Source organism: Poromitra crassiceps, assembly GCF_964638095.1.
Source record: "Poromitra crassiceps genome assembly, chromosome: 1".
Taxonomy (NCBI): domain Eukaryota; kingdom Metazoa; phylum Chordata; class Actinopteri; order Beryciformes; family Melamphaidae; genus Poromitra; species Poromitra crassiceps.
This window is the reverse complement of record NC_139623.1, coordinates 84,577,889-84,722,067: the sequence shown is the minus strand read 5'-3', so window position 1 is coordinate 84,722,067 and position 144,179 is coordinate 84,577,889. Positions and strand designations below refer to the sequence as shown.

General features: G+C 43.9%; 3 protein-coding genes across 3 annotated transcripts in view; 2 read left to right on the top strand and 1 right to left on the bottom strand.

The window, feature by feature from the left end:
* The first annotated feature begins 10,553 nt into the window (after window positions 1-10,553).
* On the top strand, window positions 10,554-36,758 carry tmem218 (transmembrane protein 218). Its single transcript, XM_083645678.1, has 3 exons — window positions 10,554-10,927; window positions 24,045-24,144; window positions 36,167-36,758. Exons 1-3 carry the CDS (start codon window positions 10,818-10,820, stop codon window positions 36,299-36,301), a joined length of 345 nt encoding a protein of 114 aa, XP_083501804.1. The 5' UTR covers window positions 10,554-10,817; the 3' UTR covers window positions 36,302-36,758.
* Window positions 36,759-42,394: 5,636 nt separating this feature from the next.
* robo4 (roundabout, axon guidance receptor, homolog 4) lies at window positions 42,395-107,822 on the top strand (the record flags this gene model as incomplete). Its single annotated transcript, XM_083659630.1, has 19 exons — window positions 42,395-42,596; window positions 54,659-54,976; window positions 72,807-72,964; window positions 73,194-73,314; window positions 76,092-76,230; window positions 77,147-77,274; window positions 81,689-81,804; window positions 82,319-82,550; window positions 82,783-82,904; window positions 84,009-84,180; window positions 85,470-85,667; window positions 85,807-85,849; window positions 86,562-86,677; window positions 88,590-88,904; window positions 89,347-89,451; window positions 95,191-95,338; window positions 100,477-100,713; window positions 104,136-104,476; window positions 106,610-107,822. 19 exons carry the CDS (start codon window positions 42,395-42,397, stop codon window positions 106,789-106,791), a joined length of 3,393 nt encoding a protein of 1,130 aa, XP_083515756.1. The 3' UTR covers window positions 106,792-107,822.
* Window positions 107,823-132,353: 24,531 nt separating this feature from the next.
* The window catches only part of robo3 (roundabout, axon guidance receptor, homolog 3), a gene marked incomplete at its 5' end in the record, with an annotated part of 291,513 nt that continues 279,687 nt past the window's right edge, over window positions 132,354-144,179 (bottom strand). Inside the window, 7 exons of the mRNA XM_083638663.1 lie at window positions 132,354-132,482; window positions 136,718-136,860; window positions 137,777-137,935; window positions 139,456-139,563; window positions 140,237-140,418; window positions 141,297-141,515; window positions 142,111-142,258. Of these exons, the coding sequence (XP_083494789.1) occupies window positions 132,471-132,482; window positions 136,718-136,860; window positions 137,777-137,935; window positions 139,456-139,563; window positions 140,237-140,418; window positions 141,297-141,515; window positions 142,111-142,258 (971 nt within the window). The 3' untranslated portion in view covers window positions 132,354-132,470. The remainder of the gene's footprint in view (window positions 132,483-136,717; window positions 136,861-137,776; window positions 137,936-139,455; window positions 139,564-140,236; window positions 140,419-141,296; window positions 141,516-142,110; window positions 142,259-144,179) is intronic.

Sequence of the window (144,179 nt, the reverse complement as noted above, 5' to 3'; positions counted from 1 at the left end):
CTCCAAGGACTATCGTTCTCTGGCTGCGGAGGCCGACAGGGTGTTCCTCGCTAACCGGCAGCAGTTTGTCCATGCGCTGCTGCCCCATCAGGGCGCCTCGACCCCACCCCCACCCCTGGAGGACTATACAGACACCGCGGCTGCGGTGACGGCCCGCCGCCAACCCGACGACGGGCTCTGTTACTACCATGCAAGGTTTGGGGCCAAGGCCAAGCAGTGTCGCAAGCCATGCAGTTTCAGAGTACAGGGAAACGCCAGGGCCGGCGCTCGTTAGCGGCTATGGGCGCCGGCCGTGACTGCAAGCTGTTGTTCGTCACCGACTCCTTATCGGGCCGGAGGCTGCTGGTCGACTCGGGCGCTCAACGCAGCATCCTGCCAGCACAGGCCGTGGACACCATGGCCGGCGGACACGGCCCCCAGATGGACGCCGCTAACGGCACGCCTATACGGACATTCGGCATCAGGTATGTGGAGGTGCGTTTAGGCGGGCGGCGTTTCGGCTGGAACTTCGTCATGGCGGCGGTGTCCACGCCGCTCCTGGGCGCGGACTTCCTCTGTGCCTTCAGCCTGCTGGTTGACATTAAGAACTGTCGTCTGATCGATGCCCTCTCTTTCGCTTCGTACCCCTGTACGCTGGGGGGGGCTGGAGCACTCTGCCTGTCAAACACGCTTGCCACCGGGGATCCGTATGAACGCCTGCTCGCCGGGTTCCCTGACCTCACCACACCCACGTTCTCGGCTGCGGTGGCTAAGCACGGCGTGGAACACTATATTACCACCGCGGGCCCCCCAGTCTATGCCCGGGCCCGGCGCCTCGACTCGGCCAAACTTGCAATCGCCAGAGGGGAGTTTTCGACCATGGAGCGCCTCGGCATTGTGCGCCGCTCAAACAGCCCGTGGGCTTCCCCCCTACACATGGTCACTAAGGCCGACGGTGGTTGGCGCCCCTGTGGCGATTTCCGTCGCCTGAATAACGCCACAACCCCCGACCGGTACCCCGTCCCACACATACAGGATTTCTCTGCCCACCTGGCGGGGGCCGTCGTCTTTTCCAAGGTGGACCTGGTGCGCGGGTACCACCAGGTGCCGGTCCATCCACGGGATGTGCCCAAGACGGCTGTCATCACACCCTTTGGACTTTTCGAGTTCCTGAGAATGCCGTTTGGCCTCAAAGGGGCGGCGCAGACGTTTCAGCGCCTGATGGACTCTGTGCTCCGAGACATGCCGTTCTTGTTTGTCTACTTGGACGACATTCTCGTAGCCAGCGCGTCTGTAGAGGAGCACATGACACACCTCCGGCTGTTGTTTGAGCGACTCGGTGAACACGGCCTCATTGTCAACCCGGCCAAGTGCCAGTTCGGCCAGTCGTCCATCACCTTCCTCGGACACCATGTCGCTCCGCAGGGAGCCGTCCCCCTTCCCGCCAAGGTGGATGCCGTCACCAAGTTCTCTCGTCCCCGCACTGTACAGTCTCTACAGGAGTTCCTGGGCATGGTGAATTTCTACAACCGTTTTATTCCCCATGCCGCCCACCTCATGCGTTCCTTGTACGAGGCCCTGCGGGGCAAGGGGCCCAAGGACGTGTTGGACTGGTCCCCGGGGATGGACAAAGCCTTCGGTGCGGCTAAGACCGCGCTGGCCAACGCTGCTCTGCTAGCGCACCCGTCTCCCGCGGCCCCGGTCGCCCTCACAACAGACGCCTCCGACTATGCAGTGGGGGCGGTGTGTGAGCAGTGGGTGGGCGGGGCTTGGCAGCCGCTGGCCTTTTTCAGCAAACAGCTCCGCGACAACGAGCGCAAATACAGCACCTTTGACAGGGAACTGCTGGGTCTTTTCCTCGCCACCAGACACTTTAGATTCCAAGATAAGGAAATTTAGTATGTTTTACAAAAAACGATAAGGAAATTAGTATGTTTTACAAAAAACAAGTAAATGAAATCTCCTCATTCAATCCATTAGGAATGAGGGTGTGGAGGGAATGGATCCAATAAGTTTCTCTCTGAAGGAGGATTTTGTCTCTATTGCCCCCTCTCCGTGTAGTGGGGCTCAAAACAGCACCTATAGGTCGCTTCCGGAAAGAAGCGCCAAAATTGGCACAAATACTCCTTGTGGACTGTTATTTTGATAAAAGTAACTGGCCACGCAGACATTTTATTTTTTTCCAAGATGGCCGCCATTTCCAGCCTGAAAACACTATTTTGGGGGCAACTTTGGGTAGAATTTTCCAATATAAATGATCTTGTTATCAAACCATACATTTATGACCACAGAGAAGCCAGATTTATTCCATGAAAATTTCAAAATGGCTGCCATTTTAAAGATGGCTGCCATTTCAGCAATTTTTACCATAGGATTTCACTGTGCAGGGCGATTTTGATGATTCTGGTGTCAAATGACAAGTTTTTAACTATGAAAATTTAAAAATTATACATCAGAAATCATTTGTATATCTCCTTTTACCATTTACTCTGCATATCTTTTCAAAGTAATGTGAAAATATGCATAAACAACAGTATTTTAGCACAACTTTTATTAGAAATGTATAGGAAATTGACTTTTTTTTTTTCACAGGGAGCGATTATTTGGTTACAATTGAATATGTATAAGCTATAAATAAATAAATACATTAATCTATTAATTAATAAAGTACATTTGATCTAATAATTACCACTTTTATAAATGGACACCTTGCTGTAAAGTAATTACATACATTTTTGCTAAAACAATAAATAGCTTTGAAAGAATGAGAGTCAAGGTGGGGACAGGAAATCAATGAGGGGGTGGGGGTCATCTCCTGAGTGTCCTGCAGGTGGTGCAGGCTGGCGTTGGAGTAGTCCTTGACACTACAGCTGCTAGGCAGGCTGACCCCTGAGTTGCTCATGAGTCATGTTGCTGGTGCTAGGATGTTTACTGTTGAAAGCACTGTAAAACTGAAATACAAATAGCCTAAATAAATTACAACTTACAATGTGTCTCAATGTGTATAACTTCTTTGCATTTACATAGCCTATAATGAGGCAACAAGTAGGTTACAATACAGTATACTGTACACAACATAGTATATGGTTAGCTTGTGTAGCCTACTACCGTTATGCTAACTAGCTAGCGTTTTTACAGTCAAAGAAAAAAACTAGAAATATTTCAAGTTTTCAAGTATACAGTATCAAAGCTGAGAATCACATGACGGTAAATATCTAAAAATAAATGTAACTTATTACTTACAGACACAGAATGTAGGAATTTTCTTAGTAGATTAGACAGAAGTTGGCAAACCAAGCGCCCACCAAATGACAGCTGGCAGCGCAGTGACAGCCGATTTAAAGGGGCAGCACTTTTTTGTGTGTGGAGGGGGGTAATCTTGTAAACAAACCCCCCCCCCAAGCCTAGCAGTACACCAATAACAAAACTCTTTTGCTAAAGTTGTGCTAAAATACTGTTGTTTATGCATATTTTCACATTACTTTGAAAATATATGCAGAGTAAATGGCAAAAGGAGATATACAAATGATTTCTGATGTATAATTTTTAAATTTCCATAGTTAAAAACCTGTCATTTGACACCAGAATCATCAAAATCGCCCTGGACAGTGAAATCCTATGGTAAAAATAGCTGAAATGGCAGCCATCTTTGAAATGGCAGCCATTTTGAAATTTACATGGAACAAATCTGGCTTCTCTGTGGTCATAAATGTATGGTTTGATAACAAGATAATTCGTATTGGACAATTCTACCCAAAGTTGCCCCCAAAATAGTGTTTTTGGGGCGGGAAATGGCGGCCATCTTGGAAAGATCGAGATTTCTGCGTGGCCAGTTACTTTTATCAAAATAACAATCCACAAGGAGTATTTGTGCAAATTTTGGCGCTTCTTTCCGGAAGCGACCTATTTTACATTGAAAGTGCATTTTTTGAGCCCCACTAGTGGCATATTAACTGTTTCTATGCCCATGTAGTGCAAGTCGCTCAAACTGTGTTTTAAGCTGTTAAAATGTCTAGCAACTGATGACTTCTCATCATGGTTGCGTATAGAACATTTATGTTCACAGATTCTTGTTTTTAACTCACGTTTTGTTTTACCAACATAGTATAGATTACATGGACATTTTAGCAAATACACCACATATCTCGTGTTACATGTAATCCTGCCTCTCACCTTAATGTCAGCACCAGACTTAGGATGAGTGAAATGATTTCCCTTGAGCATGGCATAACAATGTACACAATTATGACAAGGAAAATTACCACTAGACAAGTTAGAAAGAGAAAGAAAATGACTTTTACTTTTTGGCAGATCTGACTTAACTAAAAAATCCCGTAAATTGGAAGACCTCTTATAGAAAAATCTAGGTGGAGTAATAATTATTCAAATATATTTTTTAATAGCGTTTTCAACGACAAAGCGGTTTCATTCGTAATTGGCACACAAGACACCACAGCTGCAACTGGTTGGCCTAATTAGTAGTGGCTTGCTGACAAAAGGCTCTTATCAACTGATTAATCCAGGTGTGGCAGAGCAGCGGTCGGTTGTCGAGAAATAATGACCGGTGAATATTGTTGATTGACCAATCAGAATCGAGTATTCAAGAGAGCCGTGTTCTAAATAACATTATAAAACGGCTCTCTCAAATCAAGCAATCTGATTGGTTCACAGCCATTGTATAATTCCAGTAACCGAGTTCAATAACCCATGGCCATGGGTTATTGGTTGCCATGGCAACTCTCTTAGTAAGAGAGTAATAATAAGGCTTACCTCAAATGACAACATAGAAAAAATAATGGCGGAGACAGCTGTCAGATCCTTGTGAATCGATCTTCGCTTATAACTTTACTAATACTTCGCAGAAAATGATGTTTTGTACAAGAATAGATGCGGGCTAATGTCTTCTTTGCAAAAGAAAGGCTGTTAACCCCGCATTTAACTCCGCATTTAACCCCGTAACGTTAGTTGGTGTCAGCTTTGCAGAGAGCATTCAGCTTCTCAACAAGGGCTGAGAATGCAGCGCTGCGGCTCGAGCTGCCTGTCGGGGTTTCCAGAAAAATCTCAGCTACTCAGCAAGCGCCAGGATTGGCCAATGTCAACTTCAGTCTCCAGAACGATCCAATCAAATCACCCGCATGTTCTTGCGGTCCCGCCTTACAGTAGTGTTTCAACTGACTCTATCAGAATGACATGCCAGTCGGAGTCGGACTTATAGTATTATTATTATTATTATATTATCATACTTGGAAACCGTTTCATAAAAGCAATATAGCACTCGAGCAGCGTGTGTTGTGGAATATATCCCGCTGATAAACTGTTATCCCACTCGGCCGATAACAGTTTATCAGCGGGATATATTCACCACAACACACTTGCTCTCGTGATATATTGCTTAAATAACCAATATACCAATATCATATGGTCAAGGAGACATTTTTACTCAAAAATAATGTTTGGAATGGATTCAGCACCCCTGAAAACCCCTAGTTAGACACCCCACAAGTTCATTTTAGACTTTTAATTTTTATCATATTTTTCACCCAAGCCCTCGGGGCACCTTAACTTTGATTGGCTCTCCAGGATTTTCCACGAGGATTTGGGTTTGCACTAATTGAGAGGTGATTCTAGACACCTATAAGAACACATTGGTGAAGAAAGCTATTGGTAGTCAATTTTTTCACAGATGGTCCAAGCATTTTGCTAAAATTCTCTAACTAATAGGCTTGGAGTTGTGAGGAGCCAGGAAAGGGTATAGGGGGAGTAGGGGAGTTACTATCTTGAAATCCCATAGTCTATGGGACTATAGGGTTGTACCCCTTTTTGAACAGTTTTGAGGGCAAAAAAAAGCAGGGTTGACCCCATAGAGGGCACTTATGCGGCTGAAAATGATACAAATGGTACAATGGTAACATTTTGGTCTCAAATGTGGAAATTCTGACCAGAATTCTTCACACACCACCCCCAAAGTCATATATATTGGTTAAAAGCTGAAAAAAAGTGTTTTGGGGGTAACTTACACTTTAAACACATGTTTTTACTTTAAACACATGTTTTTTTACTTGCTGCACATTTTCAGGAAGAAGCAGTGGCTGCGACCAATCAAATGAGTTCGGGGCGTGGTCATCCCGCATTTCACCTAGGAATAAAAAACTAGCTAACCGCGAAACCACAGGAGATATTTTGATCAAAATACGCTTCTTTTTCATCTGGATAGTGTCAATCAAAACATAGCCTGCTAAAATAGAATAGGATAGAATAGGTCAGCGGATTTTACACATGGCATATTTAACATAAATCTGTGTCATTCAGCAAAAAATTACCTGTTATTTATTTATCTGACCTAATCTGAGTTCTTGACTCAAAACAGCTTCTCTTAGCTTATTTTTAAAAGTGAACTTATTAGAGACCACAGTGAGATAAAGGGGAGACAATTCCAAAGTGCCACAGCTCTGTACATGACCGCTTTCCTAAGGGCATTGGTTCTAGGTAAAGGCAAGTGAAATGACTGCCCAAAGCTTGTCTGGTGCTATAGCCATGTCTATCGTGTGTAGGTAGAAGCTGTGAAAACAAAAAACCTGGTTTACGTGAAATGTGAATGTTCCTTCAAAACATAATAAGGCTGCATGCCAGTCTGTCATCCACCTCATCCATGACAGCCTGGCATGCAGTCCTTCAACACTGCTTCGAATTGAACAGCGGAGAGCAAGCCGTGCTGCTCTGTTCTGAGCCAGCTGTAATTGAACAAGTTCTTGTTTTGACGCACTGGACCAAACTGTTGCACACTAGTCAAGATGTGATAAGACTAGGGATTGAATTAATAATTTAACAGTATTCTCATTTAGCAGGCAAGTACTTATTCTAATGTTGGATATATTACCACTCATTTTAGATACTACATTATGAATGTGGGTGGACCAAGATTGTGTTTCATCCACAATCACACCCAACAGTTTTGCCTCCCTTACTTGTTCAGTGGTAGCACCATGCATAGAAAGACAAAGCTTAGGTTCGTGATTTGCAGCAGAGAGGTGATGCATGAGAGGAGGAATCATAGAAAATACAAAGCTTAAGCTACACAAAGCAACATCGACGGTCTAAAACAGGGGTGGGCAATTATTTTTCATCGGGGGCCACATGAGAAACCCAGATTGTTGCAGAGGGCCGAACAAATTTGTCATGCCATAACCCAGGGATGGGCAACTTTGATGATAGAGAGGGCCACAAAAAAAGTCCTTGCTACCAGAGGGCCAGATTTTGCTGGGGGCCGAACGGCGCCGGCACGAAAAATTTGGGGCATTTGAAGGCAGGTTTAGAGGAATAACTCATTTTAAATTAACAGTTGTGATGTCATTATTCAGTCTTAACCACCAATTTCCTCACCCCTGGACCTAATGGATTATTACAATACAAATCTGTCTTCTGCTCTCGACATCATTGCCCCCCTGAAAACTCTGACTGTTTAATTTACTCACACTGCTCCCTGGTATACACCTGAACTACCACAGCTCGAGGCACTATAGGTCGACGCCTGGAAAGGCTCTACAGAAAAACTAGACTCACTGTTCATAAACAAATGTACTTTGACCATGTACTCCACTACAAAAATGCACTCTCCACAGCAAAAACTTCACACTATGCAACCATCATCAGTACAGGTAAAGGAAACACTAGGACCCTCTTCTCCACAGTAAACCGGCTACTCAGACCTCCAGAAACCAGTATGGACAACAACCTCTCAAACGATCAATGCTCCACTTTTCTGACATTCTTCAACTCCAAAATCACTACAATCCACCAGCAGCTAGCCTCTGCTAACACCACACAGACTGCTTTATCACCTGGAATCACAATTAACATCCCCTCATCCACTGCCCTGTGCAACTTCAGTCTGCTAACAGAAAATCAAATCACAGAACTCATCACCAAGTCCAATAACACCACATGTCACCTGGATCCTATCCCTACCACACTACTGAAGTCATGCCTGCCCTCTATTATCTCCCTCATCACCTCCATCGTCAACTCCTCCCTCTCCACCGGTATAGTTCCCCCATCACTTAAGACTGCCATAATCAGACCAACCCTCAAAAAACCTGGTCTAGACCCATCCGATCACAATAACTACAGACCAATATCTAACTTACCTTTCATTTCCAAAATTCTTGAAAAAGCAGTCACATCCCAACTTCAGACCCACCTCCATAGCAATAAACTGTATGAGCAATTCCAATCTGGCTTCCGTCCCAATCACAGCACAGAAACAGCCCTGGTTAAAATCTCCCAACGACCTCCTCCGCGCAGCAGACTCCGGCCTACTCTCCATCCTCATTCTCTTGGACCTAACTGCAGCCTTTGATACAATTTCCCATCAACTACTCATGGACCGTCTCGCCAGCATTGGGGTTGGAGGCACTGCCTATAAATGGTTTGCCTCCTACCTCACAGACAGAACCCATTCAGTCCGTATCCACAACTTCCGGTCAGAATGCTCCACAGTCCACCACAGGGTTCCACAGAGTTCAGTAATGGGACCAATCCTCTTCATCACCTATCTCCTCCCCCTCGGCAATATCCTCAGACACCATGGCATCCATTCCCACTGCTACGCTGACGATACACAACTCTATATGTCCACCAAGCCCACTTCCACTCTTCCACCCACCACCCTCACTGCCTGCCTCCACGACTTACAGACCTGGATGACAAACAATTATTTAAAACTCAATAACAATAAAACTGAACTCAAAATCAACGCTCACCAAAACAAACACCTGTTCACTCCCCATCGCTGGAACCACCATTGCCGTCTCCCCACATGTTAAGAGCCTTGGAGTCACCCTGGACAGTATTCTTTCATTCTCCAAACACATAAACAATGTCTCCCGGTCCGCCTTCTTCCACCTACGCAATATCACCAGACTACGCCCGGCCCTAACAGAACAATCAACGCCCTGGTCACATCTCGCATCGACTACTGCAATTCCATCTTAACGGGCATCCCCAACAACCTCATCCACTGACTCCAACTCATCCAGAACTCTGCAGCACGGATCATCACTCGCACAAAATCCACTGACCACATAACACTTGTACTGATTCAACTGCACTGGCTCCCTATATCCCAACGAATCCATTTCAAAATCCTGTTATTAACATTTAAAGCCCTCCATAACTTATCCCCCACTTACCTCACAGACCTCCTTCAGACCTACACTCCCCCACGTTCACTCCGCTCATCATCAGCATCCTTACTGGAAATCCCCCCATCAATCTCACCACAATGGGTGCCAGGGCATTCTCCCATGCTGCACCCAAACTCTGGAACTCCCTCCCCCCCACATCCGTACACTGGACTCACTTACTGAATTCAAAACTGCAGTCAAAACCCATCTCTTTAAATCTGCCTATTCCCTGTAATTCCATAACCTGACATCTCCTGATTTATTGAATTCCTGCCATTTTGATCACCTGTGTGTGTGTGTGTGTGTGTGTGTGTGTGTGTGTGTGTGTGTGTGTGTGTGTGTGTGTGTGTGTGTGTGTGTGTGTGTGTGTGTGTGTGTGTGCTAACCCTTGCACTTTTAATTGTCACTTTACTAGTATTATTATTATTATTATTTGTCTTATTATTGCCTATTGCTACTTGTGAATTGCTGCATGTACTGTTTTGATCTTTTCATTGTATGTTTTTTTTTATTGTAAGGTGGGTGGCCTTGAGTGTCAAGAAAGGCGCCATCAAATACAATTTATTATTATTATTATTATTATTATTATTATTATTATTATTATTATTATTATTGTTATTATTATTGTTATTATTATTAATATTTGATCCTTTTTTATCCTTTTCTCACTCACTCCTATGTCACCACCTGCTCTCCCTGCAGGGCTTGAAATTAACTTTTTTTGACCACCTGCAGATATGGCTGCTAGATTTTAAAATTAGCAGCCAATTAGATTTTCCACTAGCCAAAATGTTTTTCTTGAAATAAACCAGAATATGAGTGGGTTAATTTAAGCATAAGTATCAGTAAGTGGCCCGGTATTCTCAAAGCCTGTGTTGAGGGTCACACGAACAAAAATGCACTCTTGAAGCTAAATAAATCCAAAGCCAATGAGTTAGCCTAATTATTTAATTTTTTACTTAAATGTAGAACAGTCATTTCTTACACATGATATTACTTTTAGCCTTTTAGCCATAAAGAGTATTGAAAGATATTCCATATTCCAGACTGAAATGTTATAACAGAAGTGGAGTATTGGCCAGAATGACATGAACATTTGGACACTTTCAGCGGGTATCTTGCGTGTTGCGTTCAAGTGCAATGTAAAAAGAAAAAAGAAAAAAATGCAATTCCAGCACGGGCCCCACAGGGGGCGCTCGCGGGCCGCATGCCCGCGAGCTAAAATGCTGTCAGTAACCTCGCGTCACCAGGCTCTTATGCTGTCAGTGTGCACCTTTAGTAAGGATCCGTCTCATTGGCTAACCTTGAGTTGATGTATCCAATTACATTGAAGATTGCTGTTGCCGAGCACCGGATCCTGTTATTAGGGAAGCAGTGAGACGAGACACACCATTGACTATTTTGATTTGAACCTTACAGTCATTGATTTGAACACGTCGGCAGATTTCGTTACTATAACGAGCAGAATTAGCTAAGCTTTTAATCGGAAAGGCATGTCGAACAAGTAAACTCATAAGAATGCAAGTGTCAGCATGCTAGGCTAGCACTCGCAGGGACAGCTAGCCTAGCGCTGGATAGCAACTAGTTTAGCTAACGCTATATCATATTTTAACTCATTGACAGATTCGTGCTATCTGTAGCGAACCTTTGCTAAGAATGGCCATCGGCGTGCTGGGCGTCGGAACAGGCGTTTTCCTCATTGCTCTCGTCTGGATTGTGGCTCTGGTGGTTGGGATGATGCTTTTGAGAGCATCTGGGCCAGCTAGGTGAGTGATAACAACAACCACACAGTAAAACGTCCCTTCAGAGACCGTCTATTCTCTCTTGTTTTGTTTGTTTGTTTTTAAATATTTTATTTCCAATTTTTCTGAACAATGCACAGACAAGACAAACGAACACGCTCAGACACAAGAAAAGAAAACATACATTATCGACATTCCATATTACATGATTACCAGCCGCATAAGGTGTTTATTCTCTCTTATCTAGATACTTTATGCCACTCCATTAAACCGCTGGCTGGCTTTATACGATGAAACTCTCACGCAACTTTGGTTGGTTGAAACTGAGGTGAAACTAAGTTGCAATTGATTATGGTCTAAGCCCTCTGCACTGCACACTTGCACTTGTCTGAACTCTGAACTCAGCTGCAACAGTTGCAAAACTCAACTTTGTGAAACTAGTTTCATGCAACAGCCAATCAAAACTGATAAGTAGGCTACTAATGCACTGATGGCTCTCTTCCTATTCTCCGGGACAGCCATAATGAAAGAAAGTAGCCAACCAGTGGCAGAAGAAAACCTGATACAACACGTCTAAATTGATACGTCCAGCTAGAAAACGATACAAAATAAGATACAAAGATGCAAGTTACAATGAATGAATGACACTCCCCACTTGATAAAGTCATCTAATGTAGCAAGATAGAAAAGGAAAAACAATGACAAAACATTACCAATCTAGCTAGCTTTTTAGTGAAACAAACTACTATGAGACTTGATTATTTTTTAATTGCTTTGTGTAAATGTCAAGTTGCATGAAGATTGTTTCATGCAACCTGCAACTAGTTGCATGAAAGTTTCATGTAAAGCCAGCCTAATTACACTTTGTTTTGTCTGCAAAAGCACACATATACACATGGCATGGCATGTTACAAGTAGCCTAAATATTCTTCTGGTAATTCGCATAGAGATGACTCACCAAGTAGCATGTCATTAGAATAAAATATACAATTTTAGATGGTTCACAGTGCCCGCTGCTGCCCAACGCGGTGTATAACGTTATTTTAATGGAGGAACCAAGCAATATTATACTGACATACTTGTGAATGGAGTTTGGCTTATCTCTTGGTCTCAATACAAAAAATAATATATATCGGGGCTAAATGAAGAATGGAAATATGTCAGACTTAATCCATTATTTTTCCCCTAAAGGTTTTGTGGAGCATGTTGTTTTCGCAGAAAAACAACAGCAGAAGTACTGCACTGTCCCAGTCACTTTAACACGTTCACTGCCAATGACGAGTTGACTCGTCAAAAAAAATCCAACGGTTGACTGCCAATGACGAGTTGACTCGTCAAAAAAAAAAAAAAAAAAATTTGACGGTGGGACGTGGATCAACGCCCCCCACGTCTCCTATAAAAATATTGGAGCCACCGAACGTGTACAACCCATTCCACCGACCCACTAAGTTGCGACAGTGCTCTCCAGACTAGAAAAAGCCGAGCCAAAACTGCAGGGGAACGCGCGAGGAAACCATTCTCATACTGTAAAATGGATTGGCGAAAACGCTTTCGCTTTCGCGCATTATCGCGCTGGGAGCTGGCGGTGGGGGATTGCAAATTTGCATAATAGATTATGCGTGCAACACACTTTGAAACACCCGCAGAAAGCCCACAATCGCACGCAGCTTCATTGCAGCTGAGCTCACAACCGAAACGACTCATGCAGACTCGCCCAAAGAGCAGCCGCCAGCAGCCAGGCAGCAGAGACAGGCAGAGCCTCGCTTGTGACAAACGCTGCAAAGCCACCAGAGACACACCCACGGAGGGAGGAGTTTGAAGGAGAGGGGGGTTTCCTGCTGCTATGGAGGAAATTACTGTTCAAAACTATTGTTTAGATGTCTGACGTCTTACGCCAAAAATAAATGGTTAAAGTGACTGTTCTATCGAATTTCACAAAAAGCCATTTATCTCAGAATAAATTTTCAGACGCTGAAACCATGCTGTATTCTACTGCTAATGCCTACATAACTACTAACTCTACAAACTAACTCTTTTAGACAGAGAAAGCACACATTCTATTAGTTCTTTTGAGATCATTTGTGTTCACAAAATCTTAGCAGAAAAGAATCCTCGGCTCTTGAAAGATGAGCCAGAATCCTCAAAAAAAAACCTTGGCAGAACCTACCTACAGTATTGAAAAAACGGCTGGCAGTGAATGTGTTAATAACTGCGACTCTGTCAAACGTTGCAATACTTGAACTCTATTGATAGTATTCTGTTACATCACCACACAGCCATCTTGGTAGGAAAATAACAGCTGATTGGAATCAATTAACAGGTTACAATCAAATGATGCCTGTGTAGCTACAGGCCTGTGTAGGTACAGGATCGACTCGCTCTACCGGATGTGCTCGGCTCGGGGTCGACAACTACAGATGAAGTTAAACTCTCACATTATTTATTTTCAAAAAGTAAGGCTCATGTTTATGAGAAATGGTCCTGTAACACTTGAATCCTGATCATTGAATGTTTGTATGATTCATATTTTTTATGTATATCATGTCTGATAACATCAGTAGCTTAGCTTGTTAGCTAATCTAAAGCTGTCAGCCATTTTGCCCACTTTAGTCCCACGTGCCCGAGGTACAGCCAATCACAATGCGTGCCCGAGCCGATCTGGTAGGCGAGCCCAAATTGCACCGACACCTGCAGGACTCTGGTAATCCTATACTTGAATGATGGGCACCAGACACATCCTGTACTCCCATGATGCACCGTGCCGTCTCTGTCTGCGGGTTAATACCCAAATACAGTGACCCTGTTATGCTGAAATACTTGAATTACTTGAATTAGTCAATCGTCTTATAGCAGGGGAGCTCAACCTTTTGTAATTCAAGGCCCACTCTTTAACAATTTAAAACATTTCCAAGGACCACCTTCCCAAATCAATTATATCCTATCTTGATGCGAGAAGTCCTCCGCGGCCCACTAAATGTCACTCTGAGGCCCACCAGTGGGCCGTGGCCCAGTGGTTGAGAAACACTGATTTATAGTCTCATCTTTATTGCTATGTCACTTTCTCTCTGACACCAATAGAGATTTTCCTTTGTTTCACTTAAGTGACAAGTTGGAATGAGTATAATGTGATGAAATTTAATTGACTGGGAATTTAACTCATTTAAAACAGGATAAAGAATATGGTTGATTCGACTGGGAGTAATGCTGCATTCCAGACAACTCAGACCTTGGGATTTTCTGACCGCCTACTCGAAAAAGTACACTGGAATGCTACTCAAAGTCGGAGTTCCCACTTGTAAACTTGGGGGTGGGGGGTTTGGGAGTGGGGGGAGGAGTCTACCCCAACTTCATGGAGAATCAGTTATCTGACTTCAGCCAACGCTAGGGCTGGCACGGATCAGAAAACCCACGGATCGGATCGCGTGACGGATTTTGAGCCACGGATCACGGATTTTTCGGATCAGCAAAAAAATATATAGATCAGATTTTTTCTCTCAAAATTAGATTTTCGATTAGATTTTTTTAATACTATTATAATTCTCTAACCATTTGTTGCCCTGCACAGCTCAAAAAATATTTTTTTCTCATAAGTGACACAATGTATGCTTTTACTCTGAAGGCAGGCAAAACTTCCTGTTTTAGGTGGCACTGCTATGCCTAACTTCGTGGCTGTTGCTTGCACCAGTCACATGACACGGGTACAGACCTACAGACCAGACCAGGTCAGTCTGGAAATATAACGTTGATGCTACGTTAAGCTACTCAGTGGCCCCACGTATTGTTTTGTTGTTATGTGTCCTAAGGCAACATTTCACCGTCCGGTGATAATGTGTTTGTGAAACGTGTGCGCGTGTGTGTGTTGTGGCTCTCGTTATATTGTGCAGCGCGCAACACGCTGATCGCATTCCTGTGCTTTTTCAGAGGTGTTGAAATAAGTTTGTTGTCACTCTGTCTTTAGGAGCCACTAGCCACAGCCTTCAGAGATACTTTACAGCGGCGACAAGGGTTGAGGAAGCTCACTTGTGCTTGCCATGATTATTCCTGTCTGTGTCTGGCTGCGCTGGGCGTTCTCATACACTAACGTTAAACGTTAAATGAAACGAAAGGGGAGGGGGGGGGGGGGGTCCGCGGACCACGACGTTCCGAACCGTGTGCCGAACCGTGGGGGCTGATCCGTACGGGTCACGGATTATCCGTGATCCGTGCCAGCCCTAGCCAACGCACAACAGTGTTGTGCAGCTGGAAGAATTTGAGGGTCAGAGTTGGTACTTTTCAACTAGCAAATTCTCACCTCTGAGTTGTCTGGAATGCAGCATTGATATGGGCCATTCCTTTTATATTGGGAACTAGGTATCGAATATCCCAGTTGAGTGACGTCACACTCAAGTTCTGTTCCATTTAAACAGTCGGGAAACCAGGCAGGGTTAGCTCTAGCCAGGCTAGCCATTGTTAGCAATAACAGTTGATAAACTATGCATTTTTGTGCTATTTTGCACATACAAACACTGTAGCAACATGTCCACAGATAGAAGCTAGACAGTACTGTGTGTTACTGATTTAATGAGACACAAATGAGACAGAAGTGCTAATAAACAGTATTTATTAGTACAACTTTAGCTACTGTTGAAGCGCGGACCTGCCATTAGGGATGGGCATTTTACGTAATTTAAATACTCGAGTACTCTCCTTCTATTATGAACGAGTAACCGGGTACTCGCGGATGGGGGGGGGGGGGATCTGTGTGATTACTATGGTAATGACGGAGCAGGGGTAATCTGTGTATGGGGCTGTTCACACATAACATTTGCATTTTTGCATGGAAAAAGCGTTACCTGGAGCATTTTTTGTATGCAGAGGGACTGACTGTGATATTAGATGAGGTGACACTAAGCTAATGTCTAAAGCCTACCTCAGACAGTATCTCCGATGGTTGGATGGATGGCATTAGCGCTTCGGAACAGACAATAGTGTTGTGAAACAAGCGAAGACTCATTTCCAATACATGTCCATTATCCAATGTCCAGTATCATCCATTTTACTTTAACGTCGGTGAAGGAAGGTGCCCACTTGAAAACCCCAATGACATGCTTCATACTGCTGTTGGCTAGGGTAGGTAACTGGTGATTTGTGTCTTGTTTATTAGTTTGTTAGCCTGTTAGCTTGTTTTATTCTGGATTGGGCTTCTAAATGTGTTTTTCCTCGGATTTTGGCACAAGGGATAGTAACATCTTGTCCTGTGTATTAATTAATACTAAAGCTAGCTTAGGCTAGTGACTGTTGTGAATAGTGCAGCTGACAACTAGGGAAAGACCTAGTGACAGCATGGAAAGACAGCTGACAGGAGGGATTAGACCCCATCGGGGCTGCAATGGGTTAGCTGCTCATTGTGGCAGTAGCCAAGGCCAATAGGCCATTGGTTACACCCAAACTTGCTACGAAACAGAATTATGAAAAAACACCCCTAGAGTCTGCGAGAGCGGGGGCGGAAGATGACTCACCTATGGTTGACACGGTTATTGACTCTGGAACGGACTTGACTATGAGTAGGGAAAACATGTTAGTGGAAGCCACTAGTTCAGATGTAGATGGAAAGAAGCGTCAGGTTTGCTTGTGTGGCTGGCAGAAGGTAACAACTTTGAGGGGCCTTAGAATCCATCAAGGCAGGAAGAGGTGCTTGGTAGAGGGAACACAGGGACCCCGCATTGATAATTATTTCTTAAGAAGTTTATCAAGTCAGTCGGGTGAAGTCCAGCGACAGGAAGTAACCCACAGCTCGCAGGACATCAGCACCCCTGATGTTGAGGCAGGTCCTAGCACCGAGGAAAGCAGAGAGGCCAGCCAGCCAAAAAGGGAGAAGATTAGCGGTCAGAAGCCTAGAGTTAAGTGGCCAGGTGCAGCGGAAAGTAGGAAGTGGGAAGATATCAATAGTGATTTGGTTAGGATGTTAGAGAAGCTTAAAGGAACTGCTGAGAGTAAGTTGGAGAAAATGGGAGATTGTATTTATGATTATGGTAAGGAAAGGTTTGGCGTCTTTGAGAAAAGGAAGAAACTAGAGGGTGAGGTAGTTAAATCTAGGCGCCAACAAGAGATAGATAGACTTATCCAGGAGAGAAGACAGCTTAAGAGGCAGTGGAGGAAAGCTACAGAGGTTGAGAAGGAAGGCATTGATTGCTTGCAGTCAGATGTGAGGGATCGCTTGGCAGTTTTAAGAAGAGCAGAGAGCATTAGGAAAAATAGGAAAAAGAAAGAGAGAGCTAGAATAGCATTCTATAAGGATCCATTTAGATTTGTGAAGTCATTGTTTAGTAAGGAAAAGAATGGTAGCCTTATGGTACCTAAGCAGAAGCTTGAGGAATATTTGGAGGAGGTTCACAAAGATAGGGAAAGGTTTAGAGAGATGACAGTCCCAGCTGATATTCCACCTATTGGTGAAATAGAGAGCCAGTGTGATGATAGCCCACCAAGGTGGAAAGAAGTTCAAGAAGTAGTGAGACGTGCAAGGGCCTCTTCAGCCCCGGGTCCTAATGGAGTCCCCTACCGGCTGTATAAGAGTGCTCCAGATGTGTTGCAGTTTCTATGGAAGCTGATGAAGGTAGTCCGGAAGAAGCAGGTTATTCCTAAGGCGTGGCGTAGAGCAGGGGGAATCTTCATTCCTAAAGAAAGGGACTCGTTAGAGATAAGTCAGTTTAGACCTATCAGGCTACTTAATGTTGAAGGGAAGGTTTTCTTTAGTGTTGTGGCACAGAGGCTGTCTAGTTATCTAGAAAAGAATAGGCTAATAGATACTTCGGTGCAAAAGGCTGGAATTCCCGGCTTCTCCGGGTGCTTAGAGCACACCAGCATGATCTGGCACCAAATCCAGTCAGCTAGGCGTGAGAAGAGAGACCTGCATGTAGTATTCTTGGACCTGGCTAATGCTTTCGGGTCAGTGCCGCATAGTCTGTTATGGGAGGCCTTTGATTTCTTTAGAGTGCCAGGGCAGGTAGTATAAAGAGCTTAGTTAAAGCCTACTTCTTAGATATTCAACTCTGCTTTACCACAGCAGAGTACTCTACAGCTTGGCAGCAGCTGGAGATAGGCATTTTGGCAGGGTGTACAATTTCCCCATTAGCTTTTACCATGGCAATGGAGATCATTATTAGGGCTTCAAAATGGGTAGTGGGTGGAGAAAGGCTGCAGGGAGGGCTGCGGCTCCCTCCAATTAGGGCATACATGGATGACATGACGACTATGACGTCAACCGCTCCATGTACTAGCAGATTGTTGGATAAGTTAAATAGTAATCTGCAGTGGGCTAGAATGAAAGTGAAGCCAAGTAAGTCCAGGAGTATTTCAATCATTAAAGGGAGGGTAGTAGGTAAGAAGTTTGTTATAAATGATGAGGTGGTGCCTACAGTGTTAGAGAAACCAGTCAAGAGTTTGGGAAGATGGTATGATGCAAGTCTCAGTGATAAGGGACAGTTTGAGGAGGTGAGGCAGGAAATGATTCAAGGTATTTCAAGTATAGACAAGTCAGGGCTCCGAGGAAAGTTTAAAGTTGTGGTGTTTGCAGTTTGGATTGTTGCCTCGGTTGATGTGGCCACTGACAGTGTATGAGGTTCCCCTTTTCAAAGGTAGAAAAGCTAGAAAGGATGATTAACTCATTCATTAGAAAATGGCTCGGAGTCACACGCTGCCTAAGCAGTGTAGCCTTATATGGGAAAGGCATATTGGAATTGCCATTATCTAGCCTGACAGAGGAGTTCAAGTGTGCTAAGGTTAGACTGGAAATGACTCTGACTCAGTCAAAGGATCCAGTGGTTAGGAGTGTAGCGCCCACAGTTAAAACAGGGAGGAAGTGGAACCCAAAGGAGGCAGTACAGCAAGCACAGTCAGCTCTTAGACACAGGGATATCATAGGTCAGGTGCAGCATGGGCGTGGAGGCTTAGGGTTGTGCATAGGGAAACCTGTGTGGAACAAGGCATCAGTAATAGAAAAGAGGAAGATGGTAGTTGAAGAAGTACATAGGCAAGAGGAGACAGTAAGATGTACTAAGGCAGTGTCGCAGGCAAAGCAAGGGCAGTGGGTGAACTGGGAGAGTGTAGAGAAGAGAAAGTTGAAGTGGAGAGAGTTGTGGAGCATGGAGGCCAGCAGAATTAGATTTATTCTAGGGGCTACTTATGATGTGCTGCCATCTCCCCAGAACTTAAATCAGTGGTTGGGCGAGGATGGTGCCTGCCCGTTGTGTTCTAGTGTATGTACATTGAGGCCTATACTGTCAGGGTGTAAGGTTAGTCTCTCCCAGGGGCGATACACCTGGCGTCACAACCAGGTGTTGAAATGTTTGGCAGCTGCAGTTGAGGAAAAGCGGCTAGAAGTAAATTCTCTAGTTGCTAGCAAAGAGACTAGACAGATCAAATTTGTACGTGAGGGAGAAAAGATTAGACCAATTAAGGTCAGGCACAAGTTAGGGCAGCTAAGTGTAGGTGGAGCCTGGGAAATGAGGGTTGACTTGAATGAACAGCTAGTCATCCCAGCATATATAGTTAGCACCCGGCTACGTCCGGACTTGTTACTGTGGTCTGAGGTAGAGAAGAGAGTTTATTTTATCGAACTCACAGTCCCGTGGGAAGATCGAGTTGAGGAGGCTTATGAGCGCAAGAAAGCTAGGTATGCTGAAATGGCAGCAGAGGCAGAGCAGCGAGGTTGGAGGGCTCGAGTGCGGCCTGTAGAGGTGGGCTGCCGTGGTTTTGTGGCAAAGTCCGTTATTGCCTTACTAACTGAGTTGGGCATTCGGGGACGGAGCCTGAAACTTGCGGTTAGCAACATGTCTCAGGCAGCAGAACGAGCAAGTGAATGGCTGTGGATAAGGAGGAAACATGCTAGCTGGGGAGCTCGCTAAGGTCAGATTGATTGTTTGTTGTTGGTCATGATTAACGGTCCGCATCAACAGGGCTGAATCATTGACGGTGGTGGTCTAGTTAGGGATTGTTTGTTGTTGGTCATGATTAACGGTCCGCATCAACAGGGCTGAATCATTGACAGTGGTGGTGTAGTTAGGGATTGTTTGTTGTTGGTCATGATTAACGGTCCGCATCAACAGGGCTGAATCATTGACAGTGGTGGTGTAGTCAGGAATGTCATACCGAACCGACCTGTATAGCTAGGCTTAGATAGTGAGGTAATATGCAGTTGTGCGGTGGTAGCATGGAGGGGGGTGTTTCCAGGACGCTGGATTACACCGTTAAGCCTTCTTGAGGTGTCGTGGGCCTAACTTAACGAAACGTCGGTGAAGGAAGGTGCCCACTTGAAAACCCCAATGACATGCTTCATACTGCTGTTGGCTAGGGTAGGTAACTGGTGATTTGTGTCTTGTTTATTAGTTTGTTAGCCTGTTAGCTTGTTTTATTCTGGATTGGGCTTCTAAATGTGTTTTTCCTCGGATTTTGACACAAGGGATAGTAACATCTTGTCCTGTGTATTAATTAAGAATATGATCACTGTTACACTAATGTAAATCCACGGATTACGAGGTCCGGTGTTCTGCCAAAAAGTGAAAACTGACCACAGACCAGTGTGATTAACATTACAGCTAAATAGTGATCACCATGAAGCGATTGTCTCCCAAAAAGTGATTCTTTCTCCACATTTCTTGTGACTAACGTTATGGGAAACGACAGTGTAGTCAGTAAACTAGTGCAAAGTTTTGAATGAGTTTTATTGGGCGTGTGCTAGGGCTGGGCGATTAATCGAATTTTAATCATGATTACGATTTGGGCTTTCCACGATTATGAAAACAAGATAATAGACATAAAACGATTTTGCGGCTCTTGTCACTCTTGTTCTGTCTTGTGTTGTAAATCAAGCGCACCCCTTCCTTTGCAGCGGTGTGCTCGGGCCCTCCCCCAAAGCCCAAAACACACACCGCTTCGTTTCAGCTTGAGTTGTGAATGACTGTCATGTGAACAGAGAGCCACGGCACGTTCCTCCTCCCTGCTTATTTCCTTAGTAGCACAAGAAGAAGATGACAGAAGTCACAGAGAGCCGCTGGTCGAGAAGAGAGGTAAAACGTCGTCTGTGGTGTAGAAACACTATGGTTTCGCCGAGTCAGACTTGGAACTTTCCGCGGTCGTGGCTGCACCAACACGACCTCTCTCCCTCTTTGTTTAATCACTTGAAATCCACTCACAAAGTGGTCTATGACCAAGCAACAAACGAACAAAAAGACAAAGCCCCGTAACTCCTGCCACCGCAACACAGTCATCGATTCAGGACACTCTTTACAATGCAACCGCATATTCAACAGCTAAGTTAGAACTTACATTTGACACCTATTTCTTACTAGGTGTAAAGTCCTCCGTAAAGTAGGTAGTTGGCACCATGGCGCAGCGTTGTTTTGAGTCGGTAAGATGTTCTCCGTGATAAATTACACCCTTTGATATTTATGACTCACGCTTTTGTTTTCCACATGCTGCGTCACTGCATACAAATTAATATAACAGCAACAACTTAGCGAGGCAGGATGGTCGTAATTTAGCCTACTGATGAAGAGCTCACAGATAAACATTCACAGTAGCCTATTATGAACCTAAACGTGTTATTGTAAGTCGCTTTGGATAAAAGCATCTGCCAAATGAGTAATAATGTAATGTAAACGAACGTTACTCAATAACATTCTCATTTGGTTAGTTTTGATGAAATATGAAAGCACTAATTTGCTGTTGGCAACATATGTCCCGACTGTTTTCATTCCACTTAATTAAACAACAGTAAATAAATAGCGTTTTCACTGATTGATCACAGGGGTACTGTCTGCAACACTATTTTGGCTGTGACGTTTAAGGACTACTAGTTGAGATGTTTACCAACATATTGAATGTAGATTAATAGTTGCAGTTGGTTGTGGCAGTTCATTGCAACATAGTAGGCCTACATATACTGTATATTTGTTTTTAAATCTTTGCACTTTTATTATTTATTTTCAATTATATCTCAAATCCAAAGACATCCAATGTTAAAAAGAAAAGCCAGTGTCAATGTTCAATAAATTCATGTTGTTCTCAATGTCAATGAGTAATCGTGTTAAATAATCGTGATCTCAATATCAATCAAAATAATCGTGATTATGGATTTTGCCATAATCGAGCAGCCCTAGCGTGCGCTATGAAGAAGCGTGCATCTGTCTCCTTCGGGAGCATATCTCCAACCACCATTTTCGGGATGAGCTGGAAAACTTCCGGTTAAAACTTTCAAAATAATGTTACTTAAAAAAAGTAAATAGCTTATTGATGCATGTTGGAAGAGAAAAAGGTATTTCAACGAACGAAGCAGCAAACCTTGTATCAAAATACTCGCTGTGATGTTATATGGCGTGAAACTGTGGCTGTAACGCATTACTCAAAATAAATAAGGTTACGTTACAATTAAGCAATATATCACGAGAGCAAGTGTGTTGTGGTGAATATATCCCGCTGATAAACTGTTATCCCACGAGGCCGCAGGCCGAGTGGGATAACAGTTTATCAGCGGGATATATTCCACAACACATGCTGCTCGAGTGCTATATTGCTTTTATAAAACGGTTTCCAAGTATGATAATATAATAATAATAATAATACTATAAGTCCGACTCCGACTGGCATGTCATTCTGATAGAGTCAGTTGAAACACTACTGTAAGGCGGGACCGCAAGAACATGCGGGTGATTTGATTGGATCGTTCTGGAGACTGAAGTTGACATTGGCCAATCCTGGCGCTTGCTGAGTAGCTGAGATTTTTCTGGAAACCCCGACAGGCAGCTCGAGCCGCAGCGCTGCATTCTCAGCGCTTGTTGAGAAGCTGAATGCTCTCTGCAAAGCTGACACCAACTAACGTTACGGGGTTAAATGCGGGGTTAACAGCCTTTCTTTTGCAAAGAAGACATTAGCCCGCATCTATTCTTGTACAAAACATCATTTTCTGCGAAGTATTAGTAAAGTTATAAGCGAAGATCGATTCACAAGGATCTGACAGCTGTCTCCGCCATTTTTTTTTCTACGTTGTCATTTGAGGTAAGCCTTATTATTACTCTCTTAGTAAGAGAGTTGCCATGGCAACCAATAACCCATGGCCATGGGTTATTGAACTCGGTTACTGGAATTATACAATGGCTGTGAACCAATCAGATTGCTTGATTTGAGAGAGCCGTTTTATAATAAGCGTTTTATTTTGAAAGCAACAAAGCGGATGACGTACTTGTACATTCTGGCTGACTTGACACCCGTGCAGTTCATGCAGATCCACATAACGATGCATGCGTAGATTTAGACCATTTTTAAAGGGGTGGGGAGTGGGGCGAGTACCCGAACAGCGGAAATGTTACTCGAGTACTGAAGTTATGAACGAGTACTCGGGGACCCCCGAGTACTCCCGCCCATCCCTACCTGCCATCTTGGATTTTGAGGTCGGGGCTGGTGAGGCTCCCCCGAGATCGGTGGAGCAAATCTGAGGGCAGGTGACATCACAGGGAGCGTTACTGAACTTTTAACTGTGAAATACCCAGTTCCCAGTACAAAAGGAATGCCCAACTTCTAACGTCAATGACCCAGATTGCCCTGCATACAGTAAGTGTTACCCTAGACCAGAGCCAGATTAACACCCCCAGGGGCCCCGGGGCACTGAAGCTCCCAGGGGCCCCCCTACCCATCGTCCGGATGTTTGGATGTTTTTTCGCCATATTTAGAGGAATATTTCATTTTAAATTAACATTAGTATTATACTGTTATGTTATTATTCTGTTTCTGAGATTCAGTTTCTCACTCACTCATAGGCAATTCTAGGCTTTGCAAAGAGGTAGCACCAGCAGGATAAAGATATTAGTCTGACTGGGGGGTTTGTAGGGGGGGCTGTGCCCCCCCTGGACAAAGAAATTTTGTACATTTTAAAGTAAAATGCATGAATCTGATGCACTCTGAGAGCAAAAGGGGCACCTGCCCCGGTTGCCCTATGGTTAATCCGGCCTTGCCCTAGACTAGAGGACATCAAATCAGCAGTGGAAAGCAAATAGTTGAGAGAGGCATGTTCTTATATCCTGTTAAGCTGGAAACATGCTACAACTACCATGCTACGTTGTAGCATGTTTTCCGCTTTAGTTTGAACTGTGTGTGTGTTGTGTCTCCCCAGGCTAGGCGTGGTCCCTGTATTCCTCCTGGCTCTCATCACTGTTGGGCTGGTGTTTTTCCCTCGCAGCTCAGAGACCCCCTCCCCTTTCAAAGAGAAGGAGGTGAGCTCTATACACTGATCGAAAACAGCCTTACACACACATACACACACACTGTACGTACGTACAAACTAGAGCTGGGCTCGGGCTGAATTTTCCTTACCGAACCCGACCGAGCCCGTCACATTATTAGCCGAGCCCGGCCCGGCCCGACAGGTGTCAATTGATAATCTGTCCGAGCCCGGCCCGAACCCCCTCCGTGATTTTTTTTTTCCCCTCGGAGCGCAGCGAGCGCATAATTCAATGAGTCTGTCCAGCCTATAAACAGCCCTATATAATCCCAAACCAAAATCAGTCCTCGTAATTCAAAGCAGTCAATGATTAATACATAATGTACAAAGCAAAGCACCAAACAGCCTAATTTGTGCGTGCCGTGCACTGCCCACACAGTCCCACATCGCTGAAAGAAGTACTGCACGGTGTCGGCGACACCAGCCTACATGCAGCTGACTCCGGGCAGAGCAGCAGAGTGCATGTCTGGGCGTGTTTCATTCGATGCCTTCAGGTGCTTTCATTAATGTAGTAAATTAGCTCAGGAGCTGATGATAGATATATTTGAAGGCAAAAACAAGTGACTGATTACGTGACCGAGCCCGGCCCGAGCCCGAACGCGACTTCAATGTTTCTGTCCGAAGTAGCCCCGGGTAGCCCTGCTCTAGTACAAACACACACACACACACACACACACACACACACACACACACACGATTGTATAAAATATGGACATCATGACGGCTCCTAGTGAAGCCAAAACATCTCGATTGCCCCCTTGTGACTGGTCCCACTAAAGTTCATAAGTCCCGCCCCCTCCATGTTAGTGTTTGAGACATGAGCCAAACAAAACAAAAATCAAATATTCGTCAAATATTTTTTTCTCCTAAAGATGGATCTGTCATTTTAGGTAGTTCTTATCATGCTGATGTACTGTATGTTCAAGTGCTAATTTTTCGGATAAGTTTGTTTTTAAGTTATTTGACAATATTAAAAGTTGTGATTGACAGCTGTGACAGCCACTCTCAAACCTCCCAGTATCCGGCATGTTTTTGGCTTCACTTTTGCATAGCGGTAGGAAGTGGAGTTGCGTCATCCGTATGATGTAGTCAATGGTCAGGACAGTATGCTGCTCAAATTGGTTGTCCTACCTAGCTGCATCCAGCAGGACAAGGGAAGAGATGTACTAGGGTTGTGCGATGTCAAACAAATAGCCATCGTGATGGTTCCACAGTGAAACATTGTGATGGACGATGGCATCGTCATTGATGGGGGGGGAGTTAATTCATGATTTATGAAGTCGCTGCGGTGCCTTAATATTTTAATACACAATGGTTTTAATGGACGCAGGCTAGCATTAGCTGCTTGTGTTAACCGGCTGTTTTGCATTATTTGTCGGCTTAATATTACTATAACCTAACAACCGATAACGATAGCTGGAATAACACAATAATAGAGACATATTTTCAGAACTTACCAGGTTTTCCAACTGCCTGCATATGCCAGGAAATGTGTTTCATAATGTTAACTCCCGGGTATAACATGGGGCCTACACAAGTGTACACAACCACCAGCCATTAGCTAATCGCTAACGGGTTAGCGTTAGCATATACAGACACTGGAGGTTTTATTTTTGGTAGTAAAGCAATGAATGTTTTTATATAGATACTGTATCTCAGGGAAGTGCTTTGACTGTGGGGATGTTCGTTCTTCACAAGCTCCTCTCTTAGCTGTTGTAAGGATATACAGAGAAGAGACCAGGCAGCCTGGCTAACGCACTGGGCTAACGTTACCACTGAGCTATATGAAAGGTCCCATTCCGTGCAAAAGCTGTTTTTACTTGTAAATGCATTAGGGGTGGGAGAAAAAATCGATTCACCTAAGTATCGCGATTTTTAATGTCACGATTTTTTGGATCGATCTTTTATTCCAGAATCGATAATCGCAAATTAAAAAAAAAAAAAAAAAAAAATTTTTTTTTTTTTTTTTTTTGGTGCTTGCAGTCAGGCCACTCACTGAACAGCAGGCTAGGCGCCGCCTACTGGTTTACTAGTGGTTTTATTACTTTATTAGTTAGTCTGAAGTAATAATTACACTTCAGGGTTAAAGTGGGTGCATCTCATTGTAAAATTGGACTTCAAACGGCCCAAATCTGGCTTCAAACGGCCCAAATTTCACGCGCGTTGGCCCATATCGGCCTGGCCTGCTTGGTATCTAATGCCCGGCCTGAATTATGATCCCAGTCCGCCCCTGTTTTTAACTATATCGCCCAGCCCTACTCATGATATATAATATACAGTCTCTAGTGTATGATTCAACTTTTCCCATGTTCTAATCTAGTGTAAAAAAGCAAACAAACTGAAAAAATAAAAGAAAAAAATAAACAAAAATCGCAATAAATCGTAATATCGAATCGCAATAATCGTAGAATCGCAATAATCGTGAATCGCAATATATATCGAATCGGCACCAAAGTATCGTGATAGTATCGAATCGGGAGATAAGTGAATCGGCACAGCCCTAAAATGCATATACTGTATACTGCTGTCAGCCCTCCCTGTAATGAGTGGTCACAAGCTCAGAACTGCCACAGTTGGATTTGTCCCTATCCAGCTTCCCCCTGCAGTCTCCTCCAAGCCACACCCCCAAACGCTTCGTTTGCCCAGAGGGGAATTGGGACGTCACGAGCTTCCTCACACATACTGCGCGGGTCTCTCTCACAAAAGCTACCTGCACCATTTTGTCTATAGCCACAAAATTAACACTTCTAGCTGGAGCGACGCCAACTGTACGTGATCCAGCAACTGCGGAGGTGCATTCGGTAAGTCTAGGCATTTTGAGATGTCCTCTTTAGCGTAGCAACGTTAAGTTAACGATAGCGTTAGTTGTAGACACAACCTAGCGTGCTGGTCCACAGACGCTAATCTGATTGGCCGCTGGGAGCCTGGGGCGGGCTCTCCCTCAGCGGCCAATGGGAACTGTTAGTTCTGAATATATTATAGAAACAGACCTTTCTTGGGACGAGGAAGGGACAACTCCCGTCACGACAAACGGGGTTGCTATATTTTCGACAAATTAATCCAGAATCATGTTTTATGGACCAGAGACACACATTTTTAAGAGGTTACAGCTGCACGAATTGGGACCTTTAAATAGAACGTTACTTGGTTGCCCTACTCGCACTATACCAGTAAACAACGTAGATGACCTGGAATTTTGTCATTTATGGTGTAAGGCCATTTGGGTTCCATTACCACCAAATGTTTAGGGCACAGAGAGCTCAGCAGACAGAGTGAAATGTTTAGGGCACAGAGAGCTCAGCAGACAGAGTGAAATGTTTAGGACACAGAGAGCTCAGCAGACAGAGTGAAGTGTTTAGGACACAGAGAGCTCAGCAGACAGAGTGAAATGTTTAGGGCACAGAGAGCTCAGCAGACAGAGTGAAATGTTTAGGACACAGAGAGCTCAGCAGACAGAGTGAAATGTTTAGGACACAGAGAGCTCAGCAGACAGAGTGAAATGTTTAGGGCACAGAGAGCTCAGCAGACAGAGTGAAGTGTTTAGGGCACAGAGAGCTCAGCAGACAGAGTGAAATGTTTAGGACACAGAGAGCTCAGCAGACAGAGTGAAATGTTTAGGACACAGAGAGCTCAGCAGACAGAGTGAAATGTTTAGGACACAGAGAGCTCAGCAGACAGAGTGAAATGTTTAGGGCACAGAGAGCTCAGCAGACAGAGTGAAGTGTTTAGGGCACAGAGAGCTCAGCAGACAGAGTGAAATGTTTAGGACACAGAGAGCTCAGCAGACAGAGTGAAATGTTTAGGGCACAGAGAGCTCAGCAGACAGAGTGAAGTGTTTAGGGCACAGAGAGCTCAGCAGACAGAGTGAAATGTTTAGGACACAGAGAGCTCAGCAGACAGAGTGAAATGTTTAGGGCACAGAGAGCTCAGCAGACAGAGTTAAGTGTTTAGGACACAGAGAGCTCAGCAGACAGAGTGAAATGTTTAGGACACAGAGAGCTCAGCAGACAGAGTGAAGTGTTTAGGACACAGAGAGCTCAGCAGACAGAGTGAAATGTTTAGGACACAGAGAGCTCAGCAGACAGAGTGAAATGTTTAGGACACAGAGAGCTCAGCAGACAGAGTGAAATGTTTAGGACACAGAGAGCTCAGCAGACAGAGTGAAATGTTTAGGACACAGAGAGCTCAGCAGACAGAGTGAAATGTTTAGGACACAGAGAGCTCAGCAGACAGAGTGAAATGTTTAGGACACAGAGAGCTCAGCAGACAGAGTGAAGTGTTTAGGACACAGAGAGCTCAGCAGACAGAGTGAAGTGTTTAGGACACAGAGAGCTCAGCAGACAGAGTGAAGTGTTTAGGGCACAGAGAGCTCAGCAGACAGAGTGAAGTGTTTAGGACACAGAGAGCTCAGCAGACAGAGTGAAGTGTTTAGGGCACAGAGAGCTCAGCAGACAGAGTTAAGTGTTTAGGCCACAGAGAGCTCAGCAGACAGAGTGAAGTGTTTAGGACACAGAGAGCTCAGCAGACAGAGTGAAGTGTTTAGGACACAGAGAGCTCAGCAGACAGAGTGAAATGTTTAGGACACAGAGAGCTCAGCAGACAGAGTGAAATGTTTAGGACACAGAGAGCTCAGCAGACAGAGTGAAATGTTTAGGACACAGAGAGCTCAGCAGACAGAGTGAAATGTTTAGGACACAGAGAGCTCAGCAGACAGAGTGAAGTGTTTAGGGCACAGAGAGCTCAGCAGACAGAGTGAAATGTTTAGGACACAGAGAGCTCAGCAGACAGAGTGAAGTGTTTAGGACACAGAGAGCTCAGCAGACAGAGTGAAATGTTTAGGACACAGAGAGCTCAGCAGACAGAGTGAAGTGTTTAGGGCACAGAGAGCTCAGCAGACAGAGTGAAATGTTTAGGACACAGAGAGCTCAGCAGACAGAGTGAAATGTTTAGGACACAGAGAGCTCAGCAGACAGAGTGAAGTGTTTAGGGCACAGAGAGCTCAGCAGACAGAGTGAAATGTTTAGGGCACAGAGAGCTCAGCAGACAGAGTGAAGTGTTTAGGGCACAGAGAGCTCAGCAGACAGAGTGAAGTGTTTAGGGCACAGAGAGCTCAGCAGACAGAGTGAAATGTTTAGGGCACAGAGAGCTCAGCAGACAGAGTGAAATGTTTAGGACACAGAGAGCTCAGCAGACAGAGTGAAATGTTTAGGACACAGAGAGCTCAGCAGACAGAGTGAAATGTTTAGGACACAGAGAGCTCAGCAGACAGAGTGAAATGTTTAGGACACAGAGAGCTCAGCAGACAGAGTGAAATGTTTAGGGCACAGAGAGCTCAGCAGACAGAGTGAAATGTTTAGGACACAGAGAGCTCAGCAGACAGAGTGAAGTGTTTAGGACACAGAGAGCTCAGCAGACAGAGTGAAATGTTTAGGACACAGAGAGCTCAGCAGACAGAGTGAAGTGTTTAGGGCACAGAGAGCTCAGCAGACAGAGAGAAATGTTTAGGGCACAGAGAGCTCAGCAGACAGAGTGAAATGTTTAGGGCACAGAGAGAGAGAGTCACATAGTACTATCAAATTTCTACCGCATTTCAACCAATCATATCATGACATGGCAGCTGTCAATCAAATCTTCATTTCAGGATCATTTTCTCTTCCAAATGAAGGAGAAAATGGTGCCTAGTGCCTGTAATCTGGCAGAATTTCTAGCCCATTAACTAACTACTAACTTGGCCAATTGTATGGAACATACAAAATAAAGCAAACTGTAATGTCTGAGAATGCAAAGAAATGTAACTGGCTCACTCGCATTCCAGGAATATTGTATTTACCGCAATAGCGTAACTGGCGCGCGCCTCAGAGAGCCTGCTTATCAGGGGTGTCACCCCTCAGAGATTCCAGGCCGACGGGCTGCACTCTCCGCCCCGCAACACAAAGGCAGCTGGCTGCCTGCGGCTCGCCGAGCTCCACTCAGCCACTAACCTCGCGTCACCAGGCTCTTCCCGAGGAGAGCGCCACAACACGCTGAATCCCACTAGATTTGGGGGCGGAACATGCCAGGATTGGCCAAAGCCCAATCCAGTCCCCAGAATTGTCAAATAAAATCATCGACATGCTACTATGACCCGCCTCTCAACCTGTCGTCTCAGACAAGTTATGTTTTCAGTCTAAAACGGACACCGACCCACATGCCACTTAGGCTCCGTTGGGTTCATTTCGACTTTAAGAATGCCATGAATCACAACTCTGATCAGCACACGCAACTAAGATGATGTATTTCCTTATATCTTTTTATTTCATTAACAGAGCATGTGAACCTGGGCATATGGCAAATTAGGAATCCATCCACTTACAACAAATTTCGGTAAAATACCCAAAAGCACATCTTTGTTTGCTATGCTATATATTGGCAGGAGAATTATAGGCAGAAATTGTGATTATTCATGGGCACAGGTTACCTTCAGGATAAGGGTATTACAGGTGCATAATCCCAAATAAAACCTAAAGAATCCAGAATACTGTGTGCATGTCAATTTAGCCATTGTGTGTGTGCGTACGTGAATACTGTGTGCATGTCAATTTAGCCCCTGTGTGTGCGTACGTGAATACTGTGTGCATGTCAATTTATCCCCTGTGTGTCTGCGTATGTGAATACTGTGTGCATGTCAATTTATCCCCTGTGTGTGTGCATACGTGAATACTGTGTACATGTCAACTTAGCCCCTGTGTGTGTGCGTACGTGAATACTGTGTGCATGTCATTTTAGCCCCTGTGTGTGTGCGTACGTGAATACTGGGCCCTATCGTTGCATCGGCGTAGAAACTGCGTTTATGGCCTGGCGCAGCCCAGATTAGTGGACGTGGACCAGCGCACTCGATATCTTGGTGCCGGCGCTACACGCGGCCTCAAGCATTATAACCACGCCTTTTAAGCGTAAAATTATGCACCATCTGCTCATTGGAGAAGTGCAATAAACGAATCACACGCTTGCCTTTTAAGCTCCAATTCCACGTAGTCCAGTAAAACCAGAAAAGCCAAGCGCTCTCCTCCCCCCCTCCCTTTCATCCCCGTCTATCTGTCTCCATATATAGGCTATTATTCCATATTATTATGCTTCTCAAACCAATAAACTGCAGTTTAAATACTGCAAGCATGTAAATACGCTACACTATAGCAAGATCAAAGTGAAAAGAATGTTCTAAACACATCAGCTAGAAAAATATAGCCTATCCCTATATGATGAGATTAATTAGATTGGTGAAAGTTTGTCCAGAAAGATATTGTTTTCTCTCCCCTGCTGCAGGTAGGATGATGCACATAAATATAGCCTACATTATGTAAAGTCATTGCAGAAATGTGTTTTTATTGTAAAGCTAAATGTGAAGTAGGGCCAAGTTATTGGAGCAGACATCACAGTATAGCACATGACAGTAGAAGCGCGTTACGCTGTCACTTATCTAAATCACGTTAAATCGACGAGGGATATATATAGGCCCAGGATGACATATGTTTCACATAGGGTGGTGTTTTCATTTCAATGTTTTATTTGGTCCAATATTGAAATGTTCTACAATTGCAGGTTGTGTTACCATTACACATTATTTAGATCTACCTTTATATCTATTTCGCCTCATTTGGTTGCTATTTAGTAGCGAAATGGAGCAGCCCAATGCATGCTGGGACATTTCACATGCCAGGCAGTGAACTTACAACTTCTTTTTCCTATGGGACGTGTGTTGTGTCTGTCTGAGCGAGGGAGTCAGAGAGAGAGAGTCGTATTGTGCCTGTCAGACTGAGGAGAGAGAGGGAGTGACACAGAGAAGGGTGACAGAGGAGAGGCAGAGGAGCGCTCCGCGCAACTGGCGCACTGAATAGGCCTGGTTTTCAAAAGCGCAAAGCGCTAAATTTACGCCAGATGGGAAGATATCATTAGACCGGTATTTAAGGCCGACACGCCCATTCAGGGAGTGCGCCACGCCCATTCCGCCTAAAGCGCATTTGGCAGCATAAAGCCATGTTGATATCTTCCCGAGGCAGGCGCAAGGCACGTTTTTTTGCGTTTAAGGCCCGTTTTAGCGCCGAAGGCCTGTGGGAGAATAGGGGCCACTGTGTACATGTTAGGGGTGGGAATCACCAGATGCCCACGATACGATACTAAAACGATACTTGAGTCACGATACGATAGTATTGCGATATCGCCGATATTGCGATATATTGAATATTGCGATATATTGAATATTGCGATATATTGAATGTTGCTATATTTCGATATATTGCGATTTCTTACTTTTTCAACTGCAAATGATGTCCCCAAAGGAAAACCTTGTCAACATAAGAACAATTTTCCAGTCTGTACATCTGACTTCAACCATTTTATTGCAGCAACATTGTCAAGTAGACAGACCAACAACTTTCATAAAGTCATGTCATAGTTGCATGCACCTGACAAACTGAACTGTTTGTTACAGTCTACTTACGGTCCACCTTAACTGGATGTGTGTGTGGACTACTGTACTTAGGTAGTTTTTGAACAATGCAACTTCACTTCACTTGCACAAAACATCTTGTGCAGCCCATTCAGTAACTGGGGAATTTGTAAATTACTGTTATGACAAAACTGTTACTGTTAAAACAAAATGAAAAGATGCTACCGTTTGTTTACTGCTGGCCTTGGAACTAAAGTTTATAGTAGCCCAGTGGCTTTGGCATCGATTGTATCGATTTTCCCCCCCACCCCTAGTACATGTCAACTTAGCCCCTGTGTGTGCGTACGTGAATACTGTGTACATGTCAACTTAGCACCTGTGTGCGTACGTGAATACTGTGTGCATGTCAACTTAGCACCTGTGTGTGTGCATATGTGAATACTGTGTACATGTCAACTTAGCCCCTGTGTGCGTACGTGAATACTGTGTACATGTCAACTTAGCACCTGTGTGCGTACGTGAATACTGTGTACATGTCAACTTAGCACCTGTGTGCGTACGTGAATACTGTGTGCATGTCAACTTAGCCCCTGTGTGTGTGCATATGTGAATACTGTGTACATGTCAACTTAGCCCCTGTGTGTGTGCGTACGTGAATACTATGTGCATGTCAACTTAGCCCCTGTGTGTGTGCGTACGTGAATACTGTGTGCATGTAAACCTAGCCCTTGTGTGTGTGTGTGTGTGTGTGTGTGTGTGCAACTGTGCATACATGTATGCGCCCACATGCGTGTGCCTGTCGTAAAGGCCTGTTCTGCTTTATCTTCGTCCAACAGCAACACAGAACAAACACTCCCCCATGTTGCCTCCTGGCTGTGCCAATAAGCCAGCCAGATCTGCCAAGCAAGCTGCCATCCCATAGAAATAGCAGAGCAGAGCCCCGTCCTGGCCAGCTCACATTTTATAGCCTTTGTGTAGCGGGAGAAACCAGACCTGCAACACAGGAAAATGTGACTTCCTGGGTTTCTGTGATTCCCCGTGTAAAAATCCCTTTAGTTATCTGTCTAAATGGCAAATGATAAAATATGTCAGTTGGAGAGCGGCTCACAGGGCTGTAAAATGTAGCAATTACTGTATGAGTCTTTTGACAATTGGGTATATTCAACCTAATCGTCATGATGCATTATCTTATGTAATGTATTTTTCACCCACCACCGCTGATTGATATTTACGCTGAAATCAATGTAAATAAAGAGGCCTATAGCCTCTGTGGTCACATATTTAAACAGGCAAACCTGAAGTACTGATTTATTTGGAATAGTCAAATGCATTTTCAGAGAAACTATTGGTGCAGTTTGAGTCTGAACTAGTCAGCAGAGGGATTGAGAGGAATATAAAGCTGGTGCATGAAGCCTCCAGATATTTAGCAGTGTATTAATAACAAGATAGGGATTCCTGATTAATAACTGTTTGGCATATGTGTGCATTATGTGTGTTTTGCCTATGCCAGTGCAAGTAACTTTCTGGAATGTCTAAGCTCTTGAGTAAAATATCATCGTGCCAATTAGGCCAGTCCCAGAGCGGGGGTGGGGTTGGGGGCTTTACACCAAGCACCACCCCCCCCCCCCACCCCCCCCCCCCCACCCACCTCCCCGCCTGCCTGCTCCCACGCTCCAGCTCAATGCTACATTAATAAAACATAGCCCCTGCATTGGCCTCCTGCTCACTGTCTAATCGCCAAATTAAAAAGTGAGATGTGTTAAATGCACCATCAGAGACAGCGTACAGTACAGGACCCCACCTCTCCTAGACGCCAGTGCATTCACACACACACACACACACACACATTCCATGATGGTCCCTGTGAAAGCTCTGTCGTTAGTCAGCACTGTTAAGGCTGCTGCTTTTCTGGTAATAGAGAACCGCAAGAATGAGTGGGAAGTAGCAAATCGCCGCCATGCTGGTTCGTAAGGGGAAAAGGCTGTGGGATTTTAGTATGGGGATTCCGGTTAAATGCATGAAATAAGGTCTATGGTTAACAAAAGTTTATGAGAGTGGACATTTGTGTTCACAAACGAGGACCACTTTCATGACGTTTGAAGCGTACATGCGTTGTTGTTTTTTTAACGCAATTTTCAGAAAACGCTTCACTGATTCACGCTGATTGGTGTGAACCACTGATTGGAGCGTGGCAAGGTGGATTTGCCGTGTGATCTCGCGTGAATCCAGCCGCCTCGCAAGGTTCGAGTTATGTAATCTCTGGAGACTTCTTTAAAGATGACTGTGGAAAAAGTATTTCTGCAGCCGTTTAGAACTCAAAATGTACAGGATATCTTTAAGGTGGCTTTGACTCCCTTGTCAGTTTCAGAATAGATGAAACAGTCAAAACAGTGGGCCTGCTGAATGCACCACAGACTGTCAATTTATCCTTCCAGTATTATCTCAAATTGAATCTAACTGAGCAGTTTTCTCTAAGCCCAGTGTTGACAGCAGTCACCAGTTTGTTGCAAGGAAAACTCTGGCTAAAACGTAACCATGGGCAATGTTGTCCTAGCTAATGTTGTCCATTAGTGGCCATATATGTCTCAACTGGTGATACACTGCTGGCTTAAATGGAGAGTGAAAGGGCTGTGTGACTGCTTGCTATGGGAAAGCATGCTAAGACATTGTATTCTAGTCAATGAGTGCTGCACTCTCATATCAATTCACCCTCATCATTTTTGGTCAACTTATTGGCATGCCACTTCATTAACTAGAGCAGTGGTTCCCAAACTTAGGGTCGCAACCCTAAGTGGGGTCGCCTGGAATTCAAATGGGGTCACCTGAATTTTTTTTTTTTTTTTTTTTTTACACCACACACAATTTAGAACTACCGAAGACGATTAGGGCCACATGTGAATGTATTTGAGTTCTGAGTTTAAGTCAGGATTCTGAGAATAAAGTCAGATCTGGAAAAATGTTAGAATTCTGAGTTTAAGAATGGTGGAGGGGGGGTCGAGTCAGATTTCTCAGTTTAATGTCAGCATTTTGAGGGGGGGGGGGGGTGGGGGATCAGTATTCTGATTTTAATGTTAGTTTAATGTTCAACATACGGTTGATGATGTCACTGATTTATACTGATGGATGTACCGGAATTTGAACATCTTTGGGTCCCTACATTTTTGGAATGTCAAAGTGGGATCACAAGCCAAAAAAGGTTGGGGAACCCCTGAACTAGAGTGTGCTCATCTGGTTAAGATAAAAAAATATATATGCATAGTCAAATGTTAGGAATGTAGATAATTTAAGTAATCTTAATATATGTTTGGAGTCAGTTTGACTTCAATTCTTAGGCAACAAGTGACTATAGATTGTCTTTCCAAGGCCTTACTGCACAGCACTCGGCCCCACTCCAGCCCAGTAAAGCCTCTTGTCAAAGCTCTCCCATGACATCTAGTGGCTGAAAGAGGAACTACTGAATTTATTAACAATCCACCATGCATGCTTTCCCCACTTTAAGCACAAACTGCTACTTACTCAGTACATACATACCGTATGCATTAAGGTGTAATCATTATTATTAATAGCGCTTCGCTGTTTTCCTCTACAGATAGTGGACAGATTCTTCATCGGCCGGTACGTGCTGCTGTCTTTGGCGAGTGCAGTCTTTCTGGTGGCGCTCTTCATGCTGCTCCCACAGCATTTCCTGGAGCCAGTCTATGCCAAGCCCTTAAGAACACACTAGAGCTGCCAGGGTCAAAGTTGGCACCGGGTTCGCATCGCGGATGTACACAACTTGAGACGAGCGGCAGGGCCAACAAGCGCCCTCCCGCCCCCCCTTCATCTGGAAGTGGACTGCAGAATGCATCCCAAACAAAAACAGAGGGAGCGCCAAGGTTTTCTCCACGGCCAACTGGTTGGTCGTCGTTGAGCGGGTTGTATACAGCCAACGGAAATGAAGCATCCATCCAACAGTGGCCAGTTTCTTTTAGCATTCACCAATACGAGTCGTGATTTAATGTTGCAATCAATCGTTTGTGTCATAATCAGAGGTAAACATTCACCTTGGATTATATGTTTACCTTTCGATTATAGGTCAATCATATGGGAATGGATATATTTCTGTGTTTTTCCCCCCAATGTACACACAAAACCTGAATAAACATTTGATATCTATCTTGAGAGTATTAGAGATATTTTAATTAATTCACACAAAATGACTAACTAAACTCTGCCACTCTTAAATATATATTTCCGTAAACTCCAGAAAGATACACCTTGTGTTGCTGTCCCTTTTGCAGCTGTTTGAAACAGTTAAATTGCACAATTTTGTGGCTCCTCCACAGTCTTTGAATAGCACAAGTATATGATAGTTCCTGTTTTTATGTCACTCATGATCAGATGGTTTGTAACCTGAGAGGTCTAAGAGAGCTTTGGTTGTCTGATAATTGACACACGAGCATGAGCAACATCAGTCAAAAGGGCCACAGTGGTATTCTAAGTTTTAATTTTATTTTGAAAAATATATCCATCTTGTTTAGCCTATAATGAAATATTGATGTTGATAGAAGTTAAGAGATGAAAGTATTGTGCAGCATGTTGTGAATGCCCTTATAACTTGTTTTGCAGAAAGAATAACTGTTTTCGCTAGTTTCTTTTCCGGCAGTTATCAGAGAACCAAACTGCGTGTTACTGGATCATACACTAATTCCAGGTCAGAAAATAATCTTAATTTCATATGGAAAATGAGTAAAAGGCTAAGCCCTCTAATTTTGCTCCCATGTTGCTCCCTTTAGCTTGGGGACTTGCAGCATTCCCACCATGGGGCTATGTAATGTCTTCTAAGTATAGCAATAAATGCTACCACCACAGCTATATGGCTACCCGCTGTGTGCTACCACTAACGTCAGTGTGGTTATTACCATTCCTCTGGTGAATTGTCCCTGACTTCATCTTGTCAGCCTGTTGGGTGTTTACGCTGTCGACAACCCTACAAACTGCCTTTGCACCAGTGGAGGTTATTAATGTATGCAAGGGAGGATGAGCCTCCCTTATTTTTTAGAAGAGATGGGGGATTTTATATAATATTTTTTTTTAATAAATTATCAATCTAATGTTTTTTCTTAATAAAATTCATGGTTTTCATGATATTCTTTAAATGCCTCAACAGTAGGGCACTGATGGAAAGGAGAGTGGTCCGTGGTCTAATTTGTGTCCGTTTATCAGTCCTTGATGTGAAAATGTTTGAGAACCACTGGCTTAGGCCGGAGATATACCGGTACTTGCTTTTAACTATGCATTCGCGTGTGCATACGGGTCGGGCTGCCTCACATATTCTGTGTCCAGTTGGAGCGTACGCGTAAATTTGGACGTGCACGACCAATGCGCCAAATCGACGCAGGATACCGTACGCACACGAACACAAGTACAAAAGCAAGTATATCTGCAGCCTTACTAGACGTGATCAAACGGAACAGATGTTACATAATGTAATCAATAGTTGTGGACTGCTGAGTGAAAATAACTGCTGGATAAAGTACCCATTGCACCACTGTGTTCTACACTATTGATACAAATCAGATGCTCTGCTGTAGAAGTCATCCATTCTTTGACGACCACTGCATGCACTGACATGATGCTGATTCCATGGGGGTGTAAGTAAGCAGATGATTCCTTGGAGATTAATGAGGTTTTGCAGTCTAGAGGCTCAATTATAAACACTTGCCCCCCTCCTGCCTCCATTTAAAAAGTGTGAAGCCCGAGGAGACGTGGAGTGGAATTCCAACCAGGATGATGAAAGAGAATCTAATGAATCAAAACCAATCCTATTAGTTCCGGCCCACATCTCCATACAGCGGCCCTTTTCTGCACAACAATCCACCGCATGATTTCACACAAACTGTGGGACTGGGGGGTTTCAGCAGGGTGGGATAGAGGATCTGAGACCTTTCAACCCACAGGGACTTGTTGCCTGTAATTGACCGCATGATTACCGCAAAACATGATCTTAGCGCCCGCAGAAAGTGGCACTGGGAAAACGAGTGTCAAGTGTAATGAAACTTCGGATCGGGTTCATTTGGCCTCACATCTGAAACTGAACAGTAGCTTTCATTGTTCTGTAACATTGACTTATCAACAAAGTGCCCCCTATTTCAGTCTTTTGAATGACAGTGTTCTGCAACAGTTATTTATATTTCAAGATCCCCATGCAAAAGACGTTTATGTTTAGCAATATTCAAGTGTTGTCAATGCCTTGCTGTCTTGAAGTCTGTAAATTCAAGGCCTAAGCAATCCCAGAAGTTGAGGTCTGGAGGATCTGAGCATATTCCTCACGCCCTCTCCCCATCCACTTTACCCCTTCCTCATTTTAATTTTTGCTAGTAAACTCCCTCTCTGAGGAGTGGGAAAATGAGCAGAACAAAGCCTGTGGGGGTTTGAGGATCATTTGGAACTTGGAGGCGAAGTCTTTGTGGAGCAGCCAGCTGGACATATAAAGAGCTGGGGGCGGGCGAGATAGAGAAAGAGAGAGCAGGGCGAGGGCAGAGAGGTGTGAGCAGGCAGCTCAGGCTGCTTGGTTCTGAAGCTGCAGAGGGGATGGGCTGCGCTCCTCTCTAGTAGATCCTGTATTGAGAACCAGTCAAGCAGAACTCCTGCTCTGCCATTCACATCCTCACGCGCCTCTCTCTGTTTGTGATATGGATCCCCCCAGCAGCCCCTCCCATTCTTACAACACAGAGAACCAGACAATCCATTAAAGATTATAGCTCCACAATCTCAACCAAATAAGACTGTGGTTCAGGCAGCGAATAGTAAATAAATCAGCTGTACTGGTAGTTTAAAAATGTGGCAAAATATGTTTTGATAAGAGCTGTGTGTGTTAAAGAAAAAAAAGAAACCTAAATCCTAACATTACAGCAGTGGTTCTCAAAGTGGGGTCCAGGGATCCCCAGGGGGTCCCCATTTATTTTCACTATAAATCCATCCATAAGTCACACAATAATGTATGACTATTTTGGTCATGGGTTTCATACACTTTCTGTAATAAAATGTCTAAAAGAAAAATCTTATCAGATGGGGGACCCTGGGACAAAATCCTATCAAATGGGGCTCCGTCATCTAATTTGTATCACTTTAGGGGTCCATGACGTGAAAAAGTTTGAGAACCATGGTCTTACGGGCTTGAATTATATATGGTTTTACAACCCAAAAAGTGGATTTCTGGCAAATGTGGAGACACCAGAGTTCCTTGGCTATCTCACCATATAGCTGTGAGAGTTTATGCTGGGAGAAGGTGTAAATGAGCTGGGGCCCTGTTGCCGCAGCAACAAACAATGTATTTTTGGGGCCAAGAAGAGTGAATTTTCTCAGCGCTGCCTGGTCGTGCTCCATTACGCGCCTTTGTGAGAAACCAGAGGGATGCTGTCAGTGCCACACACACTAGAGGGTGCTGTCAGTGCCACACGCACTAGGGGGGCAAAATCCTAAATCCCAGATCCTGGTACTGCCTCGGCCTTTTACCTCTCTCTCAGGAAGGAATGACCCTAAAGCTGCACGTCTTGGGGGGAAGTTGAAGGCCCGGTTTAGAGGTCAGGGTGCTCGCCAATGGCCCTTTGCTGCTTGGACACGACACCCTGTTGTGGGCCGAGTCATGGCCCTATGGGGGTTCCATTTTGACAGTTTTGAAGAAGTGATCAAATATCAGCCAGGCTTAGGAAGGCAACCGCTAAACTGATCAAAGGCGATGTTCACAAGTGTGGAACATGGGTGGCCATTGGCCACAGCAGTGCAAAGAGCATGCGTATAGGCTGTGGTTTGCCTTGGCCTGTCTTTGATAGAGGTCAGCTGTTGGACAGATCAACCTTTTACTATGTTTTGCAAAGGAAGAGAAGTGACAATAGTCATTTGATCTCAAGCTAAATTATGAAAAAAAAAATATATATATATATATATATGTTTTGCCAAATATTTTGTTTCTCCACTCTTTGGTTATCTTGAAAACAACACTTTTTGGTGGTAATGAATAAAGATATTTTTGATCAAATCATATGGAAATGTTTCACTCTGATATTCAATATAATGGAGTTTTTGTCTCATAGTTTTTATTTTCAATTATGATGGTCATCTCAATTTTCTCCCAGTTTGTCGCTGTCACCCCTCATACTCACAAGGGAAGAATTGAGTTGAATGATGCTCTAATCTTATTATAGGACGATAGCATTGTAGAAGACCTGTTGTCTCTGATTTCATCTGCACTTGTCTTGGGCACCATTTCTTTTTTTAGCACTAATTAACTAACTAAAGGGTATAACAGAATTGATAAAACAATTGGATGTATGGAGTAAAGTCCAATTTATTTTTATTTACACAGATCTGTTATCCTACCACATTCTGTGAGCCCACTCAAGTCACAAGAACCGACTGTGTCTGGAGATTAAACCAGAACCTTTTGACAAGTACTTTTGTTTGCTTCTTCTGGGCGAGCCCAGATGATGTATGAGAGTCATACTGTGCAGACAGACAGCTACAAATTTGCTTGGTTAGTTTGCTAGTGGGGGGTTGGGCAGCGGAGGAGGAGGGGTGTGTGTGGAGGGGTTGGGTTGTCACATTAAAGGAAGACGGTGAGTGAAAAAAAAGAAGCTTTTGTACCCTTTCCCCCTTTTTGTAGCCGTCGCTCGTCAAAAGAAAGCATTCTTCTGGTCTGATCATTTACATGTGAGCTCAGTTGAAGAGTTTTTTTTTTCTTCGCCCAATTTTCACTCCGATTTAATTTGGCCCTATTAATTATTCTCTGTGTACCGGCGGTGAATGTTCCGCAGCGCAGACTCAGCCTTTCTTGGCATTGACCCTTTATGGGATTATGGTATAGGTTGTAAGGCTTGTTTGAAAACACTCACTTCAAGGTATAGAGTGCTACACGGATGACCTATTTTTGTAGGCCAACCCAGAAGATCGCATCGTGCTGGGTTCCCTCGTCTTGAAGTCAATGGGATTTTTCACTTGGTTTTTGGTTAGATGCCTGAAGTAGTGTATGGGTCTGTGGTTAACAAAAGTGTATGATACTTAGACCTTTGTCTTCAGCAAGATCATCTTCACAAATGAACACCACTTTTATGATTTTTGAAGGCAGCGTAAATACGATCAAAAGAAATCACAATTGCCAGAAAACGCTTCAAAATCATACCTTATTTCAGGCATCTAACCAAAAACCCATTGACTTGGAGGTGAGGGAACCCATGCTAGCAGCACTCAAATCACATAATGAGGAATGACTACCTGAGCTCTGCCGATCTGACTTGGGGGGGTAAAAACAGGCCTCTCTGTGTGTGTTACCACCCCCTCATCCCAGCCTGTTCTCTCTTCCCTCCTCCCCCAAACTGAGCCTTGTTTTCTGACCCCCCCCCCCCCCCCCCCCCGCCCGGCTGCCTAAAATCCTATGCAGAACGAATGGCACAGATGTTGTTGGACAAGACAGTACCCCCTCGGTTCCCTTCGCCCAGCATGGGGTCTGCAACTTGTTTTTTGATCATTGTCCCCCCCCTCCCAACGTTTCCCAAATACCCAAAGAGGAGGGAGACTGGGAAGACCGAAGGAGCCAAATTAAAGAGGGGGTGAAGCGGAGCACAACACCCTGTTAAAAGAATATAAAGGAGAAAAAAACATTCTTTATAACAATCCTCACATAACGAATTGTGCATGGAACAGTCGTCAGGCAAGAGAGAGAGTCGTGGAGCTGCATGCGCACTAGGGGGGGCTCAGAGTTTCACCGAGGGTATGGATGGTGTAGAGCTACAGTAGGTGTCCGGGGTGTCCAGGAAGTGAAGGCAGGACTCTGGGGAAGATGCGGGTGGATGCGTGGCTGCTCTGGGCCTCCTGGTTCTTCTACACCTGGGCAGAGTACTCTCTGCTCTGCGAGTGCCAGGACATCTGTCCATCACAGCCATGGGGGGACAAGAGGTCAAAGATCCGGGTCAAGGAGCACGCCCGTCACGGTTTGGGACACCAGCACACGCCTCATAAGAACAGGCCACACCGCAGAAAAGGTAAGCGCTTCCCTCACACCTGACCTGTGGCAGATGGGTTGATGTATTTCACAGGGTGCCAGTGCAGTTAGGCGTAAAGTGAGTGAAATGTTCTGCTATTAACTTCTGGAGCAGCCCATTGTACTGCCATAGTCAGGAGCAATCACCAAGTCGAGTGCAGCTGAACAAAATCTTGGGTTAATTTAATTTATTTTGCCTGTGGAGGAAATTCTTGTCGGAACTAAATGAATTGCACATGCATAAAAATGAAGAATTTGGTCATAAATTAAATTAATTATTTGAAAAAAGTTTTTTTTTATCCATCCTGTATTGAAAAACTTGTGAATAATGTTAGTGTGAAAAATTATGTATGTCATACTTTTAGAATGTTAAATGTCCTTTTGGCGACATTGGGAAGCTGTATCCCCGAAGCTATAATGAGAATCATAATAATGTTCCACGAATCAAACAAAAGTTTTTGATCAGTTAACAGACCACTAACCTGATGCTGCCAGATGGCCAGCTGGCTTGCAAGGTTAACAGACCACAGCACTGACTTACTAACTTACAAAATGTTATTGTGAGATGAAGTAGATGGAGGTAATTGTGCACTTCTGAATATAATATAGCCTACTTTCTTTTTTCCTCCAAAATAATGATTCACCAAATAGGATGGAATACAAAAAATGACATAATATGCTGACAGAATGCAATGACAATTTGTAAAAGAAAAAGATAATTTCATGTGGCTATTAAAAAAGGGACAATTTTACTATCTTTGTACCGTCTCCTCTCCTCAACTATCAGAAAGCAGTCATTCATGCTGACAGCGATTGTTTAACTAGGCCACACAATTCCTTTTCAAAACACACTTGAATTAGGTTTAGAATTGACTCTGAAGTCACTTTTTATCGCATTCCTCACTATAGCTGACACATTCTTTCCCTTTCTGCCTCCACCACTCCCTCTTTGCATCCTTCCAACACGTCTCCTGACCTCTGGTCCGCGGCCGTGAAAGAGGCTCGTTCCCTGGGCCCATCTCGGCCCACACACCATTCCCATGGGCTGTGTTTATAGCCAGGGACTCATCCCTCATCCTCTCTAAAGCTTTTGTTGCTGACTGAAAGCTGGCCGATGCCGGGGCCATCTAGCCCCAGTTGTTGGATCAATATAAGCATCCATCACTTAGCCCTAGCTCTTTCTGGGCTCCACAATTGACAGTTCACTCAACAATACTTTATTTATGCGTGCTATTGGACAGAATGAACTAGTGGTAGTTCACTGTGTTTCAGGCCAAGGATCTGGGATAACTGGGTTAAAAAAACCTATTAGCAGCTTGGGGGTTTACTCTCTCCTCAGACTTCAACTGAAGCTCAAGCCCTTTACTGCTTTGTGCCATCAGCTGATATATAGAAAATAGAGTGGGAGACATGCATGATCAACTTGTCATCTGGTTTTTATTTTCTATAAATGTCAAGTGTTTATTTTTATTTTTTATGAAGTGATACGTAGATGTTTTATCCCATAATCCATACATTTTGGTAAGCCATCTCAAGAAACCAGTCTTAAGCTAAGTATCTTTCAGCTCATGTAGCCTAAAAATATACATAGGACACAGACCATAGCATATACCTTAACAATGTAAACTGAGCTGTGGCATGCTTACTAACAGTTTGAAAATACTTTGTAGAGTAGACTCATTAGATGAGAGGAAGATATATCATTTCCTTCTATTGTTTTGAAGCATGAGGCTCTCAACTTCCTGTCTCCCAGTGTTGACAGAGCTGCTGCCACAAACTGTCACAGAAAAAACAACCTGGAAAAAAGAAGATGGGAACAGTGATGGATGTTTTTCTTTTTACAGCCTTTTCTTGCAGGATTTTCTAAAAATGATTGAATATTGATACTTAGCTTTCAAGGAAAATGCCATGGTCTCACTCTCTTAGATCTAATCAATCTGTGATGTTCACAGCATTCCAGGATCTATTTTCTGATTAAGTGTTATATTGCATTGAGAATGCCTTTTGACAACACCCAGAGAATGACCCGAACTTCTTGTGGGACCGGAGTGAATTTGTGATTTGATGTTGGGTTTTGGTTTTTGGTCATTTTGGCAAAATTGAAAGACCTCTAGCCGCCGGGGCCGGATGAAACACGTCCTATTAACAGGTTATGTTTGTTTCTAAGTGATTAATATGTTTCTCCGCAAACGCGGCGATGTTTTGCGAGACACGGTTCTGCATGAGCGTCACTGCCCCCAGAAAGCAGGCCCGCCCACAACGCTCATGATTGGTTCTCCGATGCAAGGCTTCCAACAGCGCCACCTAACGTTATGCAAAGATTTAAATAGTAATATTCTCAGTCTTACAGGAGTGAAACGGATTAAGACTGAGGGCTGAGTCTACTGCTCATGTGACCTGACCCAGTGGGCCTGGCAACTGGTTCTGGAGCACATAAAAAAGACTTTGCAATTAAAAATAGGGCGGCATTCCTCTTTAATTTAGGGTTACTTCCACATTCCTCTTTAATTTAGGGTGATATTGTGTGTGTGTGTGTGTGTGTGTGTGTGTGTGTGTGTGTGTGTGTGTGTGTGTGTGTGTGTGTGTGTGCGTGCGTGCGTGCGTGCGTGCGTGCGTGCGTGTGTGTGTGTGTGTGTGTTTGTAACAGAAAAATGAAAAACCTTGCATAGTGCAGCTTTAAGTTTAAAACAAATTAATCCTACTAGCCTACTGTTTGGCGGTGTCGCCATCATGTGGAATAACAATACCTATGACAACTATCTCCCATTCTACCATTCATATATATATATATATATATATATATATATATATATACCGTATATATATATATATATATATATATATATATATATATATATATATATATATATATATATATATATTTTTTTTTTATTAGATTTATTGTAGATTTATTGTAATCTAATATTTTATTAGATTTATTGGACAAAAACTGACTAGTTGAAAGACTGATATAAACGTAAAACTAACTCTGCTGTCTTTACTCCGAATCTGCGTCAAGCCAGACACAGCTAGCTAAATACTGGAAGCTTTGCTGTTTTGCCTTCAGTTAAAACCATTTTAAAACAAAAGAATACTTGCTCAAGCCTTGGATGACAACATCGGATCAATCCTCCAGTTTAATCATTAGGTTACAATACACACGTGACGAATGAAACTGAAGCTGTAAAACAATGATTAAAATGATTGTATTCTGTCTGTTCCGTTATTGTGTAGTTTGTCAATCGTGCTTTTATTTTGAAAATCGAGACGGCCAGAAGTTAGATTTCATTACGGTTAGCTTGACTTCGGTCAGTCACACAGAGAGAATACGAATTGAGTTGATGCTGCCTGTCAGAATGTAGACGCACGTTTTCGTTACTTTACATTTACACCGGAATTATCTTTTCAAGAAAGGTTGGAACCTTGAACTCGTGGTCTTTTTTGTTGTAGCATAAAACTAAAACGAGAAAGAAGTCGCCCTCTAACTTGGCCATTCAGCTAAAATGCGTAAAAACGTAATACCCACGCTGCAATAACCAATTATCAGCTGGTCTGGAACATATCCACGATGACCAGAAGCGTTTTCATTACAATATTCTTACCCGTTTTTGGAGTCCTTAGCTTGGCAGGTAAGTGTTATAGCATTTTAACTACTAATTTAATCAGTTTTAGCAGGATATACAGTTACCACAGCATAATTAGCTATGTTATAATAGGAATCACACCATAGGAGAGAAAACCTAGGCTACCACAAACTAGTCGACCTAACTCACTAGGGAAGTAGCCTACAGTAGCCTAGGCAACATGCCAGGCTCTATGGCTATAGGAATATTATTTTATTAACAGAAGATTTCAAAAACAGACTAAAGCAGGCTACAGTACCCTCTAAACTCACAGTTGAGTATCACAGTCCCCACAGGAATATTATAATGCTCCCCCATTAAAATCTAATTTGATAGGCCTATAGGATAGCTTAGACACAGTAGCTTCAGCTTGGCCCATTAGGTGATGGATTCACACAGCCCAACACTGCACGACAGAATACTGACAGAAAACTATTCCTGGTTACTACAGCAGCCCTACTTTCTGCACCACTGCTCCATCTCCACTGCTGTTCAAACTCAAAGGCTTTGGCATGCTGTACCATTTGCAATGAGGATACTTGACGTTCTTGTCCCATATGCTTGATTTGGGTGAAATGGGCCTCGGTTTGTGAAAACAGAAACAGTTAATTCTCATCTACTTTGGGTCTTAACTCCACTTTGTTGCTGCTTTCACTGAGATAAGTAAGTAAGTTTTATTTGACAATTTTTTTAAAGTACACATAATACTGCTTCACAGAAGACAGAGATTATGAGAACACACACAAAAACTGCAGAGGATAAAAACACAACAAAGCCACAGGCTTATTTCCATTGTGGTCCTCTGGGGGAAAAGGAAGGGGGATGTGCTGACAGGATTGTCAGGTGCAAATACAATACTTACGACTCACAATACATAAATACAAACCTACATATAGCAATTAACATAAAGTACATAGTTATAAAATACAATATACAATCTCGCCCTGATACAGTGCTGATACAGTACCTACCTATTCTAAGAGAGTGGATGCCAACCATATTTTAATTGCCGTTTTAAAACTGCTCTGTGCCTCAATAAGCTTCAGTGATGCCGGAACTTTTTTCCATTCAATGGCAGCAGAGTACAGAAAAGTGTTCTTACCTATGAAAAGTCTGATATTAGTTGTGCTAATATCAGATCAGAGATTGTAAGGTTTGATGATGATTCTGAGAGACAACAGCATTGTTTAATTGGCAGATGTGGATGACTTAAGCAGTGATGATCAGAGTAATGGGGTCAACATCACCCTTTAAAAAAAGGGTGACTGTAAGGTGACAGTGACAGCCAAACAGTTTTCATTGATAGGTCTTTTAATTGTCCCAGTTTTGTCCACAGTCTTCCTCAGGCCAAGCGTATCCTCAAATGAGCACAGCAACTGCAGTACTTCCTAAAAGCTTTGCTGTTTCCAGTGTCATTCATTTCTTAGTGAGCATTAGGAGAGACAGTCTCATCCATGGCAGAACTGTAGTGAATTCAACTTTTTTCATCCTGAAGGTTGCTCAGTCCATTTCTGCTGGAGTATGCTTGGAATGGCATTATAGGCAAGTCAGGTCTAAATTGTCCCCAAAATTCAAAGCTCTCCTTCAATGTTTCTCCCTCTCTTGTGTCTACATTGATTGATTGATTCAAGTGAATTCAACAGCGGAACGTAATAAGAAATCAAATATCTTTCACTCGGTCAGTGTACTTTGGAAGAGCAGGTTGTCCCTAATGTTCAATGCACTAAGGGTCGTCGTTGTTGTTTGGCTGCCAGTCTTTCTAGATTTACTTTTAGGATAAGGATAGCATGTTAATTTACATTTCCTCTTGAATAAATCAGGAATACACTGAGCTCCATGAATATTTGGACAGTGCCACACCAATGCGTTGGCTGCAGTCTCCTTTTACTTTAATGTGAAACGACACAATGACAATGAGGTTAAAGTGACCATTGTTTGCTGTAATTTGAGGGTATTTTGTCTGTGGGTGGGAAGGCGGATTAAGGGTATGTGTCCTGCCCGTGAAACTCCTCGCTGTCAGGGTAAAAGAAGCGGCTGGCGACTGCACATTTATCGGAGGAAGCATGTGCTAGACCAGGGATGGGCAACTTATAGAGAGGGCCACAAAAAATGTCCTCGCTACCAGAGGGTCAGATTGTGACCGTGCACTTCCACCAGTAGCCTACTGTAACACCATCACTCCCAAATATAGCTACTTTGATGAAAAGAACTGGTAATCCAAGTTTATTATACCAACGCCACGGTTATATTCTTCATATTCAAATTTAGTAATTTCTTCCATTCAGATGACACCATAAACTTTGCTCTAGCTTTAAAACAGCTCGCTACATTCATTTGATGGGGTACATCACCCAAATATGTTATATTAATCAGATTAGTAATGTCCAATGTGCATTCTGGATAAAGTTTGTTACAATAGGTTTAGCTCAAATGCTAACATTAAACAGTATGTGGATGGACAATGCTAACACCATTAGCGCCTGTTCTGAGATGTACAGTAAAATAAAAACACAGATTTGGGTGGTCTAACTTAACCTAACCTAAAACGTCCGCCCTGTTTTTTTTGTTTTTGTTTTGTTTTTGCAAATTGACCTAGGGGCCACACAGAGGGGTCGGGGCCGCCAGTTGCCCACCCCTGTGCTAGACTACAACTCTCCTCAGATGGACAGAGGGGTTGGGTTGGAGCAACGAACGGGACAGCAGGGGGGAATAATAGAGTACCGCAAGAATGAGTCCTAAAACCTGCTTAAAGGGACAGCTCACCCTAAAATCCAAAATACATATTTTTCCTCTCACCTGTAGTGCTTTATCCATTTAGATTGTTTTGTGTTAATATTCTGGGTTTTGGAGATATCAGCCATAGAGATTTCTGCCTTCTCTCCAATACAATGGAACTGGATGGCACTCCTCCTTCCTACATAAAAACTGATCAGAGGGCCAGATTTTGCTGAGGGCTGGGGGCCGAACGGTGCCGGCGCAAAGAATTTGGGGCATCTGTTGTGATAGTTTCTCCATATGATTAGTTGCCAGAAAAGGACCACCCGACACCAGCGTCTTTCTGAAAAGTCAAAATATTTTCGTGTTCTGAAAATAGACGCTAGGCGCAGCGCACTTCCTCTAGACGTCCGTGTGCGCCCGCATACGCTCTCTCCTCATTGGAAACAACTGAAAAAAGACACTGGAGCTTAGAAAAAGAAGCTAGATGGACACATGGCCTATGTCACCACCTGCTCTCCCTGCAGGGCTTGAAATTAACTTTTTTGACCACCTGCCAATATGGCTGCTAGATTTTGAAGTTACCAGCCAATTAGAATTTCCACTAGCCAAAATGTTTTTCTTGAAATAAACCAGAATATGAGTGGGTTAATTTAAGCATGAGGATCAGTAAGTGGCCCGGAATTCTCAAAGCCTGTGTTGAGGGTCACACGAACAAAAACGCACTCTTGAAGCTAAATAAATCCAAAACCAACAAGTTAATTATTAAAACTTTTACTTCAATGTAGAACAGTAATTTCTTGCACATGAGATTACTTTTAGCCTTTTAGTCATAAAGATTATTGAAAGATATTCCATATTCCAGACTGAAATGTTATAACAGAAGTGGAGTATTGGCCAGAATGACATGAACATTTGGACACTTATTCATCAGGTATCTTGCATGTTGCGTTCAGGTGCACTGTAATTTTTTGTTGTTGTTGCAATTCCAGCGCGGGCCACACAGTGGGCGCTCATGCGGCCCGCAGGCCGCCAGTTGCCCACCCCTGATCTAGATGGATAAATAGCACTAAAGGTGAGAGGAAAAATATGTATTTTGGATTTTAGGATGAGCTGTCCCTTTAAGACCCGGATGTTAGCACTTCCGTTTCCCTTGTCTTGTCCTTGGATTTTACTATGGGGATTTTAAATCCCACTGTGACATCATCTGTGATGTCATAAACCCCAGTATGACATTGTCAAAATCCCACTGTGACATCATCAGTGATGTCATAAATCCCACTGTAACATCATCAGTGATGTCATAAATCCCACTGATGAAATCCCACTGTGACATCATCAGTGATGTCATAAATCCCACTGTGCCAACATCATCAGTGATGGTGGTCTCATTGGCCACACAGCAGCCAAGCAGCGAGCTGCAGGGCCAGCTTGGCGTGCTGCAGCTCCAGCTCGGCGAGCGAGCCCGCGTAGCGGCTAGCGGGTGAGATCCCTAGTTTTTTTAAATTGCATTTACGCTTCAAAAATCATAAAAGTGGTCCTCATTTGTGAAGATTATCTTGCTGAACACAAAGTTTGCCGTTTTATAAACTTTTGTAAACTACAGATCTTATTTCAGGCATTTAAAATCCCATACAAAAATCCCATTGACTTCCCAACGAGGGAACCAGGAAGTGCATGACTTCTGGGTTGGCGTACATCCCTGCGGTACTCTATTGGCCAAGTACAATTGGAGAGAAATGGGGGGGGGGGGGGGGGTTGGTCTCACACAATGCAAATGAATGATGTTGATTGCATTTTACTTTAACTTAAAAAGCACAACCCTGAATAATCGGCACGCTCAAAACGACAAGATAAAACATCTGAAATCTAAAAGTGATGTGGTGAAGTTCGTCTTTGAGAGTGTCTTTTGTTCTGTGGCGGGTGTGGTGTTTGTTGGGGGAGTTTCCAATCTGCTTTTGTTGGGGGTGAGGTGACGTTCCTGTGACCCCCCGTCTTCCTGTCCAGTGCAGGAAGCCCATCACAGTCCCCCTTGTTTCCTTCAGTGTGCTCATCCACCATGGGGAATTCAAACAATGGCATTCCAGTGCCGCTGGCTGCAAATAGACATTGTTTGTTGGTAGCAGGGCTTAACGTTGTTTGTTGTGGCTGTTCTGTTGCTGCTCAAATGAACCCACAGGTGGTGTGTTGTAACCTGCTGGTACATGTAGGGGCTGCTGTTCACAGGTGGTGTGTTGTAACCTGCTGGTACATGTAGGGGCTGCTGTTCACAGGTGGTGTGTTGTAACCTGCTGGTACATGTAGGGGCTGCTGTTCACAGGTGGTGTGTTGTAACCTGCTGGTACATGTAGGGGCTGCTGTTCACAGGGGATGTGTTGTAACCTGCTGGTACATGTAGGGGCTGCTGTTCACAGGTGGTGTGTTGTAACCTGCTGGTACATGTAGGGGCTGCTGTTCACAGGTGGTGTGTTGTAACCCGCTGGTACATGTAGGGGCTGCTGTTCACAGGTGCTGTGTTGTAACCTGCTGGTACATGTAGGGGCTGCTGTTCACAGGTGGTGTGTTGTAACCTGCTGGTACATGTAGGGGCTGCTGTTCACAGGTGGTGTGTTGTAACCCGCTGGTACATGTAGGGGCTGCTGTTCACAGGTGGTGTGTTGTAACCTGCTGGTACATGTAGGGGCTGCTGTTCACAGGTGGTGTGTTGTAACCTGCTGGTACATGTAGGGGCTGCTGTTCACAGGGGATGTGTTGTGCTGTGTTGTAACCTGCTGGTACATGTAGGGGCTGCTGTTCACAGGTGGTGTGTTGTAACCTGCTGGTACATGTAGGGGCTGCTGTTCACAGATGCTGTGTTGTAACCTGCTGGTACATGTAGGGGCTGCTGTTGTTCACAGGTGGTGTGTTGTAACCTGCTGGTACATGTAGGGGCTGCTGTTCACAGGGGATGTGTTGTAACCTGCTGGTACATGTAGGGGCTGCTGTTCACAGGGGATGTGTTGTAACCTGCTGGTACATGTAGGGGCTGCTGTTCACAGGTGGTGTGTTGTAACCTGCTGGTACATGTAGGGGCTGCTGTTCACAGGTGGTGTGTTGTAACCCGCTGGTACATGTAGGGGCTGCTGTTCACAGGTGGTGTGTTGTAACCTGCTGGTACATGTAGGGGCTGCTGTTCACAGGTGCTGTGTTGTAACCTGGTGGTACATGTAGGGGCTGCTGTTCGGGTGTGGCAGTACAATAAGCTTAAATTCTTATATCACAAAAATTACAAGCAAACAATGGTCAGGAATGTAAAAAGCATGGCTTTAGTGTTCTTACAATATATCCCTGTGTAACCCAACAATGTGAGCACAAAGTGCAAGGTTGTTGTGGAATGTGGCCTAAGGAGAGCGACAGAAGGGAGTTTTAAGATTGTCTCTAACATTTGGAAGAAACCTAAAGGTGAAATATGATGGGATATATAAATATGCCATGAAATGACATATTTACTTTACAAGAGAATAAGAGGGGCGAGAAATATGCCATGATTTGCTTCCTTGATTTGATGCATTTCCTGTTGAAACAGGATGTCGGGGCAGCACACAATGCAGTGAGGGATCATTCAACAGTCTCAAGTAAACCATTGGAATATGAGTCAGGGAGAGAAATACAGTTTTATTTGATGGGAGGGGTGTAGAGGTGCGGGATTGTTCAAAAAACCTGATGGTTTTATTGATTGGAGATTATAGTTATGCCTAGTACTAGTGCAGAGTTCACCATTAAAGCTACTCTGTTTTCCAGGAAGCATGCAAAGGTATGACTTCATTTAATGGGGACTTTTAACTAAAATTCAAATGCTTTCTCTACATTTCTAAGTATGATTACGCTGAACCACACCCTAAGCAAGCACCATATAGTAATATCACCGCTTCTGCTCCAACACAGACTTGGACCCTTTCCGATCTCTACAATATCTCTATGTCCTCTTCACGGTCCAGACTCTCCAGAGTGATCTCTATACTGTAATACATCTATGTCCTCTTCAGGGTCCAGAGTGATCTCTATACTGTAATACATCTATGTCCTCTTCAGGGTCCAGAGTGATCTCTATACTGTAATATCTCTATGTCCTCTTCAGGGTCCAGAGTGATCTCTATACTGTAATACCTCTATGTCCTCTTCAGGGTCCAGAGTGATCTCTATACTGTAATATCTCTATGTCCTCTTCAGGGTCCAGAGTGATCTCTATACTGTAATATCTCTATGTCCTCTTCAGGGTCCAGAGTGATCTCTCTACTGTAATACCTCTATATCCTCTTCAGGGTCCAGAGTGATCTCTCTACTGTAATACCTCTATGTCCTCTTCAGGGTCCAGAGTGATCTCTATACTGTAATACCTCTATGTCCTCTTCAGGGTCCAGAGTGATCTCTATACTGTAATATCTCTATGTCCTCTTCAGGGTCCAGAGTGATCTCTATACTGTAATACCTCTATGTCCTCTTCAGGGTCCAGAGTGATCTCTATACTGTAATATCTCTATGTCCTCTTCAGGGTCCAGAGTGATCTCTATACTGTAATACCTCTATGTCCTCTTCAGGGTCCAGAGTGATCTCTATACTGTAATACCTCTATGTCCTCTTCAGGGTCCAGAGTGATCTCTATACTGTAATATCTCTATGTCCTCTTCAGGGTCCAGAGTGATCTCTATACTGTAATACCTCTATGTCCTCTTCAGGGTCCAGAGTGATCTCTATACTGTAATACCTCTACGTCCTCTTCAGGGTCCAGAGTGATCTCTATAATATATCTATGTCCTCTTCAGGGTCCAGGGTGATCTCTATAATATCTCTATGTCCTCTTCAGGGTCCAGAGTGATCTCTATAATATGTCTATGTCCTCTTCAGGGTCCAGAGTGATCTCTATAGGACGAATCAGCGTGACGTCACTTGCCACCCAGAAATGCGTAACCCCGTGGCAGTTATTCGTATGAGTTGTGCCAAACAAACGTTAATATCACATCGCTTATATTTTGACATTCTGAGTGAGAGCAGAAGTAGCTCAAGAGTTTGATGTATAATATATGCATGCCGTGTTAAAGTTGTGTGAACTGTCGCCGTTTTTAAAATGTCAACAGAGTCAGCTGGCTAGAGTCAGACACTCACGCCTCCCAAAGCTCACGCTCCATAGGCTTCCATTGCCATTGCCACCCAGTGACGCGGTTTGTTTACCAAAATGCTACTCGGCTGATCCCTCGTATAATGTCCTCTTTAGGGGCTGTCACTTTTTCCCAAAATAAAATTCGAACGAACTTTAATTGCCCGCAAAATGTTCGAATATATTCAAAGTTTTTTGGTTAAATTTTTTTTTTTTTTTTTTTGCAGGCCAGGCCACCGGGCATCGGCCCGACGTGTTAGCTTGGACGCTCACAGTCACAACACTGCCTCACAAACTTGGCTGCATCCAACTCGAGATAACTTTTCAGACCCTGGAGACAATATTTCTCAGAAGAGACTAGCGCGACAAATCTGGAGACTTTTTCTGACATGGATTAACATTACCAGCAAGCAGCAGTTGGTTAATTTTGGTAAAAAAAATAAAAATAATAATCGAACAGGTCAATTATACATTCGAACATGCCCTCCTCCCCCACATTCAAAGTTAAATTCGAATTTTGAATAAAAAGTGACAGCCCTAGTCCTCTTCAGGGTCCAGAGTGTCTCTGTAATATCTCTATGTCCTCTTCAGGGTCCAGAGTGCATGCGGAGGAGACGGTACCTCGCATCGTCCACCACCCCTCCGACGTGGTGGTGAAGGTGGGCAGCCCCGCCACGCTGTCCTGCCGGGCAGACGGCAGCCCCAAGCCCACCATCCAGTGGCTGCGCAATGACCAGCCGCTGGAGACAGACTGGCAATCGCACCCCATAGTTTTACCGGAGGGCAGCCTGTTCTTCCTGAGCGTGTCTGGTGGTAGGCGTGGCCAGTCAAATGAGGGCGTCTATGCCTGTGTGGCGAGGAACAGCGCAGGCAAGGCCACCAGCCGCAATGCATCACTGTATATTGCAGGTAAGACTCCATGTGAACTGTTTACTTTGTTAAGTGATAAGTTAAGTTATTTGATCAATAGTAATGTGATATGATGAAGCATGTGTTTATGTGTGTTATGTCACTTCCCTTGAGTGGAAATTTGCAGACAGAATATTATATATTCCAACCAAAGAAATGTATCAATTGAAGTGTTTACAATAGCCTCTATTATTCTTCTTCTGTTGAAGGGGCTTATCAAAAATTTACCATTAACATGTCAACATTTAATGCATAATCTGTAGTGATGGGACAATATCTACGGTATTCTAACTCAAGACTCAATTGTTTATTGCCATATCAATGAAACATTGATTAGAATTTGTCTTGGTGTGTGCTCGTAACAGACAAAACAACCACAATGACAAACACACATCCACAGGGCAATACAACTACACATCTGTAAAACATAAAAAAAGTTAAAAGGTCTGTTAAGTGCAAAAACATACAGTACTGACAGAGCAAAAAAGGAGTTAAACAAGGCTAAGTCGAAACCTAGCATAATGGCCAGCGCGGAAAAGCGTTGATGAGCCTCATTGTTAATGTGGAGGGCTCTGTACTTGAATTTAAAGAGATATGCAACCCCAACACATGAGAGGGATCACTCAGACGTTCATCATGTCAGTTTTTCAAAAAAGGACAGGGAATTTTCAGGCTTTCGAATACGCCCACTCCGCATTTGGATAGGATGAGCTTTTGTGGGGCGGGCAAATTTCTGAGCCAATGGCAGAGCTCTGTGCATTTCCTGCTCGCGCATGTGTAGTTTCAGTTAAAGCCAGCTTGCGCTGTGAATGGATCTGCTGCTCCTGTTTCTCCCTTCTCCTAGTCTGGGCACGCTTTACTCCGCTTTTGGCCATGGGGGTGTAAACCAAGGAAACAGGAAACAATACCCGAAACAAGTGCGCCAAAAAACGTCTTTGTTGCCATTAGCTCGACGCGGCGAGGTTACGTTAGCTAGAGCCTGATAAAAAGAACAACACAAGTTGTATAGTAGCATTAGCACATTTCTCCAGTAGTCACTGCCGAGGAAGGTTTCCGGAGAGCCAAAGACAATGGAGTACTCGCCATGTGAAATCTTATGATCAATGTCCATGTCTTTCCCAGCACAGGCAGCAGAGATGACTTTGGATTTGAACTGTTGTACTTGATCCTCCATTATCGATAACAGCGGACAGACAACTATAACTATTCCATCAACTGGCTATTTGTTTGAAAAGTTCTTCCCAAGCAGTTGGCACACCGTCGGCCAGGTTTGGAATACTAAGCTTTTCCCAAAGCCAGTTGGTAGACACACTCTTTCCTCGAGTAATTGTCTGATGCAAAGCTTCTGTATTGGCTTAAAATAGGCTATGCGATATTGTGAATCCGCGATGTTTCTACAATAACTTGTTTGGTACATCCATCTTTTGTTTTGTTGTTTGCCGTTTTATTTTCTTATTGTTTCCGCTGCTTGTTTCCTGTCTAGGGCTCTAGGCCGGAAACAGGCCGAGTGACAAAATCCCTTTCTCACGAGAAGAGCCTGGTGACGCGAGGTTACCCTTCTCCCCATCCACCACCCCCTCCCTTCTCCTGTCCAAACACCAGCGTTGTTTGGATATTTCCCAGAAAGCTTTGAGGCGGCATAACTTTTTACAAGAAAACCATCAAATCAGGCTAAAACGTTAGATAGAAATAATATTTATTTTTAACACAACATGCAAATCTGGAATATTAGAATATTGGACAAAATAAAATGAAATTAAATGTAAACCCTAAGAGAAACACACATACAGCGATGGGGTGTATTAAAATATACCCCTCGCAAATACAACGTGATATAGTGAAGTGGGAAGTTTGACCGTAACATGTTTGCACTGTGATGTCCACTCCAACAAGACTTGCTTACTTGACGCGCACTTTTTCAATAAAAACACATTTATGCCATGACTTTACATAATGTTATGTCGCATCATTTAGCCTGTGCTGTGATGTGCAGGAGCATACGGTGGCCCTGAAGTGCAAATCACAACTGCAAATCAGAAAACACAACAACAAATAAGAAAACACAACGACAAATAAGAAACACAACAACAAATCAGAAAACACAACAACATTAACCAAACCGCAATGACATTAACCAAACCGCAATGACATTAACCAAAACACAACAACATATTACTAAACACAACGACAAATAAGAAAACACAACAACAAATAAGAAAACACAACAACATATTACTAAACACAACGACAAATAAGAAAACACAACAACAAATCAGAAAACACAACAACATTAACCAAACCGCAATGACATTAACCAAACCGCAATGACATTAACCAAACCACAACGACATTAACCAAACCACAACGACATTAACCAAACCACAATGACAGTTGTGGACTTCATACAGGCGATATCCCCTAGCGCACCTGTTTGGGCATGCCTTAAGGCAGGGAAGATTACAGTCCACTGTCCAGGTGTTATGCCGAGTTTTGCACCCCCGCCAGGCAGTAGCAAAACTCATCCCCACCTCACGGGAACATATTGTAATGATTTATACAGAAACATAACTGTTTAAAAATGATATAATTGGTGTTAACTACCAGAATTATTCACAGGTGTGGCCTGGCAATGCCTGGGCGATCAATCAAACCAGATTCCCGTCTTGCTGTCCATGTAATACAGTTTGCGTGAGGCATGCTGTAATTCTCCCCATGCGTAATTTGGATAGGTGTAGGCCTATTGACTGTATATACTATATTATTCCTATCTCATAACGACACCATCACATCATATACCTGTTAAAAACATCTGAGTTTCGATGCAATTCAGGTTATTTTGTTGACTGAGGTAGGACAATAGAAACGTGTTTGCAGCGGATAAACGGCGGAGACAAAATAAAAGATTGGAGGATTTACAGTGGACTCAATTAAAACTCGGTGAAACACTGAGCTGCCGCCGAGGACAGAGAGAGATGGAGAGAGCTTGTGACAGATCGGCTGTGATGCCAACAACCCTCCAGGTTATAGCAGGTGAAGGTGAATAGCCTATTGCAAGTAGGCTACAATGTACAAGTTTTCTTAATTAATTTACCATAACCCCTCCTTGCAATGTGATAAAAGTTTCTCAGTGAATTATAGTTGATTGCCTCACCGAATAATCTGCTGGTTACCCAATTTTAGCAGCAGAATTTGATGTCCTGGGGTGGCACGTCTGTGCGTAATGATGTTTCTGCGCTGCGCTGCGCGGAGATTATGGTGCGATCAAGCGCAGCGAGTGTTTTAGCGCCTGGAGCGCAGATAAGAGGTGCTTTTCAAAGCTCTTAGCGCAAAGTAAATGTGCGCTGCTGACGATAGGATAATGCCATCTATCCCCACATTTTAGCACTGAAGCGCTTGCTTTGGCATGTGGCACACCTATGCCCAGTACAATTATAACAGGCATGCACTTGTGCCCGCCCCCAATTTGCATTGCGCACAGCTTTAAAACGAGCGCAAACGCTAAATTACCGCTTTTGTGAAGATAGGGCCCGTCATCTCTTAACTGGAATGTCAATGTAAGCCTTATCGTAAAGGAATGGCAAGTCAAGAAGTAAAAGTCTCAAAGGCAGTGATGTGTGACTTCTACCGAGCTGTGATAGAGAGTGCTCACGTTCTCTATCACAGTTTGGTTCAGAAACTACTCAGCTGAGGATTGAGAGGAGCTGAATATGGTTGTGAAAACAGCATTACAAATCATTGGTCAAGACTTGCCAAGCATCTGTGGCATCTATAATACCTACATACACCCAGTCTGTGACATCTATAATACCTACATAGACCCAACCAATGCACAACTATAATACCTACATATACCCAGTCTGTGACATCTATGATACCTACATACACCCAGTCTGTGACATCTATAATACCCACATACACCCAGTCTGTGACATCTACAATACCTACATACACCCAGTCTGTGACATCTACAATACCTACATACACCCAGTCTGTGACATCTACAACACCTACATACACCCAGTCTGTGACATCTATAATACCTACATACACCCAGTCTGTGACATCTATAATACCTACATACACCCAGTCTGTGACATCTACAATACCTACATAGACCCAACCAATGCACATCTATAATACCTACATACACCCAGCCAATGCACATCTATAATACCTACATATACACAGTCTGTGACATCTATAATACCTACATACACCCAGCCAATGCACATCTATAATACCTACATATACACAGTCTGTGACATCTATAATACCTACATACACCCAGCCAATGCACATCTATAATACCTACATATACACAGTCTGTGACATCTATAATACCTACATACACCCAGCCAATGCACATCTATAATACCTACATATACACAGTCTGTGACATCTATAATACCTACATACACCCAGCCAATGCACATCTATAATACCTACATATACACAGTCTGTGACATCTATAATACCTACATAGACCCAGCCAATGCACATCTATAATACCTACATACACCCAGCCAATGCACATCTATAATACCTACATACACCCAGTCTGTGACATATATAATACCTACATACACCCAGCCAATGCACATCTATAATACCTACATATACACAGTCTGTGACATCTATAATACCTACATACACCCAGCCAATGCACATCTATAATACCTACATATACACAGTCTGTGACATCTATAATACCTACATACACCCAGCCAATGCACATCTATAATACCTACATATACACAGTCTGTGACATCTATAATACCTACATACACCCAGCCAATGCACATCTATAATACCTACATATACACAGTCTGTGACATCTATAATACCTACATACACCCAGCCAATGCACATCTATAATACCTACATATACACAGTCTGTGACATCTATAATACCTACATAGACCCAGCCAATGCACATCTATAATACCTACATATACACAGTCTGTGACATCTATAATACCTACATACACCCAGCCAATGCACATCTATAATACCTACATATACACAGTCTGTGACATCTATAATACCTACATACACCCAGCCAATGCACATCTATAATACCTACATATACACAGTCTGTGACATCTATAATACCTACATACACCCAGCCAATGCACATCTATAATACCTACATATACACAGTCTGTGACATCTATAATACCTACATAGACCCAGCCAATGCACATCTATAATACCTACATACACCCAGCCAATGCACATCTATAATACCTACATACACCCAGTCTGTGACATATATAATACCTACATACACCCAGCCAATGCACATCTATAATACCTACATATACACAGTCTGTGACATCTATAATACCTACATACACCCAGCCAATGCACATCTATAATACCTACATAGACCCAGCCAATGCACATCTATAATACCTACATATACACAGTCTGTGACATCTATAATACCTACATACACCCAGCCAATGCACATCTATAATACCTACATATACACAGTCTGTGACATCTATAATACCTACATACACCCAGCCAATGCACATCTATAATACCTACATACACCCAGCCAATGCACATCTATAATACCTACATATACACAGTCTGTGACATCTATAATACCTACATACACCCAGCCAATGCACATCTATAATACATACATACACCCAGCCAATGCACATCTATAATACCTACATACACCCAGCCAATGCACATCTATAATACCTACATACACCCAGTCTATGACATCTATAATACCTACATACACACAACCAATGCACATCTATAATACCTACATACACCCAGCCAATGCACTTTTTGTCCCCCTCCCTTCTGGAAAAAGGGCACGCATCATCAAGAGAATAACTAATTGCCTGCGTAACAGCTCATACCCTGAAGCAGTGAGGGCCCTTAACTTCTCTTTTTGGCCAGCGCACGCAGAGCAGAGCTGGTGTTACAAGTGGCTTTGTCCGAAATGAATCTAAGCACGACTTCACAAGAGACTTCATGCATTAGAGTGTTCTGTTGAGTGATGTCTGCTCCACACCAATCAGAGGAAGCCTTTTCAGCCTTTGGGTGAGAGCTGCGGGACTCAGCCAATCAGGTCAAAGTCCTGTTGAGTTAGAGTACGTCAGATAGCCTAGTCAGGGGTGGCCAAACTTTTTTGCTTGTGGGCCGCATACAGAAAACAATATTAAGCACGGCAGTTTTCGCGGCAAAAAGAATTGACCAGAAAACCCTTGTGCCATCAAAAATGTTATTTCTACCTAAATAAATATATGACACATAGTTTATCGATGTGCTCACCTATTACAATGGGTATTTCTGTATGTTTTAAAATTTTCTTTTCCTGTGCCAACAGGTTAAGACAGAGATAATTTAACATAACATTAGTATTAAACATTCATTCAGTATTAAAAATGTTTAAAAATAAATAGACCAGGTCAGGGTACTCAAGTATAACCCATTTTCAATAGTTTTTTCAACTTTAAAACAGAAAAACAGATAAATGTTTTTAGCAATACTTTTTTTTTTTTTTTTTTAAATTCATGGCGGGCCACTTAAAAACGGGCAGTGGGCCGCAGTCCGCGGGCCGTAGTTTGGCTACCCCTGGCCTAGGTTGTGTTTGTTTGTTTGTCAAAAAAAAGTGTTCATCTGTCTTTGTAGTATTTAGTAGTTTAGGTTTAGTTTTAGAGTACGTCAGATAGCTTTGTTTTACAAACAAACAGATGTGTTTGTAAAAATAAAAATACATGTTCGTCTGTTTGTTTGTTGAGTTTAGTTTTGGGGCCAGGGACAGGTTAGGGATAGTCATGGGTCGAAAGTGTTGTGTTCCCGGGTGCAAAAGCTACACCAGTGTGCAGTGCATCAGTTTCCCGGAGACTCGGACATCAGGCTGGATTGGCTGCGACAACTGGGCCCAGCAGATCCACTGCCTCGAGAGGGTGTTTGGCTGCAATCCTGCATTCCCCCCCGGATAGTTTCTCTAACCCACTGCCCCAGTAGGGCAGCACCGGTGTCACGGCCACTACCAGCAATACACTGTGTTGTTTTATTTGAATATTTCGGCTGTTTAGAAATAGAATGCATTTCAGGAAACTGCTCTAGCTTTCATTGCAAAACTTTGGCCAATGCTAATTAGCCGACTCCTGTCTGCCTGCCATCACGCTAGCATATTAGCCAGGCTAATATGCTCGAGGCTAATTTAGCCTCGAGCTACACTGACTACAGACCCTGACAGCTTTGACTAGTGTTGGCTCGCTCCCCCAGTGGTCCCGATGCATCCATACACTTCTATTACCTTCAGATAAAGGTTGTAAGCTCACCTGTAACTATCGGTGACATTCCTGATACCATCCACTTCCATGATCTTTAGACATGTTGTAAACGCATCCCAGCATATCGGCGACATTTTGGAACCCTCAGTATTGTGCTAACGCTATCCTATGCTAACGCTAATTTTCACAATAACGAACAAGGCTCATTCAGTGCAGGCTTAGTTTTATAACTTTTACCTGCTGCTCCTACGGTGGCCCTGAAGTGCAAATCACAACCGCAAATCAGAAAACACAACGACATATTACTAAACACAACGACAAATAAGAAAACACAACGACAAATCAGAAAACACAACAACATTAACCAAACCACAACAACATTAACCAAACCACAATGACATTAACCAAACCACAATGACATTAACCAAACCACAACGACATTAACCAAACCACAATGACATTAACCAAACCACAATGACATTAACCAAACCACAATGACATTAACCAAACCACAATGACATTAACCAAACCACAATGACATTAACCAAACCACAATGATATCTCCACAACCACAACCATCCAAGTCCACAACCATCTCCTTGGTTTTGGAGATGTTTAGGGTTAAGTTGTTTATGCACAATAATAATATATACAATCATGTGACAATACATATTGTGGGGCAGAAAAATGAATCGTGAAAAGAATCGTGATATATCAAAATTATATTATTTGCACATAATGATGTGATGTGATAATGTTTATGTGGTAGAAATTTCTATAAGAATAATCTGAGGCTGGAAAGTCGAGAAACGTCCATTTGTTTAATTGTCTGCAAACAATGGCATGGTGTTCACCCAAGCAAGTGTGTAGAACAAAGAGGGCTAGACAGCAGTATTAAAAGGTTACTTCAGCTACAAGTGGCTTGATCTAAGATAAGAGTTTTGGTTTTAGACAAAAGGCCAGTCTCTGTAAGATTCTCGAATCCGCCCACCCGACACCTACACCCGGAGGCACATTCGACGGAGAACTCATAACATGCAGAATAAAGGATTGTTTAGACGACAACGGTATCTGTATAAAACAGTAAACTTTTGTTGCGGCTTGGCCGTCTGATCGGCGTTTATACGACAACGTTGCGATAATAAAAAATATGAATGGTGGTGGACGGAGAATAAGGTTACTTTTTTGATCCCGTTTGAATTGTGCCACGGGGTGCGAACGCTAATTTTGTCAATTTAAAACATAACTTTGCATGTCAAGAAAGTCACAGTTTGTCGTCAAACTGAAACGTAGGGGTTAGTTTCGTATAAAAACTACATAGCTCATGGAAGCTCGTGGCATGTCGCCGGTCTTCAGCTTTGCCGGTAGAGAAAGTGACGTCACTTAGTGTATGTAGTCTTTCTGATCAAATCAACTCTCAATAACTGTCAAACTAGATGAATGACTTCAAAACCGTTTACAGTTTGAGAGTTGATTTGAGTTAATGAGTTATTAATTTGAGTTAGTGTGGACCAGTGATGTCACTGGTCCACACTTTAACACTCAATAACTGTCAAATTAAATGACAGACTTCAAAACCGTTTACAGTTTTCTGATATACTACTGATGTTCTAATGATACAAAGCTGGTTGAAAATGGGCGGAGTGTTCCTTTAAGCTATTGCTGCATGGTGCAATTGCGGGGAAAGAGGGAAACTGTATAGCCTACTGGCCGGCACAACTTTCTCAAAACCAATCTACTGTTACCTCACACCACAGACCTGTATGGTCGGGAATTATGTAGCCTAATAAAACCATCACAAACAAATTCTCATTTTTAAATCAAGTTGTGTTTTTTCTGCAATGTAGGCTATAGTTGAAAATCAACGTGGCATTCTGAGGAGGGAAGAGTGTGTGCGCGCACGAGGTGTTGGAGAGAGAGTGACATCCATGCCGTGCGTAATGTATCCAAGCGAGGATTTCCTGCACTACGTGGAGAATACTGTGTGCGCTCAGGCGTATGCCTGGCGTAGTGGGGTTTTTTGCACTAAGACCTGCTATTTGGTGGCGTTAAAATTGAGAGCACCAAAGGACCTTTTTTCTAACACATTGTGCTGGAACGCTTATTTTGGCACGGGCAACGCCCAAATCTCTGTTTACGCTCGGAACATGGCGATGGTATCTTCGCCAGAGCGCAAAATGACACTGGCAGATGATAGGCTAAGAGGCACACCGACATGCCTGGGCCACGCCTACACCTGTGTTTGCGCTTAGATTCCAGCGCAAAACTGGATGGTGGAGGCAGACGATAGCTTAAGACGCAGGGAAGATAGCATAAGAGGTGCGCAAACGGCTGCGCAAACAATAGCGCCGTACGACGATAGGGCCCGTTGTCTCTCTCTCTCTCTCTCTCTCTGTCTCTCTCTCGTGCACCACTGTAAAATAAAATATACAATTATTTAATTTTTTTATATTTCTCATAACCACAGCGTCCTTCTAGGGAGAAGAAGAGGGGAAGGGGAGCTGGTATGGATGCAGGAGAAGACGTGTGTGGACAGAGATAGATTATTCTGCTCCATTCATGCAAACGACTTAGTGAGGATGTAGCCTTAACAATGCCAGTAAGGAAGATTAAGCTTGACTGGAATAAACACACACACACACACACACACACACACACACACACACACACACACAGACAGACAGACAGACAGACAGACCTGTGAGATCTGTGAGCCAATACCAAAGCACTTGATTGCCCAGGAGCTCTATCTTCCCCCTGGCCTTAAATTTGCGTTTATGGCCCGTCGCTATTAGTGGGCATGGTCAGGCGCATTCCCTAATTTTTCCTTGGCACTAAACAGCAGAATCCGCGGCGCTAATGATTTAACCACGCCTTTTTAAGCGTATAATTATTCACAAGTGTTGGATTGGTGGTCTCCAGTAAACCAATCACATTCTTCCCATCCAAGGTCCCGATCCACCGAGATGCTCCAGTCCGGTAACTCCGGTTGCGGCTGCATGCTGTCATCTCTTCATGGCAATTTGGATATCTCAGCGCATCACAGATCATAGCCTAAATAAAACCATTCAACCTACAGGCAAATACAGATCTGTTCAGCAGGGCTGATGGTCTCCCTGTACAATATAGAACATTAACTATCGGTGACATTCCTGATACCATCCACTTCCATGATCTTTATATGTTGTAAACAATAGTGAACAAGCACCCCCACTCGGCTGATTCAGGGCAGGCTTAGTTTTATAACTTGTAGGCTACCTGCTGCTCCTGCACATCACAACACAGGCTAAATGATGCAACATAAATATAGCCTACATTATGTAAAGTCTTGTTGGAGCGGACATTACAGTACAACCGTGTTATGGTTGTCACTCAACTATAACACGTATTTGCGACGGATACATTATATATGACCTGGATTACATGTATGTTTCACATAGGGTTGTGTTTTGATTTTTATGTTTTATTTTGTCCAATATTTAAATGTTATTGCATGTTGTGTTAACATAAATATTATAAATATTAATATTTATAAATATAGGCTGATTTGGTTGCTTTTTCTTGTGAAAATGTCTTAAGCCTCAATGCATGCTGGCCTGGGAGAGATGCAAATGTATGTCTGTGTGTGGCGTTTGGTAGGGGAGCTGGCGCACTGAATAAGGCCTGGTTTTGAAAAGCGTTAACCCGCAAAATTAACGCCAGTTGGGAAGATCGCTTTAGGCTGGTATTTAAGGCCGAAACGCCCATTCTGGCCTATTCTGGCACTGTGCCACGTCTCTTCAGCATAAAGCGCATTCCGGGGCTTAAAAAGATGACGGTATCTTTATCTTCCCGAGTCAGCGGTAGGCAGGCGTAAAGCGTCTTTTTTGCGTTTAAGGCCAGTTTAGCGCCTAAGGCCAGGGGGAGAATAGAGCCCCATATCTACACTCCAGATCCCCATATGGTCAGATCCCCTGCAGCTACTTCCTCCAACCCCACACCTATTATATATTATATATATATATATTATATATATACTATATGAAAGTCATGGATGATGGAGATGTATGTGATGACAGAGACAGATGGGTGCAGGGGTCCAATGTCAATGTTTGTCAGAGGGGAGGGGGTCAAACAGTGGCGGTAATTGACCTCCGACCCCCGCTGTTTACTTATCAGGATCCCTATGCAGAGCTCGGCCATGAGCTCCACATGTAGCAGCTACTCTTCCTGGAGTCTATGCAGGACACAGAGCCTCAAAGCTGCAGTGGGCAACAGCATTGTGATGACAGCATGGGGGGAAAAGCACATTAGGACAGCAGATAATGAGTTTCAGTCTGTAATCGCAAAGAAACATCTTTTCCAACATGCCTGTTTAATGGTGTGGAGACAGCCTTTGCACCGATATAATGGTTTTGGGCAAGAAGAATGAATGTAAATCTAGTTGTTTGCTGCCTGTCATTACCTGTCAGCTTTTGTTTGAAAAGCTTAGTCACTCAATTGGAGAGTGAAAATAGGTTTTAAATTGAATGCATGGCTAATGGGCTGTAAAGGAAGGTTTAAAGTCTGCCTTTGTAGCTGGTAATGAGTCAAGTCCACTCCACTCCATGGTTTTTACAGCTGTATAGCTACAGTACATACTGTGGTGTGCACGCTGTTTTTACAGCTGTATAGCTACATACTGTGGTGTGCACGCTGTTTTTACAGCTGTATAGCTACATACTGTGGTGTGCACGCTGTTTTTACAGCTGTATAGCTACATACTGTGGTGTGCACGCTGTTTTTACAGCTGTATAGCTACATACTGTGGTGTGCAGGATGTTTTTACAGCTGTATAGCTACATACTGTGGTGTGCAGGATGTTTTTACAGCTGTATAGCTACATACTGTGGTGTGCACGCTGTTTTTACAGCTGTATAGCTACATACTGTGGTGTGCAGGCTGTTTTTACAGCTGTATAGCTACATACTGTGGTGTGCAGGCTGTTTTTACAGCTGTATAGCTACATACTGTGGTGTGCAGGCTGTTTTTACAGCTGTATAGCTACATACTGTGGTGTGCAGGCTGTTTTTACAGCTGTATAGCTACATACTGTGGTGTGCAGGCTGTTTTTACAGCTGTATAGCTACATACTGTGGTGTGCAGGCTGTTTTTACAGCTGTATAGCTACATACTGTGGTGTGCAGGCTGTTTTTACAGGTGTATCGCTACATACTGTGGTGTGCAGGGTGTTTACAGCTGTATAGCTACATACTGTGGTGTGCAGGCTGTTTACAGCTGTATAGCTACATACTGTGGTGTGCAGGGTGTTTTTACAGCTGTATAGCTACATACTGTGGTGTGCAGGGTGTTTTTACAGCTGTATAGCAGCTACATACTGTCATGCTGTGGTATTGGACCCATGAGCAGAGACGACAAAGTCAATAATCAGTTTTAAATCTTTTACTGATTTTCAAGAATTCACAAATAAAACAAGGAACTGAGAAACTACTTAAACAGGGTCGGATGACCGACAATAAACTTAAGTCAGAAGCAAGCAAGTTCAGTCCAGAGGCTTGGAGCCCGGTTTCCCAGAAGGTAGGGTTTAGTCCAGAACGGTTCACAGGAGCACTCGGACAGGAACAGGCGGTGACACAGCAGCAGTGAAACAACGATCAGCAACGGGGTCTGAAAGCAGAGAGGGTTATATAGGCGGCCAACCAGGTGCAGACAATCACAGAATTAGTAAGAACTGATGTCACTGTTTTCTAATAGGCCGCTTTCTCCCGCTGCGCCGCTCAACGCGGGAAGACTGTCCAGCACCATGGACAGCAACGGCTTGGCCTCCGCGCGCCCTGGCCGTTTCAGCACTTCACCTCGTTCCTCTGCTGCAGCCTGGCGCGCCCTCACTGACACTCATTCTAGAGACAGGCCACACTGTGGCCTGGGTGTTACACTGCCCCCTCCTTAGGAACGGCTTCCAGACGTTCCCCTGAAACACTGAGCAGGGTGGGTGGAGGGGGACCCGGAGGCGGGACACAAGAACCAGAGACCCGGGTGAAGAAAGGGCGGAGCCGACGACCTCAGGTGGACGACCTGGGGACTGGCCCAACTGGCGGAGCAGGTCTGGCGGACGGCCAGGCGGACTGCCAGGCAGACAGAGAAGGTCAGGGGGACGGCCCGGAAAACCAGACCCCAGAGGAAGACCAGGACTGGAGCCAGGAGGCGGAACACCCGGACCGGAGCCAGGAGGCGGGACGCCAGGACCAGAGCCAGGAGGCGAAACACCAGGACCGGAGCCAGGAGGCGGGACGCCAGGACCGGAGCCAGGAGGCGAAACACCAGGACCGGAGCCAGGAGGCGGGACGCCAGGACCGGAGCCAGGAGGCGAAACACCAGGACCGGAGCCAGGAGGCGGAACACCCGGACCGGAGCCAGGAGGCGGGACGCCCGGACCGGAGCCAGGAGGCGGGACGCCAGGACCAGAGCCAGGAGGCGAAACACCAGGACCGGAGCCAGGAGACGGAGGACCAGGACCGGAGTCAGGAGGCGGAAGACCAGGGCTGGAGCTAGGAGACACAAGACCAGAGTACCTGCGAGACATCGGGACCAGTGGCACACCCAGCACAGGAAGTTCCTGCACCACAGGAAGCTTACGGGGTGTAGGAACAGGTGGCTCCCGTAGCACAGGAAGTCTGCGGGGCGCAGGAATCGGTGGCTCCCGTGGCACAGGAAGTCTGCGGGGCGCAGGAACCGGTGGCTCCCGTGGCACCGGAAGTCTGCGGGGCGCAGCAACCGGTGGCTCCCGTGGCACCGGAAGTCTACGGGGCGCAGCAACCGGTGGCTCCCGTGGCACCGGAAGTCTGCGGGGCGCAGCAACCGGTGGCTCCCGTGGCACCGGAAGTCTGCGGGGCGCAGCAACCGGTGGCTCCCGCAGCACAGGAACAGGCCGCACCAGAACCATCAGACCATGGGGAACAGAGACTGGAGGCTCCGTAGCACTGGGCAGTGAGTGCTCTATAACCCTGGGCAGTGAAGGCTTGGTAACACTAGGTAGTGAAGGTTCTACAGCACTAGGCAGTGAAGGCTCTACAGCACTAGGCAGTGAATACTCTGTAACACTAGGCAGTGAAGGCTCTATAACACTGGGCAGTGGAGATTCTATTGCACTAGGCAGTGAAGACTCTTTAACACTAGGCAGTGAAGGCTCTGTAGCACTGGGCAGTGGAGATTCTATTGCACTAGGCAGTGAAGACTCTTTAACACTAGGCAGTGAAGGCTTTGTAGCACTGGGCAGTGGAGATTCTATTGCACTAGGCAGTGAAGACTCTTTAACACTAGGCAGTGAAGGCTCTGTAGCACTGGGCAGTGGATATTCTATTGCACTAGGCAGTGAAGACTCTTTAACACTAGGCAGTGAAGGCTTTGTAGCACTGGGCAGTGGAGATTCTATTGCACTAGGCAGTGAAGACTCTTTAACACTAGGCAGTGAAGGCTCTGTAGCACTGGGCAGTGGAGGCTCTGTAGCACTGGGCAGTGAAGTAGGGCTAGATTTAACCTGAGGAAAGCTACTCAGCTGAGAGCTAGCTGGCTGGAGACTAGCTAGCTGAGGGCTAGCTAGCAGGAAGCTATTTTGGTGGAGGCCAGTCCCACAGTGCCAGCCGCTGGAAGCCCGCCGGCGTCGACGGGGGGACGGACTATGTGAGCCTAGCTGGGGGCTAGCTAGCTGGGAGCTATTGTGCTGGACCCTACATAGCCGAGTGCTAGCTTGCTGGCGTTCAGCATACAGGGCTGCCTCTTGAGCCAAAAACTGAAGAAGAGTAATTTTTTTTTCTTCACTGGCATGGTTGGCCTTGACACTGGGCTGAGACAGAGGCTTGGGTTGGGGGTGCAGATACTCATCCAGCCTAGCACGTATCACATCCAGGTGGGGAATAAAGTGACTCACCCACGGCCTCTCCTTAAACCAGTACTGCTGGGCTGTAATGTCCTCCATACATGATGTTTGAAGATGGTGAGGAGAGGCCATGAGCTGAGCCACTGTCCGGTCGAAGGCAGCTACTTTTGCTGCAAACAGGCGTTTCTCTGCTGGGTCCATTTCTTTTTAGGCTGATCGTACTGTCATGCTGTGGTATTGGACCCATGAGCAGAGACGACAAAGTCAATAATCAGTTTTAAATCTTTTACTGATTTTCAAGAATTCACAAATAAAACAAGGAACTGAGAAACTACTTAAACAGGGTCGGATGACCGACAATAAACTTAAGTCAGAAGCAAGCAAGTTCAGTCCAGAGGCTTGGAGCCCGGTTTCCCAGAAGGTAGGGTTTAGTCCAGAACGGTTCACAGGAGCACTCGGACAGGAACAGGCGGTGACACAGCAGCAGTGAAACAACGATCAGCAACGGGGTCTGAAAGCAGAGAGGGTTATATAGGCGGCCAACCAGGTGCAGACAATCACAGAATTAGTAAGAACTGATGTCACTGTTTTCTAATAGGCCGCTTTCTCCCGCTGCGCCGCTCAACGCGGGAAGACTGTCCAGCACCATGGACAGCAACGGCTTGGCCTCCGCGCGCCCTGGCCGTTTCAGCACTTCACCTCGTTCCTCTGCTGCAGCCTGGCGCGCCCTCACTGACACTCATTCTAGAGACAGGCCACACTGTGGCCTGGGTGTTACAACATACTGTGGTGTGCAGGCTGTTTTTACAGCTGTATAGCTACATACTGTGGTGTGCAGGCTGTTTTTACAGCTGTATAGCTACATACTGTGGTGTGCAGGCTGTTTTTACAGCTGTATAGCTACATACTGTGGTGTGCAGGGTGTTTGCTTCAGGGACTGTAAACTGTGTATGTGTGTGCGTGCATGCGTGCGTGCGTACTACAGTATACAGTGTGTGTGTATACTACACTACAGTATGTGTGTGTAATGTATATTACAGTATACAGTGTGTGTGTATACTACACTACAGTATGTGTGTGTAATGTATATTACAGTATACAGTGTGTGTGTATACTACACTACAGTATGTGTGTGTAATGTATATTACAGTATACAGTGTGTATACTGATAAATAATGACACAGCAACATTTGTCTGTGGTAGAATGTGTGTCTGTTTGGGGATCCAGAACATGAACATCTTGGCATTTGAATATTGTTAGGTTAATTGCTTTGTTTTTGTCTTCTGAGTGAGTGCATGAAGTATGGCCAACACTAACTGACACCAAAGAACAACAACATGTCCAATACTAACTAGCAATGTACCTGGTGCAGGTATGGATTTGACTCGGGCTACAGACAGATTCGGCTCGCCCTACCGGATGTGCTCAGCTTGGTCTAACCCTAACCCTGACCCTGATTCATATTTTTAATGTCTATCATGTCGGATAACATCAATAGCTTAGCGTTAGCTTGTTAGCTAATCTAAAGCTGTCGGCCATTTTAACCACGTTGATCCCACCACCTGCAGGTACAGCCAATCACAATGCGTGCTTGTGACTGCCCGAGCTGAAATTGAATTTGGACCCGAGCCGAAATTCCACCGACACTCGCATTGCCTGGGTTAAATAGGCACAACATTTTGCTTGGCTGGAAATGATGGTGGTGTCGAGGTGGTTTTCAGGACTTTAGAACCTTGTCATGGAATTCGCTGGATCATAATACAAAGCCATACACCTTTGCAGCCCAATCCGACCTGGGGTGTGGGCATGAGGTGGTTTGTAGGGCTTTCCAACCTGCCCATGACCTTCCCCGGATCATAACCCACCCCCATACGAAATTTCAGCCCAATCCGACCTGGGGTGTGGGCATGCATTAAAGATACACACGGACGCACACAGACAGACACGCACACAGACAGACACGCACACAGACACATACACGCACACAGACAGACACGCACACACACAGACACGCACACACACACACGCACACACAGACACGCACACACACAGACACGCGCACACACAGACACACACAGACAGACATACACACAGACAGACATGCACACAGACAGACACGCACACACACAGACATGCACACAGACAGACATGGATTGGACACATAGACACGCACACAGACAGACACACACACACACACACAGACTGTCATGCACACAGACACATAGACACGCACACACACAGACACGCACACAGACGGACACGGACACAGATGGACATGCACACAGACAGACACGCACACACACAGACATGCACACACACAGACACGCACACACACAGACACGCACACAGACAGACATGCACACACACAGACACGCACACACACAGACACGCACACACACAGACACGCATACAGACAGACACGCACACAGACGGACACGCACACAGACGGACACACACACACACAGACACGCACACACACAGACACGCACACAGACAGACACGCACACAGACAGACATGCACACAGACAGACACGCACACAGACAGACATACACACAGACAGACATACACACAGACAAACATTGTCCACACTGAGCAAATAAATGAAGCACTGCTGCTCAAGTGTCCTGGTCACTTCTAGTATCGCATGTCCACTAAAGTGGTGTGAGATTGAGCCCTCAAACCTTTGTTCTCTGCTTTTGTAGTGTTGCGGGAGGAGTTCAGCGTGCAGCCCAGTGATGTGGAGGTGGGGGAGGGGGAGGTGGCTGTGTTGAACTGTGGTCCTCCAGTGGGACATCCCGAGCCTAACGTCACCTGGAGGAAGAACGGCCTCCCTATCAACAGCACTGACCAGCACTACACTGTAAGTCCCCCGAAACATGATACAGTTTTAATATAGTGTGTCTACTGCATAGTGTCAGTGATGCCTACTTAGTGCGTTGTCTACAGTCATATAATGTACAGCCTAAATATGGGTAAGCTCTAATTAGATAGTGATAGGACAAGTACATTGAATATTTTGCATTGCATTTAGATGTTTTCCTCTGTAGACTTTTGTGTTTTCCTACCTGCTCATTCTAGTGTGTTTGTAGGAGCTGAGGGGCAAGCTGATCATCGCCCCTGCAGAGCGGAGCCACTCTGGAGTTTACGTGTGTGTCGCCAGCAACACTGTGGCAGTGAGGGAGAGCAGGGCAGCTCGGCTGTCTGTGCTGGGTGAGACAACGTGTCCCTTAGTACTTGAGACTAGTGTTCTCACAATACACTAGCAGAATGTTAGGGGCGTCTGGGTAGTGTAGAGGTAAATGCGCTCACCTACTGTACCACCGCGGAGACCCACTGTACCACCGCGGAGACCCACTGTACCACCGCGGAGACCCACTGTACCACCGCGGAGACGCCGGCGTCCGTAGGGCGGCAATTTTGGCCATTTGAAGCCCGATATGGAGGAATATCTCATTTTAAATTAATATTCAGATTAGACTATTGTAATGTCATTATTTGCCCTTTCTCACTCACCTCCATATCATCTATACCAGCTCTCCTTGCCCTGTTGATTCATCATGCTCTCTGTCTCTCTCTCCCTCTTTGCTCTGAATACCCCAGAGTTAACAAAGAAATACTATCAGTAAACTAATGACTTAGAAATACTATTGATACACATATGGAGTCCAACAGGAGTCTGTTATTATAGACTGTTGTAGGCCAGGGACAACTGATTTAGTATGAATGGCTTGCAAAAAAAATAGAATCCCTGCATTGATTAAATATTGGCTAGAAGAAATGTAAACACTCAGACATTTCTGTGAAGTAACAGCCTATTTCACTATGGACTAACAGCTTAATTTCCAGTAGGATATACAAAAGTTGAATAATATTCACTAGGACAGTTCTATGGTTAGGACAAGACAAGAGTTTCACTATAAACTGTCAGACCCTGTAAGTCCACTGAGTAGGAAATTATTATGTAGGACTAGTATAGTATAGCCATCACAGGAAAAAATAAAAATAAAAGGCTTCTTGGAGATTTGGACAATATCACAGCATCATGTTCGATTTAATATACATTATCTTTAATATCACAATCAAATTCATTCTTATCCATAATGTGTATTACTCATTACTGCAAACTGGTTTGTAACTAATTTAATTACTACTTATTTTTCGTTCTCAGGCTTTCATATTTCTGCTTACTTGTAAAGTGGAAAGTCCTCCTTCTTATGAACAAAATAAGGTATAGCACTCCATGGTTTTGTAGAAATGTGATTATCTAAACAGCTGTTCTAATCATTCTGATTGTGCATCCATATAGCACAAACGTTACACGCGGCCGGGAAACCGCATCAAACTATTTAGAAATACTCGGGCGGGGGAGGGGGTGCCTATCTAAAATACCTTAATGTCAATGTCAACTTTGACCATTTCATTTGTTTAATTGGCTCTCTTGCCTTATTTAGACATGATGATGCTGCTGCTGCTGATGATGATCTCACTCAGTACGCATTTCTGATAGAAGCTGGCAGTTCTACGTGGTTTGGGGGCGGACTTGAGGCAGGACTGAACCATTTTATGAAAATCAAAGGATTTTCACACACACACACACACACACACACACACACACACACACACACACACACACACACACACACACACACACACACACACACACACACACACACACACACACACACACAAGTATTAACCCTAACATACATGTCTTTTGATGGTGGGAGGAAACTGGAGCACCTGGAGGATACCCACACGAACACGGGGAGAACATGCAAACTCCACACAGAGAGGACCTGGGATGGGCCGGGGCTCGAACCCGGGACCTTCTTGCAGTGAGGCAACAGTGCTAACCACTAAGCCCCTGTCAGGTGAATAGAAGCGGCTGATGACTGCACATGTATCGGAGGAAGCATGTGCTAGTCTACAACTCTCCCTAGATCGGCAGAGGGGGTGGAGCAACGACCGGGACAGTAGGGGGAATTGGCCAAGTACAAGTGGTGGGAGAAAATAAAAGTTAAAAAATATATACCGGTACTGTATATATTTTCAGGTGTTTGACTCTGACTGCTGCAGTCCACTGTCAAGAACCAGACTGAGGCTCTGTCTAGTACTCTTCTTCTTCTTCTTCTTCTTCTTCTTCTTCTTCTTCTTCTTCTTCTTCTTCTTCTTCTTCTTCTTCTTCTTCTTCTTCTTCTTCTTCTCCTCCTCCTCCTCCTCCTCCTCCTCCTCATTCCATTATGGTCTTTGTGATTTTTTTTCATCATTATTATTATTATTATTATTATTATTATTATTATTATTATTATTATGTATGAGAATGCATTTTTCAACAATATTGTTATTTAATTTGTAACCAATTATTCATTAATTAGCCTATTTCAGACAGCCCCTCAATTTTAGTTTCTGATTTCTGTGTGGTGCTGATGGACAGCTCCTTTTATCATTAAAATGAAAAGTGCTCTGAAAATACATTATTTGGCCTCCGTAGTATTTACGGTCAGATGTGGGCTGCACACATTTTTGAGATTTTCAAGTGAGCCTTGAGTCGGAAAAGGTGGAGAACCGGTGGTCTACACACATATACGTTCTCTGGAAGTGACTTGCCGACTTGCACACTTACTACTGTATAAATAATGCTCAATAGATAAAAGCCCAACAGGTTGTTTTCCTTGTACTCGAGTTGCATATGGACGGAAATAAAGAAAAATTAGGAGCTCGTTTTTAGGAGTTTATCAACATTAGAATAAGAATTATTTTATTCGGCCATAGTATGTTTGCACATACACGGAAATTGTCTTGGTGTAGAAGGTGCACACGTTACATGAGATATAAACCACACAGTATTTACTTTCAAAAACTTGTATTATTTTAATCCTAGTATCAATTGGGCAAAAATACATAACTCCTGCACAACACAATAACCAGCTACCACAAATGAGCAAAAGGTCCAGTGCAGCACTGAAGCCCCTTTCCTCCCACTGCAGCCAAGCCTGTGTTGGTGCTGAAGCCAGAGAACGTGTCTGTGAGGATGGGGGAGTCCGCCCAGTTCTACTGCCAGGCTAAAGGAGACCCTCCGCCTGCTGTGGTCTGGAGCAGAGAGCAGGGGCCACTGCCCAACGGCAGGTAACCATAGGAAAAATACTAGTTACTAGTTCCATTTATAAAGTAGACTTTATACCTCATTAACGTTGATTTATGATATATGTGTGGGTGCGTGCAATCATGGCATTTCTACAACTAGCAATTCCATGATGTGCAGTGCAGTGGTAAAAATAGTGTATTGCATGTATGTAAATGCATTTATGGTCAAAAATACTGCGCCCTAATTATTGAAACTAAAAATAAAAGTATCACTTCAGACATATATGTATTTCATATAAAACTTAAACATGTTAACTTAGCAGGGTATAAAGAGGTGAACTGCATTTTAAAAAATGAAGTAAAAAACACAGAAAGCCTGGCTGGACCATGTATGAAGAACAAGTACTTGGTTGCATAAGCTTTGAAAAGGATCTTTGCCTCCCAACACTTTCAGTGCCACCTTCTAAAAATGAGTCCAAATTGTGGCTTTCAAGTCTCAGTATAGGAATGCAGTTCATAATAGATCATGACTCAATGGACTATAGAAATGTCCAGTATTTCCTCTTGAGCCATTTCTGTATGCTTCTTGATTTATTGTCTGAGGTCTCTGTACTGCTTGACTGCCCACAACCTTCTATGAAGGCCCAGTTTTTTAACATTGGGTGGGTTGATCATTGTATTCCCAAGGCCATGATAATCACTCCATATTAATATGGAAATGGTCACATTTGAGATATTTTAATTGAACTTTGGTGAAGTATAATTTTGCCTGTTCTTTTTTTTTCAACAATACCTAGCTTTATAGTTTACTTATTTTTCTCCCTGACATTCTAAGTTGTAAATCAAACCAATAAAACATGAAGAAAAATGTCAGTTTCAATTATTTTAGAAGAAATTGTATCAATTATTTTAGAAGAAATTGTAAAAATAAAATAACAAGTAATTACTCTGTGTCTAGGTATCTTGTGGACCCAGACCAGACTCTCCAGATCCACTATGTGACAGCCCAGGATGCAGGGAAATATACCTGCACTGCTGTGAATGATGTGGGTGTGGTCACTGCCAGCGCACAACTACTGGTCGAGGGTAAGAATTAGGGCCCTATCTTCGTACGGCGCTATCATTTGCGCGCCTCTTATTGCTATCTTCCCTGCGTCTTAAGCTATCGTCTGCCTCCACCATCCAGTTTTGCGCTGGGATCTAAGCGCAGACACAGGTGTAGGCGTGGCCCAGGCGTGTCCGTGGGCCTCTAGCCTATCATCTGCCTCCTCTGCAAGTGTCATTTTGCACTCTGGCGAAGATACCGTCGCTATGTTCCGAGCGTAAACAGAGGTTTGGGCGTTGCCCGTGCCAAAATAGGCGTTCCAGCACAATGTGTTAGAAAAAATGGCCTTGGGTGCTCTCAATTTTAACACCACCAAATAGCAGGTCTTAGCGCAAAAAACCCCACTACGCCAGGCGTACAAACAGTATTCCCCGTGCAGTGCAGGAAATCCTCGCTTGGATACATTACGCACGGCATTCGTTACGAATCCGAACTGGTTCATCGTCCAATTCTCTCCCTCTCTCTTCCCTCTCTCGTTCTCCCCGCCCCCCCTCTCTCTCTCTCTCTCTCTCTTGCTCTCTCTCCCCCTCTTTTCTCTCTCTCTCACTCTGTTTCTCTGCTTGCACTCAGCAAGAAAGAAGCTGCTGTCACAGACGTGATGGCGGTGACGCTGTGGCTTTTAAGGGGAGTGATCTCACTCACACTTGTGAATACTGGTTTGGGCATAAACATGCCTATGGAGGTTTGTGCCGAGATGACGCGAAGGGCAGTGGGCCGACACGCCCACAATTAGGGCTTTGCGCGGCGATATTCCAGCGCAAAACGGGCGCTAACGCAAAAATGACCGCCGTTGCGAAGATAGGGCCCTTAATCCCTGGAGCATTATGTCAAAACCAAGTCTACTCTAATGAGAGAAAATTGTGCGTTACCCTTTCCCTATAATATATTTCTGCTCTATACTTAATTTAAGCAATAGTTCATGACAGGCCGTGGTATGGTTATTATACCAAGGGTTGTGCTTCTACGGCAGAGCGCGAAAACACCCTTAGGTATGGTATACAAGGAATCAGCGTGATGTCACAACAATAACAAATCACCGCAAAACACTCAGAACCGCAGCTTTTTACACTTTTTATACTGGTGATCCTCTGGATAAAAAGGCTGCCTCCAGAGAAGTGAGGAATGAAATAAGGAAGGCCAAAACAAAGTATAAGAACAAGATAGAACTGCAATATAGTAGTGGTGATCTCAGAGCAGCCTGGCAAGGGATCAAATCTATGGCCTCCATTAATCACTGTGCTCCTGAGTCCAAGCAGTTTACCAGGGTCAGTGGAGTAGATGACGCCGACCTCTCAAACACCTTTAATTCTTTTTTTCTCTCGTTTTGAAAGGTCTGATTTTTCTGATCATGTTTCCAAGATGAGAGAGTCTCTTGTACCTCAGGATGATATTGTGATATCTCAGGAATGTGTCACAGCCCTATTCAAGAAAATAAACATAAGAAAGGCTGCTGGCCCAGATGCCATCTGTGGGCGCACTTTTGCGCTACTGTGCTGACCAGCTCAGTGAGCTTTTTACCAAACTCTTTCAGATATGCGCTGACTGTGGCCAGATACCCACAATTTGGAAAACATTGACTATAATCCCCATTCCCAAATCAAAAAACCCGAAGGAACTTAACGATTTTAGACCTGTTGCGCTTACATCCCTTGTGATGAAGAATTTTGAGAAGATTTTAAAGGATATTATTGTCTCCTCAATTGACGGGAAACTTGACCCCTTCCAATTCGGTTATCAAGCAGGTAAAGGTGTAGAGGACGCCAAACTCTTCATCCTAGACAGAGTGTACAGGCACCTGGAGAAACCCAGATCTCATGTGAGAATCTTATTTGCTGACTTCTCCTCAGCCTTCAACAAGATGCAGCCTCACATCTTGATTGAGCGTCTTGCCTCTCATTTTAATTTACCCGATCAGCTTTTATTGTTACTTTTTTTGGACTTTTTAACTAACAGAATCCAGCAGGTTTTAGTGAATGGACACATGTCCAATTTATTGTTTTCAAGTACTGGCTCGCCCCAGGGTTGTGTTCTTTCTGCCCTGCTTTTTATTTTGTTCACAGACCTCTGCAGATCCTTCCAGGAGGGCAGCTTCCTTGTGAAGTACTCTGATGACACTGCCCTACTGTCTCTTCTTGAGGGCTCAGAGTCTGATCATGGAGATGCCCTTCCTGCCTTTGTCAAATGGTGCGATGACAACTTCCTTGATCTTAATGTGGCCAAGACCAAGGAGTTAATTATTGACTTTAGGAAGAACTGTGACAAACCAAAAGCTAGCATCATACATGGTGTGGATGTTGAAATCGTAGAGACATACAAATATCTAGGAACAGTGTTCGACTCTCAACTCAAGTTTGAGGCGAACACAGAGTCTATTGTCAAGCGTGGTCAGCAAAGAATCCACTTAATGTGGAAGCTCAGTTCCTTTAATGTCTGTGACACCATTCTTTGTAATTTTTATCAATCTTTTATTGAAAGTCTTTTAACTTTTTCATTTATTTGCTGGTTCAACGTGTTGTCTGTGAAGGACAGGAATAGCCTAAACGCTATAGTCAAGGTCTGCTCCAGGATTATTGGAGTCCAGCAGAATAACCTGTGCTCCATCTGGGAGAAACGTGTGGTACAGAAGGCAAAAAAGATCATAAGACAATCTAGCCACATTTTGTCCAGTGAATTTGCTCTGATGCCCTCAGGCCGGCGCTACTATGCGCCCCCTAAGAGAACTAACCGGTACTCCAAGTCTTTCTTCCCTTCAGCTGTCAGGCTGTTAAACACAGACAGTAGTCATTTTAAATGAATGCCTTCACTCAACAGTATGAGCGCACAACAGGCTGTACGTATCCTGTCTGTGACGAACAGGTTAGGCTTGCTCATACATATATAGATATATATCTTTTATTTCTTATACATGTTCTCATGTCTTTACATATAGAAATATATGTATACTTTTTATTTCTTGTTCATGTTTATATGAGTCTGATCTGTTATCTCTGACATTATTTGTTTGTTTATGTCATGTCATGCTGTTACGTTACGTCCTGTCATGTCTGAAGTTTGTAGCTCACTGTGAGCTTTTGAAGGTATTGGGTAGGCTGTGAAACTGAATTGCCCTTCTGGGATTAATAAAAGTTGTCTGAAGTCTGAAGTCTGAAGTCTGAAGTTAACTAGTCTGAGTTGTGCCAAACAAACGTTAATATCTCAAAAAGTATACATGACATTGCTTATATTTTGACATTCTGAGTGAGAGCAGAAGTAGCTCAAGATTTTGATGTATACTAATTGATATGCACGTCGTGTTAAAGTTGTGTGAACTGTCGCAGTTTTCAAAATGTACAGCGCACTGCTGGGGCTAGAGTTAGCACTCAAGGCTCGCTTCATAGGGTCCCATTGCCATTTCCACCCGGAAACGCGGTTTGTTTAACAAAATGTTGCTCGGCTGATCCCTCGTATAATAAGCAATACTGTATAGAGAGGCAAAGTGACCGCCTACTTCCTGCTTCAGCACTGTACCAGAGATTTTCATCCGCCATTTATTTTCCCATAGACATTTCGTAAAATGCTTATAAAAAGAGTTTTACTGGTTCAAACCAAACGGTTCAGCTAACGCTATAATCGGGAGAGACCATAGAATATTTCACTCAGACCAAAACTTTATAAAACCTTTATTTATAAAAGTTTATGGGAGAGGTAATTTGGGTTCAGCAGGATAATCTTCACAAACGTGAATCACTTTTATGACTTTTGAAACGTAAATGCGTTTTTTTTAAGCATGTTTTTAGAAAACGCTTCAAAAGGCATAAACGTTATTCACGTTTGTGAAATCCACATTCTAAAACCCCACTGACTTTTTCCCGTAAGATCCAGGAAGTCCGGGACTTCCGCCTTCCGACTACAAAATGATGTCATCCCTGCGGTACTCTATAGCATGATCCTCCCACGTGCTACATCCTGTCACCTGTCAGGTGAAAAGAAGCGGCTGGCAACTGCACATGTATTGGAGGAAGTATGTGTATGTCATGGCTCTTAGTCCCCAGATCTGCAGAGAGGGGGTGGGGCAGCGGCCGGGACAGCTGGGGAAATTGGCTATTTACAATTGGGAGAAAATGGGGGGGAATTCTTGTATCTAATTCAGATACAATTAGGCTAAAATGTATGGAGAAGTCTTAAAGAAATCCACGTCCATTTCCCAACAGGGCTTACTCCAGGATTCTGAACAAATGCTGCTGCAATTAGGCCCATTAGTCTGTTAGATGTGACTTAAGATGTTAATTAAACTCCCACATCACTCCAATGGTAAAACAATGGCCATGATGACCATTTGTTGTGTACTGTAATTAGTCTTCACAAATGTTTCATATGTCCATCATAAAAAGTGAAATGATTCTTTTGTGTTTCCAGAGGCAGCAAGCACCAAGCAGAAAGACCTCCACAGAGAGCTGTCTGCCCTCCGAGTGGCACTGGAAAATGTCACCATCCTGGCCCCTGGATCCAACATGTCTCAAGTACAGTGGAAGGTATGGGGAAGCTGCTATCACTGGTCAGTTTTGGGTGTGGTCACTGGTCACACCAGTTTGTTCATAGCATAACCTGGTTATAACCTGGTAGGGGGAGGATTGTATCAACATTTTAACATGTGGTCTTTTTTACTTGCCACAGAGTATTGGATTCATATCATGTTAGAGAGAGAAGTGAACTACTTCTATTACATACATTACATAATTTAACAGATACTTGTATCCAAAACAACTTATTACATTTTGTGAACAATAGTGCAATCAAATGTGCATCACCGTCTTCATCAGCTAAAAAATCAGCTAAAAAAGCTCAAATGGAACAAGTAGCATTTGTTAATATTTGTTAATAGTGAAGGATTATTATTATTATTATTATTAATTCAAGAAGGGTCCATTATTATTAATTCAAGAAGGGTCCAGGTATAGCCTGAAGAGGTGTGTTTTTAGTCCCCGTCGGAAGATGCCCACATTATTACAGGTGTATTGAGCCAACTGGTGCTTTCTCTGTGGCCAGCTCCAGTCCCTACCCGCCCAGCCACATTACCTGGAAGGTTTCGAGGTCCTCTACCGCTCTCTGCTGCCTGCCAGCTCTGACTGGGCAGCGAAGAAGGTGACACTGCCTAACTTCCAGACCCAGGTCGGCCCCTTAAAGAGAGGCTACAAGTATGAGTTCAAAGTGCGCCCCTATGGCAGCAACTTGTACGGAAGGGAGAGCAACACCAGGCACCTGAGAGTTCCTGAGAGAGGTGAGGAATGCTTCAATATATGGTTTCAGAGTGCTTAGGGTAAAGGGACCCATTCATTTGTGGAAATATACACATACAGTACAGTGGTGCTTTTATTGAAGGTCAACTCATGAATTTTACACAAGTTCAAAGGTCGGCATCTGCCACTAAAACACACCGACATAAATCAATGTCCATAACTTGTCCATAACTTGTCCATAAGATAATGGCTAAGGTGATACTCTTCTCACAGTGCCCAGTGCCTCACCGCTGACTATCTCCATAACGGTGAGCCGCGAGTACAATAACACCGTCCACCTGAGTTGGGAGCCTCCTCCTCATGAGACCCACAATGGTATCATACAAGGCTACCAGGTAATACAATATACAGCAGTGATACTCAACTTGCGGCCCGCGGGCCCCATGGAATTGCATTTTTTTTTTTTTTACAGTGCACCTGAACGCAACATGCAAGATACGCGCTGAATAAGTGTCCAAATGTTCATGTCATTCTGGCCAATACTCCACTTCTGTTATAGCATTTCAGTCTGGACTATATCTATGATTTAGCTGCTAAATTGTCAAATACTGCCGTCTGCTCGCTACCCAGGCACTTACAGTATGTATGTACTTAACCTAACTAACTTAACTATCCGGTGTGCACAACATTGTCAGACTAAACTCCGGTTGACACCCCAAAAACCTATAATCCGCTACAGAAAAATGTATATTGTTTGTTTATTAACTGGCCCCTGGCCTTCTATCATTTCACGAAAGTGGCCCCCGGGCAAGGCAAGTTGAGTATCCCTGATATACAGTATATAAATATGATCTTATAGCCCTAAGGTTAGATATAAAGTCGAATTTAACAGGGTTCCCATGGTCATGAAATTCCTGGAAAGTTATGGAATTTGAAAAAGTGCTTTTCAGGCCTGGAAAAGGTTTGGAATTAACAGTGTGTTTTGGAAAAGTTTTGAATTTACCGTTTTTGGCGATTGTTAAAATGTGTTTATACAAATCACAAAATATGTCTAATGTTATGCAAAATAAATGTTTTGTATTACTAATCTAAAATCTAGGCCTTGCTGCACAGGTTGACACATCACTAGTATCACATGATATTCATACTATTCCCACTTTCAAGAGTTCACTGCATGTCTGAAAAGGGCTTTGGCGTGAAGAAGGGCACGGTGCTACAATGTAAATTTGGTGAACTTAAAGGTCACGAATGGTCATGGAAATTATATTCTGGGTCCTTGAAAAGTCATGAAAAAGTTTTGGAATTTTGTCTGTGAAAAAGTGTGGGAACCCTGAAAATGTTAAGATTCATCGTGTTTAATGCATGGCTAGAGATGGACTTTTGACAACTTGGCAGGAGTAGAGTTGCAGCAGTCTGAGCAAGCAGAGATAAAAACATCAATGACTGTGCCCAGATTCCTTATATTATATATTAAGGATAAAAGCTGTTTCTCTTCCCAGGTGTGGTGTGTGGACTCCACCGAGCAGCAGTATCAGAACTGGACAGTGGACAGCAGCCGACACAGCCTGGACATCTCTACTCTCAGCCCAGGGAAACAGTACTGGATCACTGTGGCAGCCGCCAACGGAGCTGGATTAGGAAAGCAGAGTGACCCACGTGGATTTGTAGTAGGTGAGCAACCTGGCTGTCACGACCTGGCTCTTAAGGCCATGGCAAAAAAGGGAAAGCACACAGTTTTAACACTGTAAACAATTCAATCAGGAGACTTGATGAATAAACAATGATTTTATTATAATGATGATGAATGATCTTTACAGAATATTATGATGAGAAAAGTTAGTTAGTCTTTGGAGCTTGACACCACAGGGAGATATCGAGATCGAGCTGGGTCAGCTCGAACCGCACAGCCATTTATACCCCCCTGTGGATTCAGGATACTGGTGCTGGTGTAACCTCTCTTGATGACTGATGAATCAAGGAACTTGGCGGAGACGGGGAGGTGGTGGGTGTGCGCCAGCCAGCAGGGTTTAGAGAGACTAAATGAGACACAGAAAAGCATATTTATTCACACAGCAACCATGTGATAGGCTGCCTAAGGGGAGTGCCACAATGTGATAGGCTAGCAGTGCAGGTGAGCAAAGGTGTATGAGGTGATGTGTTGCTATGCTATTGGCTTATGGGAAACTAGGAGGTAACCACTGATTATTCAATTATCACCAGGAAGCTGACAGGTTAACAGGTGAGCAAGCAGGAGTAGTGCAGTGACTGTGGAACCGGTGAGGATCAAGATCGTCCTGTCTGAACCTACGTTAAAACTCCATATTGATTTTATTTAGAATAACTAAAGTTTAAAGATGAAGCAACAAAAATAACAATGGGATGTGTAAGTCAGTTAATCAGTGGTGTAGGTGAGTGAATGTTTGAGAAGGTAAGTATGGATGTGGTGTTGTAATAGAAGGTGCAAAGCAAAAGAACAACCGAAACGGCCAAGCCGAACAAAAGGTCTGCTGTCATGTAGGGGAAAGCCTCCACTGACTGAGGAGCAGTCAGATGGTTAAAAGAAGCCTCTGGGGCACTGGCCAGGTGCTCCCAGTTGGCCTGATTGCTCCTCCTGCTCCTCCTGCCTGGACCTGAGGGAAGACACACAGGGGGAGACAGACACAGGACCTGAGGGAAGACACACAGGGGGAGACACACAAACATACAACACAGGCCCAGACAGCACATAGAGGGCCGTCACACTGGCACTTTGAGATAGTTTAGCAATTAGTAATTTGTCACATCAGTATAAGAGCAGTTTATATGTATAGATTAAATGCAATCTGTGTCATCAGTGTAGGATATACCGGTAACCAAATTGAGAGAGAAAAGTAGACTCAGTTTCTCAATATTTTACCCACTTCCTCCTCCGCCATTCTCTCATAATTAATCTCCTTCTTAACATCCTGTTTCCCTCTTAGAGCCCCAAAAGGGTGGGTCCCCCCACTCAGACAATGAAAGTAGGGAGGTATCGCACGTTCTGGCCGTGCTGCGAGACCCAGTGTTGATCGGCAGCATCTGCGCCCTCCTGTGGTGCATCCTGATGGTTACAGCTGTCTGCCTCTTCAGACGCCACACCAGAACAGGCCATCTGGTGCCAGGCCACGGCAAGGCTAAAGGTGTGTGTAGAGGTAGCTTCTAATCATGGTGGATTATAGGACTCTAATTAGATTCAAATGAATATCTCACCTTCACCTGCAGAGCTTCATGGTATGTCACAGACAAAACAACCAAAGCTGTTCTCTGTTTTTTTCTTAGGTTTGCACAAACTAGCCAGTGAGGATCTCATCATAAAACACAGGTAAAATAGACAGAACCACACGCACACACACACGCACGCACATACACACACACACACACGCACACGTATGTATGTATGTATGTATGTATGTATGTATGTATGTATGTATATATGTATATATATATATATATATATATATATATATATATATATATTTATATATATATGTATTAGGGTGGTTTCCTGTCTCCTGCTGTTGCAGGCATGGAAAAGAAAGACAGCAACACGCTTCTAAATGGCTCGTTTTACTTTAAAAAACTCCCGAATGGCACAGTGGACAAGTCACCTCAGTTTGCACCTTGTGTAAAACGGAATTAAAATATCATCTAAGTACATCGAGTTTGAGCTATCACCTAAAAGCTAAGCATACCGGAGCAGCTAGCGTCGCCGTAGCCTCAACGCGAGACTGATCAGTCATTCTTCCTTCAAGATCTCGGATGCGCGGGTCCTCTAGCCACTGGGAGGTCGGCTCCAATTACGCGATATACACGTTATCAATCACAATAAAACTACACACAATGTTGTTATCCAATGCTACGGCGCCAATGTACTCCAAAATCCAATCCAAATATAGTTTAAAAAAAAATCCAAAAATTAGTAAAGAAAATTCTTGGTGAGGGAAAACCTTAACTAATTTAAATTGGCCAGGTATCCATTTGAGTTGCATTTGGGTGGATTGTTCCTCCAGTGACATGTGCTCCTTCTTATACAGGATGGCAGCACCAGACTCCCCATGGATCTCTGGAGCATGGAGACCGGCCCATTGTAACGAGAAGTACCAGGGCTTATGGACCCAAAATCGGGCAAATCCAGGGATCAGGAGTGCTAGTGAGTATTGCCCCCAAACCTTTCCACAGATGAAGAGCGTAAAAACTACCCACCTTTCACTTAATTATTGATGGGGTAGTGATACATTTTTACTGTTGTGCACTGTGCAGTGTAGTGATCTTGGCTGTTTCTCATCAAGCGTCTCAGTCATTACTGTTGGCTCTAAAATCAATATATAGACGGTTTTAATTTGACAACATAAACATCCTAAATGGCCCCTAACTTACTTCCTGTTGCAGTGTTTGCTAATACAATAGCTGACATGAAATAAGCTAGGTTTCAAACTGTTCCCTAGTAACACAATTCCATGAAGACCGTCTATATCAGATGGTCATGGTGGTTTGCTTAGATGAGCACTCAGCTTTGACACATTTGATAGATGTTTGATTTCACAATAGACAACAGAAATATTATATGAATGCTAATTCATCCAACTAAGGATAAGTTGGTGATGGAGACGGATGTGATAGTAGTTTCTTTGTCTTGTGACAATTTACCTCCCTATTTTTCCACGGCACTATTGCCACAGTACCATGGTCATCAAGAGCCGATTTCAGGTCCGGTCAGTCAGTGGTGAGGCACTTCAATTCACTCTTCTACGCCAGCGGTTCCCAATCCCCGGGCCACGGACCGGTGCCGGGCCGCAAAGCATTTCCTTTTCTTTTAAAATTTTTTATTTTAAATTTTTTATGAAACAATACACAAGACAATACAAGACAGACAGGCTCAGACACAGGAAGAAAAAGAAAAAGAAAACATACATACAGTACATCATTGACATTTAACATTGCAATGTGGTGCTACCAGCTGCTCAAGGCGCTTATGTATGTAATAGATAAAGTGCTTGGGATCTCACGCAAGGGGTCCACAAGACACCAGCCGGGCAAGCCAACCATCACCCCCAACCTCAGTCACCTGTCATTCCTAACCTCATCAAAGTGGGCCAGAAACGGTTCCCAGATAGTTGAGAACCTCCCAAGCGAGTTGGTCCTCAGGGACCTGAGTGTCTCCATTTGTATAACAGAAATCATGTCCATCAGCCATACCCGAAAAGAGGGTGGAGAGGAGGACTTCCACTCCTTCAGAATGAGTCTCTTGGCAACGGTGGTCCCCAGTGTCAGAGACTGTTGCACAGCTGTAGGGAAGTACAAAGAGGACTCCGAGCAGCCAAAGATGGTGAGTTCCGCCTCTGGCTGTAGGGTTCGCAAAGCATTTGCTGCCGGGCGGCGAGGAAACAATATCTTTTGTCAGGAAAATATTTGTGCGGTAATTACATTGAATTTGGCACCATCTGTCTGTGCTCCGACATCCTGCTGCCAGCCTCACCTTCCCTCAGCCCTATCACGCCCACAACACACACACACACACACGTGAGCTCATCAGAAGGTGATTGGCCCGCTGACCAAACTAGATGTGTGTTGCATTTGCATCGAGCTAAACACGAGTAAAAAACAAACATCGCTTGAGAGTTTCTTTGGAGGAGGTAGGGGAGATAGAAGGAGACCCAACACACAACAGAGGCTGCGAATTTTGAAAAACAAAACAAAACAGCTTCATCAATAGGAAACATGGCAAGTCATTTGCATGGGCAGAAAAGTAGCCTACGTTTGACATAACATCGTAACAAAATTCTGGATCAAAGTCAGCTGAATATCCTGAAATAGACACAGAAGCACTGAAAACGCTGCTTCCATTACCAACATCACATCTCTCCCATCTCTCCTCGATGGGACGTCTTGTTGCAGGGAAAACAAGCCCAGAGCTCCCACTACACACAGTGTATATTGATATATGTGTCTTTATTGTTCATGCGAGGAAAATATGTGTTTACTCTCAAAATGTATGAACAATGCATTTGTGTGTTTGCGCTATGCGTTTAATATCAATGAAATTCTATGCAAAAAAATTCTAGGCCTCCCCATCACAGCCAAGAAGGACCCCAGCTGCCTGGACTCGACCGTCCCCATCGTGCCCGACAGCTGCGGCGTCTACGGCACATTTTATGTGGACCTGACGGGCAATGGCCTCAAGACCTTCAACAGCCCCGGCCGGTGCCCTAAGATGCCCCACGGTCTGTCCCTTCAGCGCGGGGATGAGACCATCCGGATATCTCCTGTCGCAAAGAGCCCCGGAAGCCACGAAGCTCCGCCATGGAGACAGGCCGGACGCTGCCAGCCCAAGATGGGTGTGCTGAGGGAGTCATGGGAGAAGAGCCACAGCAAGCAAGGTGAATAGCAGTGGATGGTCGTGAATGTCAACTAAATAATATTTACATAACGAGAAGAAACTGCAAGGCACCACTGCAGTTTCATCTCCTTATCTCCTAATCCTCCTGTGTTTGTATCTCTGGCCCCTGCTACAAGATCAACCGCAAATGTCAATTAGTAATCTGCATGAGAGAAAAAACAACTGTTATGATAATCATCCGCTTATGAGTGATGTACAGTATTTGACCCAGCCCGACATGATTACTATAAGTACATTCCACTGTAGTAGGCTACTTTGTTTTCCAATACAACAGAACATAGGGAAGCATATGGTCAGGGATTATCACGTCATTGTGAGAAGTATATTCCAATTTGATAAATTATTTGGAAAAGTCAGGAAAGATCACAGATAGGATAACATGTATCCTCCAACATTAGGATAACTCTTCCCTTTCCCCACAGAGTTGCATGCAGTGAGCAGTGTCCCCCTGATGCCAAACAGGAATGAGGCCTGTCCAGCCAACCCCTACAAACAGAGACTCAGTCACCTACCACCAGGCAGACATGGTACGGCACAATCTCAATACTCAGTATTTCTCACACATCAGCTCTTGTTCACCCACCTTGTGGGTAAAGTTTAAGAAGGCGAGCATCCATAAACTTCAGGTTGCCTATAATGACTGCATGCGCATCTTGCTGAAAAAGCCCAGGTGGAGCAGTGCTAGTGACCTGCTCTGTAAGGCGGGAGTGGCCACTTTCCAGGCGCTCCTGAGAAATCTGAGGTACAGGTTCATCTGTCGATTGAACGTGTCTCAGAATGTCATTATTAAGTTGCTCACTGATCCTGGGCTAAGTAAGCACTGTGAGATACCGGTCACTGGAAATTCTGGTACGATTCTCTTTTATGATGTTTTTCTTTTATTGTGCTCTTACGTGCATTATGTCCTTTTGTAATTGTGTATGTGCCATCTATGGACTACGTGTCTGTCAATAAAGGTTTGATTGATTGATTGATTGATTGATAAAGTGCTTCGTGACAAAAGTGCTTCTCACACACACACACACACACACACACACACACACACACACATAGCGACCCCGCGAGCGCTCAGGCCAGCGTATCATGCATGTGCAAAATAAAAAGATTCATCCTGAGCCAGCTGTTTTGTAGTGCAATGGCAGCAGGTACAAAAGTGTTCTTGTTTGCCCTGATGAAGGCCAATGTTTGCTGGCCGAAACATGTTGGCGTGTACTTGTTTTTAATTGTTCTATAATGAACTAGCCATTTATTAAAGGTTTTTTACTTTTGTACCTGAAGAGCTGCCTTATACTGTAGATTCCCTTATTTTTTTCAATTTAATTGTCCCTCCAACTAAAGAGCAACCTTCAAGGTCAACCTCCACACTCCTGATATCCACCTGAGCACCTCTGTTTGCTGCCTGTTCTTCAGTGTTCTTGTAGCGTCTGGTGCTACAGCGAGGGACTGCAAACCGCCGGCCGGAGCAAAGGAGCTGGAATTCACTGTGTAAGGGATGAGAACAGTGTTGAAGAATAGAGCTGGCCTTACGCTGCAGCTGTGAGGAGTAGATGACAGATAGGTTGAGTTGAGGCTCACCTATAAGCTTACTAGCCCACTTGACAATTTGGTTAAGAGTGTTTTTGTTTTTCAGGGACAGATTACCAAACCATGACACCAGTGAAAAAGACAAAATTGATTTAACATAAGCCCGGTAAAAGAGGGTCAACATGGTTTTGTCTATGTGAACACGGGACCGTTTTCTCAGGCAATAGAGACGCTGATGTCCCTTTTACACACTGCCTCGCAGTTCTTCTCAAAGGACAGATTATTAGAGTCTATGACTGTGCCGAGATACTTAAGCTGTCTACACAGTCAACGGGCTGACCTTTAATGACTGTGGTAGACCTATCGTAGGTGCCAGTTCTAAAATCAATAATCATAGTCTTGGATGTGTTCAGCTGCAGGAAATATTCCTCGCACCAACTGACAAAATCATCAATGATAGGGCCATGACTGGACTCATTTTTGCCAAGTAGACTGACAATGACTGTGTCATCTGCGAATTTAAGTATGGTCCTGTTAACGTCCTGTTAACGTTCCAAACTGGAGTCAAAAAATGTCAGGCGTGCTCAAGGAATTTTAGGCAAATCATATTATTAGAGAGACCAATAATTCAAGATTAAATTAATAGCCCAATGTAATCCAGTCATTTCAGATGGTAGCTGTAGTAGAATGACTATTACCAACTTGAGCTGGGTTAAATGATAAGCAATGTATGTGAAAGTTGTGCAGTGACTCATTTATGCTAGCCTGGTAAACCAGCCCTCACGTGAACTCACATTTCATTTGGTTCTTTGTCTTTGTCTTTATTTAAGATCCCCATTAGCTACAGCAGAGCTGCAGCTATTCTTCCTGGGGTCAAACAACTTGCATAGTTTCAAGATATCAAACAACTTGCATAGTTTCAAGATATCACATACAAAAATTACATTCTGTATTAAAAAATACATTCTGTACAAACGGTACAATTTCGGATATTACATACTTCTGTACGTTCTGTGTGACGGTCTGGCCCCAACTCTTCACCCAGTCCTTAGCACGGGCGGGAGCATGGGCGGGCGTAGTTGCCTTGATAGACAACTCCTTCAGCCAATCAGGGTCAGATCCAGTCAAACCCAAATCCACTCGGGAGAATGGCAAAAACATGTTTTCCACCGAGAAACTCTGCGGTTGCGGCGATACTCCTGTACTTGTTTAATTGTTGTTATTGAGTCTATTTCTGCAATAACTGCACTTTATGGCTGTTTAAACTAGACAAATGCTGACATTACTCCTCGAGACAATCAGGCAAGGAGGCGGCCATTATTGTTTTGTTAGTGCAGTGCTAGTAGCGTTCCTGATTGGCCAACTTGCGCTGTCAATCACAGCGCAGTCGATGATTGGCTCTTCCGCTCTTCCTCTTCTGCTAAACACCCTCCCAGGCTTAAGGGCCTGCTGCCTGTTGCACCAGCTGTGCGTAAGTTGAAACGTAAGCTAGTTTGAACGTAAAGTCTCACTAAGTCCGAGTTTACGCACTACTAAAAATATTTGGGTTGCACCAAGTGAAATAGTTACAACGTAGGCATAAGTTAGAACTTAAATTTACACCTACGTCTTACTAGGTGTAAAGTCCTCCGTAAAATAGCAGTTGGCACGGATTGCAACTTGGCACAAGAGTATTGGCACCGTGGCGCATCGTTGTTTTGCGTCCGCAACGCGCTCTCCGTGATCAATTGTTACAGTAATTAGTTTACACCCTTTGATATTTATGACTCACGCTTTTGTTGCCCACAAGCTGCAGCACTGCATACAAATTAAAATAACCGCAACAATTTAGCGAGGCAGGATGGTGGTAAATTAGCCTACAATAGCCTACTGATGAAGAGCTCACAGATAAACGTTAACAGTAATATGAACCTAAACGAACGTTACTCAATAACGTTCTCATTTGATTAGTGTTGATGAAATATTATGAAAGCACTAATTTGCGGTTTGCAACATGTCCTGTTTTCACTCCACTTACTTAAACAACGGTAAATAAACACCGTTTCCACCGTGCTTTTCACTGATTGGTCACAGATACTGTACACGTCATTTTCTGCGACACTATTTTGGCTAGTGTGAGGTTTAAGGACTACTAGTTAAGATGTATCTTACGTCTCCGTGGTGCAACTCAACAAAGACACAACTTTAGTGTCAAACTAACTAGTTTGAACGTAGCAGTTAGTGTGGACTTTACACCCTAACTTAAGACAGAATTTACGTTCAGCTGGTGCAACAGAGATCGTCACGCAGAACCAAATGAAATGTGAGTTCACGTGACGGGCTGGTTTACCAGGCTACATTTATGCTCCATTTTCATCCGAAAATAAATGGCTCCATTTCAAACGATGTAACGGTCACTGCCCACATAACCATCGAACAAAAAGTTAGGACATTTGTGTTTGGTAGATTATTTCTCTGTTGTAACAATGCTTCTTGGCAATACATTTTATACCGTTGGAAAGCCTGTTTATTTCCCTTTTAAATGGTGCCCCATTTGTAAGGAACATGCATTTGTGGAAAAAGCAGCACAGCTGAGTATTTATGTGGGTTGCGCTCATGAAATATTTGCCAAACATTCTCTGCCAATGCCAAACAGCTTATTCTGCTGTTGCTATTGACTCTTGTTTGGTGTTTGGTGGATTGGATGATTGAAGTCTATCAGTAACAAGGAAGAAACAAGACATATTGGCAATTTTACAATTTATTCATTTAACAAACAGTCAGGAGCCTCAGTAGCGTGTGGAAGAACCATACACAGCCACAACAGCCTGGCACCAGGCTTGTCATCATTGGAGGCAATCTCAAAGCAGAGAGATATCGAGATGAGATTCTGCAACCAGTGGTGATCCCACAGTCTGGGACTGAACTCCATCCTCCAAGATGACAACGCTCGCCCCCACAGAGCGGGGTTTATCAGAGACTACCTCCAGAATGTGGGAGTAGAGAGAATGGAATGGCCCGCCAACAGTCCTGACCTCAACCCAATTGAACATTTGTGGGATCAGCTTGGGCGTGCTGTTCGTGCTAGAGTGACCAACACAACCACGTTGGCTGACTTGCGACAAATCCTGTTTGAGGAGTGGAATGCCGTCCCACAGCAGTGTGTGACCAGGCTGGTGACCAGCATGAGGAAGAGGTGCCAGGCTGTTGTGGCTGTGTATGGTGACTACGGTTGCACGATTAATCGTATTTTCATCGTCATCGCGATATGAACATGCGCGATGAACACATCCCAAAAGTCACGTATCATCGCGATGAAAAAAATGTTACGTTACAGGAAGAGCTCAAGCTTTTTCATGTGTCTTTCATGTCTAGTGTCAAACCCTGCACATTATGGTTGCTAACCTCCATCGACCACTGAACCTTCTACATTGGACCATAGTTGTTTTTTTATTACCTGATTGAATTCAACATTTGCAGATTGAATAATAAAAAAGGCAAACTCCTCTCAACGTGACTGCGGGGGACGTGCGAGCGATGTTAAACAAGTGCACCCTATTATGTTAGAGAAGCATAATAAATATATATATTATATAATACCTGTATATTATATAGTATTATGTATAGCATATTGCAATATTGTAGTGACAAATTGTAATAGATTGATCACTATCAGAATGAAAACAGATGATTGGAGATATTGAAATACTGTATGATATTGTATACTGTTTTGTTACTGTTACTGTTTGTTTTGTTATACAGTTTTGTTTCTTAAGGAAATCAGCCTGCCTCTTAGTCTAATAGATGGTAAACATCTTGAGAGCAGGGTTGGACTGATGGCCCACCAGGGACCACGATGGAAATAAGTCCTGGACTTTATCGTGCTATCCCTGACAATGTCATTTATATGTTTTTTTTACCCTGTACTTGAAGTTTGTTAAATAAACTAAACTAAACTAAAGCAGTAGAGCGGAGGGGAGGCGGACCTCTGAGCCTTCTACATCGGACCATCGTGATTAATTACCTGTTTGAATTACAAATTTGCAGATTTAATCATAAAAAAGGCCAACTCCACTCAGCGTGACGCTTGGGGGAGGTGCAGGCATTGTTGAACAAGCACACCCTATCCCCAGTTGCAGTTCAGAGAAGCAGAGTAGAGCAGAGGAGAGGCGGACTAGATGCGGAGCAGAAGTCATTTGTGTTGTGAAAATGTTGAAAAAGACAACACTTTCACATTCTTTCCTGTTTTCAACCCAATGTGAGTAATGAACCAGTCTTCAACTGTGAATTCAACTCGCCTGTTTCCATGAAGTCGCTTCCATTACATCCAGGCTGCTGTGTTTCTCTCTCTCCAATAACGTAATGTTAGGTTCAAAAGCCACGCGATAACTAACGTTATCCGCCAGTAATTCTGCCTGTTTTCTGCCAGCAACACACACGTTGTTGGTCAGGATCTGTATCGTTAGCGTTATTTGTTTTGCGCCTTTCAATATTGCTGGTAGTGATAGCCTATAGTGCTTCAGCCGCTTGACTGACCACACATTTTGTCACAAGCTAAGTCACAATATTACAGTTACTAAAGGATTGCAACTGTAACTGCAATATTCAAATAGTCATTTCAAATAGAAATTTGTTACACTACTCGTTACTGAATAAGACATTACCTTCCCAGCTCTGTTTACGATGATGATGCTGGTGGCGGTGTGTACTGTATGTACAGTATGTATTGTTATTCAGACTTTCCTATGTATCTGTTTGCCCAGGTGGACATGCAGAGTATGTTCAAGTTGCCGGCTCTCCACGTGTCCTGCATTATTCTGCATCACTACACCTGGTGGACATGCTGCCCAGCCCGCCACCAATACCCATAGATGACACCATGGACACACACAGCCTCAGCTCAGATGAAGGGTGAGACACACACAGCCTCAGCTCAGATGAAGGGTGAGACACACACAGCCTCAGCTCAGATGAAGGGTGAGACACACACAGCCTCAGCTCAGATGAAGGGTGAGACACACACAGCCTCAGCTTAGATGAAGGGTGAGACACACACACAGCCTCAGCTCAGATGAAGGATGAGACACACACACAGCCTCAGCTCAGATGAAGGGTGAGACACACACACACCCTCAGCTCAGATGAAGGGTGAGACACACAGCCTCAGCTCAGATGAAGGGTGAGACACACACAGCCTCAGCTCAGATGAAGGGTGAGACACACACAGCCTCAGCTCAGATGAAGGATGAGACACACACAGCCTCAGCTCAGATGAAGGGTGAGACACACACACACCCTCAGCTCAGATGAAGGGTGAGACACACACACAGCCTCAGCTCAGATGAAGGGTGAGACACACACAGCCTCAGCTCAGATGAAGGGTGAGACACACACACAGCCTCAGCTCAGATGAAGGGTGAGACACACACAGCCTCAGCTTAGATGAAGGGTGAGACACACACATCCTCAGCTCAGATGAAGGGTGAGACACACACACACCCTCAGCTCAGATGAAGGGTGAGACACACAGCCTCAGCTTAGATGAAGGGTGAGACACACACAGCCTCAGCTCAGATGAAGGGTGAGACACACAGCCTCAGCTCAGATGAAGGGTGAGACACACACACACCCTTAGCTCAGATGAAGGGTGAGACACACACACAGCCTCAGCTCAGATGAAGGGTGAGACACACACAGCCTCAGCTCAGATGAAGGGTGAGACACACACATCCTCAGCTCAGATGAAGGGTGAGACACACACCTCGCACTGCGGGGTGGAGGGTGGGATTTACAGTTACAACACAAATCTTCCAGCAACCAGGCATCCGTAGTGCAGCAGTAGACTCCCTGCCCTGCCTACCAACACGAGGCCTCCATGCAGGCATAATTGGCCGTGTCTCCAGGTGGGGAGCTGGATTAAAGGTACATGTACTGTATGTGTCCTGGTCACTGCACTAGTGCCTCCTCTGGTCAGTCGGGGGACCTGTTCGGGTGGGAGGGGAACTGGGGGGGAATAGTGTGATCCTCCCATGTGCTACATCCTGCCAGTGAAACTCCTCGCTGTCGGGTGAAAAGAAGCGGCTGGTGACTGCACATGTATCAGAGGAAGCATGTGCTAGTCTACAACTCTCCCCAGATCGGCAGAGGGGGTGGAGCAACGGCAACAAAAAACGGGTGCTCGGCTTTCAGGCCATGATCGTAGGAATAGTTGCTCCCATGGTAATCACCTGAAAGCCCTCTACACGCACGCACGCACGCACGCACGCACACACACACACACACACCCACCCACCCTAGTATAAACACATTACACAATACACACGGCCCAGCTATATAGGCTACTAGGTTTTGTCGTGGGTTGGTTATCCTCCTTTTTTGAGTTACCAGCCGCCACTGACACACACACACACACACACACACACACACACACACACACACACCTCTTCATTCCAATGTAACTGTCCAGTGCTTTAGTTGCCCTGTCTTCCCACACCTTCAATGCAGTTGAGTTTAACACCTGAAACAGGCAATGTAAGTAGGGCCACCTGTTTCCTTTGAGAAGATTAAAACAACAGAATAAACAAAACTGTTATGTCTGATTAATCAAGCCAAAGGATGAGCTTACCTAGAAACTTCCCTGCATTCACCTCCTCTCTTGTCAAAACCTTACTGGCTAGAGATTATTTCATTTCATTTTTTTTTTGAATAGGGACAGGTACATATAGTGTTCACAACATAAAATTTCAATAAACCTATGATGTGTTGTACCAAAGCATGTATAGCCCAGGGCTAGTTTGCAATGCCAGTCCCTAGATGTAACCAAACATTCCTGTAAAATAAAAGTAGTAATACACAGAAATACAGCAAAATACAATAAAAAGACACATAGCAAAGATCGGATAGGCTACTAAAAGTAAAATTCAGGTCAAATTTCAATACAGTAACAATTCAAATATCACAGTTAAGACAGTTCAAATTATGTTCAGTTTAGTTGGGAGTGCGTACAGACCTGGTGGAGCTTCAACCAGTCTTTGACGTTTTTATTAAAACCCTTAATTTCTAGGTTTAGTTTTATTTCCTCCGGCAGTGTGTTCCACATTTGAGACCCCTTAACTCATTGAGTGCCAATGACGTCTAAAGACGTCAATTCAAATAGTAACGTAGAGTGCCAATGACGTCTAAAGACGTCAATTGCGTTTTTTGACGGTGGGACGTGGATCAAAGCCTGATGCATCTCCTCTAAAAGTATGGGGCTATTTTACGGACCCATTAGGTGGCGACAGTGCTCTCCGGATTAGAGAAAGATGAGGAAAAAAGAGTAGAAGAAGCCGTGTGGGGAAACGGAAATGCTGTAACATTAGCTGTGCCTGTGAACAGCAGCCAATCTGCTGCCACAATTGAGCCCCTCCGTCTCCGCTGCGATAGCCCATCCACATGATTAGTTGCCAGAAAAGGAGCACGACACCAGCGTCTTTCTGAAAAGCCAAATCATTCTCAGCTGGAAGCGCTGGCAGCGAACAAAAACGGCGGAACGATGTGAAAATATAGCGCACTTTGAAACGTGCAGAGCAAACGTGCAGCAGAGAGCCACCAGAGACACTCCCACGGAGGGGTTTGCAGTTGAGGGGGGTGGGGCACGCAGGGCACCATACAACACGTACCGACCCAGACAGCAGGCTCGATGGACAGATTGGCAAAACACAAGCTAGAATATCTGATGCCCACCAGCAGTAAATCAAGACCAGCAAGAAGGCCAGCGCTGCTGGTTGCAGCTAAAAAATATTATTTTGCCATCAAAATTCCTTTGTTTTCGCTCTTTTATTGAAGGAAGTTATTTTTGAGGTGTCACTACATCAGAAAATATTAGCTTCAGAGTCAGTGATGTGCTTGAAATGCTTCATTTCACAAAAGGCTCATTATCTCAGCTTCTAATTTGAAACGTCTGTTTTTGCTGAAATCAACCTATCTTCTCCGGCTGATAACTAAAGAACGGAAAATGATATCAATAAACTTTTTTTTGCTGATGATAGAAGAGAGTCTCATCTTCTTTGGGCGTGTTCGGTGTTTACATAGTAATATCATACAATATTCTGTGGGCCTCGAGAAATCACTGAAAACGCTCTGAAAGGGCTGGCACTGGGAGCATCCGTTTTCCAAAAGTGGCTGGCACTCAATGAGTTAAGGGAGAACGCGGACTGTCGAAAAGAGGTTTTGCGGCGTGCAATTTTGCAGTTTCCACTAGCCATGTCCCTGGTAACCCTGATGCCGCTTTGTCGACTGACAAATCGGCTCAGAGCCTCAGGTGCTAAATTATTATGCTTTGCCACTACAGAGAGACCAGAGAAATCAAAGAAAAACTAACCGGGGAAATAGGCAGGATGTAAAAGAATCAATAAGGATTGCAAAAAGGTGGCGTGTGACTCAAGGATAAACACAGGAAGAAAGGCTATCTCTTTTTCCAACACAGGAATGCTATTGTTTACAGGATTTCATGTCATGACTGGAGACAGGTGAGCTGAATGCTGTTGCTGCTTATTACCAACTGGAGAAATGACTCCATTCATCAGCTACAGTTTGGTGGGAAGTCACTTTCAATTCAATCAATCCAGGAAATAGATTTGACTCATTCTCAAAAGCTGGATTTTTTGAAAGGATATTTGATCCAATAGAGCCCTTGGCGGCCTGCATCATGATTACGTCACGGTGCTTGCTGGAGGCAAAACACAGAGCTAACGTTACCAAAAATGTCATCTTGCCAGAATCGAAGGAGTGGCTCCAACTTGAAATGTTATCGCATCGACCAGACCGGCACATCCGGGTACTTAGCAAAATGTCAAGGCTGCGCCCCTTTTAGGGGGAAAACACAAGCCACTCGTCATTGACTTCAATGTAAAGTAGCAGTAAACAAAAATCTATAGAAAAATAACAATTAATTTTGTTTATAAATGACCCAAAGACACCATGACATGACAATATATTTCAACTTGGCCGGCCATAGAATGTGCAAGATACATTGACAATAGTACTTGCCTTATATATGAACGCTGTATCCAGCCCACTGATGAGTTTCCACCAGGTTACATGCATCATCCACATTGACGGTGTCACCCCTACTCTATTACAAAAAACATTGCAGATCGGTGTTTTTTTAATTTATTGTTAGTGGAACCAACAACACAGCAACTCTTCAGCATATCTAATGTATATCAAATTAAACTGTTTTAAATAGTTTGTTTGAAGTGTTTTTGGCTTCTTGTACAGTGTTTTCCTATGTGGGTTTCACCGTAAAAGGTGCAGTGGCATTCGCGCTGGAAGCTTGATGACACGGCGCAGTTCTGGTCTATACCAGCGTCCACTGCCAGTCAAAAAAATCCCAAACTACCATGGTTCAACATGATAAGACAGGTATCACAGCGGACGTGTATCAGGCTGTGTGAAATGTGACCATAACAATCACATATAGACTAGATACTATAACACTTGTGTAGTTAGCTTAATGGTTGACAAACGCTGCTTATTGTGGCTGCTTATTCCTTTTACAGTAGCCTGATATGTATCAATCCTGATACATGGTTGTCTGCCGCTGGCTAGGCAGAACTTTGACACAAAACTCATCTGTTAAATCTTTGTATTTCAAGTCTTGTAGCCTACATGACAATTCAGGACATAGGCATCTAAAGATTTATACGCTCTCCGTTTCTCTTTATTATACATAATGTCTGGCCATTCATCCACAGGTAATCCGGTCAGATTGCCCATCCATTGAGTAAGCATGTAGGAGCCGGCCAACCTGGTCAATATGTTAACTTTTCCAAGTAACACTCGCGGTCCCAGAGAGTGAGTGACCGTTACATTATATTTTCAGATAAACTGATATTTTCTTTAGCCATTGTTAAAAAAACAAGCCAACAAACCTTACTAGCCAGCAATGGCATCTATGTTCTCATAATTTAGCAGGTAAGCTGACCAACAGGCCAGTCTCCCCCAAAACATCCTGGATTCCTCCAAAATAAAATGTCTTACATCCCTATCTCCCGCTTCCCTCTCAGCTCCAGCCGTTCTACCAAGCTGACAGTGGACATGGGCTCTCTCCAGTCGGTGTGTGCTGCATCAGGCCAGCGTGGGCATCCAGCAGCACCCATCAACACCAACAGCAGCTGCCCCTCCTACAGCCACCTGTCCACCGCCTCCTACTGCAGGTCACTGGAGCAGGAGCAGAGGGGCACGCTGACATCACAGGATGTCACCCAGTATCTGGAGCTCAGCCCTAAACCCGAGAGACACAGGTAACGTTACAGCGGAGACTGGTGGTGAATGGGACTAAACCCGAGAGACACATGTAACATTCCAGTCGAGACCGGAGGGGAATGATACTAAACCAGAGAGACACAGGTAACATTACAGTGGAGACCGGTGATGAATGATACTAAACCGGAGAGACACAGGTAACGTTACAGTGGAGACCTGCAGGGAATGAGACTAAACCAGAGAGACACAGGTAACGTTACAGTGGAGACCTGCAGGGAATGAGACTAAACCTGAGAGACACAGGTAACGTTACAGTGGAGACTGGTGGTGAATGAGACTAAACCTGAGAGACACAGGTAACATTACAGTGGAGACCGGTGGTGAATGAGACTAAACCTGAGAGACACAGGTAACGTTACAGTGGAGACCTGCAGGGAATGAGACTAAACCTGAGAGACACAGGTAACGTTACAGTGGAGACCTGCAGGGAATGAGACTAAACCTGAGAGACACAGGTAACGTTACAGTGGAAACTGGTGGTGAATGAGACTAAACCTGAGAGACACAGGTAACATTACAGTGGAGACCTGCAGGGAATGAGACTAAACCTGAGAGACACAGGTAACGTTACAGTGGAGACCTGCAGGGAATGAGACTAAACCTGAGAGACACAGGTAACGTTACAGTGGAGACCGGTGGGGAATGAGACTAAACCTGAGAGACACAGGTAACGTTACAGTGGAGACCTGCAGGGAATGAGACTAAACCTGAGAGACACAGGTAACGTTACAGTGGAGACCTGCAGGGAATGAGACTAAACCTGAGAGACACAGGTAACGTTACAGTGGAGACCGGTGGGGAATGAGACTAAACCTGAGAGACACAGGTAACGTTACAGTGGAGACCTGCAGGGAATGAGACTAAACCTGAGAGACACAGGTAACGTTACAGTGGAGACTGGTGGTGAATGGGACTAAACCTGAGAGACACAGGTAACGTTACAGTGGAGACTGGTGGTGAATGGGACTAAACCTGAGAGACACAGGTAACATTGCAGTCAAGACCGGTGGGGAATGATACTAAACCAGAGAGACACAGGTAACGTTACAGTGGAGACCTGCAGGGAATGAGACTAAACCTGAGAGACACAGGTAACGTTACAGTGGAGACCGGTGGTGAATGAGACAAAACCAGAGAGACACAGGTAACGTTACAGTGGAGACCAGTGGTGAATGAGGCGTGATTTCTAACCCCACATAGGATAAGCAATAACCACGCCCTGTGGCGCTGGGATTGGCCAGGAGCAACACTGGAGGGCACGCAGCCCAGCGATTTCATGAACCAACTGAATATAGCTCTTGAGAACGGACAGCGATTTGGAGAGCGGACATTGAAATGAATTATGGTCACGTCACCTACCTTCCTTAGCATAGTAATAATAATAAGCATAATAATTGTAATCTACACAATGTACACAATCTACAAAAACATGCAATAATAAGAATTGAGCTTGAAATGAACGATATGATACATTATATTATATGAGCTATGAACGTGAACACAACACCGTTTATACAGTGCTGTACCTTTTCTCTGGGTAAGAATTGAGCTTGAAATTAACGATATACATTATATTATATGAGGAAATTCATTATTATTATTACTATGCTAAGGAAGGTAGGTGACCATAATTCATTTCAATGTCCACTCTCGAAATCGCTGTCCGTTCTCATGAGCTATTCAGTTGGTTCATGAAATCGCTGGGCTGCGTGCCCTCCAGTGTTTGTGGTGTGGGAGATTCCAGCTGTCAAAAGAAGAAGACAAAAGACTTGCTCCTGGCCAATCCCGGCGCTTGACTGCTGCGTAGGCGGGCACAGGGCGTGGTTATTGCTTATCCTATGTGGGGTTAGAAATCACGCGTGAATGAGACTAAACCCGAGAGACACAGGTAACGTTACTTGAATTGAGACAAGCTGGTTCTAGGTGACTTACTGTGATTCTAGCAAAGGACTGAGGACTGACCACCCAGTTTTTTTCCCTACATCATAATCCACAATAGACCATCTACTGTATGTCTTAAAAATAAATCAGTCAATAGTAAAAGATTGTCTGACCTTCTAGATGCGACCGTTAACACTATGTTCTTCCCTTCCCATTTTGTCTCAGGCAGAGGCAGCGTAGGTAGCTACTGTAGATTATGATACTGAAAATTAACAGTAATTAAATAATCTTAACATTGTCTGTTTGCCTCCACTTCTGCCCCATGTGTTACACTGCCATATCTAGTGACAGATTTGATACAAATCTAAAGTTGTTGTTTTTTTTATCAAGAAAGAACGACTTTTTTCTTTTTTGTAATTTTGTCAAAATCAACTTCAGATTGTTTTTTAACACATTCACTGCCAGCCTTTTTTTTTTTTACTGTAGGTAGGTTCTGCCAGAGGGTTTTTTTGAGGATTCTGGCTCATTTTACAAGAGCCGAGGATTATTTTCTGCTTCGACTTTGTGAACACAAAGTTCACAAAAGTACTAATAGAATGTGTGCTTTCTCTGTCTAAAAGAGTTAGTTTGTAGAGTTAGTAGTTATGTAGATATTAGCCGTTGAGTACAGCATGGTTTCAGCGTCTGAGAGTGAAAGCTGAGATAATCGCAGTTTTGTGAAATTCAATCAAACAGGCAGAACAGTCACTTTAACCATTTATTTTTGGCATCAGTGAGAGATCAGACATCTAAACAATATAGTTCTGAACGCCCTCTCCTTCAAACTCCTCCCTCCGTGGGCGTGTCTGGTGGCTTTCAGCCTGCGTTTGTCACAAGCGAGTGTTCTGCTGCTGCTGCTGCGAGTTTGAGCAGCCTCCCTCCCTGGCAGCGAGTGTGGATAGGGCTCACTTGTTTCTTGGGTTTGAGAGCTTTGATGAAGCTTTGTGCGATTCTAGGCTTTATGCTGCGTGTTTCAAAGTGTGTTTTCCACCCAGTCTATTTTTGGAATCCCCCACCGCCAGCTCCCAGCGCGATAATGCGCGAAAGTGAAAGCGTTTTCGCCAATCCATTTTACAGTAGAGAATGGTTTCGTCACACTGCTTTTTGCTTGCCTTCCTCTAGTCAGGAAAGCACTGTCGCCACTTAGTGGGTCGGTGGAATGGGTTGTACACGTTGTAAACGTCCAATACTTATATAAGAGATGTAAAAGGGTTAGATGCACATCCCACCGTCAAAAAAACAAAATCGACCACGTCATTGGCAGTGAACGGTTGGATTTTGTTTGACGTAAAAACACGTCATTGGCAGTGAACGTGTTAAACATGGAGATCTGCAACTGCAGGCTGTCTCTTGTCATTTCACCATTAATACCATTGAAAGCAGTCTCCAAGCAAACTCCTCCAAATCACTTGATAGATGTGCTCCTCATACTGTAGACGCTAGCCAGTCACCATGCCAACACACCCTCTCTCACCCCCAGTGGCCTGCCAGAGCCTCGTGCGTCCATGCCACACCCCTTCTCCCCCGCCATGGGCTACATCTGCGGGCCACTGCCCTCCGATCAGCTGGAGGGCGTCGGGGAGAGGGAGGCTCAGCCCAGCAGCTGGAGGCGGGCCCGCGTCCAGAGCACGCCCTCCTCCTGCTACAGCGAATGGGAGGGCTCGCTGTGGAACAGCTGGGGCTCGGTCATGGAGGACAACACGGCCAGCGCCCGCACCAGCCTCATCAGCTCGGTGGACGGCTCCTACATGAATGACAGCGCCAGCTACGCCCGCACCCTGGCTGCCACCGCCGAGTCCACGAGCGGAGCCTCTTTCTCAGGTCAGCAGGGCAAGAATCTCTCCTCTTGACTGATGCAGAGTGTAGAAACCCAAGGGTCCTATTCAGGTTCCCCCTCAGTTCTGGAGATCAGAGAAATCAAATTTGAGTCAGATATCAAGTCACATCCAAATCAAGTCTGACCGTAGCCATGTTGAACATCGACCAAAAGCTTTAAATCTAGTCCAGAAATTAAGTGCTGTACAAAGTCTGGAACTTTGAAATAAAATGTGAAGTAGGAATGCTCTAAATTGAATAACCGCTTTGGCTCTTTTTTCTTTGGCAGAACAGGGAACTTTTTCCCCAAGAGGGTGTATAAGGGTGTGTCTAAGGAACAGTTTGAAACCTATCTTATTTCCTGACAGTTATTGTATTAGCAAACACTGCAACAGGAAGTAAGCTAGCCTCCATTAGAATCTTTATGTTATCAAGTTGAAACTGTCTATACAGATTATACTGAAGAGGATGAGGGCCACATGTGAAAAAATTGTCTCCGAATTCTCAGAATAAAGAGCAGAAATATCCTCTTTATTTTCAGAAATCTGTACCTCAAACAGTGGAGACCCTTGTGTTTACGGCATCTCTCCAGTAGATGGTGCACTCAGTTCATCAGTTATTATTACTGTGATGAAGCCCAGGCATCATGCAGCCCTCCCAGGACACTGCTGTGACACAGGAAAACTGTTTTTCTTTACCCTTCACAATTACACGTCAGTTCCAAAAACTCAGAGGACAACTCTTAATTACGATTTAGACATCTCTCTTGTGTGTGTGTGTGTGTGTGTGTGTGTGTGTGTGTGTGTGTGTGTGTGTGTGTGTGTGCGCGCGCGCTCTTCAGAGTGTGTGTGCTTACATGTCTGAGTAGGTTCTCCATCTTTGTCCGTCCACGGTTGTGCCGATGCAACAGACAAAGACATTGGACATAATATCTAAGGTGGCACCAGGCAATTACTTAGGACCTTTCAGCAAATTGAACCCGCCAGATGAGTCATCCTTTCTGCAGTGTCACCTCATCACTCACTGCTCTCTCCCCCTCTGCATTCAACTTCACTCCATTTGCTGTCTTCTATTATTTTCTACCCCTCTGTCTGTTTAAACACACAAGAGTGCAAGAAAAACCGTACTCCCTATAGCTCATAATGCAATCTCACATGGTGACATTTAACATTCATCTTATGAATCAGATGCATTGCATCAGATCCAATTACAGTGGATCCTGACCCATCTGTGGGAACTGTAGGGAGTCAGAGCGGCTCTCACTTTCATCAGGTTTCCGGAATCATACAACATATTGTATTCAGGAATGAGGCCATTTGTCTTTGTGACCTCATATTAAGTCATGTGACATCATATTAAGATGTGTCCTTGTGACCTCATATTAAGTGTGCTTTAACATACTCTAAGTGGGACCTTGACGCCTCACCAGATTATTTTCCCCTCAAGATTAGTTCAAGAACCCTATTCCTGTTAGAAGCTACCTTTTCATCAGGAGAACCTAGGATGGTCTTTAGTACATTCTGAAGAGTTTAGAGCTATTTTTGGACACTAAAATGTAGTAAGTGTGGTAAGGAAAGAATTATCTGGTCTATTACCTGAACAACTTTACATTTGAAAATTGTGAGTTAACCATCAGCTTGGTTGAGTGCGCTGGCTTGGATGTGGGAAAATAGAGCAGGGTGGATTCATCATATGAAAACACGGATCAGTTCCACGCTTTTTCCAGACCGGGATGCAGTGCAATATACTATATATTACTAATATTTTCACATTATATGTATGCAGAATTTGAATTGGCAATGCTTCTATAGCTTGTATATGGTATCCTAAATCCTACAATACAACCCTGTTTCTCTAACTACATTTTCCCAGGCCTTTGAAATATAGCAGTACCTGTTTTTTTTAGTAGTATTTATAATGGATTCAGTAAAACAGCAGAATCCAAAAATCGCATGATTTCAAGCGGAAATGTTTGTTCTGTTTTCAGTAACAGGCATCTGCATCAGAAAGCCTAAATTATTTTTTCCCAAGAGAGTCGACTTGAAAAGTGTTTGTGAAAGGTCTCCGGATGTTGACTTATTACACTGAAGGCAACTTTTGACTTTTGACTATCAACATGTCATCGTCTTCCCTGTCTAGACTTCTCTCCGCCGGCCTCCCCCCTCAGCGCTTTGTTCCCGCCGTTCCGTGGGGAAGACGGCTCGTTCGGGGAGCCGGAGCCCATGCCAGCGTGGGACTGGAACATGGCCTGGGTTGAAGAAATGGAGGCCCAGTACCGAGCGCAGTATTCTGACAGGAACACCAACCCCTTCAACACCTAGGGACGGGCCAGAACTATTGCAGAAACACCTATAGAAACAGCTCACAGAAACTCAGAACTGCAAGACGAAGAGAAGAGAAGGGATAGGAATGACACATTAATTTGCTTGAAAATGGTGGAATCAGTTTTGAAATAATTCAGGGTTTGAAGTTCCTAGAGATTTCCCACTCATGAATAGATGAGTATCTGGGTGTGAGGTATAATTGGAGCCAACTCCTTGATGTTTGGGACACCTCTAAGTCTGGTGTTGTTTGTCTGCAATAGTTTTCCTTTCTTTACCTCAGGGCAGTCCAGCTACTATTTTGCATCCTTCAAACGACTTTCACCGAGTTTCAAAAGTCTCCTTCCCTTCTCTGCATGCTTTCCTCTCATTAGAGAAGAGGATAATGAGACACTTCCCTCGGGATGTTCTCATGCAGTGTTTTGAAAAGGCCAGAAAGACACAAATACAGGATGCAATGACAGTGAGAATGCAGTCATTAGGAAGAAGAAATACCTTAGCGGAGTGTTTCCTCGGAACATTTAATGTTTGTTTCATCCGTGTGTCACAGGCTTTTCCCAGGGCTGAAGTCCTACCAAATAGAGAATACCATAGCTGCTTTGTACAGAGCATTTTATCAATCATTCAGTCATAAAGAAGTGTAAATATGCAGCATATTCAACACCTTATTTAAAGAACGTTTTCAATGCATTCCAAACCAACCTCTGCCTTGTTACTTCTTTCATTCATTTGACATTTTAGGAAGTCTTTTGTATTGTTAAGATATTTTTTGTCTTTAAAGACTGTCCATTTTTGAAACTTAGACAAAGTTCGAGTCAGTCAAAACTTTGCTATGTAGCAAACCTTTTCCTTTCATTCTGGTGTGTACACAATTAACTTGAACTAAGTGAGCTTTAACCTTTGAGTAACTTGAATTTTAGTAAGAATTCAACAACAACATATTTTAATGGTATTGCGGTGTGCATAGCTTAGTCCTTGCATGCTGAATGTTGCTTAAATTCACTAATAAGTAGTTAAGTATTTTCATGAAGTCCTACATTTTGTAATGGTTTGCAATTTTTCTATGAATTACAAATTTGTATAGTTTTGAATTCAAATGCTTGTATTAATTGCAATCAAGTTTAACAGTAAAGTTTTACAATTTGCAAGGATTTTACAGTTTTTTTATGAATTCGCTCAGTAGCCTAGTGTCCTAGCTGAACTGAGGAATAATTGTCCCTGCCATAATATTGTATGCAACAATATTTGATTATCTGAAGCTGAAATGATTCAGTGGATTTCTTTGCGGCCTTGTTAATAATAATAATAAAAAAACATCTCTCTGGTCGTCATCTCTGACTGGATTATGGTTGTACAGCAGTTAATGTTGGAGTGTGTAACTTTTGTTCTGGTACTTCTGGCTGCATTCATGTTGTGTCGGGAAATCCCGACAGTTTCCTCTTTGTCACGCAAAAATGGGAAACTGCAACATGTTGTTTAAACACTGAGCAATAAAATACAACACATCTTCTTTATAGCATCCATGTTCTGTCCACATTACCGTTTAAAAGCTCATGAACACTGAGGACAAGGCTGGATCTACCATATCGGCAACCTGGGCAGGTGTGAAGGCGCCCTCCTTCGGGCTCATGTTGCGCTCCACAGAACTATGACACAAATCTAAGACCAATCAGGACAAAATAAAAATGGTTTCCAAGAAGATTAAGTCTCATGATTTAGTGTCATTGGATGCCTGTGGGCAAGTAGTGACCAGGGGCATGGGAAGTGGGGATGCTTGTGGTGCTGCAGCACCCTCTGCTGTTTTGTATTGGAATTGTAATGTCAATTAAAATATATATATATATGATTAAAATGTGTTTTATATGTTTTATACTGCGATATTTAGGGTTTAGTAGTTGAAGACTATGAGCAAAGCAAAGAGGGTGATGTTATTTTTTATGTTTGGTTTATAATAAGATAATAAAATATAATACTAAATAAGTTCTGTGTTTCTGCCTGTGTTGCTGTCTGTTGTAGTGTAAAACGACCTAAAGGGAGAGCAGGTGGTGACATGAAAGTGAGTGCACTGGCGATTATACGTTGGGGCACCGGATGCACGTGCAACCATGGCCGTAACTAGCTATGAGAACGGGGAGGTCCGGACCTCCCCTAATATTTCAGAGAAAAAAATAAAACAATCTGCATGGAAAAGCATGAAAAACACGGGATCGCTTTTATTTTGAAACGAAAGGCAGGTCAGGCAGGAAGTCATCTGACGCCGCGTCCGCGGTAACTTGATTCCGAGAGAGAGAGAGCAGCAGCATGGTGGTGAGTGATGACTGTCTGTCTGCCTGGCGAGATAATTGAAGGTGAGCGAGCTGCGAGACAGTGAGCGAGTGAACGACAGACAGTGAGTGACACTGACAGATTTTTTAGCAACAACCAAGAAAGTAAGTGTCTAGTCTGTCTCTTAAGTAATGTTACCTGTGTGACACGTTGGGATGCTACTGGCTAATCATGCATGATGCCAATTGCCAAGCTCCCGAAGTCAGGTATGCAGGTGGCTATATGCATGGTTTCAGTTTCATGACCCAATAAGTAACAAAAAGAGGTGGTGTAAAGTTAAAAACAACATAATATATTTTATTTTATTTTTCAATCGTTCCTATCAGGAATAAATAAATATCCCTCTGTATGTTTTTTTTTATTATCGATGATGACTTTGTGTGTTGTGTACGGCTTGGGTTGTGTACCTGTGTTTGTAGGTGTCATTTTGATATGAATTTGGCTAAAACAGTTTGTGTTTGTTAGTTACAATTATGTTGACAGCAGAGCTGAGCAGGTGGTGACATGAAAGAGAATATACTGAATAATGACATCACAACAGTATAATCCTAATGTTGATTTAAAATGATATATTACTCTAAATATGGCTAAAAAAGGGAAAAAAAATAACTCAAATTTTTTTCGGCGCCGCCCGTGGACCTCCCCTATTTCGGAACCCTGGTTACGGCCCTGCGTGCAACCCCTAGTGGCCAGATTATTTTTCATTTTATTTCTACATAATAAACTATTTAGATGTCTCGCATTTGCGCGAGATAGAGCGTGAGAGACCGAGGCAGATAGAGAGGGAAAGAGAGATAAAGAGAGCGAGAGACAGAGAGGGAGAGAGAGAGAGACGAGACATGAGAGCGGGGGAGGGAGAGAGAGCCACATCTCGCACCCAGCTGCTTGTTAACTTAACTTAACAACACTACTGCTGCCTGAGAGACTCGTGAGTCGGCTACTCCCAGAAAAAAAATATATATATACCAATAGCGTGCAAATATAAGCTACTTAACCATAAAATAGGATACCAATATTAATGCAACAGTATCTTCTTTGCACAAAGCTCACCAATGTTGTTTTAGCACAATTGAAGACAGCCTCAAATATTTCTCAACAGCATCCTGTCTTTGAGATGTCATTTGTAGATAGTTCTTTACACTGCTGTTACAAAGGACATTTATAAATTCCATAAGCTGCTCTTATTCTTAATGTTTTGTTCAAATGAACCAGTAATGTAGCCTACTACAGTTACAGTATGGTTCTACTTCAGTATAAGCTATTAGTACATTGTTCTACTAGAAAATTCTGACTAACTTTAATGCTATATGGTTGGAAGGCACAAACATGCCATGCATTTGATATCTGAACAGAAGCCATGAATCCCATATCAGCAACCTGTCTGTTCTGTTTTATTGTAGCCTACACACTTTAGTCAGTTTAGTTCTCACGGGGGGCATTTTTTGTCGAAAAGGCAGGGTTAACAGGTGCAAGCAAAACACTAATGAGGGCTTCAAACTTCCATGATTGGAATTTGGAAACCCTCATTAGTGTTTTGCTTGCACCTGTGTTTATTAGACAATATTTTTTTCATCATTGTAAAGCCACAGCACAGTGAAGAGGATATTAATGTGAAGATTAGCCTCTTCATTTTGCTCTCAGAGTGCATCAGATTCATGCATTTTACTCATTGACAGTACAATACTTTAAAATGTACCACATTTCTTTGTCCAGGGGGACACGGCCCCCCCTAGAAACCCCCCACTCAGTCTAATATTTTTATCCTGCTGGTGCTACCCCTGTTTGCAAAGCCTAGAATCGCCTATGAGTGAGTGAGAAACTGAATCTCAGAAACTGATGACATAATAACAGTATAATCCTAATGTTAATTTAAAATGAGATATTCCTCTAAATATGGCTAAAAAACATCAAAACCTAAATAGTTTAGAACATCACACAGCCCCTGCAACATGACTCATTTCACTTCAGAATTTCATTCATCTGGTCCAGTAACATTTGGAAGGTCTAGAAGAGCCGCATGACTGAATTCATTATTTCCCCCCACTAATCTCCACACTTCCACCTGGTGGAGGTAATAATGCATTACATGTGGCCCATATGTAAGAGCATGGCATGCCCTTCAATTAATATTAGGCTTAAACACCTTTTGCTTTTGAATTTTGATGTGCAGGTACACACACACACACTTCCAAATTCAGTGTCTAACAGATGTCTTCCATTTTACAATTTTCCCCTATCACAGCACCACACTCCAGAAAGCACATAGGGCTTTCATTTGGATGAGAGAAAAGTGCTTTGCTGGTTCAGTCTCAGTGGAGGTGGTCAGGCTGCTGGAGGAGGTGAAGCAGCTCTAAGTATCTTCAGATTACAGACTGCTCCTCTGTGGACATGCAGGAACATATTGATTGACCCCTCCTGTTCTTCACGGCTATGTGGACCGGCAAGGTGATGCCCCCTCATCTGGTTGGGTAAATGAACCAAGGTAAGCAGTGCTGCTGTGCATGATTAAAACTTCTAATCACAAACTTGTAGGAGAGAGGGATTAAACCCTGATCAAGCCATGGCTTCCTTAGCTCTTCTTGATGGCTATCCAAAAATAAGATCCATGTTCTTTCTCCCTGCTTGCAGATGTTTTCTAAATGGACACTCAGAAAGTCAGCGTTATCCACTTCTAGACACTTCAGTCAGAGTTTACCTGAGTCGTGTGAGTATTATCGATGAAACATTGTGTGGTCCACTCTTGACTCTTGTATCTTGATTGCTGTGATGTGCTAAGGAATGTGCAAATGAGACGAGGCACGGCGAGCTGACAAGCGCTTTGATTTACAAGGTGCAGGTACCAGACACCAGTGGGTTTGAAAGCAAGTGGAGAGTTGTCCGTCCATCTGTCCCATGCTCGTTAACGTGATATCTCAGCGCCTTGAGGGAATTGAAATTTGGCTCAAATGTCCATTTGGACCCAAGGATGAACTGATTAGATTTTGGTGGTCAAAGAGAAATAATGGATCCGCACACCACTGGAGCTCCCATGTAGTTTTTTTTATTTTCTTTTTAAATATTGCGTGACGTTTCGAGCCGGTCGGCTCTTCTTCAGACGCTTTCTGACACAGCAGAGATACGGCATCTTTAAATACCCATACATTTGCATAATTACATGACGTGATAGTGCACCAGGTGTAGAGCATTCAGAATCATAGATTGTCAATATACAGAAAAATGTCAGATGCTAAATACACATAGTCAAAGGTCATAGTTCAAGGCCACTGTGACCTCACGACCACCCATTCCATGCTTGTTAATGCAATATCCACATCCCCCTAGCCACTCCCAAGGCTTGAACCCCGACTCTCTATGACGTCCTATCTCTAGCTACGGCCCATTTTCCCTAGCCCCGCCCCTTACTGACAACGCTTCTTACTGAACCTCCCACTCTCTACGACCTTCCTATCCCTAGCTATGGTCCCTTTTACCTGGCTCCGAGATGAACTCCACGTGTCCGCGGCGCCTCACGTCCCTCTGGGTGGACATCTCCAGCAACCTGCTGAACATGGCCTTGCTCTTGGCTTTGCTGGCCACGCACTCAAACAGGTCATTGTGAGCCACCAGTAACTTGTCCTTTTTGGGCTGCGGGAAGACTGAAGGCATGATGGGCCGGCCACTCTTCAGACAGGCTGGGCTGCCGTGGAGACGCCTCAGCACCTACAGATTAGTGTTAATTTCGTTGACGAAAACTATGACGAAAAATGACGGTCTCGACCTAGTTTCAAGATGAAGACCAGACACGCTGCCTCACGCCACATGTAATCTAGAAACATAGCGACCTCAGCATCACGTGTAACGCTAGCGTGACAACAAGTGCAGTAATCCCAGAGTGACGCGCTAATGCCGTCAGTGCAGTAGTGACGCACTTGCCTAGGTGACGGCGTTAATGTCGTCAGTACCGAAGCTATGACGTGACAGTATTTATAGCCACGCCGAGCGCACCACAGCCCTTGTTCCCTGCCCTCTAGCCGCTGCACTAAGCTGATCCAATTCCTTCTCTGGAAGCCGCGTTTCACTTCTCAAGCTGCCCATTCCTCCAGATTCTGCTACCAAGCCATCTGCTTCACGAGACCTACACTAAATGTCTCTTCATCCAATAACGTGAAATTAAATAACCTGGTGCATTCGAGAGCAAAATGAAGAGGCTAAATCTATGGAGAACTACACACATCTCTAACGTGTTAAATAATTAGGCCCAAACAATTAACATCAAATGTATTCACACATCGTGCTCAAATTGCATTCATTGCATTTATTGCACAATTTACAATAGTCAACAGCCAGCCAGAATCATTGCAAACGGACGTTCAAAGCATCAGTTAGCAATAGCGTTCAGTTAATCAATGTCTAATGACAGCCAGATTCCGTTTTAACCAAAAAAAAAAAAAAAATCCTTTCTCCGAGTCGATGCTCCAGCCACCCAGTCAAATTAACAGAAGCCGTGCTGCTCACTGAATATACATACAGTATATATACATATAACATACATATATATATGATTCGGACATTTAACCGTGCGGCGGGCGATGCCCATCATCGGTATACGGCTCCACATATAGGCCTACTCTCATTCCACGGTAACAATGCTGCAAGTTAAAAATATCCATTCAGCGACTATTGGTGTCCAGGCTTCTCCAGGCATTGCCGGGCCGTCATCACCGTGCGTCACCGCATCCTCGCATCACTCACAATAATAATGCTTCCTGGTATCATGCCGCTTGCGGAGGGGGCGTTAGTTCATGCATGCCTATAATTGCTGATATTTGAACGTGCTATCCTGCTGGCCAAGATTTCCAGAGTTCAAGCAGTAGCAATGCCCCGGAGTAAGTCGGCGGAGCGCGGAACAAGTGTTCCCTTCCAGCGCCTCCCCGAAGTTATAGCGCAAGGGGGGCGCTAAAGTCATATACATAAACTTCATTCCAGACTCGGGTCCATATAAAATACGTACACAAACACAGACAGCACAATAAGAAAGAATTAAAATAAAATAAAACCACACAACTAATAGACCTAAAACACATACAAGCAGCTATTGCAGTGCTTCCAGAAGTGCATCATAAATTTTGCTCACTTCGTGCAGGCACCCGCTAGTGCCATAATAACTCCATTCTCCGACTGGCTAGTCGACGCATAAAACTGTAAACAAACCGTCCCAGAACAGCACGGAAAGCGAGCACATTACCGCTCACAAACACATGGCTAGCACCTGTCCATCTCGGGGGGGTTTGCTAAGTCACCGCGCCGAAGCGCGCCGGATTGGTCGATCACCCAGCGCCTGCTGTAGGCGGCGGCGCCGGTCCTCGTCAGCCCACGCGGCCTACGTCCGACCAGAGCAGGCCGCCATATCGTCTGCCCAAAGATCTCTCCTCCCCCAGGCGTCACACGGTAAGCACATGGCATCCATTCCTGCATTCCTCGCAATAGCCGTTACTTCGCATTTCATTGGTGGTGGACTCCCCGAATCGGGTCGATCGAATTGATTAAGCGTTCTGGGTGCCGAGCAGCCCGCAAGTGTTCCGGGTGTCGAGCAGCCCGTAGTCTCCCCACTAATTCAGACCCCAGTGGACTACTCGAAGTGTTCTAGGTGCTGAGCAGCCTGCAAGTGTTCCAGGTGCCGAGCAGCCTGTAGTCAGTGTCGAGCAGCCCGTAGTCTCCCCACTAATTCAGACCCCAGTGGACTACTCGAAGTGTTCTAGGTGCTGAGCAGCCTGCAAGTGTTCCAGGTGCCGAGCAGCCTGTAGTCAGGGGGGGGGGGCTCAATCCAAATATCAAAACCGAGGGGGCTCAATCCAAATCTCAACACTGAGGCAGCGTCACTAATTCGTCGATCTAATCGATTAAGCGTTCCAGGTGTCGAGCAGCCTGCAAGTGCTCGGCGTTGAACAGCCCGCAACAAATCACTAATTCCGACCACGGTAGACTACTCGAAGTGTTCTAGGTGCCGAGCAGCCTGCAAGTGTTCTAGGTGCCGAGCAGCCTGTAGTCACACCACTAATTCAGACCCCAGCAGACTACTCAAAGTGTTCTAGGTGCCGAGCAGCCTGCAAGTGTTCCGGGTGCCGAGCAGCCCGTAGTCTCCCCACTAATCCAGACCCCTGGACTACTCAAAGTGTTCTAGGGTGCCGAGCAGCCTGCAAGTGTTCCAGGTGCCGAGCAGCCTGTAGTCAGGGGGGGGGGGCTCAATCCAAATCTCAAAACCGAGGGGGCTCAACCCAAATCTCAACACCGAGGCAGCTTCACTAATTCAGACCTCAATAGACGACTCGAAGTGTTCTAGGTGCCGAGCAGCCTGCAAGTGTTCCAGGTGCCGAGCAGCCTGTAGTCACATAACTAATCCGGCAAGACCTCAGCAGACGACTCGAAGTGTTCTGGGTGCCGAGCAGCCCGCAAGTGTTCCAGGTGCCGAGCAGCCTGTAGTCAGTCAGTTTGGGGGGGAGTTCAACGCCGAACTATGCCAACGGCGAATTATGCCGAACTATGCCAACGCCGAATTATGCCGTAAGTCGCCGTGCTGCCGAGCCAACCGGCCGGCGACGTTTCTCTCTTTTGGGGGGTTCTCCGAGCAGATGCCCTCCCGCCTCAAGAAGAGAGGCATCCTGCCACGGAGTCACTACGCCAAAGAATCAGTTGCCATGCTGCCACGCCATCAGAATTAATGCCATACCGCTTCAGGCCATGAATCCTATCGCCATGCCATACTTTAATAAAGCTTGCTGATTAACCTTACCCTCTGGTCTCTCATGATTGAAATGACGGTCTCGACCTAGTTTCAAGATGAAGACCAGACACGCTGCCTCACGCCACATGTAATCTAGAAACATAGCGACCTCAGCATCACGTGTAACGCTAGCGTGACAACAAGTGCAGTAATCCCAGAGTGACGCGCTAATGCCGTCAGTGCAGTAGTGACGCACTTGCCTAGGTGACGGCGTTAATGTCGTCAGTACCGAAGCTATGACGTGACAGTATTTATAGCCACGCCGAGCGCACCACAGCCCTTGTTCCCTGCCCTCTAGCCGCTGCACTAAGCTGATCCAATTCCTTCTCTGGAAGCCGCGTTTCACCCCACCCACCTCCCCAGTCCACCACCAATGTATTGACTCCCGAAGAATCCCCTACGGGGGGGGGTTCTCCGAGCAGATGCCCTCCCGCCTCAAGAAGAGAGGCATCCTGCCACGGAGTCACTACGCCAAAGAATCAGTTGCCATGCTGCCACGCCATCAGAATTAATGACATACCGCTTCAGGCCATGAATCCTATCGCCATGCCATACTTTAATAAAGCTTGCTGATTAACCTTACCCTCTGGTCTCTCATGATTGAAATGTTAGTTGACTACCTTTTTCCCCAAGACTAAGACGAGACTAAAATGTTCAGACTTTTAGTTTCATTGACTAAGACGAGACTAAAATACTCAAACTTTTAGTTGACTAAAACTTGACTAAACAAAAAGACGATGAGATTGACTGAATATGATAAAAACTAACAAGGACATTTGACACAGGACTAAGACTACGACTAAATTTAAAAATAGATGACAAAATTAACACTAATTATTAGGGGTGTCACAATATATCGTCCCACGAAATTTCGCGATAGTAAAACGTCACGATATGTATCGTTGAGATGAAATCTCATATCGCAATTTTTTTTTTTTTTTTTTTTCAAAAATAGATAAAGAAACGTCTTTGTTTGTTGAAGTTCAATGTGTGGAAAGTAGTTCAGTTGAACAAGTCTCTGAAGAGACACATGAGAAGTTATACAGGAGAGAAACCATTCAATTGAGTTTCTGGCAAAACTGTTTACTTGACAGGAAAAACTGAAGATGCATAAAAAATAGACTAAGAAAAGTCTTGTTGTTTGAGTTTGAAGAAAAACTGAAGATGCATAATGAGAATTTATACTGCTGAGAAACCTTTTAGTTCAAAGTAAATCTAAGTGACGGTGTAACTCATTCTATTTCAAGATAAGCCTTATCTCCAATCTCATGTTTTTTCTAGTTGTTATTGTAATAACAATTTCCCACAACAGCATGTTTTGTATTTGTGCATTTCAAATAAAATACTACTTTTCCAGTCATATATTGTCATTATTCAAGTTTAAAAAAATATTGTTAAAATCGTATCGTATCGTATCGTTATCGTGAACCCAGTATCGTGATACGTATCGTATCGTGAACTGAGTGTATCGTGACACCCCTACTAATTATAGACTGTTTCCCCCCCTCAATGCAGCAGTTCAGGTTCCTGTGCTGCAGCATCATAGATCTAGCTGACATTTAGCTGTCTTAAAAACATTTGCAGTAGTTACAACAGAACCCGCCCAGTCTTAGCTAAGGGTCTTATCTATATGTGTATGAGGCATTGTGTTCCCAAAAGGTACAGCTACTTGCTTGTCTACGTTATATCCAGAGAAGTCTGAGTGCTTTCCACACAGCACAGCCAGCCTCCCTCCATTCTCCCCTCAGCTGCGGGCTGAGCAGGGACTGTAAATACGGTCCACTTATCGTTGCTATCGCCGCACGCCGACACTGGCCCGGGTGGGCAGGGTCAGCATTAGCTACTTTCCCTGGGAAAGAGTTGCCAACACTGCTTCGAAATACCATTACTAGTGCAAGCGCATCAGCAGATTCAACAGTTTTCATTGACTAAAACTAGACTAAAATGTGAACAGTTTTCGTTGACTAAAACTAGACTAAAATACTTATGGTTTTATTTGACTAAGCTGAGACTAAAACTTTTAGTCAACTAAAACTTGACTAAATAAAAACAGGATGAGGTTGACTAAATATGACAAAGACTAACAAGGACATTTAACACGGGACTAAGACTAAGACTAAATAAAAAAATAGCCGACAAAATTAACACTACTACAGATGACAGTTTGTTTTGGTTATATGCAGTGGTGTAATGTACTTAAAGCCCCTGGAAACCCAAATCCACAATAACCTTCATTGTTTACAATCCGACTGACACGAGAATGAGTTGGAGTAGACCAATCAATACTTTCCGTAGGTGTTTTACATTTTGGCTAATCTCTATAAACAGTTATGAGACAGCATATGAGATGTCGTCGGACTGTAAACAATGATGGAAGTGGCAGTCTTGACGCCTGCTCTACTGGGAAACCCTGAAATAAACGCCTATTTCACATCCCACCCAAATCAGCCATTTTGTGTTCAAATGCAGGAACACGGGTGCAAGCAAGACATTAATTTGAGAGTGCTGGCACTGGATCAGCTGTCCCAGCACTCTAATTGTTTTGCTTGCACACACGTTACTTACTGCATTTTAGACACAAAATGGCTGATTTTGGTGGGATGTGAAATAGGCTAATTGGCCGTCTGTCCCAGAGTCTTATTAGTCAGACTGATAGACACTGGGTGCCCAGATGGGGGTGCAGGTTATCTGGCTCTGGGTGTTGGACAGCACTGGAGGCTGAGTGGATCAGCATGCTGGACGGACGGCAGACCTGGCTGAAGGGCCTGGGATGCCCACACTCTGCAGCCGCAGCAGGCAGCGAGCAGGCTTCATGGCACACGCATAATATAATAGATCCATGCACCCATCACACTGACCTACAGACAGACAACAGGCCCATCACACTGACCTACAGACAGACAACAGGCCCATCACACTGACCTACAGACAGACAACAGCAGGCCCATCACACTGACCTACAGACAACAGACCCATCACACTGACCTACAGACAAACAACAGACCATCACACTGACGTACAGACAACAGACCCATCACACTGACCTACAGACAACAGACCCATCACACTGACTTACAGACAACAGACCATCACACTGACCTACAGACAGACAACAGACCATCACACTTACCTACAAACAGACAACAGACCATCACACTGACCTACAGACAACAGGCCCATCACACTGACCTACAGACAAACAACAGACCATCACACTGACGTACATACAACAGACCCATCACACTGACCTACAGACAACAGACCCATCACACTGACTTACAGACAACAGACCATCACACTGACCTACAGACAGACAACAGACCATCACACTGACCTACAAACAGACCATCACACTGATTTACAGACAGACAGACAACAGACCATCACACTGACCTAGAGACAACAGACCCATCACACTGACCTACAGACAGACATCACACTGACCTACAGACAGACAACAGACCATCACACTGACCTACAGACAACAGACCCATCACACTGACCTACAGACAAACAGACCATCACACTGACTTACAGACAGACAACAGACCATCACACTGACCTACAGACAACCGACCATCACACTGATTTACAGACAAACAACAGACCATCACACTGACCTACAAACAGACACTGACCTAGACAAACAGACCATCACACTGGCCTACAGACAACAGACCCATCACACTGACCTACAGACAGACAACAGACCATCACACTGACCTACAGACAGACAACAGACCACCACACTGACCTACAGACAAAAGACCCATCACACTGACCTACAGACAGACAGCAGACCCATCACACTGACCTACAAACAGACAGCAGACCATCACACTGACCTACAGACAACAGACCCATCACACTGACCTACAGACAAACAGACCATCACAGACACATCTGTTTTATTACGACTTGCCAAAAACCCCGCAGGCAAGATGGCCGCCCACACTCCCCTCCTAAACTGGCAGAATTACTCCCCCATAAACTAACATATCTTGGCCAATAAGTATGTAACATACAAAATAAAACAACCCGTAATATCTTAATTTTATGTAGAATGCAGAGGACATGTAACTGTTTAGTTAAACTTGCATTCCAGGAATATTGTGCTCTAAAGATGACGTTAGTGGAGTCGAGGCTGTTTCGTCCTGAAACCCACACGTTTTGCGCCAGCGTAACCTACTGTACGTGGGATTCGAAATAACGCATCCGAGATAGAAAACGTTATCAATATAGCCACGTTATAAACAACAAACTAACGCTGGTGATCCGTATGGAAACAGTGTTACTCGAAATGGTTAAAAGTTATATCAATTTGGTCATTCAGTGGCATTTTACTGCCATATAACATAACTAACTAGCGGCTAATATTAGCCACACTGAATATAGCACACAGAGAGGAAGCAAATTGTTGCATTTCTGATCAACTATGTCATATATCATGTTATTTATGAGGGCTTTAAAACATCAATGACAGATGAATAGATCTGGGGGCCGGGGGTATTTAAATAAATAAATAAATAAATAAATAAATAAATAAATAAATAAATAAATAAATAAATAAATAAATATGTATATGTATATATATATATATACTGTATATATATATATATACATGTATACATACATATAGGACGAATCAGCGTGACGTCACTTGACACCCAGAAAGCAGTTAATAGTATGAGTTGTGCCAAACAAACGTTGATATCTCAAAAACTATACATGACATCGCTTATATTTTGACATTCTGAGTGAGAGCAGAAGTAGCTCAAGAGTTTGATGTATTGACCTCCTCCATAATTTTGAGTCACATTGACCCTGAAATACATTTGGAGTTTAATACACTGTTGGAAAGAGGAGAATGTAAGCTTTCTGGGGATATAAAATTATCATTGTACTCCAAAGATTGAGTGAGGCCACAGCTCTCGCCAGCAGAGGCGTAATAAAAGCTATCACTGGCCATAGTATCCTTTGAGTGTGTCCTCTGACAGGCCTAGACCACACATTATGTTGTAATGTTGAATCCCTTTTCATCAAATGGATAATGACTATTCAAAGAGGAGGCTGAGCAGCAGTCTGGCAGCAGTGAGTCAGTGTTATCGATTAGCCCCTGGCTTTTATTATACAGTATTTATTTGTATTCTGACAAAGTCCAACAACATGCCACTTGACCCTGCTCATAAACCACACCCATTTTACCACCTGTACTTTACACTTTGGTACATTAGCTTTTGTGCAACATTTCATTAAATCATTTACAGTTCTACAGGATTGTCATTAAATCCACAAATTGTCATAACTCAAACCCCCAGCCACTCAGTTCAATCCAATTCATTTATTGGCTTAATTGAGATAATCAATTATTTGTATATCGACCTATGATATCGACTCAGACTGTCACTCCAGTGATTCCAGGCACTGGGCTGTATCCAAAGTCAAATGACAGTGTATCTGTCTGTCCAAGATCATCTCTCATATCATCAAGGCGGCTGTTCAAGTGCCAGCAATGTTTTCCCATTGACTGACAGCAGCGGTTAGCTGTGCTGTTGCATGTTAGTGTGGCAATCATTCAATTATCTGGAAATCAATGGTACCCATATGGGTCATCTGTTTCAATATTACCATGTCCGTCAACACAGGGCTAGTTAACCCACCTCAGCACACACACACACACACGCACGCACGCACGCACGCACGCACGCACGCACGCACGCACGCACGCACGCACGCACACACACACACACACACACACACACACACACACACACACACACACACACACACACACACACACACATCTCTCTTACATCTCCACATCCTCTCTACATTTATAGCCTTAATGTTACTATATATAAAATGGTAAATATTGTTGGTTGACAGGTCATTATCTTAAATTGGCACATGTCAATGTCATAAAGTGAAATATTAACTGTTTCATAACAATGTCTCATTGTCTACCTTCTTGGCCAACAAATCTTTTATGTTCTATCCTACATAATGGCTTCATTTCGGAGCCTCTATGTATGCATCACATCAGCCAAAAAGTCACAAGCATCCATCTCCCAGGCTGTCGCGGGGCAAATTAACATGGAAATTGGCATGTTGCATTTTGGAATGGGGGAACAGGGCTCTAAATGACACCATGCCCTGCCTCTGCCTCTCTCCTTTCTCTCAGACCATGGCCTCTCTGGCTGCTGCCCTGGTGGGCGTTCCCGCCCTGACATTGGCCTAATGAATGAGCACAGTGATTTATGGCTCAGGGAGGGAGAGTGAAAGGAAGGGAGGGATGGAGGGAGCCAAGGATGGGGGCATGGGAAGGGTAGAGGGGGTGTAGAAGGTCAGCAGCGTAAATCTTCCCATTGTCCTATTTGTTGTCCTTTGCACTTGTTTGGCAACACTTTCTATGAAGGTCATGTTTATAATGCATTATGAGCACATTCATGAGACATTATAATGCATTTATAAAACTCTATGAATGTTTATAATCATGCATGGCAACTTATCACAAGGTTTATAAAAGTATTATACGTGGCGGTTCAGCAGCATTCATAATGCTTTATACCTCCATGCCAAGGTGACAACAGAAGAATCTTTTTGTCCTACACTTTACTTGCAGCCAGCAAATACTGCTCATAAGTCCTCATAACTGTGTTATAGTATCATACAATTGGTAATAACCTTACAGTGCTGTGACTTTACTTAAAGCTCACAAAGTTGTGTTATATATATATATAGGGCTGGGTCGGTTTGAAAATTTTAAAACCGGTTCAATATTGCCGTCTAAACCGGATCGAACCGGTATACCGATTTTTTTTGTAATAAAAAAAAAAAAAAATTTAAGCAGGGATCCCGAGTGTGGCCCATAACTGTCTGTAGTGCAACTTCAGTCCACCTGATAGCGATAATACACCTCTAAGCTGGTATTGTCAAGGCATGGGTCGGTTTGAACATTTTGAAACCGGTTCGATATTCCCCAAAAAACCGTATCAAAGCGGCCGCAGTTGGTGGCGATAATGCACCTCTATGCTGCCAACCAGCACGAACACTGAATACAAATAAGCAGAACCTTTTAACTGTAACAACACACTGTTTTTATTTCAGGATCAGGATCAGGATATACTTTATTGTCCCCGAGAGGAAATTTGTCTTGGACAACAGTGCTACATACAGCTGCATCATAAAAAAGAAGACAACACAGATGACAAAATAACATAACAGGAACAACAAAGGTCTACACATTTTTTTTCGTGAAGAAATGCTCCTTACATATGAAGTGCATGGAATTATATTGCAAACTGACCCGTCAAAGGAAAAGACCCATATAATAAAGAATTGCACTAAGGATAAAAGATGACATGTGCAAAGAAATGGGCGGGAGACTAGATAAAGTGACCTATGCTACTGTGCAAAAGTGGCTTACAAATTAAAACAAATGGTGATAAAAGCAATTTGATAATAAAACCAATAAAATAGTAAGACCACAGCATGATCACGTTTAAAGAAAAATGGTAAAGTGCATTATTGAAATGAAAAATTTAAAATAATAATAGAATAAAATAATAAAATAATAAAAGAATTCAATAGAAAATTATAAAACAGGTCCCATGAGTTTTTAGATTAAGCAGGTCGTTTGTTTAGGAGTGTGATTGATGTTGGGAGGAAGGAGAGCTTGTAGCGGTTAGACTTGTACCTACATGCTCTGTATCGCCTTCCGGAAGGTAAGAGTTCATATTCTGAGAATAAGCAGCTTATTTCTCATAACTATTCAGCTTAACTTTTCTTCAAACATCAACATAATAAACAAAATAAGACTTTTGCCTACTAGTGCAACTTGAGAAGAGGCTAATACGAACAATAGTGCAATCAGAATGGACTGGCAAAAAAAAAAAAAAAATTGTTTTTTTCGGTTTGCACGTGATCAAACCGGTTTGGGCTCGTACACCGAACCGAACCGGTAAAACCGGAAATCGACCCATGCCTAATATATATATATATATATATATATATATATATATATATATATATATATATACGTTTATTATAATACATTATGTCCGCCACTTATAATACTTTAACCCTAACCCTAACCCAAACATTCATAAAGGGTTTTTATAAAGCCTTATAAATGCATTGTTTTATGAATGTGCTCGTAATAGGTTCTAAACGTGACCTTCATAGAAAGTGTTATGGTTTGTTTTATAAATTCCACAGGCTCGTCAGTGTTGTAAGTCAAATGGCAGCTGAGATCCTGCTAATTGTGATAATATATATATCAATATATTCTTTATGCTTACCCACAAGAAGGACATATTTAATGTGAAAATTATGCAGACAGAAAATTCTTAGAAGAGAAAATGCTGGAATGAGTTGGAGCATATCTATGTTTTGTTTTTGTTTTTGGAAACCAGGATATTCCCTTACAGTTGAAATCACTGGAATTTCCATTTTTCCTCTGAAACCCCATAGCAGAGATCTCAAAGACCTCTCTCAGCTAGGCTACATTTAGTTTCTGACCTCATACGACCCTCTTGGATTACTGCAGCTCTAGGAAATGAAAGTCCCCAAAAGACCATTCAGTGAGTCTGTGATAAATAGTTCTTAGGTCCTTTGAGAAGAGAAAATGAACTTTGTCAAAAACATCATCTAGCAGCACATCTAACATTCTTAACAAAAACCTTTTTTCTAGTGGTAGACAAAAAAGAAGTGACCTAATGTGGCCATGTGGCCTAATGGATAAGGTGTCTCGTGACATCGAGAGTTTAGGTCCCTTGGTGGTTGGCTTTCTAGTACAGCAATTCCAAACCTTTCTATAAAAGCAGCTATTATATTGATTGGTTGTAATGACTGAAATGTGTGATGAAAACTGTGGGCTCTATTCTGCCCCTGGCCTTAGGCACTAAACTGGCCTCAAACGCAAAAAAAACACGCTTCGCGCCTGCCTATACCACTGACTCGGGAAGATAGCTTCATGTTTTTACCCCCCGAAATGCGCTTTACGCTGAAGAGGCGTGGCGCAGTGCCAGAATAGGCCAGAATGGGCGTTTTGGCCTTAAATACCAGCCTAAAGCGATCTTCCCAACTGGCGTTCATTTTGCGGGTAACTCTTTTCAAAACCAGGTTTTATTCAGTGCGCCGGCTCCCCTACCAAACACCACACACAGACATACATTTGCATCTCTCCCAGCATGCATTGAGGCTTAATACATTTTGACAAGAAAAAGCAACCAAATCAGCCTGATCGTGGCCTGTATAACAACAGATTCATCATTAAGTATGCTGACGATTCTGTCATCGTCAGCCTGCTTAAGGATGATGAGGACGGCCACGGGCAGGTTATCGATGATTTCCTGTCCTGGTGTAATGATGCTTTCTTGCAGATCAATGTCTCGAAAACAAAAGAAATATGCATTGATTACAGACGTTCCCCTCCTACACCTCAGAACAGTGTTTTCAATGGTCAGAACGTGGATCTTGTCACCAGTTATAAATATCTAGGCACGATAATTGACGACAAGCTCAAATTCGACCTGAACACTGACATGTTGTGTAAAAAAGGTCAGCAACGTCTACATTGCCTGAGGAAACTTGCAAAGTTCCAAATTGATAAGACTCTGATGAAACTGTTTTATAGTGCCTATATCGAGTCAGTCATTTCCTTTTCCATTGCCTGTTGGTATGGTAACCTGTACATTAAGGATAAGAATTCCCTCGGAAAAATTGTGAAGGTGGCATCTAAAGTAGCCGGTATCCATCTGGACAGCCTCGACCATGTCTTTAACAGACAAGTACTTAAGAAGGCTTTGTCCATCCGTTCAGACGCAGCCCACCCTCTAAGCTCGGAGTACAGGCTCCTTCCTTCAGGTCGTCGACTGTGTGCCCCACGGGCCACAAAAAATAGGCACAAGTTCTCCTTTGTCCCTGTCTCCATTCGAGCATTGAACGCTGCTGAGGGAAGGCAGTGATGGTTTAGTGTTTTATTATCATTTTTTACCTTCAGCCTCCGCCGCTGTTTGTATTGTTTTATTGTTTCTATTGATTTTATGGTTTCTATTATTTTATTGTTTTTAACTATTGATTTATCTTTCCTTACTTTGTGCACTTTACTGGCCATTCGTGCACTTTATTCTACTACCTCACTTTACCGGTCGCTGCGTGTCTGCACTTTACTGATCGCTGTGCACTTTACGGATCGCTGTGCACTTTACTGATCGCTGTGCACTTTACCGATCGCCGTGCACTTTACGGATCGCTGTGCACTTTACGGATCGCTGTGCACTTTACGGATCGCTGTGCACTTACCGATCGCTGTGCACTTTATCGATCGCTGTGCACTTTACCGATTGCTGTGCACTTTAATGCTACCTTGCACATTATCGGTCATTGTGTGCCACAAACAAGGTCCTTGATGTTTATTTAGCCTTTTATTTATTTTTAACTATAGGCATGTAACATAACATGCTACTTGTGTTGTTTCTTGTCAATGTTCTTATTTGTATGTCTATATGCTGCAACTCAATTTGCCCTTTGGGACACTAATAAACTTGAACTTGAACTTGAACTTGAACTTGAACTTGAGTAGGCTAAGTGGTAGATAGAAATAATATTTATGTTAACACAACATTCAATTCTAGAACATTTATATTGGACAAAATAAAACTTAAAAATCAAAACACAACCCTATGTGAAACATACATGTAATCCAGGTTGTATATATATATATCCGTCGGAAATACATGTTATACTCGAGTGACAACAGTAACACGGTTGTAGGCTACTGTGATGTTCGCTCCAACAAGACTTAGCTTACTTGACACGTACTTTTTCAGTAAAAACACATTTATGCCATGACTTTACATAATGAAGGCTATATTTATGTCGCATCATTTAGCCTGTGCTGTGATGTGCAGGAGCAGCAGGTAGCCTACAAGTTATAAAACTAAGCCTGCCCTGAATGAGCGGAGTGGGGGTGCTTGTTCACTATTGTGAAAGTTATGTTTACAACATATAAAGATCATGGAAGTGGATGGTATCAGGAATGTCACAGATAGTTAACGTTCTATATTGTACAGGGAGACCATCAGCCCTGCTGAACAGATCTGTATTTGCCTGGCTGTAGGTTGAATAATTTTATTTAGGCTATGATCTGTGATGCGCTGAGATATCCAAATTGCCATGAAGAGATGACAGCATGCAGCCGCAACCGGAGTTACCGGACTGGAGTATCTTGGTGGATCGGGACCTTGGAAGGGAAGAATGTGATTGGTTTACTGGAGACCACCAATCCAACACTTATAATATAATATAATAATAATTCTACGCTTAAAAAGGCATGGTTAATGGATTCTGCTGTTTAGCGCCAAGGGAAAATTAGGGAATGTGCTTGACCACGCCCACTAATAGCGCCGGGCCAAGCCATAAACGCAAATTTAAGGCCAAGGGGAAGATAGAGCCCTGTGTGTGCATGTAAAATACAGATGTGCTTAGAGCAGAAAGATAGCTCAGAAGAAGGTTGCTGGTTCTAACCTAGTCATCTTATTGTTGTCAGTGTGAAGCCTTGTATATGTGAAGAAGGTGAGCTCATGTGAAGTCAGAAGTAGCTCAGCAGGGGCAGTGGCGGCCCAATGGTTAGAGAAGCGAGCTTGTGACCGGAAGGTCGTCGGTTCAATCCCCGGGACCGGCAGGATAAATCTGGGTGGGGAAAGTGAAAAGGCAGCACTTGCCCCTCCCTCATTACCACCACTGAGGTGCCCTTGAGCAAGGCCCTTAACCCCAACTGCTCCAGTGGAGCTGATCAGTGGCCAGCAGATCAGACTGTGGTTGTACTGGTCAGCTTCCAGGTATGAATGTGTGTGTGAATGTGAACAGGGCACTCCTGAAAAAGAGAGCATTGGTCTCAGTGAGACTCCCCCTGTATAAATAAAGGTAAAAAAAAAAAAAGTAAAAAAAAAAGCAGAATACGCAGCTGGTACTGTATGTGGAGACTGGAGAAAGGAATTGACATAGTAAACCTTTGTGCAATGCTACGTAAAAGGTCAACTTCATGTGTTGGAAAAGCTTCAGCTGGGCGGGACTTCCTCCTTCATAACCACCTTCTTACAGCTCTCTGGAAGTTCGGTGGTGGACACGCCCCCCTTCACCCGTCGCAGTGGGAATGGTTGATCCAGTTGCTGGCAGCGAAGAGGGAATCGAACCACGGTCAGCACGTTCTCACATGAGATGATTCAGCAGTCTGTGACTCCAACACACCACAAGGTCCCCTTCACACTCACAGATCTTATCTGAGTGCATTTAAGTCTTTCCTCTGGCTGCCAGACCTCAAAACTCACTGACTGACTCAGGCTCGAATCCACAACCTCAAAACATTCAACGACACTATTACCGGAATCTATGTAAACACTGTGAGCCACTGGGTCATTCAGTTTTAGAACCATTTTGTCAGGGCTTTTCAATCTGTGCTTGGGATGTTGGTTTTTAAAACTAACGTAACACTGTATCCAGATCAGGATTGAACCCACAACATCAAGCTTCATGTAGCTGTCCAACTCGGTAAGCCACTGGGTCAGACCTCTTCTCAACATGTTTTCTCAGTTTTTGAGTCTTTACTCAGGATGTCAGCTTGTCTTTTCTCCTATTTCAATGCTCAATTTAGATACAGTCTATTTATTTAAATGGGCTTGAGTTGCATGAGGTCGCCTGGTTGCTACATGACGCATGTGGTCCTGGACCGAAGTTGCCCTGGTTTTACATCATGACCACTTTCTAGAAATGGAAAGATTCAAAGACAGGAAGAACTTTGTAAACAATATTTATTTATTTTATGATATTCCAGAAATAGTTTGATACTGTAGCTTATTCTGACATTGTATGATATGAATTGATGAACTGAAGATAAGGCAGGGGTTCTTGGTTGTCTTTTGGATATAGTGAGGTCACTCCGGACTAAACTTAAAATACAAGCAAACATGTTATCATACATCTATTGGCTCAAGTGTTTTGGCACTTTGCAGGAGTCACATCAATATCTCATTTTACAGTCACACAGCTTATCTGCTCCTGCAGTCACTGGCTTATTAAATATCGCTTTTATAAATTGCTACTGTGAGATTGCACAGCCAAATTATAATTCTCTCTCTCTCTCTCTCTCTCTCTCTCTCTCTCTCTCTCTCTCTCTCTCTCTCTCTCTCTCTCTCTGGCGATAAATCTCAAGGTCAAAGAACAGTTTGTTTGATGCAGTTGTCTTAACCTCAATTGATTCAATTGAATATTTGGATCAGATTCTATATACCGTACATGTATGCATGGCTCTCATTAGTATTTGTTAGGAAAGTGCATAATATTGGTGCATCAAAAATCAAATGTTTTTATTTGTTTATTTTCCTTTTTTTTCTTGTTTGAGTTGCCCCTAATTCATCAGACCCGGATTCATGAAGTGAGACAGCATGTTTTGGATAAAGTGGGACATTCTTATCGCTTTTGCAATAGAGATAAGAAATCCAATTTATATTAGGGGACCACCTGTACATAAACTAGGCGAGGTTCTGGTTGTTTTGGTGCTGTTATTTTAAATCAGCCTCAAACCTCTCTAGCCCATCAGGAGTAAGATGGCCTAATGCAGCTGGATATTATGGATTATTGATTATTATAATTGGATTATGTACATGCATGTTAGGGATGTCCAATATTGTTTTTTTTGCCGATATCCGATATGCCGATATTGTCCAACACTTAATTTCCGATTCCGATATCAACCGATAATATATGCAGGCTTTTTTTCACCAAAACAAATTTCAGGTAACAACATCACATATCTCCTGTCGTGGAATTAACACATTTATTATGCCTACTTTTATTGTGATGCCCCACTGGATGCATTCATAAATGCAACAAGGCTTTCCAAATGTAAACATTGTCTGTGCAAAATAAGAAAACTACTCCAAACAAACACAAAACTCACACACTCACACTCAAAAACTATACATCACATCGCTTATATTTGGACATTTTGAGTGAGAGCAGAAGTAGCTCAAGAGTTTGATGTATATACAGTATGCATGTCTAGTTAAAGTTGTGTGTCATTATTGGCATAAAAACAGATACCGATATTTTCCGATATTAACTTTTTATGCTAATATCGGCCGATAATATCGGGGGACCGATAATATCGGACATCCCTAATACATGTGTATCAGATTTACATTGTAACTGTTTTATTGTGTTTTTGATTGTCCTTGTATCATCTAGGGACCCAGGGACTGCAGATGAAATTTTGCTTCCTAGCTAAGTCTGGGACAGTTTGTGACTGTCTTTGTCCCTGTCAAATAAAATAAAATAAATATAAAAAAAATATATAAATATTACCCAGGTCCTCACTATCCAAGGATGTCAATTTGATAGGGCAAGGTGTGGCACTTGCGTACCTTAATTGAATCCAATTGATCTGAGTGATTTTATCTTTTATAATGGAGAGCAAAGATCGAGAGAAAAATAGCCAGAAATCAATTTGGAAGCCCCAAGTGATATCAGGAAAGCATTCAGATGTGCATTATTAAAATATTAACACATTAATACCCTTGTGTATTAGCCTACTTTATATTTTCTTTCATATTGGGGGTTGCCTACAATCAGGACTTGAATTACAGTATAGTCCCACTTTTTCTAACCTATGACCCACTTTGGCAAATGCTGAATGAAGTTTGGCTTTGGGCACACTTTATACAAATATATGTCATGTAAATATGATGACAACAGGGATCCCTCTATGTGGTTAGGCCAGTGATTCTCAAAGTGGGGTCTGGGGACCCCCAGGGGTCCTTGATGGGGTTCCTGGGGGGGGGGGGTTCAACCTCCATTTCATGATTTACTCTTATTACTTTGTTTACCTTGAGTTAATTGCTTTTGCTGTTGTTTTTCTTCTCCTTGGTAACAGGAAAAGGCAGTGCCCCTCCCTCATTACCACCACTGAGGTGCCCTTGAGCAAGGCTCTTATCCCCAACCGCTCCAGTGGAGCTGATCAGTGGCCAGCAGATCAGACTGTGGTTGTACTGGTCAGCTTCAAGGTATGAATGTGTGTGTGAATGTGAACAGGGCGCTCCTGAAAAAGAGAGCATTGCTCTCAGTGAGACTCCCCCTGTATAAAATAAAGGTAATTTTTTTTTTTTTTTATTGTTTTGAGAGTGCTATATAAGATTGTGATTATAGCTGGCGTTGTCTAGGAGAGTAGAGCTGTGCATCTTCACTGATCTCATGATTCGATACGATTATACAAGTCTACGATTCGATTCGATTCGATTATACGATGCATCTTAAATCGAAGCATCACTTTTTCCGCAATACATGATTTATTTTTTCTCACTTTCTTTTTTCTCACTGTGTGGCTGGCTACTTTTAAAATAAAAGTGCATTTGGAATTGCATTGTATTATGATCCATAATTAAAATAAACAACTGCATGTACTTACATTCTATTTTATTTGATTATTAAAAAAAATATATTTTAAATAATCGATTTTTGATATTTGTTAATCGATTCAGAATCGTCCTATTAAGCATCGCGATGCATCTCTGAATCGATTATTTTCGACAGCTCTATAGGAGAGTCTATCTAATAGAACAGTACAGTAAGTGGGATGCATTTATTCAATTAGTGCTAGCAGGAGCTTCCTGGACAGAAATAAGTGCAGGTTTTAAGACGTAGTTCAGCAAATGTATTTTATTGTACTTTTACAAAACAACAAGAGTACAAAAAAGTTAGTCCACAGAAGTATTTTTTTCATCTTTTTTTTTGAAAGAATATGCAAATTCTATCGCACAATTGCAGCAAACATTCCCTCAAATGAACAAGGGGAGGGGAGAGGAGTGGAGGGGGGTTACAATCTTACACTTTTAGAAAGCCTGTCAAGACAAGACAAAGAAAAGGTAGAAAAAGAATGACATTCTTAGAGGACCACATGGGTGCAGGGTTCCCGGGGGGGGGGGGGGGAGCGCTCAGGCCGAGGCGTCCATCCAGGAGCGAGAACGCCGCGCTCGTTTTGGCTTTTCTGACCCTCCCGCTCAACCGACGACACTTTGTGCTTCATATTTTCTGTTGTTTTGCCATGACAACAAGAGAGTGCAACAGCAGTTAATGCTTTCTTTTCTTCCAAAAGTATACATTTAAACAAAAAGAAAAAAGAAAAAGTTGGCACATTCAAGACGACATGAGCTTTTTATAAAAACTGACCTTTTGTTGTGGTGTTGTTGTTGTTGTTGTTTTGTTTTACATTTGTGTATTTTTTTTATCGTCATAAATACAATATACATCTCTTTCCCTGTATCCAGAGCCCACAAAAGAACAGTACAGAGATAGGTATTTACAAATAAGGAAGTGGAGCGAGAACTCGATAGCTCATAAATAATCATAGTAATACCAAAAAACATGATGAGAGAAGTCCTTTGTTCATTCACAGCGATGAAACAGAGTCCGGTATCCTGAAACCTACAACTTGTTCTCCTCTTTTGTTGTTCAGGTGACTGCTTCCATGGTGGAAAGACGATGGAGGCAATGGAGGTACACCGAGTTTCCACTTGGCCACTTGGAACCACTGGCGTCCTTATCTCATTTCCTGAAAAGAGAGGAAACCGTTTATTGACAAACCGTCAATAAACGTTCAAACCTACAAAAAATAAACTACTCAAGTACAAAACGTGAATACCAGTGAAAGAAAGCATGTCAACCAAAGATATTTTAGCATTTACCCATCCTCATTTTGTCGTTCTTTCAGCACCACCCTGCTCCATATTCATATATTTGCACAAGTACTCACACATGGGAAATGAATGCATTGCTCAAAAGCACATGGATAGTAATTATTGAGGGTTAGGCAGGATTATTCATTTTCCCTGCTCAGATTATCTAACCTACCCCTTCCAGAAATTCAAACCCCTGATCTTCCGATCTTAAGCCCACAGTCAGCTCACTTGTTGATTCTAGCCATGATTTGGCATTGCGACTAATTTGTTAGTCCATATGACACACATTGTAGCAGCCTTCTCCAAAACAACTGAAGTCAATGGGGAGCAGTTCTTTGAGTTCCAAAACAAAACGAGACAAATGATCACACCGTGAATGGAAAGACCTATACACCATTATTTGTTGCAAATCAATCAACTGTACTGTAGTGAAGATTTGCACTAAATGGCGGAAAAATATAGGTCTTTTTGGAACCTGTGTTTCAACTTGCATGAGGGATGAGGGTGAGTAGATGATGACAGAATGTTTTGGGTGAACTATTGCTTTCAGTGTATGATGTCTAGTCTCTTCATAGTCGGTTCAGTCATGTAATGTGTCCATTGTCCATGTGTTAGACGTGGCCATATACATAACCAACAGATCATTCCACAACGCCCCCCAACCCCCCCTCCCCCCAGGACTGACCAAGTCGGTCAAGGGAGAAAGATAGCGGTCAGCAGCGGCACCACAGGAAGAGGGGGTAACCCAATCCAGCCTTCCTGTGGAAGCACGCAGAACTTTACTGCAAACGAGGTCAAGCTTTCATGTTCCTGCCGAGGCGCGAAAAGAGCAGGAAGGGTCACTTGGGGGGGGGACTGAGGTGTTCCTTACTGCTCCACAGGGGGTGACCTGCAGAGCACGGGAGACAAGAGAGCTCTCTCTCTCTCTGTGAGAAAAGTAAGTGAAAAGAGCAATTGTGTGCATGTCACTTTTACAAGTGTCTTTGCCACATTCCCGTGTTAGATGTGTGTTGGGGTCAAAGGTGACTGACCCGTGATGGGGCCGTCCTTTCTCTCTTTCTCCCTGCAGATCTTTATGGCCAAGCCTCAAGTTACATCATTAAACTGGCAGAACAGCACATCAAAGCCGCTGCAGTATCCGCTTTCATTCATCACACGCCGCTTAAATCAGCCATTTTGTCATAAACCCACGCGTACGCTGCCTGACTTAATTCCATGTCATTTCCAGTATTATATACATCTATTGGATTACTCATATTCTGCTTGATTCGTCCATCCAGAAATGTTCCTGTGGGAAACAGTATTGGTTCATTAAACACTCATACACTACTTCAACAGGTTACACTATATGTGAGCTCCTCCTTTGTCCTTTTCTGATGTTCCTCTGCAGTAGGGGTAGGCAATATATCGATAGTGTGATATGAGACTATATGTCGTCTTAGATTTTGGATATCATAATATCGTGATAGTGTTGTCTTTTCCTGGTTTTAATGGCTGCATTACAAAGTGAGTACAGACTGTTCTAGCTGTTCTATTATTTGCCTTTACCCACTTAAGCTGTGTTCACACAGAGATATTTATTTTTCTCCCTGTCGCTCGATTCAACCCTTTGAAATCGCTCTGTCGCTGTGTTTAAATCGCTCGTCAACAGGCACAAGAATTGACGGACATCTGCCTAACGTTAGACAGGATGAAAACGCAATGTCATGCTGTTTGTCCACTACGAGCCACCGTAGTTGTTTACAAACTAAGCCTATCAGCATGCTCCTAATGCGAGCTTGCATATCTATACCGGTAGTACAGACTTCACTTCATGTCAGCTGTCAGCCTGTCAATGCGATTTGTTGCCACACTAATAAACCAGCGGTTTGTTCCAAGCCAGTGTGATCCTTCACTCACACGGCAGCCAATCAGTGTTGAGCAGCCAGCGACTTTTGCCAGCGTAATTTCGCTCGAGTTGGGATATTTCATCTCGGCGACGAGCGAATTTTCGCGAATTCTCTGTCGCTCGTACGCCCAGCGATTTTTCTCCCGGGCGAATATACGCTCAATCACTCGTTTGCATTGACTTTGTATGTAAACTCGATGCCAGCAAAAAACTTTAATAAGTTGGTGTGAACGCACCTTTAGTCATTATATCTATATATATATCACTGATTATTGATCAAAAATCTCATTGTGTAAATATTTTTGCGAAAGCACCAATAGTCATTCCTACAATATTGACGCAAAATGAATGTTATGATCCGTCTCATGAAGAGCAGTCTTACTGCTCGAAACCTATTTATTTCACCTGTTACCTCAGTGAAATAAATGCAACTGAACTTTGGAGCCCTGCAGTGTACACGCTGTTTTTATTCCTTTTTTGTGATATTGAATTTTGTCCATATGGCCCAGGCCTAGCAGCTACACAGCCCTAGCAGCTATACAGGGAAGCAAAACCTGTCTTTGCATTTTATTTTGACCATGGTCTTGTTTTCATAAAGAAAATGTATGGTACATTCGCTGTTCACTAGAAATTACAGTGCATTGTGGGTATTTTATAGTGGACTATTAGTGAATCAAATTAACAGTTGAGAATGAGTAAAAAAAGAAAGAAGAAGGTGCACACACTTTATAGTCCACTATTTTGGTAATAGGGCCCGCTTTCGAACAGGGCTATTGTCTCCTTTTTGCACAGGTTGAATTAGATAGTCGATTCTGTGCTGATTCTGACTCTGGTAAAGCGTTTCCACAAATTCCCAGCCATAATTTTGGCTCAGGATACTGTACTGTGTTGGTAAGGCGGTTAACCTACAGTCGCGCTGAGGGATGCCATGTCAAGCACATTGTTAGTGGCTGCTACTCTGATACTGTAGCATGTGACCCCGCAGAGCTTTAGTGGCTGCTGCTCTGATACTGTAGCACGCGACCCCACAGAGCTTTAGTGGCTGCTGCTCTGATACTGCAGCACGCGACCCCACAGAGCTTTAGTGGCTGCTGCTCTGATACTGTAGCACGCGACCCCACAGAGCTTTAGTGGCTGCTGCTCTGATACTGCAGCACGCGACCCCGCAGAGCTTTAGTGGCTGCTGCTCTGATACTGTAGCACGCGACCCCACAGAGCTTTAGTGGCTGCTGCTCTGATACTGCAGCACGCGACCCCCACAGAGTTTTAGTGGCTGCTGCTCTGATACTGTAGCACGCGACCCCACAGAGCTTTAGTGGCTGCTGCTCTGATACTGTAGCACGCGACCCCAGAGATTTAGTGGCTGCTGCTCTGATACTGTAGCACGCGACCCCGCAGAGCTTTAGTGGCTGCTGCTCTGATACTGTAGCACGCGACCCCGCAGAGCTTTGTTAGTGGCTGCTGCTCTGATACTGTAGCACGCGACCCTGCTGCTCTGATACTGTAGCACGCGACCCTGCTGCTCTGATACTGTAGCACGTGACCCTGCTGCTCTGATACTGTAGCACGCGACCCTGCTGCTCTGATACTGTAGCACGTGACCCTGCTGCTCTGATACTGTAGCACGCGACCCTGCTGCTCTGATACTGTAGCACGTGACCCTGCTGCTCTGATACTGTAGCACGTGACCCTGCTGCTCTGATACTGTAGCACGCGACCCTGCAGAGCTTTCCGTTCGCTCGGCGCAGCTTGTTCCACCATAAAAGACATTGGCGGCTCCTGGCGGGGCAGCCTGCTGGGGCACTGAAAAGAGCGCTCGCTCACACAGCGAAGTGTGCCCTCACAAGTGCACTCCAGATGGGGGAGAGAGCAGCGGGCGTGCACGCTTAACATTGTTCCGCACTGTAAAAAGCCTATCAGAGTAGATGTCATGGCAGATTTGTATGCATGCCTGTCTGCTGTGGGAATAGGGACGTTATGTGTGTTTTATGGAGCAGAAGAGATGATATGTAGATATTAGTAAATCACATGAACCTCTTGATGGCAGGAACGGTCATCTAGCCACAAGTCTGTATCCCCATTCTCGTAAGTAGGGCTCCGCAGGCATTTGGCGTATTATTTAAACTGTTGGAGCTCAAAACAGAGCGTTTTCCAACCGTAAAGCCTTACTGACATTACAAGATCAGTAGCGTCAATTAACAGGCGGCTGCCATGTCTCACCTCGCTGTGTTTCCTGGCCGAGTTGAGCCCCCGGGAGCCCGTGGAGCCTCTGGATGAGGAGCTTCCTGTGGTGGAGCAGTTACTGGACATCTGACTCCTGGAGAGGTAAGCAGCCTTTCCACCATACGCCATTAACTCTTCATCTGCCGAGGGAAGGACAGGGGAAAGAAGATAGGGTTCAAATCAATGCCCTTTGGTGATAGGCAGCACACCATTGTATTGGCGTAGGGATAGAGTTAGATTAGATCAGAATTGTGAAGCTAAATGTTAATTTTGAGAGATGTACCAACTGCAAACGTTCTGATGACAGATGTCCCAAACTAATCCTAACTGTATTAACTCTTCTCTTTTATCTGACAACTTCAATACACAGCACTGTAAAACAACAACAACAACAACGATGGACGCAGTGAGTGTGATGTCACCCATTGGTTTCTGAATGGATGATTTCAAGGCTGGAGATTGGGTTTATGAGCGCCACCATGTTGACATTTGAGCTGCACCTCCACATGCTATTGGCCCATAATCGAAGACCTGTCGATCACTGGACAGGCGACCTGTCAATCACTAGGAAAACAATCCCATTTTATAACCGTTATATCTCGTTAATGACGCAATTATTTTGAAAATCAACATAAGCATACACATTAGAAGGAGTGAAATTAGCTACTGAGAGTGAGACCCTAACCTCTTGTTGAAATAATGTATTGTGCCATTTGACTTGCATGGAGTTGAGCTAGAATCTAGTGGACATTAGATGAATTGTCATTTGCCGTCACTTCCGTATTGGCTTCAAAATTCACCTGTGGTTTCGGCCGCTTGATTCAATAGCGACAGGCTCCACTGCTCGATTGATCATAGCAAACATTTCCAAAATTGTATGAATCCTCTTCATAAAGGTCCGACCGCAATTTAAGTCTTTCGCAATTTCCGTTAGTTTTTTGTGTGTGTTTGGTTAATGTAGTGTTCCTTTGCTTTTCACACATTTGATTCTGCAAAGCCCAAATCAAATGATGACTGAATTAGGACATTCTGTGGAAAGGGTAGACTTCATCTTACTGTCGGTCTGTCTGGGGCCTGAGCCCTTCCTCTGGTGGCTGTGTTGCCTCTTCTCCAGGGAGGACGGAGCTCCAGCAGCCACGTGGCCGGCCTCCAGGCCCCCCGGGGGGCCCTGCAGCCTGCTGTCCTCCGGGGGCGGCTCAGGAGGCGGGGGCAGGTCTGAACACAAAAGACATGGACCAAACGGTTGATGAGAGAAGGAAAAAAGCAAACATATGTGTATTTGCAGATAAACGGTGAAGGTTACTGCAGAAGTAGTCTCAAAACGAACCACTCTCTCATTGGTGCTACGACCTGTCAGTCATTGAATTTGGACCCCTAGACCCGCCCTCAAAACAGCAGCTGTGGCTGTGAAGTGGCACAGACTCATTGCCGAGCGCAGAGATTCAACATCATATTTGAGTCTTGGGAGAAACTAAGCCCTGATCCATAGTTTCTTCAATGGCTCGAGAGCGTCCTTGCCTCAATTGTGTGCCTAAATCCATCCAAACGACTTCAAAAGATACACTTCCTTTGTGTTCTGTTGACTGTCACTGCCTTTTTCATCAGACACATTCAGGCTATTTTTAGTCTCTCTTTTAGATAATAGGCACATAAGAACAGTGGGAGCATTTTGGTGTTCCCATGCATAATTGACCCAAGAGACTAGTTCTAGCATCACTTTCCCTTACAAAACAAGGACATATTTAAATGAACAATGACTTTTTGACTTGAGCGTTATTCCTCATTAAAATGATGGGCTTTGATTTGTGCGCAGTTGCATTGTGTCTAATGAGATTCCAGGTTAGGCGGTGCAGTGCGACTTTTCATCATTATCGGTTCCAATCTGTTTGGGAGATGACAACCTGCTAAACATAATGTACTGACAAACTGTGTACCATGCATTCAGGCAGGATACAAATGGTATATATGTGTATGAGTCACAGTGGCATTGCAGAATATCTGTGTACATGTTGTAATTCTTTTTTTATCAAGTTTTTTCTGAGCCCCCCGTTTTTCTCCTCAATTGTACATGGCCAATTCCCTTGCTGTCCTGGTCGTTGCTCCACCCCCCCTGCCGATCTGGGGAGACTTGTAGACTAGCACATGCTTCCACCGATAGATGTGCAGTCACCAGCCGCTTCTTTTCACCTGACAGTGAGGATTTCTACTGTTAGCGCAGTTCCCCTCCCCCCCGAACAGACCTATCAGAGGAGGCGCTAGTGCAGCAACCAGGACACATACCCTTAATCCAGCTTCCCACCTGCAGACACCAGCCAATTGTGCCTGTATGGACACCCGACCAAGCCAGAGGTAACACAGGGGCTCGAACCTGTGACCCTCGTGTTGGTAGGCAGGGAATCTACCATTGCAGTACCAGTACATGCTGAAATTCTGAATTACCCATACGTGTTCATGTATTTAGTAAATTAATCACTTTAGTTAAATGAATAATGACAGCAAAGACATTCAGGTTACTGAATTGATTTGATAACTGAACAATGTCTGGCCTTGGTCATGCGTGATTCTGCTTTTAGCAAATTCTTTTCTGTGTGTTCAACAACTTTTTAAATTCCTTCTTGTCTCACTGAACAAATGTCAGTGAAAAAAGAGTTCTGCATTTGTAAAAGCAAATTGGAGTAAAGAATGAGACCTCTGTATGATGAACTGGAGGACAATCCGAGGAGATCAGGACTCACCTCCTTGCATGTCTCTTCTGTACGCTGCACTCTTGGACGTCTTTTTTTTCACCCGTGATTTTTGGCTGAGGGGAGTGTGTGTGTCTGCTGGGGAGGGACGACCGTGCACTGTGTGAAGAGGGGAACAACAATGCCATCAGAAACTGTATTTCTCAGTATTAACAAGAAATGGACAGAGTGTGTGCTGGCTTTTATAACAGCTGCTCCATGCAAATGCAAATCAACACAATTCTACCATGGATGCACGCGTGTACAGCTGCCTTTGTGTGTGTGTGTGTGTGTGTGTGTGTGTGAGAGAGAGAGAGAGAGAGAGAGAGAGAGAGAGAGAGAGAGAGAGAGAGAGAGAGAGAGAGAGAGAGAGAGAGAGAGAGAGAGAGAGAGAGAGAGAGAGAGAGAGAGAGAGAGAGTGCAGGCATAATTTGTTGTCTTTCAGTGGAATCATATCATGATGATATGGTGATTTTGGGATATAGTGATGCAACTCAAACAAAATGAGGTATGGTACGAATATTATTTAAATATTTCAGTTTTATATTTGGCATCCCACCTAACATTAACATTCAGTCTAATAGGATGAACAGTAACTTCTTCATGTGATTTCCCCCAGAGATTTCCCCCACATTACCCAGCCCTACATGTGCGAGTGCACGGGTTTGTGTGCCACTTTACCAGTGCACGGGTTTGTGTGCCACTTTACCAGTGCACGGGTTTGTGTGCCACTTTACCAGTGCACGGGTTTGTGTGCCACTTTACCAGTGCACGGGTTTGTGTGCCACTTTACCGGGTGTGGTGGGGCCTACGCCGTCTTCATGCAGGAGGCAGCGATGGGCGGGGCTTTGGCACTGCAGCGTGCCAACCTCCGACGGGCTGTGATGCTGTTGGCCGGAGAGGTTGGGGTTGGACTGGGTGAGAGGTGGGCTTGGCGCATGGGGAACTGGCACCGGACCGCAGGGTAGCCTTCTGCTGTGGGAGATGAGAGCAACACGTTACTGGAGAGGGAAAAATCACCGGAATCCAGGCTGATTTGTGGCAATGATGTATGGCTGTTAGGGATGCACGATATTGTATTTTTTACCGATATTCGATATGTCGATATTTTCCAACTCTTTTAGCTGATTGCCGATACAGATAAATGCGCACATTTTTCCACCTAATTTCAGAGAACAAGTCTCTTCTGTTGTGGCATTTACACATGATTATGCCTACTCTTATTGTGATGGCCCACTGGCAGACATAAATACAATGAGGAAAGAATAAAGCTCGCATACTGCAAGGCTCCAGTTGAGTGTATTTATTTTACACCGACAGGTAACGTTTCGGGCACCCTGCCCTTCCTCAGGGTGCCCGAAACGTTACCTGTCGGTGTAAAATAAATACACTCAACTGGAGCCTTGCAGTGTGCGAGCTTTATTCTTTCCTCTACTATTCCTCCCTCGAGCTCTGCACCTGCCCTATTCAGGTTTGTCTCGCCTTTTTTCAGACATAAATACAATGCCTTTCAAAATGTACACATTCACTACTTCAAATGAGGTTAAGTAAAACATGGCACATTTCTATTTCTGTAAGCATCGAGCATTTGGGCATAGCGTAATTTTATTGGCCTCTCATATCGGCAGAAATGTTAGTTTCGGGCCGATGCGATATTTAATTTTAAAGTCTTTATCGGCAATACCATAGATGTGAATGGTAGGTGTGAAGGCGTCGGGAAAAAAAAAGAAGAAAAAAAAGAAGAAGCTGCAAAAGACATATCAAACTGCGTTATTTCCCCCCCCAAACAAGCTAGTTCCTTTTAGGGCCATGACTTGGCTGTAGTGCCTTAGGGGCTCCTGTCCGTGGCATACCCTGTCAGCTGCTGGCCGTCAGGCTGGTTGGGGCGGGGCAGGTCGTGGGGGGCCCGGCTCTCGTCGTGGGGCGAGGGCGTGAGCGTGGCCGTGGACTGGTGGCTGTAGGAGGTGGCCGGGGACGAGGCATTAGCCCTGTGCGGAGGGGCGGGGCCGTCCTCACAGCCCTCCATCAGGTAGGTCCTCTCCGGGAGGGGAGGGCACCACTCCTCGTCCGAGCTGCGGAGAGGAAGGACAGAAGTTTCTGTCCTGTTCTGAAGGTTTAGAATTGAGAAAATAGGATGCTGCCATGTCAAAGTGAGTGTGGTGGATTTCTGGTGTTTTTAATTCAGTGCTTATATTTGTATTAATGTTGTAAAGCACAGACCATTTTTCTGTTGCCTTGCCTACATTAGCTAAAAGCCTAATATGTAAAATGTGTCTCATCTTTATCTGTGTGTCAAAGATACTGCCAACAGCAGCTTGCTTGTTTTACTGCTGCTGCCTTTAAATCCTGCGTGTTACACTGCTTCCATATTAAAGCTGTTCATTTGGGCTTAACTCAAGACGGAGGGCATTGGCGCTGGCAAAACTGTAGGTGAAGCTTCCCCTTAGGTGGGACTGATGCTAACAGAGGGATGGTGAATGGTAGTTTTGTTCCAAGAGCTACGCAGTTAATTGTATTTTAAGGGTTGTGAAAACAGCTCAATCAGTAAGACAATTGACCAGGGTCAACGCCAGAGGCGTAGGAAGTGTGTTGGGCTCAATAGGTAATGTGCCTGTTAGAGGGGAGGGGTGAGGCGTGATCATAGCTGTGTGAGAGACTCTGACTCACCTTATGTCCATGTCCTCGTGCTCTGGAGGTTGGTCGGCAGGGCAACACTGTTCCAGCTCCCCAGAGGAGGGAGGGGGGGGCAGGGGCTCCGTCCAGCTCAGAGATGGCGTCTTGACAGCCTTGCCCATCGCCTTCTGCTTGGGCTTACCTGGAAGAGAACACACCGAGAAACACAATGGTTTACTTGAAGGTAACCATTGTATCAATATTTAATTAATTTTTCGTGAGGGAGAAATCCACAAACGCTATGGATTAGCCTCCTGAAAATCTGTGTAAAGATCAGCGCGGCCTGGGGTCCTTCAGGCTAGAGCGAGGTGCTCGGCGCAGGCGAATGACGTGCAGCGCACAGGCCTTCTTGAGGCATCCTCTGCCCATGGTACGCCATGATGGTACGGCATGGTAGGATTGCCTTTTCCCCAGGGAGGGTCTGGTGAGACGAAGGAGGAGCGTGGCCGGGATAAACCCACAGGGCCTGAGCCTCCATGCACCGAAGGGTCTTTCAATACTGCGGTGTAGCACTAGCTCTATTGCAGCGGATTGGGCGTGATCAGCCCTTCCGCGGTCAACGTTGCAGACAGAGTAAGAAGGCTGATCCGTGAGCGGCTGCTTCCGGGACGCGGGTCGGGGTCTTAATCGGCCTCGGCTGGGTCTACTGGGCGAGGGTGTATGATGTTGACAGACCCGAAACACCTTACGACCCCAGCTAACATCATTGATGACGCGTCCCAGCGCATGCTGTAGTATGTATTTTGAACGTAGAATCCTGGCTCGCCTGGCCAGTGACACTTAGGAATAGACTAGGTGACAACCAAGTATAGTTTGGTGACAAGCTGGAGAGACAGTTGACAGTCGGAGAGACGGCACCCGGTACAGGATGGGTTTAGCACCCCAGCCTGGCTCTCTCGTGAGGGAGAACTCCACAAACGCTACGGATTAGCCTCCTGAAAATCTGTGTAAAGATCGGCGCGGCCTGGGGTCCTTCAGGCTAGAGCGAGGTGCTCGGCGCAGGCGAATGACGTGCAGCGCACAGGCCTTCTTGAGGCATCCTCTGCCCATGGTACGCCATGATGGTACGGCATGGTAGGATTGCCTTTTCCCCAGGGAGGGTCTGGTGAGACGAAGGAGGAGCGTGGCCGGGATAAACCCACAGGGCCTGAGCCTCCATGCACCGAAGGGTCTTTCAATACTGCGGTGTAGCACTAGCTCTATTGCAGCGGATTGGGCGTGATCAGCCCTTCCACGGGCAACGTTGCAGACAGAGTAAGAAGGCTGATCCGTGAGCGGCTGCTTCCGGGACGCGGGTCGGGGTCTTAATCGGCCTCGGCTGGGTCTACTGGGCGAGGGTGTATGATGTTGACAGACCCGAAACACCTTACGACCCCAGCTAACATCACTGATGACGCATCCCAGCGCATGCTGTAGTATGTATTTTGAACATTAATCTATTCATTTATTCATTTATTCATCCATTCATTGATTTAATTTGTGGCATGGTTTTTTCTTTTTACTGTATTGATTCAAATTGCGAGTGGTGGGGAGTTTAGCTTCATTTAATCTTTCATGTTACTTTAATAATTGTTGCAGGAACACTCACTTCTGAGACAGCAACAGGTGTAAAACCTATAATAAAAACAACTGATTAAACAAGAGGCACTTGAGCTTCCTAATTTCCTGACATAATCACCATGATATTAACTAAACATAGACAATTATGCTAATATTAATTAAACTAAATAATACATTTGTTATGAATTATTTCTATCAACATACTTGCCTTCACATAACACATGGGTGGTATTAATCTGAATTCAGCATCTTAAAGCATTAAATTTGAAGTTTCTATAATGCAGTGGTTCCCAAACTGGGGTACGCATACCCCCCAGAGGTAAGAGGAGGTACTACAGGGGGTACTTGAGAGAAAGAGGAACATTTTTAAATGTAAGAATAAATCATGAAAATAAATTTGATGTTCAAATAAATCTGCTCAGGAGGCAGATTTAATTGCAACTCTTTCACTCCATTTCTCATTTTGTAATGTTATATTCTTCAAAAGGTGGGTTATCATTCAT

What these genes read in the sequence shown, in the direction of transcription:
- tmem218 (XM_083645678.1), top strand. Translation starts at nt 10,818, where the DNA reads ATGGCCATCGGCGTGCTGGGCGTCGGAACAGGCGTTTTCCTCATTGCT. An exon ending in AGAGCATCTGGGCCAGCTAG is followed by an intron (nt 10,928 to 24,044) that starts GTGAGTGATAAC and finishes GTGTCTCCCCAG; the next exon opens with GCTAGGCGTGGTCCCTGTAT. An exon ending in CCCCTTTCAAAGAGAAGGAG is followed by an intron (nt 24,145 to 36,166) that starts GTGAGCTCTATA and finishes TTTCCTCTACAG; the next exon opens with ATAGTGGACAGATTCTTCAT.